Genomic DNA, 144,179 nt, shown 5'->3' on the forward strand with positions numbered 1-144,179 from the left:
CAGCTGTGCAGACTAAAACTCGACAGAGGCAAGACAGTAAACAACACATCATGCAGGCCAACCATTTTGCCATCGGGCTAATGTTTCTTTGCTTTGTGCTCAGTAAGGGAAACTGGAAGTTCTGAACTGAAACCTATACATACAGGAGACACCACTGAGGTCCTTCACTTAAAGGGACTGCCTTTATAGGATGTGACATGAGATTGCCGCAGTCAGGGAAGAATGAACTAGAAGCTCCTTGATGACGAAGGAGACATACAATAAAGGTTTGAGAAAAACACAAATTGCAGTTCAAACAGCTATTAGCAATCAGCTTCCTCCGAAGCCTGTGTGCTGAAAGGGCCAGTCTAAGACTTGAGTGAAGAACAGAAGTAGGGTAGTAACATCAAAGCACACAGGCCCCTGATCAATAACTTAAAACAGCGGGAATAGGTGCAGGAAAGGAGTATTTATAACAGATTATGTTACTCAAAATACTTCAGTTTGTAAGCAATTGGAACCTCATCAAAAGTACTCTTTTTCAAACTAACAGCCGTTCCCTGGACCCACCCCTAAATAGACCCAATGGGAAGCAAAAGATAAGCATGAAAAGATCCCTCATAAACCCAGATGAAACGCTTTGGCCGTACTACTGTTTCATCACTGATCCCTTCTCACCAAACCAAATGAACAACAGGTTCAATAAAAGTGATGCTGCTAGGAAACCTGCCCTTACCATGACTCCTGAAGCCATTGCCTAATGTTGCAACTGTGGTAATGTTCCCACTTTAAACCATATTCCTCAGGTACTGTCTTCCTCAAGGAATTATACACATGGGCACAGGGTTTGTGAGTACCTATGTGGCTGGATACAATCCCATGTTGCAGGATTTTCTCCAAACGTGAGTGGAAAAGCCTTTGTCTGGAGGCTCACATATGGAATTTGACTTCAACTCAGCCTGCAACATCTGTGCGCGCTTGACGGCTGATGTATAAAAAGGGCAAATATGCTAATTTAATTATAAATACCAGGGAAGGGCACATGCAGTTGGCAGCTGTTTAGCAGACCTGAAATGACAAGAAGTTAAAATAATGACTGCCTCTCAGGGACCAAACATGAATTGATTTTATTGGAAACGTATCAACCTTTGGAATCTCTACACTTCTGTTTATTTATAGTTTTGATTTCGATTATATACACAAACAAATTAGGAAGATCAAAATCCCGGCAAAAGTCTTCTCATGTAAAAGAATGGAAACAATCAAGATCCAAACTCATGTTATCCGATTAATCTCAATGATTGTGAGGCAAACATATCGATCAAGGTGATCGTGAAAAATGTATTAAACCACAGAGGAAGACAAGATACTGACACACTTTCAAGGAGGCGTCTGGGCCGGCCTACAAACAGAATACCAAGCCATCTTGTTTTAAGAGATAATCACAGAAACACATTTCAAACAGAACAATATCTACTCATCTTTTTTTCACGACTTCTTGGTATATGCTTTCTTTACAAAAAAATGATCCATGACAGTTGTGAACAACAAAAAGCAAAAATGTCAGTTAGGCACTGGAAGAAAGCACCAAGTCTTTCAAGGACATTTACCTTTTGTTTTCCAAAAACAAACACCATTTTTGGTGGGGTTCACTTAAAGAAAGCACAGAAGGCCATTGGCCAGCATTGCATTTACAGATAATGTTATCCTTGCTTGTTAGCTGGTGCACTTTTGGTGTAAATACCGCACTGGTGCAGCTGGGAAATCTCGATTGGGTGGCTAGCTGTCAGAGGGCCAGCAGATGAGGTGGCTTCATCGCCCCAATGGTTTGGTGGGCATCTGGCTGAGCTCTGAATGGCTTCCAACATCTTTGTTTGTGTGTCAACGTTATTAAAAACACACATCATTATTTTTAAATTAAGTCTTTATGGTACATTCCAAATGGGTATTGTTGGACCCGGCCCTTTTGGCAGGTTCACCCCGAGACTTTTTGCTTTTTCCTAGCCTGTTTCTGGAACCTGGTGATTTTAGGCCTCTGCGCACTTTTTCACTGTGGTACAGTGTAAAGTGCGTGAGCTCTCTGTGCATGTGTGGTGAGTGACCTGCCCTTCCATAGGAATGAATGGGGAATATGTATGCCCATGGTAGTTCTTGATGTGTGGGGAGTGCAGGGTCGAATTTGGTATGTGCAAACTCGTGAGATTGAATGCTGCGCAATGGTATATGCGGCATGATTGTATCTAGTATAGAAGTGCCACTTCTAGGAGTTGGCATATTTGTGTAATTTGTGTCTGGCGTGTGATTGGCTGAGGCTGGCTTCTGAGCCTGGCTCCAAGAGTCTGGGAGGGTCTGCCCCGGTGGTGAATGGAGTGTTTAGCATGCTGATGTGAATGGAGGAGTGAGCCTGGGCCTGCTTATGGATTGACCGTCTGGTTTGAGGGTCCTGAATGAGCCTGGGTTTTCCCCACACAATGCTGGCTCCACCCCCTGGGGTGCGTCTGATGTCCCTAGCCTGGCCAGTAAAAGGAATTCCCTATAACCAGTTCTAGCTGGTTCTCACACTGCCTGCACCCTTTAGACAAAGGATTTTGGGTATAAAAAGGGTGCTGTGACACTCTAAAAATGTTCTTGTTCTTAACTTGAATCCTGCCAGGGGCGGGCTGCTGCTTGGGCCCAGGGGAAGGCTTGCCTCCCTGGGCCCTGCCCAGCCCCTGGACTCCTGAAGGACTTGTCCTGGACTCCTAAAGAGCTTTACTTTTACTGGACGTTGCTTGTAGCGCTGGGGGAGCGCTTTATTTTGACAGAGACCTTCTTCTGCCTGCTAAGCGCCTGGAAGCGCTTTATTTCTCCCCGGAGCGCCTGGGAGCGCTTTATCTGTTCTCATCGCGCTGGGAGCGCTCTGTGTTGCCTTTAGTGTTTGAGAACGCTTTATTCTCTGTTAGCACCTGGGGCCGCTTTATCTTTTACAGCTGGTGCCCACCCGGCATTGCCCTGCGCATTTCCGTATTTTTGGCTTACCAGTATCACCGCCGCCGCCCGGCTGGAAGTCAGGCAGGCCGGGGGCGGGGCGTTTGGACATCCGGATGCCCAGGCGGGAGCCTACCCCGCCCTGGGGCGTGAGGACGAGAGGAGCAGGGCTGCCGGTGCTTGCGGGGCTCCCGTGAGGTAAGGAGAGCCCCGCACCGGAAGAAGGGACCGGCCGCAGCACCGACGGAGCAGCCGAGGCTCCGGAGAAGAAGAGAGCCCCGCCGGGAGAAGCCCAGCTGGAGAGTTGCTGCCGCAAGGAGACACCGCCTCCCCTGGTATCTGGTGAGTGTGGGCGGGCTCTGGGGTCACTCCTCTTCTCAGGGCTCCAGGGGTCATTGCCGTGCCGAGTCCCCGGAGGGGGGACTCCAGCATCCAGGGCCACGTTCGTGAGAGCCTGCAAGGCTCGAGGGCATCTTTGTGTTAGAGCCTGCAAGGCTCTTGGCGGCATTTTTTATTTAGAGCCCCGAAAGGCTCAAGGCGTCCCTGTGGTACATTCTTGTGTAGGGCCCTGAGAGGGCTCCAGGGGCCATTGTTATTTCGAGCCTGATAGAACCACCGCTGTTTGGCCCCGCAATTGCTTGAGAGCCCCGAGAGGCTCCATGCACATTTGGTTATTTCGAGTCCCCTACGAGGGACTCCAACGACATGGGGCTGATTATTTTTAGAGCTTCTGTGCCCCAATGTGCATGTTAGTTAAGAGCCTAGAGGGCTCTTAGGGGGGCAAAGTTATTTACTGAGCCTGCGCGCTCCAACGAGGCCCCAGTCGATGCCAGAGCATAGAAGGCTCCAACCTGTGCATGTTTTGTGTCCGAGCCTGTGTGGCTCCAGCTTGGCGCAGCTTTTGTTATAGGGCCAGTGAGGGGCCTGGCGCAGTTTTGTTGATTTACAGCTGTCCAGCAATTAGTGGGCAGCTGCACCGTGTAGGCGCAATATGAGTGAGTCCCTAGGAGGGACAGGGATGGCACAGTGGTGCCAGGCCTTTTACGGCTGCGCAGCACTTAGTGCCAGCTGCAATGTTTAGGCCATGTGATTGTTCCCAGGTGCCCAGCAAGTAGTAGGCACCTGCAACGTTTAGGTTTCGCGCCGGTGGCGCACCCCTGACTGGCGCTGCATTGGCAGCGCGCCCTGACATTCTGGACACAGGGCTCTTTAGTCCCTTTATTAGATGGGGGCTGGTATGTGAGTTTTGCGCAATGTGATGTGGTGCTAGGAAATGTAATGCATTTAATATGATTACGCACCTTGATCTTACACCTCTGAATGTTTTTATGCATCATGTGTTTTTGTGCTATTGAGTTATATTCTGGCACCTCTGAATGTTTTTAGGCATCATGTGTCTTCCTTGATTTTACACCTCTGAATGTGTTGGTTTATGCATCATGTGTTTTTCCTTCCCTGCACCTCTGAATGTGCTTTTGATGCATCATGTGCCTTGTTATGCAACCGCTGAATGTATGTTTTATGCATCATGTGTTTTCTTTCCCTACACCTCTGAATGTTGTGATGCATCATGTGTAATGTGTTCTTACCTATACCCCTAAATGTATTTTATTCTTAGGTGGTTGTTCTTTCTAGTACAGGTGGTCCTAGTGAGGTCCTGGTTCCCTGCGTGACATGCTCCTAAGGTGTTTAGGGTTGCGTAGGTGGTACTTACCTGTTACCAGTAGCTACTGGTTGTGATTTATATTTGCTAATTTGTGCTACAGTGATTTTATATCCTATATTCTATTTTCTACTAAGTGCTGATTCTGACAGGAGCCCACGTGGCCCTGTCCTGTGTAAATAATCCCTTGTGAATATTGCCCGTGCCAGTTGGCACAATGTACATGTGTGATTCTATCTGATGTGGTTTGACAATACAGAAGTTATTTTTATATAACCTTGTGTGGAGTTCCTTTCTAGGATGTTGTTGCTGTTGTGTGCTGGCGCAAATGCTTTACACATTGCCTCCGGGATAGGCCTGTCTGCTCGTGCGAAGCTACCAAGGGGGTGAGCAGGGGTTATCTTGGCGTGTGACTCCCTTGCCCTGACTAGAATGGTGGTTTCTGCCTAGCTTTGGCGTCAGCCTTAGCCAACCAGAAATAGCCAGTTCTAACAGGGATGGAGCTATTATAAGGTGAGGTTAGAAAGCCGCGCATAGCACCACTGGCAGGGAATCGTTTCCCGGTACCGGTTTTAGTGTGTTGGTGGCACTTAACCCGAAAAAAGTTTTGATTACACATTCTTGATCATTTCCTATGAATGATTATTAAATGCCATTTATGAGTAGTAACAAATGAATTCATGCAACCAGGGCCATTCTCTGTGTCTTTTTCCAACTGGTACATGACAAAGGACATCAAACCATAAAGACACTATTTTGCCCAAACGGACAGCAGCATGATGCTCACTACTTGGAGCGATGGCTGACAGATGGTGCTTTTTCAATCTCATTGAAGGACTGTCCAGATGTAGAGGGTATTAGTGAGCATATGCATGTTAGATCTTGGCTCTGAAATGTAGAGCAAAAGCACGACACTGTCATCAAAGATTTGTTGCTAGAACAAAGGTTATGAAATTGTTCGTACCCGTTATGTTATTCTAATAGAAATTAATTACTCATCAAATGAGTTTGTTGTACAAATTAAATTGTATGTTGCCGGACTTTATTACTGGGCTCGCCAGCTACATTCCTTGCACTGTTTCACATTCTGATTTGTTATGTTTTGCAAACCTTTTTGGGTATTCATATTTTTAGGCATCTTAAAGTTGACATACTGGGTTTTTATTCTAAAATTCACCTACATTGGTGTTAGATGCCAATATGTCCAACTTGTGAGATCTACTTCAAAGTGGCAGTCCCCTTTCTGGGTGTTTATACAGTAGCACACTCACTTAGGTCCCTACAATACTCTCTCACTACTGATTTCTCCCTCGCCATTTCACAAATAGTCAATTGTTGAACAACAAGAGATGTATCCAAATTAGTATCTGTTTAACATTACGCCTGCTATATTCATGTGAACTGTAACACATTTCGAGGTGGCCGCCATCATCATGGATTTTAAGGCGTGAAATAAATGGCACAAATAGAGCGACTGTGACTAAGCAAGTTTGCTATGTTTCAGGAGTGCACGTGTGGAACTGCTCCTTGGATGACAGGCCTCTTGGTAACTCTTCATACCAGACCACGTGAAGGGCGGATGTACCCAGTTAGCATGCATAACAAGGTCCAACGGATAATACCATAAACAATAGAGGTCAGTGCACTTAGGAAACATTATTTCAAGACTGTGGTTGCACCTATTAAATGTCAACACTTACAGGGAATGATGAATGTGCTTTGAAGTGTTGGGCATCTAGGAAGGTGTGTAAAATGTGTTCTCTAATAGCAACAGCCCTCAAAAGGTCACCCTTATCCCTTAATGGGTGACCCTAACTCCTAACGAGTGACCCTTTTCTCAAGCCTCCATACAGTGAGTCTCCAATCACTTATGCGCACTGAAACTTTCTGACCAGCTATACACATTAGTTTCACTATCATGAATACCCTACCACAACCATATTTGTTATCATAATCTAACTTCTACCAAAGACCTCTCACACCATCAACTGCCGTCATAGACTGGTTCTCATCTCCACTGTCTGGATCCATTCCTCAGATCCAGCTTTGCAACATGAACTCACACTTTCCCTACATCCAAGCTCATCATCCTGTAACGCCTCTATTTTCCCTCCAATGCTGCCCAACAACGAACAGCCCACCACACTGAAATAACATTCGTTCAAAATAATGGCAAATCTATATGAAGCAAAACTACCATTGTCAGTGATCTCTTTGACTATTGTTTCCACCCTAATTATATTCGCTGCACTAACCAAGAACTGGATTCAGCCAAATATCAAAACGAACTCAACATCTTGCCTGCTGGCCACACCACTTGACATTACTCCCTCTGTCTTGCTTGAGAATATGATGGAAAAACCATTTGAAGAAACTGTCCACAAAACACCATTCTTTCTAAATGTTATCATCTCTTTGCCTATGGACATATTACGACATACAGTTGGTTCCTATCTAACCACTAGCTTCCAAAGTTGTAGACATTGCAGCTGTCATCCCTAATCCCAAATTTGTATGAAGTTATTCCCTGTCAGCCCACTGCCAGTGTAACACTCTCAATGTTAAACTCATCTTCAGATGTTGAGTTCGCCTCTCCACCTGAAACAGTTATCTTATCCACATGATCACCGCCACCCCCTTCACCTCTGCCATACACCCTGGAAATAATCCTGAGATTCTCTCCTGTACCAGGAACATGTTCTTCAAGTCCTTACTGCTTGACTTTCCTCACCAACTTCCTCCTGCCAAAGCATTTTGTTCATTTCAAGAAGCTCAAACTCAGCAATCAATGCCCCAATGTCACTTAGCCACCCAAACCTAATCCCTGACTCATCTCACCTGCAGCACTGAAGCACCCCAGCCACCCATCACCTTAAAAGACACATGTGTATCTGACTCCATAGCAGGAGAAAAAGCCCCTATCCACCCTGTAGACTGTAAACCAAGTTCTAACATGTAACCCTATGCCACATTTTCCACTTGCAATATCTTCCTCCTCTACCTTCATCTTTCCAACCCATCTTCACACCTGAAGACTCTGCCCCCCTTCGGACTTCCAGCATGCGCTCTGAAGAGCCAGCACCAATCCCCCAACACTGTGTCAAACCAACACATCTCTTCTCTGACTTCTCCATCTGTGGCATTGTCAGAGCCCTTTTGCACTTCAGCGGTTATGCAACCAATTCAATCAATATTTTCTACACATGTCCTCGCTCGGCAGGACCCAAAAACCCAGCCCTGGTGCCTTGCCACACACAGTTTCTGATGCAAGGTCTCTTTCTGATAATTCTCAGCCAGTATCTGGAGAACTTTGCAGAGTCTAAGGAAAGTCACAGTTGCCTACTTTATCCCAGAAGGCGTGCCTGAACAGCAAAAGATGGCTAGTTAACCTACACAAAGAGAGGAACATTAAAGGCTGGATACTCTTTAATGAGCCTCTCCCTAGCTTGATCGAGCTGGACATCAGTGTCTTTACAGTGCTGGAACAGATGTACCACCTCATCGATTTCGACAGGATGAAATTGAAAAGCTAATTGGTTGATCATCAAGGGAGGACGAGAAGGGCTAACCAATCAGAAACAAAATCCTAACCAACAGATCTGAGTATTTAGTGATTATTTTGGGAAATGAAGATTCTCAATCCAGGTAATTGGCGGTCTTGTGCTGCTCTTGCATCGAGAATAGAGCGTGTTCCAGATATAATTAAACTTTGAAGAAGCTCAGCTTGGAATCCACAGCAGCAGCGGGCACGCACGGCACATTGCAGCGATTTCTTACTTCGTAATTCGTCGTCCAATGAATGCATGCGGAGTTATTGAAATACAAGCGTATAACTGCGAGTTTTATTCATTTTGCTTATTTACTGCAACGGTCGAAGTGCATTGAAAAAAAGTAAGGTTGTGCACAATGGGGCGGGGCAAGTACCGAGGGCCAGGGTCAATGGTGTGGCTAAAAAACTAAATATTTTGTAACTGTTTTATGTCTTTCATCTTCAGGTATGCACATATAAAATAACGCACAGCTTAAATGTAAAAAAAAAATCAACTTAAGTTCATCAGTAGGAAATGCACTATTGTACTTTACGTAATCTCTATTACTTAATGCACTGCAGAGGTCTGTGCCCATAACCAGAGAGCCACGTGATTGAATTCTGGTTGGAGCAGTGGAGAATAGTTATAAGCGAAGCACAGGCAACCTGCAGCCCCTTCCACACGGGGTCCGTGATACGCCCCTTTCAAAGCACACACTTCACCACTCCTTTCTAATACCACGCAAAAAGAATAAATCTGCGTCATCAGGAAACGTCAAGTGATTCCATTAATCAAAGCAAATGCCTGACTTTCAAGCACCCTTTGCATTTGCAGATTGACCAGTTGTCCACATTTACATTTTTCAGGTAAGCAGGCACCCTGGCAAGAAGAATTGGATGCCTCTCTGTCCCTTCATTAATGTCACACACAGGAGACTCCCTGCCTTACACTTCTGCTGATGCATTTTAACTCCTGGAATTGAATGTTCCTAGAAAAAGACCACGTTTTCACAGAAAGTAGGGGAACTGTTTGCCTTAAATTTGAAAAGGGGGTTGTAACTTATGAACTGCTGTTCCAAAAGGATCTCTGGGACAAAAAGCAGTCACCCAATGAGCTAGCCACATAAACAACAGTTCTGTGACCTGCGTGGTAAAAGTTCTTTGCAGCAGGCCTATTTGCCCTCTGCGCTACTTTATGATGAGGCAAACTGCCACTAGACAAAACTCCCACAAACATTAATCACTAGAGTTATCTTGACATTTGTATTGCTGCCTGAAAACGCATGGATGAACAAGGAACCCTGCAACGGGTGCTTTTAAAAGCATAAGTTATTTCTAAACACAGCACTCCCCTAGGTCAGGTGGGGCAGCACCAGTCTTCCACCCTAAAGCTGGCCTTGTATAAGACTTGTGCATGTCACGCCACTGTGATGCTTTGCAATCACATTTTTTGCAGATGTCTGATCTGTGCTGAGTGCAGAAGCTCATTAGGGTCTGAAACAATCCAAAACCTTCACGGGACATAAGTAGCATATCACTTAAACTGCTGAATGAAATGATTGATTTTTCTTGGCAATAGCTAGGGGGAACAAGGACAATTTCGACAACTGGTCTAGGCGTGGAAATTAAAATATCTTTTTTTTAAAATCCAACCATGATGTACCCATATCAAAGTCAGATAAGATAATGTGGCAGAGGCAGCTCTCTACATTCGTCACAGAGCCCTATGATGTGTTGCTTGCACTTCGGAAGAAACCAGGCAAGTGCTCTGGTCTCTTTGTAGTAGAGGCATCAGATGGAGCTGGGGTCATGGTATTGCTTAACAGTAAGAGTGGGCAAAAATGCAGCTCTGCCTGCGGAGTTTTGCCCACTCCGCGTTCTGCTTGAAATACGGATTTCCGGCACAACTCCTCTGGCCACCTCATAGCAGAGTTTTTCCTCGTGAGCATCTCACCAACATTAAATTGCTGAGCACGAGCGAAAATGTGCATCCCCTGGAATGATTTTCGGGTGCTAGAACAGCTTCTAGTGAGATTTCTCAAAGTGAGCTGTCGCGTCAGGTCGCAGCTGTTCACGTTGAGAAAGCTGCCGCTCAATAAAGCCATTGAGCCCCTTTTCATTAAACGAAAACAGGATGCATTTAAAAAGAAAAAAAATGAAACCTCAAAGTTTCATTTTTTAAGAGTAGGCAGTGTTTCGTTGGACCGCTGGCTGCTCTTAAAAAAACAATATTATTTACATTTGCAATGGGGATGGGGTACCTCAGTGACCCCTTCCGCTTTGCAAATGGGTTACCACCATTTTTTTACTGGTGGTAAAGAATTACTGTTGTGCTCTAAAAACAGTAATACATACCATACCAATTCGGTATTTGGAAAGGACGCCCTAAAAAAGCCCCTTCCAAATATTGATTTGCAAAAGCAAAATGCAATTCAGTAACAAGTTACCGAATTGCATTTTGTACATTCAAAAACAAATTTTTTCCAGTCACAAATGGCCCGATTCTGCAAATCTTGGCAACTGGAAAATTATGTTGTGCATCTGGCACTCAGTCACAAGACATTTGACCATCCTGAAACTGACGGTCTTATAGCAATCTCACTGCCGTATTCGTAATATGGCGGATGGACCGCCGCTGAACTGATAATCAAGCCCTTAGACTTTTTTGGGATCTAAGGGCCCCATTAGGATGGCGGGCGGGCATCCTATCGGAAATCGGGACCGCCCGCCCTAAGGGCGGGGGTCCCGCACGCACCATTAGGATGTGCCCGCCACTGTGGCGGAAACATTCTGTATTTTTAGTCTTGTGGCGGGCGGAGCTCTGTGCTCCGCCCGCCACAATACTAAAAATGCTTTGCAGCATTTACATAATCAAAGCGGCAGGCACCGCGCGGTGCCTACCGCTTTGATTATGTAAATGCAGGGGGGTACCACAGGTACCCCCGTGTGCCACCACCCTTTGGCCTTCACTCTGGGGGCCCACAGGGGGCCCCCAGAGTGAACACCGCATGCCTCTCTGTGGCGGCATTGCCGCCACGGAAAGGCATTGAAAAATGCCAATTGTAATATTGGGGGCGTTGTCTGGCAGACACCGCCTGCATGTTACTCGTTTTCCGCCCCGGCCGCAAGGCGACCGGGGCAGAAAAGTGGCGGGCGGTGTTTTGCTCCGCCGTCGTCCCCCCTGCCATTGTAATATGGCGGGGGGGGAATACAGGGAAGGATGGCGGGCGGATTTTCCCCGCCAGGCTGGCGGTGGCTACCGCCAGCCTGGCGGGGGCAATCCGCCCGCCATCCTAATGGAGCCCTAAGTTCTGTATTTCTTGGAATGAATGGCAAATAATTCTACTTGTGCAGTTATTGCAATTCTGCGTGGCCAAATGATTCTCATGGTTGGCTCCAATGGTCAGACTTGAACTAGTAATTTTCCTGTCTTCTGTCCAAGTATTCCACATATAGTGCCACCCCTGTCCTGTAGAATATTGCTAATGCACTCAATTATCCTAAGATATATACCTTTTTATCATGATAATAGAATGTTAAGTAATTCATCATTTTTTAAGTTGTAACTTGAATCAATTATTCTTTTATTTAATATCTGCATCTGTAATTAGCCACCTAACAAACAGCAAGGTTTCCCTCTCAGACCAGGGTGACCTACTTTTCATCTTACTGAGGGCTGTCCACGAACCTCAGACTGAATCACTACATTCGAAGATCTTGGACTGCCTTCTTAAAAATAAGAAAAAGGTTTTGACAGTTGGTAAAAAGAAAATTCTATCTTGTGTCCTACTATTAAGCGCATGGATGGTGGGAACATAGTACAACAAAATATAACAAAACCTAATGCTACTTTTTTTGTAATTCTGAAGTGTGATGAGAACAAAGATTTTCATAGGATCAAAAGAAATCAAGAAAAAGAGACGTGCAAGCGTGCACCCAAGATGGTGGTCGCCTTGTATGCTATGCTTGTTTTTGCCCATTTTCCATTAAAAAACATCGACATTTCAGTCAGAATAATATTTAAATTGAGGTCACGTTGATCTTGAAGCTATTACGTGCTGCTGTATGGTGTTTCCAGATCTTTCTGTCGATGGAGGTGGTGTTTTTCTTCCTTCCTGCTCCTGCTCCCAGCTCTGCCTCAATGTCCTACCCAGATTGTCTGTCAGTGGGTGGAGTAGTGCTCAAGAGAGGGCCTGGCTTTGGCCTAACCACTCCCACAGTCCGTTTAAGCTGCTGCACCATTCATTTTTCAAGCTTTTTCTCAGCAATAAGTGCATTTTAGTTACTTTTTGATTTTTTCTACAAGTTTAATTCTTATAACAAAAGAATGGAACATAAAAATGTGCAAACACCTTTTAATTAAAGGAAGCAACAGGTCTCTCCGCCTCCAGTTAAATCTAAAATGGTAGAGCCAACCGAACCTTCTCTGTCACTAATTCTTGACGAAATTCAGGCACTTCATGCTAACACGGATACAATTGTGTCAGAGATTAAAAATGTGTGCAAAGACATGGCTAGTATGTCAATGAAAATTTCTTATAACTCAATTAAAATAAATGACAATAAAGTTAAAATCGATGCCTTTACTCCACTTGTGGCGAAAATCTCTCCTATGTCTGTCTTGCTTTTAAATATGGTCTTTTTGACCCATCAACAATGCACATTTGGAAAGACAACTTTTCTAAATCCTTCCAATGACCTGAAGAATTAAGACTATTCTTGAAACAGCTTTCGCAACATTCAATGGATACTCACGACTCTGCTGCTTGAGCATCAGTTTTACATTTTTTTCTGACTCATTTTTTAATTTATTTTTTGCTTAATATTCACACAGGGCTCCAACGGTCATGGTCATGCTCGAAGTGTGTGTGCGTTTCCTTCCTGTTAATAATGTTTAATGTTTGTTGTCTTTTATGTTTTGTGTGTTTTTTCTCTTACCTACTTTTCCCATTTCACCTGATCTGAAGCTACTATTTTTCACACTTTTTCTTTATTTTTATTCTCCTCTTCTTGATCTCTTTATCTTTCTTTTCTAGTATGGCTAGTGTTCATAATATCAAAATAGACTCTTTAAATGTTAAGAGGTTACCTCATCCTGTAAACGTACAAACATTTTAGATTATTTAGGTAGCTGCAAAGAAAATATTTGTCTTATACAGGAAACACATATTGATAACAAAATCTTAGATTATATGAAAAAAGTGGGTTGATAATATTGTCTCTTCTTCTGCAAATGGTAAAAAAATGGTGTTGCTATACTTTTTGCAAAAAGACTACATTGCCAAATTTTGAGTTAATTTTCGCATACCGATGGGAGATTTGTCATAGTTAAAATTAAAGTTCATGATTCAGTCATGTTCTTACTAAATGTTTAAGGTCCTACTGCTGAAGACCCTACTTTTTGGTCTACTCTAACAACTGAAGTTCTTAAGTTGGGCAAAGTTCCTCTCATAGTTGGAGGAGATTTTAATATTATATCTGATCCCTTATTAGATAGATTATCTCTAACTAAATTCCGTCATTTCTTCAAACCACAAAGCTACTTGATATTTGGCCATAACACTTTCCTTCAGAAAAAAGGTTTACATTTTTTCAAACCCACACAATTCTCACTTTAGCAATGATTATCTATTAATTTCTAAACAACGAATTCATTCTGTGTATCTGCCTCCATGCGTGAAGCGCTGATTGTGATGATCCCCAAGCCAGGGAAGGAACCGTTACTCCCCGCCTCCTACAGGCCAATCTCTATGCTAAATGTCGACCTTAAGATCATTAGTCAGGTTCTGGCAAACAGATTACTTCTGTATCTCAGGCAACTGGTGCATGAGGACCAGTCTGGTTTTATACCAGCTAGGAATGCGCTGTGGAATATCCGCCGTCTTGCCCATGTTATGCAATCACTAGGAGGTAAGGCCCAACAGAGTACCTTGGCATTCCTGGATATCAAACAGGCGTTCGACTCGCTCAGACGGGGATATCTATGGCAAGTGTTATTAAAAATGGGGATAGGTGAAGGGTTTGTGAATTGGGTGAGACTTCTTTATACTCAGCCGGTGGCAAGCGTCCGCACGGGGCGCTATGTCTCTGGTGCAATGTCAATAGCCAGGGGAACGCCACAGGGGTGTCTGCTTTCCCCCTTGTTGTTCGCCCTGGCGATGGAGCCATTAGCGTGTCATCTCTGTAGGTTCCTTCAGGGACGGGGCGTTCGAACCGGGGCCATGGAACATATTGTATGATTGTATGCAGATGATGCGCTGGTGTATTTTCAGGAGCCGACCCACTCACTTCCGATATTGCTGACGGCTCTGGATCAGTTTGCCGAGGACTCTGGACTCTACGTCAATAATACTAAATCAAAACTATATCCGGTCGGGTCGGAGGCTGAGAGGGGCGGAGTCCTACTCCTAGAGGTGGGCCTTCCGTGGGTGCCAGATACTTTGCGCTATCTTGGGATCCTGATAAGTAGGGACAGGGAAGTCTCTTATCACCATAATATGGGGAGGATACTTAGGGGTCTCGAGATAGTATTGCCTTCTGGAACACGCTCAAACTCTCAATGATGGGGAAGATCGCCTTGATAAAAATGGAGGTGCTGCCTCAATGTCTCTTCACAATGCAGGGCTCCTTCTTTGAACTCCCACATCAGGTGTTCAAGGACCTCAATGAAATGCTTATACAATTGCTATGGAATGGAAAACGCTGTCAGGTGAGCCTAGAAGTCATGAAATACACTTGGGGTAGGGGCGGTTTGGAAATCCCTGACCTAGAACTTTATTATTTGGGTCCCAATTACAGCACGTAGTAGCCTGGCTCGATACAGACCCGCCTGGGAAAGATCGCTTCTAGCGGACACATATGGGGATCTACAGTTTGGCGCACTCCTCTGGCAACCGAGAGGGCGAAAGGAACAGTGTCCTCCACTGTGCAGATTGCTAGCTGCCATCTGGGTTAGGGTGGTTAGAAGACTTATTCAAGTGCGACCGTTTGCCCCGGAGGCAGACTTCTGGCTGATGCCACCTTTCGCGCTCATTGAGTGGGTCATGTCTACTGACAAATGGAAGGTGCATGGTTGTCTTATGCTGTCGGACCTTTATCCGGAGCAACGGTTCATAACATATCAGGAAGCGGTAGATTATTTTGGGTTGGGATCGGGGCAATTTTTGAAATACGGCAAAATAGCAGGAGCGGCACGACAATTCTGGCCTATATTCCCAGAAGCCCCAGAACACACGCATACCTTGGTCATGATGATTGCCATGGTGGGGGGGCGGAAACTTTTCACCCACCAGTGCAGGGCGCTTAGGGAAGGCAAAAAATGTGCACCTCTCAAAGTGAAAGGAAGATGGCAGGAGGTGAGCCCACAGGAGATTACACCACGAGATTGGGAAAAAATTCATGGAGGTATACATAAGGTGGCGGTCTGCAATAGGTTTAAACAGATACAATATAACATGGTCCACATGACATACCTCTCCCCCAAGCGCCTACATACCATTGACGGTTCAAAAGATCCAAGGTGCCCCAGATGTCACTATGCACAGGCAGATTTTCCGCCTATGGTTTGGTCGTGTCCAACGATTCAGGTATACTGAACGGCTGTCCTAGAGGACCTGAACAGAATAACAGGATGGAGGATTGCCCTGGAGGTGCATACTTGTCTCCTTGGTTTGATTCCCGGAGACCCTAAACTCAAAGCCAGCAGGAAGTTCCTGGTTTTGGGACTTGTGACAGCTAGGCGGAGAATAGCGATCCACTAGCTGACACAACAAAGGCCGCTGACAGTGAACTGGAAAACGGACTTGAGGGAATGGGCACTGGTGGAGGAGGGGCACATGCGTAGTACTAGAAGAGATGTCAAACTCCCGGAAGTATTGCAGGTGTGGGGGCTAATGGTTCAAGAGATAGAGAGAAGCTCCCCAATTCTACACAGGCATTGTCGGATGATGATAGTCATGTGGGAAATGAGTCTCCCAGACATGGGGAGAGACACAAGGATACCCCTGATTGAGCTGCTGTTAGACGGACCTCTGGGTGGGTGGACCAGGTAGGGGGTGGAGTTGGGAGGAGGTGTTTAGTTACAAGTTTATCTTATTGGTAATGAAAATGACCATACAAATTGTCGGTTCGGTAAAAACACCTTTAAGGGACAGCCTAGATTGGATAATTAGCTGTTGAATGGACACTGTAATGCTCATTGTTAAGAGTTGTCTATGGGGTGTAACTGTCTATACATGTGGAGTGTACCTTGAAATAGCAATAAAGAAATTCATTTAAAAAAACTAATTAATTCTGTGGTCACTCCTATTATTGGTAACATTTACATTTCAGATCATGCTTTAATTTCTTTTGTTTTGAAATTAAATTCAAATTTTACAATGCAATCCAGATGAAGAATGAATATTAGTATTGTTCTTAATGAACAAAATAAACCTAAGCTTTTAAATGCTATTCATGATTACTTCCTTCTTAACCCTGAAGGTTCTATTTCCATGGTGAATGAACTGTTTCTCTTCTGGCTCATAAAAATAAAACTTTTAATGCAAATATTAAAAATTTAGATAAACAAATTGCAAAATATGAGAGATTTTATTACGTCTAATTAATCTCAATACAAATTCAGATTCAGATTTCAAAAACTTAGATATGAGTTTAATTCACTCCTTAGCAAAAGAGTAGGCATCCAGCTTTGAAAGTCTAAAGCCAAATTTGGTTTTAATGCTAACAGATCTGGAAGACTTTTAGCCAAATATTTGCGCATTAAAAAAGATAAAATACAAATAAATTTAATTCATGGCCCTAATGGTAAAATTGCTGGTGCACAGACATAATATCGAGTCCAAAATATCGATTGGACATAATATCGAGTTTTTAATATAGACTGGACAAAATATCGACAGGACAGAATATAGATAACAAAAATATTGTTTAAGGTAACTGAAGTAATATCGACTGTTAAAAATATAGATAGTCAAAATATCGAAGTATATAATATAGATAGTTAAAAATATCGAATTTTTAATAATATATAATTGTTTATAGTGTATTTTTATGTTATAATATGTGTGAAAAGTGTGTATTTATGTTATATATAATTTTATTTAATGAATATTTTTTTATAATTATTGCGTAATTTAATTCTGTAGCGGGTTGTGGGTTTATAGGGGAATAGGGTCGGCAGTAATTAAATTATAATTAATTAAATATGTAAAAAAAATTATTGATACTAATTTGTAATTAATTGTTAATTAATGTATATATGTTAATTAATGTAATTGAAATTGAAAAATAATTATTATTAATTGATTAATTGGTAATTCTGTAAATTTTACTAATTTAATTCTGTAGCGGGTTGTGGGTTTATAGGGGAATAGGGTGGGAAGTAATTTAATTATAATTAATTAAATATGTAAATGTATTTATTGATAGTAATTAGTAATTAATTGTTGATACATTTATATTTGTTAATTAATGTAATTATATTTGTTAAATACTTTTTAATAATTGGTAATTATGTAAATTTTACTAATTTAATTTCTGTAGCGGGTTGTGGGTTTATAGGTGAATAGGGTGGGAAGTAATTTATTAATAATTAATTATATAATAAAAATAATTAAAATGTATTTATTTGGAAATAATTGTAAAATAATTTTTAATTATTAAATATTTAATTGTTAATGTTTAATTAATTTGTATTATTAGGTGATTAATTGAAATAATTATTGTTAATTAGTAATTTTAAAATATTAATTATTATATTAGATAACATTTTTATTTATTTTTAATTAATTATTATTAGATATTCATTTGTAGATTTTTGAATAATATATGAAATATTTACTAGTCTGGCAATCCAAAAGCCCCATTACATTTGGGCATTTTTAAGTTTCCATAACTGATACGAGATACTTTGCGCTATCTCGGGATCCTGATAAGTAGGGACAGGGAAGTCTCTTATCACCATAATATGGGGAGGATACTTAGGGGTCTCCGAGGCAGTATTGCCTTCTGGAACACGCTCAAACTCTCAATGATGGGGAAGATCGCCTTGATAAAAATGGAGGTGCTGCCTCAATGTCTCTTCACAATGCAGGGCTCCTTCTTTGAACTCCCACATCAGGTGTTCAAGGACCTCAATGAAATGCTTATACAATTGCTATGGAATGGAAAACGCTGTCGGGTGAGCCTAGAAGTCATGAAATGCACTTGGGGTAGGGGCGGTTTGGAAATCCCTGACCTAGAACTTTATTATTTGGGTCCCAATTACAGCACATAGTAGCCAGGCTCGATACAGACCCGCCTGGGAAAGATCGCTTCTAGCGGACACATATGGGGATCTACAGTTGGGCACACTCCTCTGGCAACCGAGAGGGCGAAAGGAACAGTGTCCTCCACTGTGCAGATTGCTAGCTGCCATCTGGGTTAGGGTGGTTAGAAGACTTATTCAAGTGCGACCATTTGCCCCGGAGGCAGACTTCTGGCTGATGCCCCCTTTCGCGCTCATTGAGCGGGTCATGTCTACCGACAAATGGAAGGTGCATGGTTGTCTTATGCTGTCGGACCTTTATCCGGAGCAACAGTTCATAACATATCAGGAAGCAGTAGATTATTTTGGGTTGGGATCGGGGCAATTTTTGAAATACGCCAAAATAGCAGGAGCGGCACGACAACTCTGGCCTACATTCCCGGAAGCCCCAGAACACACACATACCTTGGTCACGGTGATTGCCATGGTGGGAGGGAGGAAACATTTCACCCACCTGTGCAGGGCGCTTAGGGAAGGCAAAAAATGTGCACCGCTCAAAGTGAAAGGAAGATGGCAGGAGGTGAGCTCACAGGAGATTACACCACGAGATTGGGAAAAAAGTCATGGAGGTCTACATAAGGTGGTGGTCTGCAATAGGTTTAAACAGATACAATATAACATGGTCCACATGACATACCTCTCCCCCAAGCGCCTACATACCATTGACGGTTCAAAAGATCCAAGGTGCCCCAGATGTCACTATGCACAGGCAGATTTTCCGCCTATGGTTTGGTCGTGTCCAATGATTCAGGTATACTGAACGGCTGTCCTAGTGGACCTGAACAGAATAACAGGATGGAGGATTGCCCTGGAGGTGCGTACTTGTCTCCTTGGTTTGATTCCCCGAGACCCTAAACTCAAAGTCAGCAGGAAGTTCCTGGTTTTGGGGCTTGTGACAGCTAGGCGGAGAATAGCGATCCACTAGCTGACACAGCAAGGGCCGCTGACAGTGAACTGGAAAACGGACTTGAGGGAATGGGCACTGGCGGAGGAGGGGCACATGCGTAGTACTAGAAGAGATGTCAAACTCCCGGAAGTATTGCAGGTGTGGGGGCTAATGGTTCAAGAGATAGAGAGAAGCTCCCCAATTCTACACAGGCATTGTCGGATGATGATAGTCATGTGGGAAATGAGCCTCCCAGACATGGGGAGAGACACAAGGATACCCCTGATTGAGCTGCTGTTAGACGGACCTCTAGTTGGGTGGACCCGGTAGGGGGTGGAGTTGGGAGGGGGTGTTTAGTTACAAGTTTATCTTATTGGTAATGAAAATGACCATACAAATTGTCGGTTCGGTAAAAACACCTTTAAGGGGCAGCCTAGATTGGATAATTAGCTGTTGAATGGACACTGTAATGCTCATTGTTAAGAGTTGTCTATGGGGTGTAGCTGTCTATACATGTGGAGTGTACCTTGAAATAGCAATAAAGAAATTAATTTTAAAAAAACGAATTAATTCTGTGGTCACTCCTATTATTGGTAACATTTACATTTTGGATCATGCTTTAATTTCTTTTGTTTTGAAATTAAATTCAAATTTTACAATGCAATCCAGATGAAGAATTAATACTAGTATTGTTCTTAATGGACAAAATAAACCTAAGCTTTTAAATGCTATTCATGATTACTTCCTTCTTAACCCTGAAGGTTCTATTTCCATGGTGAATGAACTGTTTCTCTTCTGGCTCATAAAAATAAAACTTTTAATGCAAATATTAAAAATTTAGATAAACAAATCGCAAAATATGAGAGACTTTATTACGTCTAATTATCCTCAATACAAATTCAGATTCAGATTTCAAAAACTTAGATATGAGTTTAATTCACTCCTTAGCAAAAGAGCAGGCATCCAGCTTTGAAAGTCTAAAGCCAAATTTGGTTTTAATGCTAACAGATCTGGAAAACTTTTAGCCAAATATTTGCGCATTAAAAAAGATAAAATACAAATAAATTTAATTCATGGCCCTAATGGTAAAATTGCTGGTGCACAGACATAACATCGAGTCCAAAATATCGATTGGACATGATATCGAGTTTTTAATATAGACTGGACAAAGTATCGACAGGACAGAATATAGATAACAAAAATATCGTTTTTAAGGTAAATGATGTAATATCGACTGTTAAAAATATAGATAGACAAAATATCGAAGTATATAATATAGATAGTTAAAAATATCGAATTTTTAATAATATATAATTGTTTATAGTGTATTTTTATGTTATAATATGTGTGAAAAGTGTGTAAATTCTGTTATATATAATTTTATTTAATGAATATTTTTTTTATAATTATTGCGTAATTTAATTCTGTAGCGGGTTGTGGGTTTATAGGGGAATAGGGTGGGAAGTAATTAAATTATAATTAATTAAATATGTAAAAAAATTATTGATAGTAATTTGTAATTAATTGTTAATTAATGTATATATGTTAATTAATTTAATTGTTCTTGAAAAATAATAATTATTAATTGATTAATTGGTAATTCTGTAAATTTTACTAATTTAATTCTGTAGTGGGTTGTGGGTTTATAGGGGAATAGGGTGGGAAGTAATTTAATTATAATTAATTAAATATGTAAATTTATTTATTGATAGTAATTAGTAATTAATTGTTAATACATTTATATTCGTTAATTAATTTAATTATAATTGTTAAATAATTTTTAACAATTGATTAATTGGTAATTATGTAAATTTTACTAATTTAATTTCTGTAGTGGGTTGTGGGTTTATAGGTGAATAGGGTGGGAAGTAATTTATTAATAATTAATTAAATAATAAAAATAATTAACATGTTTTTATTTGGAAATAATTGTAAAATAATTTTTAATTATTAAATAATTAATTGTTAATGTTTAATTAATTTGTATTAATAGGTGATTAATTGAAATAATTATTGTTAATTAGTAATTTTAAAATATTAATTATTATATTAGATAACATTTTTATTTATTTTTAATTAATTATTATTAGATATTCATTTGTAGATTTTTGAATAATATATGAAATATTTACTATCCCTAACTTTGTATTCTCTGGAGTGGGAATAGTAAGTTTAACCCCTACGCTATCCAACGCTTTCCCTACTGTTGCATCCACTGGAATGGGAATAGTAATTTTTGCCCCGACGCTATCCAACGCTTTCCCTACTGTAGCACTCTTTGGAGTGGGAATAGTAATTTTAACCCCTACGCTATTCAACACTTGCCCTACTGTTGCACCCACTGGAGTGGGAATAGTAATTTGAACCCCTACGCTATCCAACGCTTTCCCTACTGTTGCACCCACTGGAGTGGGAATAGTAATTTGAACCCCTACGCTATCCAATGCTTTCCCTACTGTTGCACCCACTGGAGTGGGAATAGTAATTTTAACCCCTACGCTATCCAACGCTTTCCCTACTGTTGCACTCTTTGGAGTGGGAATAGTTATTTTAACCCCTACGCTATCCAACACTTTCCCTACTGTTGCACCCACTGGAGTGGGAATAGTAATTTGAACCCCTACGCTATCCAACGCTTTCCCTACTGTTGCACCCACTGGAGTGGGAATACTAATTTTAACCCCTACGCTATCCAACGCTTTCCCTACTGTTGCACCCACTGGAGTGGGAATAGTAATTTTAACCCCTACGCTATCCAACGCTTTCCCTACTGTTGCACTCTTTGAAGTGGGAATAGTAATTTTTACCCCTACGCTATCCAACGCTTTCCCTACTGTTGCACCCACTGGAGTGGGAATAGTAATTTTAACCCCTACGCTATCCACCGCTTTCCCTACTGTTGCACCCACTGGAGTGGGAATAGTAATTTTAACCCCTACGCTATCCAACTCTTTCCCTACTGTTGCACCCACTGGAGTGGGAATAGTAATTTTAACCCCTATGCTATCCAACGCTTTTCCTATTATTGCACTCTTTGGAGTGGGAATAGTAATTTTTACCCCTACGCTATCCAACGCTTTCCCTACTGTTGCACCCACTGGAGTGGGAATAGTAATTTTAACCCCTACGCTATCCAGCGCTTTTCCTACTGTTGCACCCACTGGAGTGGGAATAGTAATTTTAACCCCTACGCTATCCAACGCTTTCCCTACTGTTGCACCCACTGGAGTGGGAATAGTAATTTTATTCCCTATGCTATCCAACGCTTTCCCTACTGTTGCACTCTTTGGAGTGGGAATAGTAATTTTTACCCCTACGCTATCCAACGCTTTCCCTACTGTTGCACCCACTGGAGTGGGAATAGTAATTTTAGCCCCTACGCTATCCACCGCTTTCCCTACTGTTGCACCCACTGGAGTGGGAATAGTAATTTTAACCCCTACGCTATCCAACTCTTTCCCTACTGTTGCACCCACTGGAGTGGGAATAGTAATTTTAACCCCTATGCTATCCAACGCTTTCCCTACTGTTGCACTCTTTGGAGTGGGAATAGTAAGTTTTTACCCCTACGCTATCCAACGCTTTCCCTACTGTTGCACCCACTGGAGTGGGAATAGTAATTTTAACCCCTACGCTATCCAACGCTTTCCCTACTGTTGCACCCACTGGAGTGGGAATAGTAATTTTAACCCCTACGCTATCCAACGCTTTCCCTACTGTTGCACCCACTGGAGTTGGAATAGTAGTTTTAATCCCTACGTTATCCAACGCTTTCCCTACTGTTGCACTCTTTGGAGTGGGAATAGTAATGTTAACCCCTATGCTATCCAACGCTTTCCCTATGCTTGCACTCTTTGGAGTGGGAATAGTAATTTTTACACTTTTGTTATTGTACGTTAATAATATTGGCTATTATTTAATTATATTTTGTTACTATATATATATGTTTTAAGAAATATGAATTAAAAAATTGTATTTTTGCACTTTCATTAATTATTTAATTATTATAACTTAATTTAAGTATTTTAAAGTATATTTTAGTAATTAATTTTTAATATTAATTTAATTTAACCTTGTTTTTAGTAAAGTCGAATATTTTTTTAAATTATATTTTTGTAAACGATATTTTTAACTCGATATTTTTGTACTTACCTGTTTGTAGATAGAAACTCGATATTTTGTCAGTCGATATTTTGTCAACGATATTCTTGATGGTCGATATTCTGTCTCTCGATATTATTTCAATGATCCAAAATTGCTTTATCTCAAAATGATATTGTTAATGAATTTTTAGATTTTTATACTACCCTTTATGACAAAACTAATGTTGTCAATGCCTCTTTAATTGATTATTTTTTAACTAGATGTGGATTACCCAAGATCTCTCAATCAGATAAAATTGAACTTGATTCGCCTATTACGCATAGCCATAAAATCTCTTTAAAAAAATAAGTCTCCTGGACCCGATGGTATTCCCGCTGAGTTCTATAAAGAATTTCAAATGCAGTTTGCTCCTCATTTATTTCAACTTTTTACCTTCTTTGGTTCTACAGGAATTACTACGGGTTCTTTTACTGAGGCTTTAATTATTTTACTACCCAAACCTGATAAAGACCCCACACTTGTGTTAAATTATCGTCCTATCTCTTTAATAAACCAAGATTGTAAATTGTATGCAAAAATACTTGCAACTAGATTATCATTTGTGTTAGACTCTATTATTCATCCAGATCAATCTGGTTTTATGAAGAATAGATATTCTGCCAATAATACAAGTACTTTGTTACATGTTATAGAACAAGGATCTACCATCTACCATCGGCAATTCTCACATTAGATGTGGAAAAAGCTTTTGATAAAATTAATTTGCAATTTTTATTTCGTACTTTATTATCATTCAATTTTGGTGACATATTTACCTGCTTGATGGTTGTTCTATATTCTACTCCTACTGCTAGTTTATTTATTAATGACAACATTTCTAACCAATTTTCTCTTTTCAGAGGTACAAGACAAGGATGTCCCCTTTCCCCGCTTTTATTTCTTATCGGTATTGAACCTCTACGTGTTTCCATAAGAAATTATGATAAAATTAAGGGACTCAATGGTAAAAAAGTTATTATTAAAACCTTAGCATATGCTGATGATGTACTTTTTTTTTTTAACTAGCAGCCCGTCCCGACGTTGTCCGGGTATGAATTGCTGCCGGCCAGTAGTATATTGTTTTGTAGGATTTCGTTTTGATAGCATTTCTAATCTGTGACAGGCCTGTAAAACGCTCCGATTTACAGTGCACTGCTGATGCACTTAAGAGTGCGCGTTCAGTAGTGTGTGACCTCGAGTTTTCCTACTTTATTTTTCCTTGCAATATTATATAGCGCGAACTCGACAACATGGCATGAGCACAATTTACATTACAGAAGAACACATTCATTTGTGGTAGGCACGGGGAGACAACGCGATTTACCTGGAATCACAGGATGTTGAGCTGATGCCGAGATTCGAACGTAGCTCCCCAGCTCTAAAGTTCACAATTCTAGAACTTGTGGCGGGAGTTGTGTCTAAAAGTGTATGTCGGTGCTGGCCATCAATGAGAGAGACCTGTGCATTTTTCAAATGGGTGGTGAAACAATATGAGTATGTTGCTGGAGATGTGGGCCGAAGTGCCACAAATGTACTTACCGGGGGAGGGTAAACACCCATCATTCCATAACTTTCTTTCCGCATACCATCACTCCGCATACTTTCATTGCGAAAGTACCATGACTCTGCAATGCCATTATAACGCATGGCATGACATTTTATATGCTTTTACCACGCATACATTTACAATGAAATTCGTTGTAAATGCAAGAATGGGAAAAGCATGTTTTTTTTAATGTTTGGATAAGGTAAGTATGGGTATAGGGGTATATGTTTTGGGGTACTGAGGTATATGTTTTGGGGTGTTTGGGTATATTAATGGTTCAGATATAGTTTTGGGTTATGGGGTACAGGGGTAGTTTTAGGGTTCAGGGATAGGCAGGGGTTTTGAGGTACAGGGGTATTTTTAGGGTTCAGGGCTAGGTTTGGGTTTTGGGGTATAGGAGAATTTTTAGGGTACAGGGGTAGGTTTGGGTTTTGGGGTACAATGGTATTTTAAGGGTTCAGGGCTAGGTTTGGGCTTTGGGGTACAGGGGTATTTTTAGGGTTCAGGGCTAGGTTTGGGTTTTGGGGTACAGGGGTAATATAGGGTTCAGGGCTAGTTTGGGGTTTTGGGGTACAGGGTTCTTTTAGGGTTCAGGGCTAGGTTTGGGTTTTGGGGTACAGGGGTATTTTAAGGGTTCAGGGGTAGGTTTGGGTTTCATTTTTTTTTTTAATATTTTTATTTTTTTTAAATATTTTTATTAGACATTTTTAAAAAAAATCTGCAAAATTCCTGTATGTGTTACAGCACACAACAGTTCAACAAGTGTTTATGCAAGATAACCAAATTACAGCGTGCTTCTAGTACATGGCATCGTAAGAGGTCCCCCAAATAAACATACAGTATTTTCTAAACATTCAAAAGAAGAAAAAAAAAAAGAAAAAGAGAAATAAGCATCCATAAAGAAAGGAGAGATATACACGACTTGCATATTGACCTAACCCACATTATGTGCCAGATCTTTTATAGCAAATATCAACCTTCCCCCGCCTGTCCTATGTCTAGCCTACTGCTTTTCCAATTTGTGATAGGCTGCCATATCCTTTGACCTAATAGCTTAGCTTTCCTACCTTTCCTATCGTAGATTGCCTTTTCTAGATTATACATAGCAAGTAGGCTTGCAATCCATGCTTGAAACGGGGGGGGGGGGGAGCCTTGTCCAACCAAGTTCTTGCTATGCATATACGAAACACCGCAAGGGAGATAAACATGAATTCTACTGGCAATCCATCTGACATATCCCCCACCCCCAGAATAATTAGTTCATCTGTGAGCTTTATCTTAATCTTGAGCGTATTATCCAAATACTCCTCGATGGCCTTTTTCAAGGTGTACAATTGAGGACATCATGCAAACATATGTACAATGTCTGCGTCAGTTGAGTCACAGCGGGGGCATGTTATTCCAGTCGTATCGCCCCATTGGGCGATTCTAGCCGGAGTGTGGTACAGTGAGTATACAGTCTTAAAATGTTGGGATTGTAAAGTAGCTGAACATAACACCGTTCTTCCCAGATCCAGAGATAACTGAAAGCTTTCTGACTCTGCCCCCAGTTTTTCTGACCATTTTAGAGCATATTTCCCCCTGTCGTCAGTTTTACTTGCTTTTAACTCCGCGTACAACTGCCTTATGGTACACATATTAGATCCTTCTATGTACTCCATGACTTTACATTGACCCAGCCCTGCAGGGCCACCCTGCTTTTGCATAAAGAAGCTTCTAATTTGCAAGTACTTGTAAAAGCTACGATGTTCTAGCCGAAATTTTGCTTGCAGCTCCCCAAACTGTAATATGTTTCCCTGGCTATCCAGAAGATTACCTACTTTCACTATCCCCTTGCTATGCCAGTCCCTCATAGTAATATCCCTAAAAATATCCCTCGGTAATGAGCAGTTCGTATACAGTCGTGTGTAATTATTATACCTTCCTAGGCCAATTTTTTTTGTAATCCCTTTCCAGACCCTGTAGGCCGCCTTTAATGTCTTGAACCGTGTGTGTTTAAAATAACTGAAATCAATTGTGTTTAAAAACCCGTTCTCTACCCCTCACCCAATAGTGTAGTATAAACATTGGTAAATCCCGAGCTATCCTCCGCTGTGTGACCTGAACCTCCCCCTCCTATCAACCCCTGACAGTACTGCAAGGCAGCAGCCCAGTAGTAGAGCCTAAAGTCTGGTGCCCCCCAACCGCCCTTTTCTCTGGATACCGTTAAGTGTCGATAGGCTCTCCTTGTCTTCCCCTTAACCCACACCCTGTCGAACAGGCGGGCCTCAGGGGCCCTGCGCTGAGCTGGATTCGCTCATTTATCACCGACCGAACTCAATCGGTCAGACTGGCCTCCTTCACGGCTCCCACCATATCTACCGTCTGTGGAGTACCTCAAGGCTCCTCGTTGTCTCCTCTGCTTTTTAATCTGTATCTACGACCTCTTTTGTATTCCCTCAGACACGCTAAGGTTACCATTTTCAATTATGCCGACGATTTGCAGCTCATCTTCCCTTTGAACACCAAGGACTCTGTGGTTGAATTCCAAAACACCATGTCCCACATTTTGAGTTGGATGAGCTGCAATCACCTGAAACTTAATCCAGGCAAGACCGAACTGGTCTTGCCTGGACAGAGCACCCTCAGCTGGAACCCCAGTTTCTGGCCCCCTTGCATGGGTACCCCCCCATCCAAATCTTCCTCGGTTAAGAGCCTTGGTATATTCATTAGTGAGGATTTCTCCCTGAAAAAACAAGTTGGAGCTGTTGTTTCCTCCAGTTTCTTTCAGCTGAAGAAAATAAAAAAAATCGCCCGCTTCTTCTCCCAAGCTGCCCTCACTCAGATCGTCATCTCCCTGGTCTTGTCCAGACTGGACTTTTCCAACAGTCTTTACCTTGGGCTCCAAACTGGAGAGTTTAAACGCCTCCAGCTGGTTCAAAACCAGGCAGCTAGACTTCTTCTCAACATTCCCAGAAGGCAATCCGTCAGACCTGGCTTGAAACAGCTGCATTGGCTCCCGGTTGAGCAACGCGCGGCCTTCAAAGCTGGGTGTATTCTTTTCAAGTCTTTACACGACATTGGTCCCATTTTCATCAGAGACCTATTCAAAAAATACAGCCCCTCTCGCAACCTCCGGTCTGCTCATAAAGCCCTTCTGACTATTCCTCCTTATAAAAAGAAGCGTCTCGGAGGCAGCTGCTTTGACCACCTTGCAGCTGCCCTCTGGAACTCTTTCCCTCTTCATCTGAAACTTAGTGATAACATCCTCAGCTTCAGACACTCTCTGAAGACCTGGCTCTTCTCCCAGGCGCATCACTAAGCTGCCTTACCTTCATCTACCGATGGCCACGCCTGTTCCTTCCTATAGCGCCATGAAGCCTCCGGGCGTACGAGCGCTTAACAAATGTCAAATAACATTAACATTAACATTAACCCATATAAACGTATTCAAAATCGCTTCAAGTTTATTAAACCATGTGTTATCAAAAAATAACGGGATGGCTCTAAACAGATAGAGGAACTTCGGGAATGTTACCATCTTTATTACATTGATCCGACCCATCAGGGTCAGATGCAGATTGTTAATTCTTTCCGTATTCTCTTTTACCTTTGCCAGCAGGGGGCCCATATTTATTTCCACTAGCCTATCTAGGTCAGCTGTAATTTTTACACCTAAATACGTAACTTCTGAAGCCACTCTTATATCCTGGTAATTGACCAAGTTATTCTGTACAATTTGTGTCTTTTCTTTATTTAGGGAGTAGCCCGACACTCCACCAAAAGCTGCGGCCTCCTGCTCTATTTCTATAATTGCCGATTCCGGCTCTGGCGTGACCACCGCCACGTCGTCTGCATAAGCGAGTGTTTTATACTCATAGCTATGTAGTTTTACCGGGCAAATGTCGGTATTCCCTTCCAGCTTGCGCAGAAGGGGATCCAAATATAGCGCAAAGAGAAGTGGCGAAGCCAGACAGCCCTGCCGTGTGCCGCGCCTTATTCGTATTTCGGTGGTATACCCTCTGTTTACCCTCACTTTTGCCATAGGTTCCACATAAAGAGCCTGAATGGCCTTTATAAATCCTACCCCTAAGCCAAACCATTCCAAGACCTTCCATAGATAACCCCAGGAGACCCTGTCAAAGGCCTTCTCCGCATCCAAGAAAATGGCCAAGACAGGGTCCCCCGTGGCACCTGCTGCATCCAGTATGGTAACCATCTGTCTTGTATGCTGCGTAGTCCCTTTCCCTGGTATAAAGCCGTGCTGTGTTGCATAAACTAGACCCTCAATCACCTTGCTTAACCTTTTTGAGAGTGTCTTAGAATAGATTTTTGCGTCATGTTATTGGCCTGTACGATCCCGGCTCCAATTGTGATTTGTTTTTTTTCAGAATTACTATGATGTTTGCTCCGGCCCAAGATCGAGGAATAGCTTCCCCCCTCTGTGCTTGTCTTAATGTCTCCAGCATATCGATTGCCAGGGTGTCCCAAAAGGTTCTATAGAATTCCGCCGGAATTTGATCGGGCCCTGCTGCCTTCCCTGAAGGGAGTTTGGTTACTGCACTTTGAACTTCCATCAGTGTCAGTGGCAACTCCAATGCTTCTTTCCTCTCATCGCTCAACTGCTCATGTGGAATACCTGTTAAATAACCCTCTATCTCAGCATCTACATTACCCAGGTCTTGATCATATAGATCAGAGTAGAACTCCCTAAACACTTCCCGCACATCCTCTACCTTGGTCACAACCCTTCCCCCTCTATCCTTAATTTCTTTTATTTCATCAGCTGCCATATTTTGTCTAATACGGACTGCTAAGATGTGACCTACCATTTAATTAAATTCATAGCATTTTTCCTTTTTCATTAAATAATTGCTCGCAGCTTTCCTTGCCAAGCTTTCGCTAGCCTCAGCTCTTTTCAACTCAATCTCCAATAAGATCTCCTCCAGTGGTTCTTGACTAATGACTGCTCGAATAAGTTGCTCTTCCAGTTCCGTTAGGTCATTCAGTCTTTTAGCTAATGCTGATTTTTCACTTTTGCCCCTATGGAGTGTGTAGGCCAGTGTTTCCCCCCTTACCCCTGCTTTAAAAGCATCCCAGACCACCCCCGCAGATGCCGTACCTCTATTTACTTCCCAGAACTGCCTAATCCATAACCTCATTCTAGCTACGTAATCTTCTTCCCTAAGTAGCCCTCTCTCAAACGTCCAGTTGTACTCTTTGTGTTCTCCCCTAGGGTTCTGGGGGATAGTTAATACTAAGGGATTATGGTCTGAGAAGACACGGGGGAGCCTCTCTATTTGTGAGCCGGACACTAAAGAGCTAGAAACCAAAAAGTAGTCTAATCTAGCTATAACCCTATGAGGAGCAGAATAGAAAGTACTGCCTGTCCCAGTAGGATTGTTGGCTGCCCAAACATCTACCAGTGCATTGTGGTACACTAAATTGCCAATAGCCCTACGTGTTTTCTTTTTGCGATCCCCCTGAATCCCCCCTCCCAACAGACCCAACCCTGACAGGCCGTTAACATTAAAATCCCCACAAAAAATCACAGGTTCTGGCCAGAGGGCTAATTCCATATCTTGGAAGTCGAATACTTCAGGTTCATCCTCGTTTGAGCCATATACTGAAACAATAGTGTAGCGCCCGCAGGTGTTTCCCCTTCTATCATGACCCATCTCCCCCCATCATCTTCCTTTCTTTTCTTCACCTGCATGACTCCCTTTTTAGCTATTATAGCAACTCCTTTTGTTTTGGAATCCTGCTGCGTATATGCTAAGACCTCAAAGCCAAGCTGATCCATGAAGTATTTATCCTTTCCCCTCAAATGTGTCTCTTGAAGGCATATAACATCCAGTTTCAGCAACCTAAGCATAGCTGCCACCTTCTGCCTTTTCCCGCCCTTGTTTAGCCCACAGATATTAATAGTGGCAATCCTTAACGCCATCTGATCTTAAAGACTGAACTAACCAGTCACCATCCTCTTAGAGTATCTAACACTTGTTTGTTCCTGTATGTCATCCTTTCTTGTGCTGTATATGTCCATGATTTAACTCCACCCCCCCAACCCCCCCCGTCAGCCCCCCTCCCCTTGCCTACCCCCCCTACTACAGGCAAATAGGTCAATCATGACCTATTTGTGACCGCTCACTACTGTAGCGTCGCCTCCCCCTCCTTCCCATCTCCACCCAGTTTACTGACATATTCAATACTCTCCTGAGTATTGCATTATGCATCCTTGGCTGGCTCAGTGTCTCTATTATTTCTTCCCCTTTGATTCTCCGTGATCTCTGCAAGATACTCGCCTGCCTTGATTTCTGAAAAGAACATTCTGCCGCGACCCCCTGTGATAACTTTTAGTTTTGCGGGAAACATCAGGTATGCTTCGGAGCCCTGTCGCTGAAAGGGAGTAATTAGCTGCCTAAGTTTCCATCTCCTTTCAACAGTCGCGTGACAGAAGTCAGGCCTTGCGAAAAAAGTAACCCCTTCAAATGTTCTCTTTTTGTCTGGCCTAGCTGTCTCCATGATTTCCTGCCTAGCCAGAAAGTTTCCGAAAAAGACTAGCATGGCCTTCGGCAATGAGTCCTGACTACCACCTCTTGGCTTTTTCTGCGTGATTGGAAATCTATGGGCTCTCTGGACTTCGGTTTCCCATTGCCACTGCGCCTCTGGGTATGCTCCTCTCAGCAACTTGACCACATACCCTCTAGGATCCTTCCCTTCCACCCCCTCTTCCAGGCCAAGAAGTCTCAGGTTGTTCCGCCGCTGGTGGTTCTCAAAGTCAGTAGGGAAAAGTTCATAGGTTCCAGTGCATGCTGCCGTCATCTTATCAGGAATATTACCACTCTCAATCATGCGTCGCGCGCCCCTGAGCTCGTCAGCTCGCGGCTCATGGGAGCCTTTTAAACAGCCAAGGGGGGAGGGGCACGCGACGCATGCTGAGAGTGGTAATATTCCTGATAAGATGACGGCAGCATGCACTGGAACCTATGAACTTTTCCCTACTGAAGAGAATGGAAGTTCGAAACACGTGTATAGGGATACGGGCACTGGCCATGAAATATGATAAACCAGCAACTTTGAAAACTACATTTACCATGATGCAAAAGGTAACTCCGTTGTGCATGTCCGCGGCGTGCCCCTCCCCCCTTGACTGTTTAAAAGGCTCCCATGAGCCGCGAGCTGACGAGCTCAGGGGCGCGCGACGCATGCTGAGAGTGGCAATATTCCTGATAAGATGACGGCAGCATGCACTGGAACCTATGAACTTTTCTCTACTGAAGAGAATGGAAGTTCGAAACACGTGTATAGGGATACGGGCACTGGCCATGAAATATGATAAACCAACAACTTTGAAAACTACATTTACCATGATGCAAAAGGTAACTCCGTTGTGCATGTCCGCGGCGTGCCCATCCCCCCTTGACTGTTTAAAAGGCTCCCATGAGCCGCGAGCTGACGAGCTCAGGGGCGCGCGACGCATGCCGAGAGTGGTAATATTCCTGATAAGATGATGGCAGCATGCACTGGAACCTATGAACTTTTACCTACTGAAGAGAATGGAAGTTCAAAACACGTGTATAGGGATACGGGCACTGGCCATGAAATATGATAAACCAGCAACTTTGAAAACTACATTTACCATGATGCAAAAGGTAACTCCGTTGTGCATGTCCGCGGCGTGCCCCTCCCCCCTTGACTGTTTAAAAGGCTCCCATGAGCCGCGAGCTGACGAGCTCAGGGGCGCGCGACGCATGCTGAGAGTGGCAATATTCCTGGTAAGATGACGGCAGCATGCACTGGAACCTATGAACTTTTCTCTACTGAAGAGAATGGAAGTTCGAAACACGTGTATAGGGATACGGGCACTGGCCATGAAATATGATAAACCAACAACTTTGAAAACTACATTCACCATGATGCAAAAGGTAACTCCGTTGTGCATGTCCGCCGCGTGCCCATCCCCCCTTGACTGTTTAAAAGGCTCCCATGAGCCGCGAGCTGACGAGCTCAGGGGCGCGCGACGCATGCTGAGAGTGGTAATATTCCTGATAAGATGACGGCAGCATGCACTGGAACCTATGAACTTTTCCCTACTGAAGAGAATGGAAGTTCGAAACACGTGTATAGGGATACGGGCACTGGCCATGAAATATGATAAACCAGCAACTTTGAAAACTACATTTACCATGATGAAAAGGTAACTCCGTTGTGCATGTCCGCGGCGTGCCCCTCCCCCCTTGACTGTTTATAAGGCTCCCATGAGCCGCGAGCTTACGAGCTCAGGGGCGCGCGACGCATGCTGAGAGTGGTAATATTCCTGATAAGATGACGGCAGCATGCACTGGAACCTATGAACTTTTCCCTACTGAAGAGAATGGAAGTTCGAAACACGTGTATAGGGATACGGGCACTGGCCATGAAATATGATAAACCAGCAACTTTGAAAACTACATTTACCATGATGCAAAAGGTAACTCCGTTGTGCATGTCCGCGGCGTGCCCCTCCCCCTTGACTGTTTAAAAGGCTCCCATGAGCCGCGAGCTGAGGAGCTCAGGGGCGCGCGACGCATGCTGAGAGTGGTAATATTCCTGATAAGATGACGGCAGCATGCACTGGAACCTATGAACTTTTCCCTACTGAAGAGAATGGAAGTTCGAAACACGTGTATAGGGATACGGGCACTGGCCATGAAATATGATAAACCAGCAACTTTGAAAACTACATTTACCATGATGCAAAAGGTAACTCCGTTGTGCATGTCCGCGGCGTGCCCCTCCCCCCTTGACTGGGATTAGCACACAATATAAGACATGGCATGAAGGGCGGAATGTACTACACGCCCCCAGCATTTGTCACGCCCCCAGCACACGCCCACAGCACAACACAGACACGCCCACAAGGGACTACTTTGCTGGCACGGTTCTTTTACCTTTTAAATGTATATGGTGGGCGTCTGCATAGCCTATGTCCTTCTGCTGCAACTGCCCTTTCCAACGCTGTATTAGGTGTTGTGATTGGTGCTGTGGTTCCTGAGATTACCTGCCTCAAAGGTTTGGGCTCTCTCTTTATTATATTAGTATGGATGATCCTTTGTCCTCATTTCCTTCCCTATTGGAGATTATTTCGTTTTATTCCACAGTTTCTTGTTATAAGTTAAATACTAATCAAACTGAATTCTTTCCATTAAATATTTACTGTACACCTGATATGATACCGATGAAAGAAATCATTTAGCAAAAAGATAAATTGAGAAATATCTTGGTATTATGTTCACTTCATGTATGAAATCAGCAATATTGCTGAACTGTGACTTCATCTTAAATTATATTAAAGATAAAATATCCAAATGGTCTTCACTTCACCTTTTATGCTGGGATAGAATGCACTCCATAAAAATGACTATTGCACCCAAAAATGTGTATAACCTTTCCATGATTCCTACTCAATTTCCTTTAAAATGTTATTAAGATGTAGATAAACTCCTCTATACATTTTTTTGGAATAACAAGTCCTCTCGTATCAGTTATGAAAAATTAAAAATGCCCAAATGTAATGGGGCTTTTGGATTGCCAGACTTTTTTCATTATCACAAAGCTTTTATTTTAAAACAAAGCTCCCTATGGTTTAATCATTCTTTTTTAAGTAATCCACCTGCTTGACTTCTTATCGAAAAACGTTAGTTGAACCTTTTCCATTACCCACTTTGTTAACTGTGTCTAATAAATAAAAAAATGTTCACAAATCGGTTATTTTAAAATCTACTAAACTAATTTTAAAGGATTTCGATTCCATTTTTCAATCACCCATATCCACCACCGAAGAAATGTCATTATAGTGCAATCCAGACATAAAACTTAATAGAAATGTTAGATTTTGGTATTCATGGATTAAAGCTGGTATTTGCAACGTTAAAGATGTTTATTACCATAATGCATTTATATTATTTGTTTTACCCCGTTCTGATTTTCCCAAATATTAATTTTTACGTAATTGTATTTTAGATTAATTTCCTCACAATATTCCTTCTAATGTTAAATAAGATTTATCAATTTATATACAAACTGTTTCCATTTTATTTCATGGTGTTTCTATATTACATAAAACACTGTCCATCTCTCAAGGAACCTACAATAATGTAATCTCAATGTTTTGGAATAATGAACTTTCCACCTCTTTTTGTACTGATACATGGAAAGATATTTGGCTTAATAGTATTTCTGGTTGGTTACCTCTTTCGCTTTATCAAACTAACTCATATATTTTATATAAATGTTTATGGATTCCATTAGGTTTATTCCAAGCTAAACTTCTTCGATCTTCAACTTGTTGGCACTGTAATTTACATACTGGTACTTTACAGCATATGCTTTTTGATTGTCCTTTTGTTTTAAAATTTTGGACCGAAGTTTGGGATATTATAAACAGATATTTAATATTCATGATGATGAATCGTTCAAACTGTTAATCTGTAAATCTGTTGTTGTCTTGGAAAAAGTAAATTACTTAGAAGGTACACATTTAATTTTTTTGTTGACAGCAGCTTTAAAATCCATCACATCCTATTGGAAAGATGTTTCATTATTATCTGTTCATGATTGGTGGACATGGGTTATTTTTACCAGAAGAGGAGATCAATTGTCTTTGAATGGTATTATTCATAATTCTAATGCATATCATTCTTTTTGGAAACCTGTTGATATCTATTTATCTTCTTAAATACATATTTATTTCTAGTTATTTATTGATGTTATAATAGTTCAGTTTTCACATTATAGTAGCTCTATTTTATCATTATTATATGATATTTAGAGATGTTTCCTCTCCCTCCTTTTTGTTTTCTCCAGGACTACTATATATAATGGTTTTACCTATTGTATTTTAATTACTGTTCTTTATATCTCTCCATTGTAATTGGGTACTTTTTTCTGTACTATTTTTTGTATTGTCTCTTGTTTATTGCTTATTATGAAAACTCAATAAAATATTTGAACACAAAAAGAAATCAAGAAACTTCACTTGGTGACATGCAAATGATGAATATTCATTTAAACACAATTTCCACACATTATTATTTGTGCGCTAAATAGTTGCAAATTAATGGCAATTACATTGGAAAATGTGCTGTCTGTAACAATCAGCGTGTTACCATATCATGTTTTAGTGATATATTTGCGAAAGTGTGCTCCAAAATGAACCACTGGCTACATACTACAACATTTCTCTTCTCCTGCTGTAAGGACATGGTTACTTTGCTACACTTTGTGTGATGTTTGGATTTTTCACAATTCTTCCAGCTTCAGTGATGTAACATTGGTAACAATTCAGAAAAGGGGGTGGTGATGAACAGAGTGTCTGAATTAAGCAGACCACTCTTACCCAGTCCAAAGATCAGGGCTTGATCCATCACCGTTATTTATCTCACTGCCCCATCCCAGCTCAGAACCTGGCTATATGCAAATCAGTCTGTCCCTGGCCCAGTGCATCATGGGAACAGGGCAGACTAAACTACCAAGACAATTCTTCACCAGAAAGGAGACAAGCTACCGGGGACCGGTTTCTGGCATTTCAGCCGTCTTCGGCCCGGCTTGCTTGAATCCTGATGGAGCAGTGAGAAAGGGACTCATGTCTGAGTATACCCTGCCACACCTATAGTGGCCAAAAACGATTCAGAAAAGGGGGTGGTGATGAACAGAGTGTCTGAATTAAGCAGACCACTCTTACCCAGTCCAAAGATCAGGGCTTGATCCATCACCGTTATTTATCTCACTGCCCCATCCCAGCTCAGAACCTGGCTATATGCAAATCAGTCTGTCCCTGGCCCAGTGCATCATGGGAACAGGGCAGACTAAACTACCAAGCCAATTCTTCACCAGAAAGGAGACAAGCTACCGGGGACCGGTTTCTGGCATTTCAGCCGTCTTCGGCCCGGCTTGCTTGAATCCTGATGGAGCAGTGAGAAAGGGACTCATGTCTGAGTATACCCTGCCACACCTATAGTGGCCAAAAACGATTCAGAAAAGGGGGTGGTGATGAACAGAGTGTCTGAATTAAGCAGACCACTCTTACCCAGTCCAAAGATCAGGGCTTGATCCATCACCGTTATTTATCTCACTGCCCCATCCCAGCTCAGAACCTGGCTATATGCAAATCAGTCTGTCCCTGGCCCAGTGCATCATGGGAACAGGGCAGACTAAACTACCAAGCCAATTCTTCACCAGAAAGGAGACAAGCTACCGGGGACCGGTTTCTGGCATTTCAGCCGTCTTTGGCCCGGCTTGCTTGAATCCTGATGGAGCAGTGAGAAAGGGACTCATGTCTGAGTATACCCTGCCACACCTATAGTGGCCAAAAACGATTCAGAAAAGGGGGTGGTGATGAACAGAGTGTCTGAATTAAGCAGACCACTCTTACCCAGTCCAAAGATCAGGGCTTGATCCATCACCATTATTTATCTCACTGCCCCATCCCAGCTCAGAACATGGCTATATGCAAATCAGTCTGTCCCTGGCCCAGTGCATCATGGGAACAGGGCAGACTAAACTACCAAGCCAATTCTTCACCAGAAAGGAGACAAGCTACCGGGGACCGGTTTCTGGCATTTCAGCCGTCTTCGGCCCGGCTTGCTTGAATCCTGATGGAGCAGTGAGAAAGGGACTCATGTCTGAGTATACCCTGCCACACCTATAGTGGCCAAAAACGATTCAGAAAAGGGGGTGGTGATGAACAGAGTGTCTGAATTAAGCAGACCACTCTTACCCAGTCCAAAGATCAGGGCTTGATCCATCACCGTTATTTATCTCACTGCCCCATCCCAGCTCAGAACCTGGCTATATGCAAATCAGTCTGTCCCTGGCCCAGTGCATCATGGGAACAGGGCAGACTAAACTACCAAGCCAATTCTTCACCAGAAAGGAGACAAGCTACCGGGGACCGGTTTCTGGCATTTCAGCCGTCTTCGGCCCGGCTTGCTTGAATCCTGATGGAGCAGTGAGAAAGGGACTTATGTCTGAGTATACCCTGCCACACCTATAGTGGCCAAAAACGATTCAGAAAAGGGGGTGGTGATGAACAGAGTGTCTGAATTAAGCAACATTGGTAACAGCACCCCAATGCTGAAAATTGTTCCAGCTAAGACTGTCTCTCTCTACCTGTGTTGAATAATCAACGGCTCTTGAGAAAACAGTGGCAAATGGTGCATTTATAATAAAGTTTTCCCCACAAAATGTGTAAATCTCCACAGGTGAGACAAGCAGATAAAAATGCAATTTCACTCTGCCCATAATTTACTATAGCATCAATATACATTTATACATTTAATAGTCTTTCATTTTCTTACTATACACCTTCTCAAATGTATATAACAATTGGGTCTCCCGGAAAAGGCAAGGAAGAAAATAAACAAGCATTTGCAATGCAATCGGTCTCGCCTTTGGGACCTTATATGTATTTAGCTATACAGCACATTAGCCTGGGTGCTGAGCCATCCCCTGTTCTTTATCATGGAGGGGTAGTAAGCACCAAACTGCGTGACATGCCCAGAATTTGAACACATGGAGAAAAATATTGCCTTTCAGCAGGGAGTGGTATAGTTCAAAGCTCTGTTTTTAATATAAAATCAGGTCTTTTGGTGGTCATCACTGATCTATGGGTGCTCGTGGCAGACAATTTCTATGGACTGGAAACTAGAATCTGGAAATATTTGGTTAGAGATAAGAGAGTGGTGTCCTTAGATGCCATGACTTTCGTGTTTATTGGGGACTCGCATGCCTTGCAGTGGTTACATTTGTAGTGTCCAACTAACAGCGGAAGATTGAAATATGACTGGATGGAGTTGTCTATTGGGTGTACATGCCATTACTAGATGATCTTTTATGTTGCGACCACGTTTAAATGAGAAAAAGGGAGCTCCTGTGTTCAACTCTAGGGGATCTAGGACAGACCAATGCTTTTTTACTAGTTTAGTCAGTTTATTGCTTACTGTGCTGTATGTGGTGACACATGTGATACGGGAAAAAGTTTTTTTCTCCTGTGATTGAGCAAATATTCGCGGTGAGAGTACCAGACTCTCTTTATGACGCATTTGACAACTCTTCTGGGGTAGCCTCTAGCTGTTAGTTTTTTGCACAGTACCTTTGCTGCCTGAAAAAAGTCTTCTTTAAATTTGCAATTGCGCCTAATCCTAAGGAATCATCCATAGGGTAGTCCATCCCTGAGTGCCCTAGGGTGTGTGCTATGATATTCTAGCAGGGTATTTCTCTCAGTTGACTTTCTGAAGAGGGTAGTGTACAGCTCGCCATTGAGGCATTTAATGGTGATGTCTTAGTAGTCTACCTGGCTGTTGTTGTAGTTGAAAGTGAATTTCAAGTCTGGTTGGGTGTTATTTAGCCATTCACAAAAAGCAGTCAGTTCAATTTTGTCGCCACCCCAGATCATTAGGACATCATCGATGCACCTGCACCATACACGGATTTTATCATGGTATGGGTTTGATGCGTTCAGAATGATATTGGATTCTATGTCGTCTACAAAATGAATTGCAAAGTTGGGGAAAAAAATCGCCCCATTGAAGTGCCCTTGCACTGTCTGTAGTAGGTGTCTTGAAAAAGGAAGTAATTCTTGGTTAGAGCAATTACCAATAGCGAGATAATAAATTCACTCTGTACCCTGTGTGGTGCTGGTCGATTAGCTAGATGTCTCCTAATGACCTCTATGCCCTTTCCTTGGGGTATGTTAGTGTATAGAGCCACTATGTCGAGAGTGACAAGGAGTTCTGTGTTTTGGTCGAAGGGACGTGATTCAATGAGGCTGATTAGGTGAGTGGTATCTTTTACATAGGTTGCCGTATCCTGGACTAGGTCTTTTATGAAGAAATCAATATATTTCCCCAGCGGCTCAAGAATAGAGCTGCAGCCAGACAAAATAGGTCTGCTTAGGGGTGCCTCTGCACTTTTGTGCACTTTGGGTAGGGTGTACAGGACTGGGGTACGGGGATCTTTGTTATTAAGGAAAAGAAATTGTTTTTGCTGATAAATCCTTTCTCCACCCGCTCTTTTGTTATAGAGAGGATATACGCGCTGATCATGTTTTAGGGGTTGTTGGACAACCGTTCATAGTGTAAGGCATTGTTCACTTGTCGCAGTATTTCTGCATCATAAGTTGTTTATCTTGGATAACGATTCCACCCCCTTATCACAATGTTGTCTATTTGTTTTAGTTTATTCAGGCTGTTCTTTTCTTCTGCACTGATGTTGTAGGGGGTGAATATATGGTTATCCTTCATTTTGGTTAGATCTCTTAGGACAAGGTGCTCAAAAGTAATCATCTCTGGAGGCATTGAGCCACTTGGGGGATTAAATGTAGAGGGTGGACGTAGCCCTGTGTGTCAGATTTTTTAGGGGTGTCCCTGTCCAGGAAGAAAGCATGGAGTCTCACTTTTCTAAAAAAAAATTGGAAAACCTCTGCCTGTATATTGAACCAGTTGGGTTTTTCGGTGATTACAAATGATAAGCCTCTGTTCAGTAGAGCGATATCTGTTGAGGCCAGTTGGTGTTCGGAAACATTGAAGATAGGTATTTGATCCATCTGCGATATTCTAGCTATGCGCCCATTGCTTTTCTGCTCAAATGTTGGCTGAATGAAAATCTTGGCCTTACTCAAGAGTTACTGAAAGAGATTTTGAGCCTGTACCACATGATTGAAATACCCTGGTTAAAGTATTTAAAGGGTTGCTTTAGAGAGTTGGGGCGTCCGGACCTTTTTTTAATACCTGATCGTATTACTAGAGCAGATGTGGCTTTTGTGAAGCAATCTTTTACTTTGTGAAAGAAATTAAAAAAGAGATGAGATGGAACTGTCAAAAAATAGCGTCGGTAAGCATGTGATGCTTAAATCCACCCTAGATATGGAGCCATATCTCTCGTGGCCTTTGTCGGCTAACGAGCGCTTTTTACTGATCAGGTTCCGATCGGATTATTTCCATCTTTTACTTGCTGTACCAAAGGGGAGCCACAAAGGACAAGTGTGAGCACCCTGTGGCTGCGACAATATGTCTCCACAGGATCTGCTGCACTTGTGTTTTTCTGTAGTTTTTATGAAGCCCATCGGTGGCTTTTTTTAAAATCACTTTTAAAAAAGTTAAATTTTTTACAGGTTCGCCCCGCTCTTTATTTTTTACAATTATTAAAGCCAGAATGTGTCCCATTTGTGGTTTGTTTCCTGAAATGTTCTCTAAGGTACAGAAACTGTTTGGAACCCTAAAAGTTAGATGCTGTATTTTATGAATTAACTTTTTAAATTCCGACAATGTGGTGTCCTTATCCTTTTATAACTTTTGTATATAAATTGGGATATTTGTATAATATGTCCAGATATGTATACATGTGTTTTGTAGACGAACTGTAACTTTTTATGGTTTTCTATCATGTAAAACAAATAAAGTATTTTGAATGAATGTGTCCACAATAAACACGAAAGTCTTTGAATATAACAACTGTAAGCATGTTTTGAAAGCTTTTTACAAATTGCAACTCAAAAAACGTAATTTACTACATTGTCTGCCCATGCAACCTACGCTATATTGGACAAACAACACAACAAGTCAAGGCCAGAATCTTGCAGCATAAAAGCAGGATCCGCTGCAAAGTACTCATAGCGCCACTTGTGGAACATTTCTTGGCACTAGGACATTCCGAAAACGACTTCACCTGACAGGTGATAGACAATCTGCAACTCAACACCAAAGGTGGAAATCATCAAACCATTCTTAACCGCTTGGAGTGCAAATGGATTTTCAAATGTAAAACTATTGGGAAGGGCTTGAATTCTTTTGATGAATGGAACTCATGTGTATAACTTGCACACTTTCATATTGTGTCTACACCGGTAGTGCCCATTGGACACCGCCCAGCCAACTGTTATCTTTCAATGTTAATCTATATATGCTCTATTGTCACTGTGCCGCCTCAATATAAATATGTATATGTCACTGTGCCGCTAAAGTCTCATACTGCTGCACCCCCTTGATGCAGCCACTACTTAAGAGGCTCCTCATGTATGCTGCTCAGTCACTAAAATGCCCTCAATAGCCTGGCCCCTTGACTACACATGTGTTGCTTCCCCTAATCACAGCAACTTTATTTGCCTCTGCTAATAACAAACCTCTGAGGACAATACCGCCCCTCTACATTAGTTGCCTGGGTGCACACACTTTCAAACGTACTACACAACTTGTTTTTAATTCGCAGGTCCTTTGTATTTACCAGTGCATCCCCACAATCCACCTCTGCACATGCCTCACAACACAGACGGTTTGGGAGCTCACGGCGCATGCACCACTCCGCAACGCTACGCGTGACCAATTTGTTTTGCCTAACTTAAGCCCCGCCCCTTCCTGTTCTGGTAACAAAGTGAAGACAGCACGCCGGACGGGACGTGACTAAGCTACTTGGACACCCCAATTTAGTAAGTTAATGCGCACTTCGTTCACCTTCTCATTGATATGACCGTTTTAACAGTATATCTAAAAGGGATATCCCTCCTTGCAGATTTCGGAACCTGTAACCACCATCGAATTTTGTAAGTAGAATGTGCGAACAGCGAGTGGTCGTCAGGTGGGCGATTTAGTGTGCACGGGCACAAAACTGGTTATTGGGATGCCGCTGTTGGTAAAAAGGCAATTGTAATGAACCACAGTATGGGTTATCAGTGAAGGATAGGCGTGGGGGAGGTAATATTCTCACAGTGCGAATGAGACTTGATGGTGCGAGCTAGTTGCATTGGTCTGCCTGGTGAAGTCTCTGGCGCCATTCCTTGGGTTGGGAGAACACAATTAGTGTGATGCGTGGCCAAGTGTGTGGTGAGATAGTGGTGGGCTAATGAGCGTATTTTACTTACTCATAAATCTGAGGCGCAACTAGGGTGGGCGTGGGCTAGCCCCTCTGATTTAATATCTGTGCATCAGCGCTGGCGGGGGGGAAAAAGGATACATTAGATGTCGGCAGGCATGGGGATAGAGATTCGATTTAGCTGATAAGGGGGAAAAAAGGCCATCCATTGGGAGGGCTCTAATGTGCTGCACATTACCAATACTGAGGAGAAAGAATGGTCGTATCATAACGTAATTGGAATGCAAAGTAAAAAGTAAGACAGTTATTATTGGTGAGAATAACCATGTAGTAAAGGGATCCCTTTACTACATGGTTATTCTCACCAATAATAACTGTCTTACTTCAGTCCTTGTTTAGATCATGTACCGAGCTTAATTCCCGCCTAACCAAATAGCACCCGGCTATCTGGCCGGTTGTGAGTATTGCGACCTTAATTAGACTGCAGAATGTTTTTACTTTGCATTCCAATTACGTTATGATACGACCATTCTTTCTCCTCAGTATTGGTAATGTGCAGCACATTAGAGCCCTCCCAATGGATGGCCTTTTTTCCCCCTTATCAGCTAAATCGAATCTCTATCCCCATGCCTGCCGACATCTAATGTATCCTTTTTCCCCCCCGCCAGCGCTGATGCACAGATATTAAATCAGAGGGGCTAGCCCACGCCCACCCTAGTTGCGCCTCAGATTTATGAATAAGTAAAATACGCTCATTAGCCCACCACTATCTCACCACACACTTGGCCACGCATCACACTAATTGTGTTCTCCCAACCCAAGGAATGGCGCCAGAGACTTCACCAGGCAGACCAATGCAACTAGCTCGCACCATCAAGTCTCATTCGCACTGTGAGAATATTACCTCCCCCACGCCTATCCTTCACTGATAACCCATACTGTGGTTCATTACAATTGCCTTTTTACCAACAGCGGCATCCCAATAACCAGTTTTGTGCCCGTGCACACTAAATCGCCCACCTGACGACCACTCGCTGTTCCCAGGGACGGAAGAAGAGACCACACCAGGCATACAGATCATACTAGCCCACATGACCGAGTTTCAGTCACAGTGCAAGAATACAATATTCCCTACACCCATTCTTCACTGATACCCCTAATAGTGGTTTAACACAGTTGCCCTTTTACCAACAGCGGCATCTCAACACAATTTGTTTGCCCGCACACATCAATCGGCAAATCATCTGACAACCACTCACTGACCCAAGACGCCTGTCCTCCTCCCCCTTCCAGTAAGAGGCCTTTACCAACTTATGCTCAATAGACTTAACTGTTTTTAACCTAAGGGGGCCCTGACTCCTTCTTTCTCCCACAGACACACAGTCCCACGGTTAAGAATAGAATCATCCGACATAGTTCCAAATGCCCACTTCAAATGAGAAGTAAGTGGAGCCTATTAACCTCTCACTGCAGCGCCTAGTCCTAAAAACACCGGGTGCTAAAAATTAAAATTGCGATACCAGTTTTGGAGTCTTCCAAAACCATTGGGAGCACATATTGTTTATGACGTAACTGTAGGGACAAATGGTAATTATACTTACTTTAATTCAGTTTCAAATTGCTCACCCCTTGTCTTAACTAACTAACAAATTGAAACGTCTTCGACAAAACCCCCAGCTGCAGGAACCTTCTTTCCTTGTACATATTTAGTTGAGTTCCTTTTTTTGTTGTATCTGTGATGTTATGTTATTTAGAGCACATTCACCTTGTCACAAAAACACACCTTATGTGAGCACCTGATAAATCCCAGATTGTTCTCAATTGTAAAATAAATCGTATACACCCTCGCTCCCTCCATGATTAAATGCTCATTCTAAATTGATTGTACACCGCCCCGCTGGAGCAGTAACTCCGGACCTAGTAAGGCCAACCCTGAACCACTTTTTTTTGTAAACATGCGTACGATGTAAGGCATCGCACATGCGAGACAAAGAGTGCTAATTCACCCATCAATCACACGACAACCAAGAATTGAAAATGCAATAGGACTTGTCTTTACCCGAGACCTATTGCATTTTAAACGGAAGTGCGGGCATGAAAGAAGGCTTGAGCGGGAAGGGGTGGAGAGGTGGTAGTGGTCAAAGAGTTACGAACTGCAGGAGGGAATGGGGAGAGGCAGTGAAACAAAACAGTTTTTCAAGCAAAGGGGCTGATAGCCTCGGAAGAACAAAAATTACGACATGGCCATCAGAAGGCAGGACTAACCAGCCCAAAACCAATCAAAATGCAGAATTTATTATTGAAGCCAATCAAAATTATGTCCGGAAAGTGGGCGAAGATTCCCTCTGCTACAGTGTATACTGCATGCCTTGCAAAGCAAGCTGCGCGTTGCGCTGCAACACCAGAAGGCGGGACTAACAAGCCCAAAACCAATCAAAATGCAGAATTTATCATTGAAGCCAATAAAAGTTATGGCCGGAAAGTGGGCGGAGCTTCCCTCTGCTACAATGTATACTGCATACCTCGCAAAGCGGAGCAACGTGTTGCGCTGCAACGCTATGTGAGACCTAAAAAAGAATAAGCTTACACTCTCAGAAAGTACATAGGACAGACAGACAGATTGTATGGACTAATACAGCAGTGCTGTGGCTCATGTTACAGATTCCATAGAGGGCCAAGCAGCAGACGGGTTAAACTAACCTTACAGAATAGAATTTCTGATAGTAGTACCAATATTAATGCAAATTTGTGGCTTAAAAATACACTAGAAAATACAATAATTTTGTTTCCAAACACAAGCTTGTTTATTTATGAAAATATATACAATTTGCTAGAAAATGCACTCTTGTACTTTTGAGAAGAAAAAAAAGTTTTAATCTCCCAAATAAAAGTTTATAATTATCATGAAAAAAATATTTTTTGTTGTAGGATAATACCTTCTCTTTTTATAAAATACATGTTTGGTACCCAAGTATCAGTGTCCCATTTTCTTCCATTACTCGCATGAAATGAAATGAAATGAACTATGCACTATTGCCACACTATAGATTCTGCTTTGCAAGCCCATGTAGCACCATATCATGCCATAAATACCCCTAATTTGCCATACATTGCCAAGAGAAGTATATTCAGAATGAGCATCTTCTTGCCATGGACATCCACAAAAGGCTGTGGCGTATGTCCATTATGCCTGGGGCATAAATATTAACAAAATAGGATTCTCTGCTGGTGAGAATTAAACCTGCGGTGCAGTATGTCTACAGTAATGAATTTGTCAGTATTTTAAAAATATACATAATTAAAGTATGCATTATACACCCTGAGGTAGTTCGAAATTATGATACATATGTAGAAGCTGTGCGTCTTTCGTCAGAGCCTACAATGTTTCCTTGAAGTGACTGAGATATACACTGTCTTGGGGGAGCTCATTGAACTCTGCAGTAGTCTCCGATCAGGTCAGTAAGCAGTTGTGAGAACCCGAGAGAGAACAGATATGAATGTCGAGGCCACATATTACTAAAGAAACAATATATTGCATATGTGAGGCAAGGCATTTTGAACAGTCGAAAACATTTCTTTAATGGGAAATTATCAAGTAAGCCTGTGTTAAACTCGCCAATTGGCCCAGCATAATTAAACTTCAACCAAAAACAGCTGGACTAATGTAGGAAACAGACCAATTGATGTGGACAGAAGCGGGTTGAAAACATCCAAGCAACTAGAGGAACACGGGGAGGTAAAAGCATGCTTTTAAAATTGCAGCAGCCCTCCAAAGGAGTGGAGGGGTTAGAGAAATAACAAGCATTGGCAAAGCCAATAAGTTTTGCCTATGCAAAATAAATTGGCCTTGTCAATTTTTTTTAGACGTGATGCACAGTAGCATGGACTGCTGTATAACATAGCTTCAAGTAAAAGAAAGAGTGCTATGACGTGGCCATTGCTGACAATGTAATAGGGTTTTTTTTCTTTAATTCATGCTGCATAGCAGCCCACAGTGCTGTTCAATATGGCTAAAAATCATAAAACAAAGCCAAACAGCAGAGCTAGAGCCAGAGCAATTTGACTTTGTTTAATGCCCCGGTTACTTACTGGTAATCTTCATTACTCTGAGTTCTGGTCTTCCTCGCCACAGTAATTACACATGAGCATTCTGCTCCCACAGAAACTCCAAGCAAAATTCAGCCTACTAGTCTCCCTATCCCTCCAACATGGCCCCCATTGTCCACCACCAATCACATAAAAGGATACAACTCTATAGCCATGACCTGTAAACAAAGCCATAGACATGAAGCCACAACAGAGGGCCGGGAGGGAAGGGAAACTATACTGTGGCAAGGAAGACCAGGACTGGGAGTAATGAAGATTACCAGTAAGTAACTGGGGCATTACCCCCTCGTCCGTCTTTCTCGCCACAGTAATTACACATGAGCAGATACCAAAGCAACATCAGCTCCATGGATAAGCAAACAAAGCCCACACACGGAAGGCAGTACACAAAATAAAGTATAATGAAACAAGTGCAACAGATACACATCTCAAGAAACCACAGATTCCAGAACCGAAGAGGCAAAGGCAATGGAAGCACCACCCCCAACCACACGCTGGTAATGAGACATGAAGGTCTGAGGGGAAGGCCAAGTGGCCACTCTGTAAATATCCTCCATGGAAACACCCTCAATGGCTGCCCAAGAAACAGCAACAGAGCGAGTAGAAGCCCCAAAATAGGCTGGGAGGGCACCAAAGACTGGACATTATACGCCGACAGGATAGCCTCCTTGATCCACCTATGAGAGTGGAAATAGATGGTTTCAGGCCCTGCTGGGCCACACCAAAAGTGACAATCAGATTTTCCACCTTACAAAAAGAAGCAGTGCAAGACAAGTAAATCAACAAGGCACGTTTCACATCCAAAAGGTGCAACAGAGACTCCTCCGCCTACAAAGGAACAGGAAAGAAAAGGGAGGAGCACCTCTGCCGACCAATGAAAGAAAGAATCCACTTTAGGTACAAAAGTAGAATGAGCCCGCAAGACCACCCTATCCTCCAAAATCCTCAAAAAAGTAAGAAAGCCCCCAATACGCCAACAAGTCTGGCAGAGGCAATAGCCACCAAAAAAAACACGTTCAATGTCTGAAATTTCAAGTCAACTGACTCTAAAGGCTCAAAGGAAACCCACTGCATGGCCCGCAACACCAACGGTCCCAAGGAGGAGGAGAAAACACAGGGCGAGGGTGTGAAAAGTCCAGAGACTTGAAAATACGAGCCACCAGGGGCTCCACCGCCACAAAAGGGAGACCATGAATAGCCCGAAAGGCCGCCCACTATGCATGGAGTGTAGAAAGGGCCAAGCCCAAATTAAAACCCTCCTTCAAAAAATCCAGAAGACGAGCAGGATACAGGCCCTCAATAGACCAACCATGGCGCAGACACCAACCAGTAAAATTATCCCAATGCTTAGCGTAAGATTTTAAAGTAGAGGGGTGCCTGGACTGTTCGATAAGACCGGCAACCTCCAGGGAAAAACCACTCTGGTTCAGGGAACACCTCTCAAGAGCCAAGCCTGAAGACCCATGGTCCTGATCACCGAAAGAGGAACCAGAGGGCCCATCAACGGATACGGATGGAATAGTAACGCCCAACCTGGAGGCACCACCAACTCCAACAACAGAGGAAACCACGTGTGGCGTTGCCAACCCGGTACCACCAGAAGCACCAAAGCCCCCTCCCTCCTGATCTTCTGCAAAACCGCCAAAATCCGGGGAACCGGGGGAAAGGCATACAACAGGCCTGTGGGCCACAGGAAGAACATCGCATTCACCCTCCAATACATCGGACAAGGCATAATTGTGCAGAAACAACGGATTTTGGCATTGTCCAGAGATGCAAACAAGTCCACCACTGGACACCAAAACCTCCGCTGCAACATCCGGAACATCACCGGGGTCAGAGACCACAACCCCATGGAGCGAAAGACCCTACTCAGACAGTCTGCCACCACATACTCCCGGCCAGGGAGGTAAACCACAGACAGGGCCGCCAATTTCGACTCCGCCCAGGAACAAATGAGGCCACTGAGGCAACTGAGGGAACTAACCCTGCAACCCTCCTGATGACTGATGTAGAAATTGACAACCTGGTTGTCTGTCCGGAACTGAACATGGTGACCCTCCAGTAAGGCGGCAAACACCAAGAGACCCAACTGAACAGCCTTCAGCTCTCTGTAATTGGAGGAACAGGACATCAGAGTCACGGACAACCTGCCCTGCACCGTAGAGTCATTCAGTGCAGCACCCAACCCAACAGACTGGTATCCTTAGTAACCACCTGAGATGGAATGATCAGAAACGGGCGACCCCTGGATAGATGATTGTCGTCCAACCACCAACCCAGATCCTCCCTCACCTGGGCCGACACAGGAACCCCCTGATTGAAATCCTGACCACAGGGGCGCCAATGGGACAAAACATGGTTCACCATGGGATCAATATGGAGACGAGCCCAAGGAACCACCAACAAGGAGGCGGACATCAGACCCTGTACCCTCAACCAATGTCTCACAGGGGGGCAAGTCCCAAACAACAGGGACTGAATCTTCGACATTAGAGTCAATTTCCGGGCCTGAAGCAGGAACACCAACCCCAAAAGAGTCCTGAAGTGAGCCCCAATGTACGTCAGATCCTGAGAAGGAACCAGGCAGGACTTCTTCTGATTCACAGGAAAACGTGTCCCTCCAGCACCTGGGAAACATCCTGGACATGAAGCTCCGCCTTAGAGAAAGAAGTAGCAGAAATCAAGAAATCATCCACGTAAGGAAAGTCCTTAATAACCCTCCCATACAAAAGTACAATCAGGGGGGCCAGAACCTTAGTAAAGAGGAAGATTATAGAGTACACCCCTAGCCCCCACTACTCCTCGGGCAACCAATGCCATCCAAGAGAACCTCCTTCATTAAATCATCCCTGAGACATGGAGTGACCCGAACACAGTCTAGGGGTGTCTGGATGAACCCAATGTAAAAAACTTTCCGACACCACTTGAAGGACCCATTGATCCAAAACAGTACTCATCCAGTTGTCCATTAAGAGAGATAGGTGACCCTCCCTACATGACCCATGCCTGGAGCAATCCAGTGAGGATTTAGAGCGTGCAGAAGAGGAGGAAGAAGTGGCAGGTAACCAGGACTTTTCAGAGGAAGGTGCACCCTAGCCATGCCCCTTTTCATGAAAGGGCTGAGAAACCCTCCCTTGATGAGCAGGACCAAAAGCCCGACGGGCCCCAAAATATCAGAAATGCGCTGTTCTCTCTGGAGCCAAAAGTTTACGATCTTCCACAGATTTCTTGGACATATCCTCCAAGGGAGCACCAAAGAGCTTAACACCAGGAAAAGGAATTTTCATTAGCAAGCTCTTCTGAGCTGCATCGGCCTTCCAGGAACGTAACCACAATTTGCGATGAGCCGCAACAGAAGACACAGCTGTAGAAGCCGCCGCGCCCAAGAAAGGTGGACCTGTTGCTCCATCAGGGCGAGAGTGGGAGAAACGTCCTCGCCCTGGTCCAACATCTCAGCCAACAACTGGAAGTCCTTTAACAATGACTGAATGGCGTCAGAGAAATAAGTAGCAGCTCAAATGGAAAAATTGGCAGCAGCAAAAGTATGTTTCACTACCGCATCAACCTCCTTATGCACTGGGTCAGCTGGGGAAGCATCCTCAGAAATAATAGCACCCTGAGAAGACATGCCAACCATCAAAGAATCCACCTTCACTGAGGCTGGATATTTATCAGAAAAGTCCTGTAAGGGATATCTCTTGGCTAGAAACTGGGGATGATTATTCCTATCAACATCTTCCCACTCAGACTCCAATACCTTAAAAATAGAGGAGTGTAGATGCAACAACTCTGGCTCTTTCTTTTGATACTGTGAAAAGAAATCCATATCCTCCACATCAACACCAGAAACAGGAAATAACAGGTTTGGAGCGAATATGCTGAAGGACGTCTTTACAATCCGACCCCTGCACAAAGCGACCCTTAAGCTCTACATCCTCCTCCCCATCAGAGTCCTGGGAAGGACCAGGGTCCCATTTTGCATTCTTAGAAGGTGGAACAGTTTCCCTATCATGAAAATCTGCATCCACAGCAGATTGTATCATCTGTTGAATGACAGCCAACGAAGGAACCGCGTCAGCAGAGTCAGAAGACTCCCCAGTATTGGAAGAAGTCAAGGCAGCACCTTCCTCCATACCCTCCATAATATAAATTGCAGGGACAAACACTACAGCAAGCCAGCACGCCTAAAAAGCATTCTATTGCCCATAGCAACCCTCATAATGCTGCAGGACAGCCTCCGGCACACCCCAAGCATGTATGCAACGGCTCACTAACACGTTATTGCAGAATTGAGACCTAACAGTGCGCAGACCTGAAAGGAGACAGCACAGAACCACGCCCCCTTCAAGCCGATGCGCAACACCCAACCGCACCCAGACCACAGCCAATCCACTGTGGGGGGAGAATCAGGTAAGACACCGGGACGGCGGGAGCCCGCACGAGTGCCCGGGCATTCCTGCGATCCAAGACAATACCATAAGAAGGCGGAGAAACAGGGGGCAAACAACTGGGAAACACTGGTCAAATGCAAAAACCCTGCCAAGACCACAAGAGCGGGACTTGGAAGGCACCATGAATGTATTTAGAGAAACGCTGCTCACTCTGAAAGTCCGCTAAAGCAGGACCCGAGGAGCATGTGAAAAAGAGGCCATAAACGAATGCTACTCAAACCAAGACCCCCTGGGGCATAAGAGTCTGCTAAAGCAGGACCGCAGTCCCACTCACCTGAACACAGGAAACAGCACTCAGAGTAGTGCAGAAACAAAAAAGCAGGTTGTGGCTATGGAGTTGTATCCTTTTATGTGATTGGTGGTGAACAATGGGGGCCATGTTGGAGGGATAAGGAGACTAGTAGGCTAACAGAATTTTGCCTGGAGTTTCTGTGGGAGCAGAATGCTCATGTGCAATTACTGTGACGATGAAGAGGTAATTTTTTTGTGGGGGGCAGGAGGGTTGGAGAGAGCAGTAGGAGCCATGGGGGGCAAGCAACACAAGAGTGGTGAGGGAGAAGGGGGAGGCGCAAAACCACAAGGGTTCTGGGAGTGACTGGGGTGGCAAGCAACACCAGGAAGGTTTGAGGAGGAGGAAAGAAGCAGCAGCACCATGGAGGGTGGGTGGAGTCAAGCAACACCATGGAGGTTTGGAGAAGAGGGAGGGAACAGCAACATCATGGACGGTGGGTGGAGTCAAGCAACACAAGGGATGTGCGGGGGTGGAAGGAAGAAGCAGCAGCACCATGGAGGGTGGGTGGAGTCAAGCAACACAAGGGATGGACTGAAGACACATGCACTCGTATAGAGTGTATTTGAAAATATTTTGTTTTAAATAAGTGGCGGCAGAGATTGCAGCTAGTGGAAGGACACTGGCCACAGAAAAGTAACTGTACTTCATCCATGCTCCACAGCACAGACAAGCACCTGAAGACCCAGCAGGAAGTAGGAGGCGAGCAGGAGGCAACGACCAGTAGGAAGCCAGAAAACAGAAGAGACGTGAAAGCCAACCAATGGTAAGTAATGGGTAGGGTCTAAGCCAGCTTTTAAGCTTTTTTTTATTCATAAAATATTTCGCTGGAAGTGAATGCATGCTGTTCGGGCAAAACCTAAAAAGATCCCTAGCTGAGATCAGTCAAACTCAATAAAAGGTAAACAGATCTTCATCTGTGTTCACAAGAACACTAAATTATGTGAGGACTCATCTGTTCTCCAGGCTCAGGTCAGACAACACAGGACATCATGTGTATACAATACAAATACAATACAAACAAGGCCTCGTCTGTGTTCAGAAAATATAATAGATAAAATAATTCAAACTAATTGTTAAAGTTTCATCCTTGTAACCAAAAGTGCAACAACAAGTAAACAATGCCTGTACTACATTGGAACTCAGCAGAACTTAACAGAAAGTTACAAGGGTTCACAAGTGGCCAGCGCTGTAACCAAAAACAAATGGGTCTCCTTGAATAATGTGGCTAGGTTAGGCTTGTCATAAATGTCTCATGGCTTGGCAGACTCATAGCGAGTCTGTCTGTGTCTGTGTGGTTTCACCTGCACTAACCCTCACCCCACCCCCAAATCACAAGGTTCTACATTACTTACCTGCCTTCCGCTATCAAAATAGCCAAAGCAGGTACTCTATGCCTCATTTGTTTACAGCATAGGCTTTGGGTTAGCACATAAGTCTAATCTGTGTCCACCTGAATTTTAAAGATGATAGAATTAGATCTTCACTGTCTCCCGTGTAAGTCCGCAGGTGGTAAATAAGATTCTTTCTATGTCAATGTCTAACAGAACTCCACAGGTAAGTGAACAGGTTCATATCTTTGGTCAGATAGCCCACTACAGCAGATAGACATGGCCTTATTTATTTAGAGTACAGCTCAATGGGGATGCAAGCAAGGCTATGTGTGCTGCAGAATCGAACTGAAGGGTTTTAGAGCCATAAAACAAATCTATATTCACTGACACGGAAATTAAACATGTCAACCACATTTTGAAATCTTTAAATTCATGGATGTGAAAAATATCGATTTTTTTTACAATCTTTATTAACCTCTTTTGTATACTGGAATATTTAGGTCTCGCCTAGGCAGCGCTTCGAGACATGCTGTATGCAGGTATGGACATGAAGCTCCGCCCACTCTCCACCGATCCTTTTAATTTGCTGATGTCACTGTCTTTTGTAAATCTTGGCTTTTTATTTGTTAATAGGCTTATTAGTTCCTCCTTAGTATCTCCCTGTCTTCTGTTGTTACCTCCCAGAAGGACAGGCCCTTTTACATTTGTTGGTACTTGGTATGCTTTATTTACAGTCTGCCAGCACTATTTTCTTACATGCCTTTTAACTGCCTGCAGCCTCTCCTGCAACTTACTATTTGGACTGGACAAATTCTGTGGGGCATTCCCAAGCTCTGTCTCGCCCAACTCCAGTGATAGGAGCGGCTCTCCAAACTCAATCTTTTCAATATTTTATGTTTTTAATAAGCAGCGTGGCACGGGCGGCATGTCACACTGTTTACTAAAAGTATAAAATATTTAACAAAATAGAGTTTGCCAAAGGGGCCCTTTATTTTCTTTGGCACCTCTCGACAAACTCTGTTGTGCATTCTGCAAGCCCTGATTCACAATATCCCAATTAGCAGAAAACCTTCAGACTCTTGTCCATGTATATTTTTACATATTAATCACTCCCTGCCACCAGGTCCTGTGGAATGCAATAGGTCTCGCAATTGCAAGAGTTTGCGCTATTATGGCAGCGCCCATTTTTTTATTTGTTTCGGCCTCCTGCTCGTACGCTCTAGGGTCAACCTGAAGGTTGTAGACATTATGGCTACATGCATTGCTCTTCTTGAGAATTTCAAAATCGAACCCTCATGCCTAAAGGATTGGGCATCCTTCATTCAAGATCTAAATAATGAATTCTATAAACAAGGCAACAGCCGTAAAGGAGGAGGATCAGTAGGGGCAGCATGGTTCACCAACAGACTAAGGAAACAAAAAAATCAATTAAACAAGAATTCGAAGCTCAGTACCCTCCCAGGATATTCTCTCCTTAATATCAAAAACAAGAAAAGATCTAAAGAGGGGTATCAAGGAGGCCAAGAAAGACTTCAGTGAACATATTTGGCCGAAACTGCTCCATGCCAGTAAACTGAGAGACTCAAAGCTCTTCTGGGAAGTTATTAATCAGTTATCAAATGGCAAGAACCGGCTTTTCCAACTCAGAAATAATGGAGGAAACCTGGAAAACCCATATAGATCACACTTATAATGTTACTCCACTCTTAGGCGATAAAAACCTGGGACCTCCTATACCAGGCATAGCCCATAAGACACTAAAGGCAAAATATCCAGAACTTTTGCCACAAATCACACAAGATCAGGTCCTCAAAATCATAAAAACCTAAACCTGAGGGAGCACCTGGACCTAACGGCTTTCCAAACGCACTTTTCCAGCATGACCCTCCATTCTGGTCAGGTATCCTCACCCCACTGTTCACATATATGTTAGCTTCCCGCACTATCCCCGATTCCTGGGGGGAAAGTATTTTAAATCCTATATATAAATCAGGTGCACGTTTAGATCCTGCTAACTACAGAATGGTCGCACTGATCGACGTTAAAGCCAAAATGTATGCTTCAAACCTCTTGGTAGATCTAGAGGTCTGGGTCAACAATATAAATCTGATACCAAACACGCAGACCGGATTTTGGGGCCAGAATGACTACCCTCACTAACATCTCCGCGGTGACACTCCAAGCTAATCAAGCTTTAGCAAAATCCCGTACCCTGTACGCATGTTCTATTGACCTCAAAGCTGCGTTTGACAAAGTACAGAGAGAGAAGTTATGGGCCAAAATGCAAAGTTGGGGGACACCAAGTAAAGTTTGGAGAGGATAATCAACCTTTACTCAGATACGTGGGTGCAGATAAGGAAAGGCGATGGCCGCACCATAACAAATAGAATTCCAACTAAAAACGGGCTAAAACAGGGGTGCGTGCTGGCCCGCTGTCTATTCAATATCTACACCACTGACCTTGAGAAGTATCTCCAACAAGTTCAAACTGACCCCCCAAAATGTGGCAAAACACCAAACACCAATTTCCAATACGCATTGTTCTTCTAGCACAAACTCCAATAGGCCTGCAGCAATCGATGACCCAACTAGGAACACCATCTCTGCTCAACTAATAATAAACCTTAAAAAAAACAAGGTGCTTTGCTTTTCCAGACATCACAAAACAGGGTCAAAAGGTAAATTCACCTGGAAATTGGAGGATAAACCAAGGGGGCCGTGCAGCTCATCTCGGGTGCAAGGGATCCATGCAGCCCACCCTCTGCACCGAGGGAGTTGTGGAGCCGTGCAGCTCACCCCCTGCACAGTGGATGCTGGGGAGGTCATGCAGCTTTCCCCGAGGGTGCAGGCAACCCGTGCAGCTCATCGGCCGCACCAAGGATGTAGGGGAGCAGTGCAGCTTGCACCGAGGAAGTAGAGGAGCCTTGCAGCTCACTCAGCACCGAGAACGCACAGGAGACGTGCAGTCCGTCCCCTGCACCAAGGGAGCTGGGGTTTCGTGCAGCTCATAACCTGCACCATGGGTGCAGGTGGGGGGGCAGCTCACCCCCGGCACCAAGGCACACAACGTCACCACTGCACGGGTAGTGGAGCTCATTAACGAGCAGATCTGAGCTCCCCTCCCGTGCTTAGGACCCGCTGGAGACCCGAAAAACAACCATTCTCTGGCAGATGCAGCACCCAGCGAGTAACCAAGAGATCACCAGAGCGAGGGGTCCCTCTTGTTCATGGTTTCCGACCGTCACCAACTTTCGGACCTGGAGGCTGATATTAGCGCCGGTGTGTGCCGTGTAGCCTGGGAAGGAGATCCACTCTCAGGGTCCATGATCTTGATATCAGATGACTCCGACTCTAGTATCGGTGAGGCGCGCTGCCTTCACATAATCTTAACTTTAATTAATCTTGGGTGCCTGACTCCAAAATGGCGACACCTAGGGCAAATCACACGCAACACCCTATCTGCTGACCTGTAAGCACCCGTGAGGCCAGAGAAGGGGGTCTGCCTCTGACGCGCAGACAGCAGTGGTGGTAAGGCACGGTTCACAAAATGATAATCTCAACTTTAATTCATCTTTAACTCAACTTGGGAGCCTGTCCCCAAAATGGCGACTCCTCAGGGATAAGACGTGCTGACTCCTGACTGGTGAGTGCCCGTGAGGCAGGGTACGGTGATCTGCCTTCAATGTGCTGTCTGCAGTGGTGGTGAGGCACGCTGCATAAAGAACTTAACTTAAAAAACCTCAATCTTAACTTTTATTTAACTTGGTGCCTTACCCCGGAGTTTCTAGGACCGACTGCAGATCTGCGCATCGGGCTCTGGTTCCTGCCAGAGCTCTGCCCTGTGGGTGCCCTCATCGGCTGACCCGATGTACTTAAAAAGCATATTTACAGCCCGTAATCCCACCAACCTGAAAAAGAAAAATGTGATTGTCTAAAATGGCTGATGACGAGCATCATTAACTATTCATTATCATTAACCGCACCTGACTCCAACATGGCGGCCTTGCTGCTGTATCTACAGGAGGGACAGTGGCTGCCCACTCCAACTGATGATCTACTTCCTTCTCCACCAGGGATGCTCCTGATTGCTCATAAACCCAATCCTGGGAACTGGCTTGACTCCAACAACAAGGGGCATGAGCATCACCCTGCGCCTGACCCCAAAATGGCTGCCACTGATCCCATCTAGTTCAAGGGGAAGTCTTGTGGCTGAGGCTGTGGACCACTCACATGGATCTTGACTCCTGATTTTCGGTCACCTCCTGATCATCTTCATAATTCCGGTGGAGCCCGAACCGCATGGCCGAATCCCGGTGGAGCTGCACCGACAGCTATAGGGGTGACTGGCTCTGGCGCACCGCTTTGGCCGTCACCTACTCAGCCGCACCTCGGACATATGTCTCGCTTTTTTCTCCGCTGCTATCTCCTTCCAATTGGTCTCCCCACTGCCCCTGTTCTTCTTGAATTGATACTCGTCCAGCAGAGCCCGAACCGCATGGCCGATTCCCGGTGGAGCTGCACCGACAGCTATAGGGGAGATTCGCCCTGGCACACCGCTTTGGCCATCACCTACCCAGCCGGACTTCGGACATATGTCTCGCCTTTTTCTCCGCTGCTACCTCCTTCCAATTGACTGCCAGCTCCCCCTATTCTTTTTAATCCTGACACTCGACTTACCAATAACTGTATCGAATTTGTAATTTTTCTTGTTATTAATGTGAAATATCTGTAACTGGTAACACGCTGTTTCCTTATGTAAAGCGCTCTGATACCTCCGGGTCTAGCTAGCGCTATATAAAACTCTAAAAATAAAAAAAATTAAAATCCCAGGTAGATTTCTACAAATATCTAGGGTTCCAACTTGACCATAATCTTAACTATAAGCAACACCTGGACCAAGGAAAAACAAAGGCAAAACAACTCCTTCATGCTTTCAAAATCATACAGAAGAAGCTAAAAGGTTGCCCAACAGGTCAGTTGCTTAAGGTAATTGCCGCTAAATTTATACCAACCATATCGTATGGGTCGGAAATCTTAAACACAAAAGATGCCGCTGCCCTAAACCTAGCCCAATCCATATTTTTCAAGAGCCTGTTTTTAATCCCTCAACATATTTCTCAGGCACAAATTCGACTGGAATACAGGCTTAAAAATCAGAGACCTGCCAGACAAGGGGCGATGGTCAAATATTACTGGCGGATGAGGCAAGCAGAAGACAATACTTTAACCCACTTTTGCTGGGAAGAAACTGAAAAGCAAGCAAGGCAAAATAATTCTATTGTTGCAGTTTTAAAAGAATCACCTGAAGATCTACACCTTGAAGAGGCTTGGCTCACAACATCCTCTTATTCTGGGTTAAAAAATATGGTGAACAGAGCAACTAAAAGAATCTCACTGTTAATGGACAAAAATGCCTTTTCTAAGAAAAATCATGCATGGGCAGTGATCCAATCTTACCAGTTTTTGAAACTCCAACCGTATCTGTCTGAACACTTCTCCCAATACATAAAGCACTACTTGACGCTGCTGCAGCTGGGTTCATTTCCTACGAAGGACTTGACCCCAAAATCGAAGTCTACATGGCCCACAAAAGAATGCCGATTGGGCAAACAAGGAGAAGAGTCGTTACTTCACCTTCTATGCATTTGTCCTTCGTTATTAGAATTTCGAAAAACAGTCCTCCGCGAGATTTTTAGGAAAAAACAATTGAGGTCACGCAGAGCCGCAGTCATACAATGCCTTGGTCGCCTGCCAATTCAACTGTCCTGTCGAGCCATCACCTTTTGGAAAAGGGCAGCCAAAGAATTGGACAAAAAAATCTAAGCAAATCGTATGGCCATGTGATGACTATGATGACTTCCTGGTCATTCTTTATCCGCATTGACACTATATATGTAGTTTTTACAAATTGTACTGATTACAATTTTTATATTCTTGTTTTATCCAGTGTTCACGATTGAAGCATAGGACTGTATAATGCTTAATTATTTTGTACCTCACAAACTCTCACTTTTAATTACTATGAATTATGCGCTTTTCCCACTCTTTTATGATTTTTAATGAAATCAAATAAAAGTAACATTGACTGACTGACTGAAGGTTTCTCCCGATATTAGCGCAGCACAGGAGACAGCACTCGCGGCCGGCCGAGATAAGGAATTTTTCTATTTTTGTTTGCTTGCTTTCTCTCCTCCCCCAACTTCTGCTGCCTGCTCCTACTCTTTGTTTCCCTTGCAACCCCTTTTCACTCCCACAGCTTCTCTTCTCCCACTCGGCGCACAGCCTGTGTGCAGCCCCCCCAAGTATGCATTGTTTCCAGTATAAGCATTTGCAATGCAATAGGTCTCACATCAGTTAAAAGTAGACCTATTGGCTTTGCAGTTGGAAAAGTAATACGGCGGTCAAACAATAGTTTTTTTAAAATTACTATATATATTTTTTATTGATTATTATTATAGTAATGGCGGCATGTCAAGCGACTTACCGCCATTGTTACAAAAATGAATAAATAAAAATTAAAAAGTTTCACCGCCGTATTACTTTTACATCTGCAAAGCCAATAGCCCTGAATTTAACTAATGAGAGATCTATTGCATTGCAAATGCTTATTTGCTTTTGGGTATAGGCAAGGATAAAGAGAATCAGTGATACTCACCTTAAAATCGCATCAAAATGAAGGCGGTGTTAGTCAAAATGAAGACTGTTCCTCTGAAATAGGGATAAGTGGTCAGTCTAGAAGTAAAAGTGTTTTTTCCTGAGTGACACAATTAGCATTTTTTAGGCTCTCTTTGTGGAGATTTTGTTGTAAATTGAAACCCCTTCTCAATTGTAAAACTGAATCTGCAGGGCCTTGTCATCAGGCCTTATGTCTGTTTATGGAACAAGCTGCTCAGCCGGACTGGACCCCTCTGTGCAGCTTGTCTTGTCCTCAGTCCCAGGACCTCTTGATAAATTCAGAGTACCCCTAGGATTTGGAAGACCCGCTTTGATCTGTCTCTTTTGAGAGAGCATGCCATCAATTGGGAGAAGGCCTCGGACCAGGGGGTTGCAGCTCGTTTTGTCAAGTGATCTCCTCCAAGGACCCAGGGCACCACTGTGTCCAAGCAGGACACAATTTAGTTATTGGGGCTTTAAGTAGAAACAGAGGCCCTGACTGGGATTTAAAGAGCTGAAATCCAGATCACAGTTCTCTAAAACAACCACTCGACTCAACTTATTATAAAATGAAAAAATGAAAAGGTTATTTTCCTTTGGAGGTATCCAGGGCCCAGATGGAAGAATTGGTGATTCTAAACTTTTAACATCCTTTGAAGTTTATTCAATAATTAGTTACATATTCTCTCTTTTTAAAAGCGCATTTCCTCCTTATGAACTACTCCAATGCTCATCAGAGCACAAAAATCCCATTAATTTCAGCATCTGTTCATTCTTTCTTTAAATTATACGATATTAGGATATTAGTAAAATATTCCAAGTTTATCATCTTGCCATTTTAAGGCTATGTTTTGTGTGCTAGGAATTGTTCTGTGATAATCGGAATGTTCATGTTATGGTTTTCTAGATTTTGCTATGTCAGCATTTGGGGAATGAGATCATTTATTTATTTATTATTATAGATAATGGGCAGGTGCTTTAAAAAGTGTGACCCCAAAAGTGGGCCCATACATTTGTGATTCCCTCCCTCCCTATACAGAGGGGTACGCATCAGGGATGCCCTTTGTCCCCGCTCTTGTTTGCTGGAGGGTTTTGCTAAACTCTCCGGATTAACAGTAAATGTGGATAAATCCTGCCTTTACTCATTTAAGAAGGGGCTTCAAGACCCGGCCCTACTATGAGCGCCAAACCAGTGCAGTGGCAGCCTGACACGTTCCACTACCTAGGAATTCAGATCTACTGTCAGTCAAATTATCTTTTTGATGGAAACCTAGGGAGAGTGGGGATGTCCATTAAGCCGCAAATGCGATTCTGGAGCACGCTGCCACTTGCTGTGGCGTGTAGGATAGCGCCCACTCAAATGGTGATACTCCTACGGCTCCTGTACTATTTTAAGAATCTACCACTATACGTGCCAGCTTCCTTTTTTACCGCCTTAGAGAAACAGATCAGAGACTTCATCTGGGGCAGTACCAGGCATAGGGTGGCACTGAAAAATCTGTACCTGCCGACCGACCAAGGTGGGCTGGCGGCTCCCTGTTTTGAGCATTATTACCTAGCCTCTTAAGTACAATAGATTGTGCGGTGGTTGTCAGATCTGAATTGTGCAGACACTGTAACTACGCAACCGCCCTACCTTCTGGAGCATATAATCAAACGGTTAAACCCGAGGGCCTGTCCACGACCACCAGAACATCTACTACTTGCTGTGGCTTACAAATGCTTCCATAGGAGTCAACACATAACGAGCAGCATGCTCCCCTACGCGCCCGTGTTACCCTTGGAGGGAACCCCCAATGAGAAAGCAGTGCTAGCAACGGTTGCACTCAGGGAGTGGCAAGAAAAAGGCATCCACACTCTCGGTGATCTATACCATTAAAGGGCGCTTATGCCATACACAATGCTCATACACGTGGAGGCACTGCCGCCTGGGCAATTTCTCACCCATCATACGCTAGCGGCCTCACTTACGGCAAAATGGGGGGACATCACTACAGAGCCACAGACGCATCTCACAATGCAGTATTTACAACTTACATGGCAGGGTAGACCCCTGACACACTGGTTCGCAGCCTCATTCAGGACTCACGCAGCGATCAGCCTTGATACACTTCACCGTAAGCGGCAACAAAATCTGGGTCACCAATTTACCAATAAGGACTGGGCCCAAGTACTCGAGAGCCCGACACGCATCCCCAGGAACATGCTCTTTCAGCAGATACCGTTGTACATAATACACAGGGCATATCTTACGCCTGTGTAAATTAACCAATATTTCAATCGTGGGGATGCCATATGCCCGAGGTGCGAGGAGATTGGGACTGACTTGATCCATATGTTCTGGAGCAACCACAGGGTGGGTACATACTGGGGCGAGGTGGCCGCCTCACTACATGTTTGTACTAGTCAGGAGCTGCTGTTCGATTGTCCCACATATTTATTGCATACGTTTCGTAGGACACCCAACCAGGGCCAGACTTGGAACCGGCCCTGACAAAGTACTCCCCCCCCCCCCCCCCCCACACTCTCCGGGGGGTTGGGGGTGCCGCCGAGCTCTTTGCCGGGGCCGGTTTAGGGCTGATTTTGTTACAAGGCCGATTTTGCAGCTATGCTGCAAAAATGGCCCGTAACAAAAACGCCCCCCAGGGGCCTAAAACCGGCCCCCACCCGTGCGGCGCACCAGGGGATTTTCCAGTGCCCGCTACGGCCAGTCCGGCCCTGCACCCAACACGAAAGTCACGTCCAGATTTCTAGCCCAGGGACTGATAGTGGCCAAGAGACTGATCAGTAAAAGGTGGAACATCACCAGATCTCCCACATATACATGCTTGGCGTAATTCCATGCTTGCATGGGCCAGAGAGGAAAGTTTTTGACACGGCCCTAATGCACCACGACTACAATACCCATGAGTTCACATCATTTAGTTTTAGCTGCACTACCCGTGCTATTTTCTACCACCACAGCATCCTTTTCACAGACAAACCCACTGAAGAGTGCAGTACACTGGCCACCAGAAGCAGTACTCTGTCCAGGCTCCACTGTAGGAAGAAGACTCGAAGCACAGGAGGAAGACAGAGATGAAGAGGAGGTGATGAAAATAGGAAGCAAGGAAATTAGAGTGACATGGGATGCAGCCCATGGTACATAATGGTCAGGCTCTAAGCCCCTTTTAAGATTTTTTTCTTTGATACAAGTGATTTCACTGTGCAGGCGAAACCTAAAAATGACACTCCTGTGTTACTGCAAGGCTGACAAGCTAAATAGCTTACTGTATGTAATGCATTTTTTGGCCCAACAAATGCAGAGAAACTCGGATGGCATGTCGCTCCAGTGAGACGCTTACAGTGGGCGAATGCCTTTATATACGTATCTACTCTAAAGCTGTTAGAGGTGGGAACATAATCTCTCAGAATTTTGCTGTCTTGGATTGGAGTCAAGTCTCTGATCTAAATGGATTGTACTGGTTGTAGAGATAAAGTTCAGGCATGCAATAGAAACTGATTTCTCAGAGCTTTGCATTGGGCCATATGCCCAACAGTTTATGTTTAAATACCATACCCTTGAGAGTGGTTTTATTCTAACCAATCATCATTACTAAACTACAGTGAATAGAAATACATTGGTGAAAATGCCCATCATATCAATATTACACAAGGTTCCATTTCATTCTCGAATATATCATTTATATCTATATTGCAGTGAGTCGTCCAACATGAATAATAGCATTATAGCCCCTGCACAGAAGAAAAACTCATCACAGTGATTATACATATTAATGATCATACCGTTATAAATGTAGTACATAAAGTGACATTACATACTCTATTGTGTATCTATATTAAAAAATGGGCGAATATAAGTTTCAAATGTATATTATCAATATTAGGACATAACAAATGGATACAGCAATAAATTAAATGGAGTTACATGGTGTACACTTGTGGTTTAGTACTATATGAATACTAGGATTACATTTTAAAGATTTGAATGCTTTAAGATTTCAGAGGATATATATCGACATAACAGCATTGCCTTCAAGATTTATTAGGAGGATTATATACATGCCAAAAAGCCTTACCACTACTTCCTTTTTAAAGTCAACTTCTTCTCCTGGGTCAGTGGTAAAAAGCCTGGGGCTGAGGATCGATGCGGACCTCTCAATGGCTCCTCCAGTTTCTGCTGTGGTCGGATCTTGCATAGGTGTGTTGAGGCAATTACGAAAGCTAGTCCCCATCTTATCTGCCTCCACTCTGCAATCGATCGTATCTGCCACAGTCATCTCGAGACTTGATTATGGCAACGCCTTATATCTCGTCCTGCCACAGAAGTTGTTGAGGAAGCTGCAGGTAGTACAGAACGACGCAGCTAGGCTGATCCACTCCCTGCCCAGAAACTCGCACGCAACTCCCCTGCTTCAGAAGTTGCACTGGCTTCCAGTGAAATTTCGAGTCCAGTTTAAATGCCTCTGTGTGGCCCATAAGGCACTCTTTGGGAAAGCCCCAGAGTACATTAAGCAACGTTTGAAGAGGTATGTTCCTGGGAGACCTCTGCGTTCAGGAAAAACCTCCAATCTGATTCAACCCAGGTTCAAACTAAAAACCAGAGGAGGCAGGGCCCTGTCTGTGCTTCTCCAGCAACTGTGGAATGAGCTCCCGGCCATTCTGAAGGAAGAATCACAGCTACTACCCTTTAGAAAAAAACGGAAAACCCATCTATTCAGAAAGGCATTGATGCCAGTTTAGGCTTTGGAACAGCTGAGGGTTTTATGGTTACCAGTGTGTTATGTTCTTCTGTTACGCGCTTAGAGACCGGCGGTGATAGGCGCTATATAAATATTCTATAACATAACATGCCCACCTGTTAGATTATGAGTGTAATCCAAGGTGATCTGGTGCTGCTGCAGTGCTCTTACAGCAGTGGCTGTGTAAGGTTTAATAGGAGAGCCTTAACAGCAGACTGCTTCCATGAAAACACCTGCAGCACATTCCTGCATGGTGTGGCATGTATGCCACACCATGCAGCAAGTGCCCCCACATGCATCTTGAAGCCCATCCATTCCTGCATGTCTGTCACCCTATTCATGGCGGGTTCATCGCCATGAAAAGAACAGTGGATATGTAGGTCGTAATATGCTCTGCATATTAAGGCAAGTTGCAGACCTTGATCCCGGAAAGCTGGCTGTCTCGTGGTGGTCCGACCACCACACTCAGATTTGTGGGTGGACCTGCTGTGGTGGCAGTGGTTGGGCGGCTACCATGAGTATGGTGGTCCTGAGAAACGCCATACTCGTAATAAGGCTGTTAGTGTATTGTTCGGGGGTAGTGTGCAGTTTTCCCCACAAAATATCAAAATTCTGCAGTAATGGGAAATATTAAGTGGTTGCAGGATATTTTCATTGTAGGTAGTGTAATTCATCATAACAACACCCCCTCCTTTATCTGAAGGTTTTAAAATGATTGAAGAACTTTTAGAAGGAGAATTAGAGCCTGTGCTCTACTGAGGACATATTGGTATGAACATGAGTTGTATTTTGTTTAGGGAATCTATTGAGTAACTTCCTCAAAATTAACAACTTGAGATGGCATACAAGTGATAGATAGGCAAATGTTGGACTTGTTTCTGGTGTTGTTCAAGAACTCGATTAAATCTTGGTCAGAAACATGAATTTTCAGCCTTATTTTTCACAAAAATTGCAATATTTTGAACTTGGTATCCACTGAGTCCCTGAGAACTGCCATGGCCAGCATAACACTTAGGATGAACACCATCATGGCATCGATGCCGACAAAAGATTAAAAATTACCCTTAACATGGTAGGGCAAGCATTTTCTAATGGTAGGCACCATCAATGTCATCTATGCCACCAATATGCTATGGATTACTACTAAAATACCAATATCAGCGTTTTTCCGAGGTGAACAAACATATACACACACACACACACTCGCACACACGCACGCACACACACACACACACACACACTCTTTGAGAGCTGCTTCCCTCGTCTTCCTTTCCTCTATACCACCTGCACTGGTCCATTGCCAGCACCAGAAGCTGTCCTTCAGCCTCTGGTGCTCCATGGACCAATCCATTCTGTACAGTTCCCAGTCACATTTACTGCAACTTTGGAGGCCTTGCATTACATGTACATGTGAATGATAGAGTAGGCCCTACCTGGGCTGTGTCTGTTGTTGGTGAATAGAGGTCATGGGAGTGCTCAATTAGAGATGTGAGACCAAACTGCAACGTGTCTCCTCTTAAACAGACCACCACCCACTAGTGCCCTTAATGCACACAACGTGCAAGTCCATTTGGCCAGTCTTGGTGTCCTAACCCAGAGGACAATGCACAGTTTGTATTGTTTCTAACACTGTCACTCACACAGACAAAGTAATAAGGATGAAGCAAACACAATGACACACGTTGCTACTGGATTCAAGCTAGCCTGGCTGATAGGCGGTGTTACCCCGAAACCAGTCCAAGGATGCTTGTTTCTGGTCCAGGAAAGACAGGGCTTGGCAGTTCGGGCTGGACTGTTCCCATGAGGCACAGTATAACGACTGATTTGCATATGGCTGGTTCTGAACTGGGGTGGCGAAGTGAGCTATATAACAATAATGGATTCAACCCAGATCTGTGACTGTGGGTGAGTGTCTGAAAAGTTTCAGCGCTCCGTCCAGCATCTTCTTGTGTTTGCAAAGTAAAAAGGATGGCCAATGCCTAAATGACCTAAAAAGTAAGCAACCACTGCCCTTGCCATTATTTCAAACCCCTGAAACTTTCAGAAATATAATTCTTACAAGTGGAGAAGTAACTCCCATTCTAAGAAAGAAAGGGGATTGCAACACCACCAAATAATTCTTAGTGGGAATGTAGATGAAGACCTTTTCCAATGGGAAAATATGTTTCTTGTGCAGAAAATATATGAAAAAGAAAAACTGTGCAAGGATATCTGAATTTGCTCAGCAGGGAAAACATACACATGTATGTTTGTATTTCAGCTGCACTCGAGAGTGCTTATGTCTGTCTATTGGTGTCTTTATATTTTCACTTGCATTCCCCTTAAACACGTACAGGCCAATATCTAAATATGTGTATGCTGCAACTAAATTATCTGTAATAGGCGAACTCGAATTTCTAACAGGGTTACAAACAGAAGCGTTGATGGAATGCAGGAGCCCAGAAAATAAGTTGACCCAGTAATCTTAAATTTAATAGAAGGCAGATCAGTTTACTTGGTATAGTAGGGTACTTGAATATTGATTTCAAATTATTGAGGAACATAATGTCAAGGGGTAGTGTATAATTGTGTTTCGAATGTTTACAACAGTATTGATATTTTTTTTAATGTTGTGTATTCAATGGAGTCATTTTTTATTTTTATTCTTTTTATTGATAAATGAACAAAAATAAAAATAACATCAGGTGAAAAAACAATTGTCCTCATTGCGAAGGTCAAGTTGTCGTTTGTCACATAAAACAGTATATACATGGTTAGGATCACTGGGATTCCTGCGCTTCTGCTTCCATTTGTCGCACCGGGGGAGCACATATCTCACCACGATAACTATTCCATGCCCCCCAGGGTTTCTGGTCGGATTCCCTCCCCCAATACTTCTTTCATCTCGTCATGAACCCTTGTCCAGAAGTCTTGTATTTCCACACAGTGCCAAAGAATATGCATAAAAGTGCCAAGTTCTCCACAAACCCTTCTACTATCTCCACTCACCTCTCGCCCCATATGCACTAATCGAGGCCCTGTAATATACGATCTGTGTAGGATCTTTAGCTGCACCAGTCTAAGCCTCATCTGAATCGCAACCACTTTAGGGGAGGAAACTGCCTCTACCCAATCTTCGTCGTCCAACTCCAACCCATCTGCCCCGCACAATGCTCTAATACGTCCCAGCGGGTCTTCCATATTATTTACAAGCTTTTTATATATTAAGGAGATAGTTTTCTCGAGGAGGTGTCCATCTAGCACTTGAGAGGAGAGGCCTCAAGAGGAGAGGCCTCTGGAAGCGTGGTGTCCCTAGGTACATGAGTGAGGAGGGCATGTCTAATCTGTCGATACAGATAATGCTCATTATCATGTAAACTGTACTGTTGTTTGAGAAAGTCAAATGTATGTACTTTGCCTCCTCCCCACACATCCTTGATCCGGCTGATCCCAATGAGATCCCATTTGTCAAATCCTTTAGACTTCCACAAGCTCCCAAGTCTCTCGGAACTGAACAGGGGGGTTGCCAAGGTTAGCCTTCACTCCCAGCCCAAACATCTTTTAGCAGCACGTCACACATGCACTGCATGCGCTGTCGGGCCCGCCAGCGAGAGCCTCCCAGGCCTGGCATACAAAGCCCTGATGATATCCCCACCCGGCGCCTGTCCGCTGTCCATAGCATAACCTGGGTCCCCAGGGGGACCATAAACAACATGGTTCACCGCTGCAAGTTGCGAGGCCCAATAGTATTTCCTTAAATCTGGGAGTCCAATGCCCCCATCGTACCATGGGAGGGTTAATTTAACAAAAGCTATAAGGGGTCCACCATCCCAATGAAGCTGCCTCTGAAGTGTCTCTATCTATTTACAATAGGATGCCGGTACCGGGTCCATTGTATTCTGGAGTACGTATAAAAACCGAGGCAAGGCCATCATCTTAAATAGCACCGCCCCCCGAGAACGGTGATAGCGGAAGAACAATCCAGCGCTCCACGCCGTTTTGAAACCAGCTCAAGGGGGGGCCCAAATTGTTAGTGTATCTCAACTTCGGGTCTAGTGCTATGTATATCGCTAGATATTTAAATCCCACCGGTTCAACCTTTATAGGGCATGACTCCGGAATCACAGGCAGCTCTCCCGCTAAAACGAATAGCACCGACCTCGACCAGTTTTTAGCAAACCTGAGTACCTGCCAAAAAAAAAAAAGTACCTCCCAAATATGGCCAGCACATCCAGGAAACTAATCAAGGACACCCTAGGGTTGGTGAGGTAAAGCAGGATATCATCCACATATAGCGAAATGTTATCCTCCCACTCCGGCGTCCACCGCAAGCCACGTATAGACCGATCCCATTTGACCCACACCGCCAGAGGCTCCAGTGCCAGAGCAAAGAGAAGTGGAGACAGAGGGCATCCCTGCCCAGTGCCCCTCCCAAGAGAAAAATCGACCGATTTACAGTTATTTACAACCACCCTGGCCAAAGGATTGGCATACAATAATCGCACCCATCCGATGAACTCCACACCAAAGCCCAGCTTCGCCAATGGAGTTATTTTTAATGCTGGAATTTGAATGTGTGTTATATATTTTTTAATTACATAATTGTTTCATATGTGTTATTTTCTATTGCTACTTTTTTACTTCTTACCTTTTATTTTGTTGAGTTGTGGGTTATTTGGGAGATTACGTGGGTAGTGTTTTATGTAATATGTTTTAACATAAATTAGTGTTTTATTCTAAATCTTTAAAATAATTTATTTATAACTTTTCTATTTGATTTTAAATGTGTTTCTATTAATTCAAATAATTATTGTTGGTTTGTTTTTGCTGTGTAATTGTGATTTTTTGTATTGTAGGCTGTAGCGCTTATTGGTGGATACTGTGGGTAGTGCATTTTGGGTTGTTCAACTAGTATATGTTGTTTTATGTTTTTTAAAGTTTAAAATACTTATGTCTTGAAATGTTCCAGTTTATGTACTTGTGGCTGTGTAATTAATTTACATTTTAAGTGTATATTACAAGTTAAGTGGACTTGGAGAGGTAGAGTTTGAATGCTGCTTATATTTTAATCATTTGTATTTCTTCTTTTTATTTTAAAGAATGTTTTGTAGCTCTAATTATAATTACAGGATTAGAAAGTGGGCATTTTTATCTGGGGTGATTTTTTTAAACTGACAAATAATAATTGTACATGATTTCATATTTTATATAATTTCTAATGTATTTGTAATTTGGTTTGTGGGTTATGTACACATGCAATACCGTATATTCAGGGTGCTATTTTAAAATGAAAGTAAATTATTGCCAATCACAAAAATGTTTTTCATGACATAGATTTTATTTTCCCAAATAGCTCCTATCCTCTAAATAAGGGTTATTAAGTCAGAGTAGGAATAAAAATGTCACCTCCTCTGTAGGAAATTGGGGTTTTGATTGAGGAGGGGGTGAAGATTCTTCTCAAGCAACAACCACAATTTGTGTAAGGGTGCACCACAAAAGCCACTAAATAACCTGTGCTTAAGTGAAAACAAAACACAAGAAAAAAATCCCACACCAATTTAGAAAACCGGAGTAGATTTTAATAAATAATGAAACAATGCCAAAAAATCCAATTAGTAGAACTAGAGAAATGCAATTTGTAAATTTAGGGGGTTATTATGATTACGGTGGTCCGCATCGTTACACCGGTGGTCTGACCACCCTATTATGGGTTTGGCAGTCGGACCACCAAAGTACAGCCTTAATCGGATCAGTGATCCCTCTGCGGTCGTGCAGCGACGTGAGGCCACAATATACTGGTAGTGCTGCTGCAGTCTCCCCAAGTATATTACGAGTTTCCTCTTCGCTGCAGTTTTCATGGGGGTGAGCCTTGCATGAAACGTGTGGGGAGAGACAACTAAGGTGGCCCTACAGCGTTGCTTTTGCTTCATGGCCTGAGGATGCATGCGGGGGGGCACATGGGGTATCCCCCTGATTGTATACATCCCCTGTTCCTGCACAATCCATGCTATGCAGGAATGCACTTGGGTGTTCCCATTGCAGTGCTTTTCTAAGGCTAGCATACACGCCTTCGAAAGGAACCGCCAAAGCAAGCCCCCCACCAGGATTACAACTTGAAATCCAGCAGGCGGTGATGAGACGGGTTTGGCAGTGTGGCAGCTGGGCAGTGGCATGGCAGCCAATGCCACACCGTAAAACTTGCAATAAGGCCCTTAGGTAAGTAGAGGGCCTAAAACCTCAAAGCTCCAGTCACGGTTATCTGGCTGTGCTAGACCGGGGGAAAGCCATAAGTTTAGTTTGACTGCGATAGATCATGGGTCAGATACAGGGATCAGGTAAGTCCCATTGTAAAAGAACATCTCAAAATCTGAGGTGAAAACAGTTCATAGTGGAGGAGGCCTCAAGGAGAGTGTCACAGATGGTTGTTGCAGTCGAGCAAAAAGCAGTCCTGGTGTAGTGGACGGTGTTCACTGTGGTACAAAGATCCTGTTGGGAGTTGGGAATAGTCATTGCTCGTAGCGATGAATTACAGTTATCGCATTGCCAGATGTTGCTTGCATCTTCTTTAGCATGAAGAATCGTGTTCACCAGAGCTTCGCATTGGTGGTCTTCGCATGCGGCTAGATCTCACACAGAAGGGCCCATTTGCAGTCACACAAAGCCCAAGACTTAAAGATTTCCCCCTTTCTTCACAGGAGGAACTTTCCTGATGCCAGCGAAGGGCCCTGGACCTGGGCAGGCACCTCTTAGGGATCAGGAACTCACTCCAACAGAGGCCAGCAGCACTCAGGCAGGTCCAGTTGCAGGTCCAGGCAGGCCCAGTGCGAGAGCTCTCATCGTGAACGTGTGACAGATAATGCGGAATAATCAAATAAGAAATTAATTGTATATGACCCTATTCCTGAGCAACTCAACTCAACACACAAAAGCAGAGATTTTGGGTGTGCTGCACCTCACCGATGGCCTTAGGCCCGCCCGTCTCCGTTATTTGTCTAAGGCAGAGCTATTAGCTCTTGTGGTGTGCACTACCACTGCCTCTGTTGCTCCCAAGAGGCAATTTGTTTCTCACATCCGGACGCCTTTGACTGAGGAGAGGACGCTACTGTTTCTCTCGGCACATTAGCCATTTACTTTGATCTTGGACGCTGAAATATAGAAAACGAAAAGTGATGTCTGTGCACATTGGACACAGCCAGCACGCCCTGATGAAGTTCTATTGAACAAAACGCGTTGGCTGCCTAAAAGAAAAATTGAATAAAGAAGAAAAGAAAAAAGACACAATACTTTTTGGACATTCTTTATTGATACGTACATTACTTGAATTTGGGGGGTGCAATCCACAGTGGGTGGAAAATAAATTAATTGTCTTTGTTCCCTATAAGAGACTAACTGAGGCTACTCTGTTGCTTGCTCATGGTATTGGAGATAACTCATCTGAGAATCTCAGACATTTCTTTGACTAGGGTCAAGAAGTTATATAAAGGTTTGTACTGAAGATGGTCTCAATGATGTAACACAACGAAGACCAAAACGTTGAGGAATAGTCCATTCTTCATTACAGTGATTGTTAACCTAATCAAAATTTGAGTGCTGAATCCTATGTTTAGGACAGACTCACTGTTCTTTTGGAGGAAGATGGATGTGTACATTGATAACTAAGATTTTGTCTGGCATCCAACCCTTTATGTTTTCGGTTGTCAATGTTTGTTATAGTTATATGTTGTTATTTCTTTACCCTTATGTATTGTTCCTTAATGGCTGATTTGTTTATTGTATGATATGTGAAATATATATCCTTTACATTTGATCACCTGGTTGCTGCAATTACTTTGCTTACAGAAAAAAGAAATAAATATTTTTATCATAATAGATTTCAAAAATGGCTTTTTGAGTGTCATTAAATATTACTCTATAGATACAAGAAAATAATTATTTCAAATTACATTTTATTCAAACAAATCCTTTGTAGACATCTTTACCTTTATTACTTTATTTCCCAAGCCCACAAGGATAGCAGATACATAATAAACTTTCCAAAAGTGGCATTCATTAAAATTTCAATCTGAAATCCAATGCTATCATTAAAGACGACTTTAAATGAGAATCCCAGTCCAAACATGACATTTCTAACTGCTCCCATTCAAATTTTAGCAATTACTAAAAGTAATAAGGTAACCCAATGTTATCCTATGGGAGAGGTAGGCCTTTTAATAGTGAAAATGTAAAACCTGAAACCACATGTCCTATGCTTTAAATACAACGCACCCTACCCTATAGACTGTTTAGCGCCTAACATATGGGTTACATATGTATTAAAATGGGTGTTTAGGTCTGGCAAAAGCTGTATTTTGCCAGGTTGGATAGGCAGTTTACATCTGCACACAGGCTGTGATGGCAAGCCTGAGACAGGTTTTTAAAGGGCTAGTTATGTAGGAAGGACAATAAGTGCTGCACGCCCACCGCAAAAAAATCAATTGAAAGACAGAATGCAGAATAATGTCATACATTCACCACAGTACAGAGATCTGGCCTAAATCCATCATGTTGTTGCTCCCCATGCCATTCAGGTTTGAGTCCAGCCATGTGCAAATCAGTCTTGATCCTGTACCCTATTGGAACAGTCCAGCCCGAACTGCCAGGCAAGGTCCTCCCTGGACTAGATACAAGCATCCTAGGACCGGTGTTGGGGTTTCACCCCTCATCAGCCAGAATAGCTTGACTCCAGTGGCAGGGAGAGCACTGGACCCATGTCTGGGCATACCCGTCCAACTCGGGGTGGCAAATGCAAAAACAACAATTGATAGACAAAATGCAGAACAATGTCATACATTCACCCAGTACAGAGATCTGGGCCTAAATGCTTAATTTTTTTCCTCCCCATGCCATTCCAGTTTGAACCCAGCCATATGCACCAGTAGTAAATTTAATGTAGTATTAATGACTATGGAATTATAAGTAAATTAAATATGCCAAAGTGCGACCACTTATAGACCTCCCATGGGCCACTGAAGGGGAAATGTATCTGGGTATTCGCCTGGCTTCCTCTGAGGGTTCTTGAAGGATTACAGAGCTCAGTGGGTTTTTGGGCAAATTTACCTCTGTCACTTATGGGACGTATAACCATTGTTAAAATAATTACTCTTCCACGATGTCTCTATCTCTTCCAACACTCTTTTAACATGCTACCGAGATCGTGTTTTAGCACCCTGGCATTTTCGTCTCCACACTCTTGTGAGGAACAAGGTTACAAAGAGTCTGTCTGACGACATTGCAAAGGACGTGGGAGGAAGGGGATTTAGACATGTATTACAAAGTGCCGTGCAATGGTTTGACGACGACAATAAACCGGAGAAGAACTTGTTAGCCGGAACATATGGCGGAGGGTCACCGACCGCATTATCAATGATGGGATCCTCGGTACCCGATAAGTACCCCTATTTCATGCGACATGTGGCAAGTGTGTGGGAGCAGGCGCTGCGCAGGATAGTCCGACATGCTCCGTACACCACAGACATGCCTCTATGGATGGTTCATCCATTCATGGCAATAGCGGATTGTATGTCGGTAAGCCAATGGAGGTAAGGGGGTTGTTTACTGATGGGGGACCTGTATACGAATGGCCGCTTCATGACACGAGAGGAGGCACAAACTAACTTTGACCTAGGTCCGGGTCAGTTTTAACATTATGCCAAAATATCAAAGATCGCATGAGAGTTATGGCAGACCTTTCCAGACGAGCCACCCATTATTAATATCCTTAAAACTATGATAGAGACGGTCCGGGGGAAGTGTTTGATATTGTTTCTATATAGAGCATAAAGAGATGATCTCCGAAGATACCGCTACAATCTCAGCAAAAAGTGGATGACGCACTTGAGATACCCTTGACAGAGGTAGAATGGCGGAAGGTTTTTGGGGGGTTTGGAAAGTTAGCACGAATTTTCTGCTTTAAATTACTCCACTACAATGTTATAAACCAGGTATATCTAACCCCACATACACTACATGTAATATACCCCGCTCTGGAGGACTGTTGCCCTAGATGTCACACACAGTGGCCAGAATTCATCCATATGATATGGACCTGCTCCATATTGCAGATTTATTGGGAAGAAATATTGGGAAGACTAGGGAGGGACACAGCCTGGAATATTGTAAGGGATATTAAGATGGTGACATTGGGCCTACTGCCATTTCCTAAGAATAAAATCTTAAGCAGGAGATTTGTAAATTTGGGTCCGGTGTTGGCCAAGAGGTGTGTGGTCATTGCTTGAATGCAACCAAGACCCCCGACCCCTTCAGACTGGGTAGGGGTTATAAATGAGTGGGCAACGGTAGAGCTGGTCCAGATGCCTTAGTCAGAAAGGATGAAAAAGCTGAGGACGATAGATTAGCCTGGGCATATATGATTTCTGAGCTACAAGACAATCAAGGTCACCCTATATGCTGTTCTCAAGACAGAGATGATGCTCAAGAGGCTTTCAACCTCATCCCCAGAGATTCACTTTGGCAAACCCTCATGAATATGGGAATGCCCTTTGAAATCTCAGAACCTTTGGTTAGGCTCCATGATGATAATTTTGCTTGTGTGAGGTGGGGTAATCAGGGGCAATTTACCGACCCCATCAAGATCCGGCATGGGGTACGCCAAAGGTGTGTTTTGGCCTCTACCCTTTTCTCCCTTTCTTTCAACCAGATTGTCGAAATTTTATGTTCAACTCCGGCTGATGCCCCCTCATTGGCGAATCAGAAAATAGCTACCTTGTTTTTCGCTGCTGATACTCTTTTGGTATCCAAACCTCCTATGGGTCTTCAAAAGCTTCTGGATGAATTTAAGGCCTTCTGTGATGCAAGGGGCTTGGTTATTAACACTACTAAAACCAAGCTGATGATAATGAACCCTCGTAAAACTTTTAAACGAAACTTGGTTTTAGATAATGTCCCACTAGAGAGTGTTAGCTGCTTTGATTATCTGGGCATAATGTTGTCTGATAGCATGACTTGGAATAACCATCTGAACAAGGCGTCCCTAAAATTCTCACAGCTATCAGGGGCTCTGCGGCGCGAGATTTGCTTATCATATACCAAGCCCGTAGCCCCAGTCTTAAACTTTATAGCTCAAAGGTTGTGAGTAGTGTGCTCTATGGGGCAGAACTGTGGGGTTTAGTGGACGCAAGGAAATTAACAATAGCGGAAAATGAGTTTCTTTGGAGTCTTGTATCCCTGCCACAAAGTAACCCCTCCTTCCACTAAAATTGGACCTGGGTGTTAGGTCAAAACACGATCAAGCGAGTTTACGCCCCCTGCTTTTTTGGTATAGGTTGGTCACTACTCCCGACCAGGCCCCCTATGTTGCTGCTTTCAATGAAGTTTCTGCTTTACACAGGAACAAAAAAAATTGTGGATAAAATATGTTAATACCTTCCGGGCAGCAATTGGCCTCCCAAATGAGTCCGCTAGCTCCCCACCACAGTATTCAAAGGACCTAATTAAGCATCAATATTGGTTATGGGTAGAGCAGACCACCTACTCAAGGGTTTGTCATGGTAGTCTAACCAACGTTTTTTAGATATAAAATCCTCTAAACAACTTGAGAAATATGTTGATACCATTAAAGTGCCTGGGGACAGGAAACTGTATACCCAGTTTAGGTATGGCTGTTTACCTATTAATGCTTTTACCAATCTTTAGCTAAACGAGAACAGCCAGTCTAAGGGATGCCCATCCTGCTCAGATCCAAATGAAACTGTGGGCCACCTTTCTTTTGCATGACCCGCATATGCTAGATCAAGAAGGAATTGGCTGGCTCCATTATGTAGACAGTTGGGGACTTGTAGCCACCTCGAAGCCTTACGGATCAGATACGAGACCATCCTTTGTATGCGCAGTTGCAAAATTTCTTGGCCAGTTTTGGGCCACCAGGTGAAGGCTACTGTCTACTCTACCCTGTGCTATGGTCCAGCTGTAGTAACAATTCTATGACTTGAGGGCGTTTTAATTTTTAGGTTTCTGTTTTTAATTTTCCTTTTAAAAGTCTTTTTTAGCAAATTTTACAATTTTTACACACATGTATAAAGGCAAAAGGGTCTCTATTGAAAGTTTCGGAGTGACAACTGTGGAGATTGTTAGATACTAATGCACTTGCACTTTACTCTCGTCTTATTTATTCTTACTTGGTTCTAATAGAGACAACACACAGTAGATGATGTTTCCTAGTGATCCTTTCTGTGTCTACAAATTACATTATGAGATACTTGACTTTTATAAGCTGTTGTACTAAATTCTTTTACTTGTGAAAACTGTATCCTTGGTTCCAAGGTCAAGGAAGAATTTGTGTGTATCTTTCATGGTTCAACAACCGAAATAAAGATTTAAACGAGCTCAAGAGACTAACTTTAGAGGGAACTCGGACAGACACACCCCGACACATGAATGAAACACGGATACATTATAGTGGTCTCTTGGTTGTCATGCACATGATTGACATGGTCTGGATCAGAAAGAAGACAGGGAGGGGGGAAGGCTAATGGGTATTGTTTCATTTTTGTTTACAGGTTTTTTTGACTGTTAAGTGCTGTTTTGGATAATGTCATAGGGAACGCATAGAGGTGGGTGATATAAATGGAACCACACCAGTGGTCCAACAGGTGCTGTTGTACAAATGTTGCTGTCACAATTGTGTCTTACACTACGCAATGTATGCATTGAACAGAATGTATTATGCTACGGCTGAAAATGCTAATAAAATATTTTTAAAATATTTGCCAATTGATTGTAAGCCAAATCACCTCCACCCCTTCCTAATGTGGGCAATTTCACCAATCTTTCTGAGATCAGTGTAAGTAAATGTCATCCCTTTACAATTTTCAACTTCTATCATTATATTTAGGCTGAAGTTAGAGCAGTAAAAACCATCCCTTCGATTAATGCACTTTCCCCAATATTAGTTTGTGGGACTGGAGATAGAACAGTAAATCTCTCCCTTTTCATTTGTGCACTTTTCACAATTTTACTTGGATTGAAATTAGGATCTTAATATCACCCCTCTTACTTATGCACTTTCCAAAGTGTTTGTAGGACTGTAGTTAGAAGAGCTGTGCCTGTTAAATCATGCACTTTCATTAATTAATCTTAGACTGGAGCTATAATTATAAACAATAGTAATAACCATCCTTTTTATTTATGCACTGACCCCAATTTTAATTGGATAGAAGTTAGAATAGTAAATCTCACCCCCTCGATTTATGCACCTTCCTGAGTGTTTCTGATACTCAAGTTAGAATAATAACTACCCCCTTTAACTTATGCATTTTCTCCATTTGTTGTCAGACTAAAGGTAGAAAAGTAAATCTCACCCCTATTATTTATACACTTCTCCCAAGTTTAGTTAGTTAAGAGTTAGAACTGCACGTTTGGCTCATTTTATTTCAACACTTTCTCTAATGCATTTGACTCTGGATACAGAATGGTATTTTTAACTTCTGATATTCATGCATTTTTACCATTGTTTGAGGGAATGTGTTATATATGTTACACTACCACCTTTTAATGAAACTTTTATTTAGTTCTGATTGCAATTTGGTAATGGTTGTGTGTTTTGAAACAAATGTAAAATGCTTACAGAATGAATAAATAATTATTTCAGTTATAATACATTTTGAGTATATAATGTATATATTTATGTCTTTATTTACATTTTAAATGAAATTGTTATATTTATTGAAAATGATAAATTTTAAAGTTATTTTAATTCAATTCAAATAAATACAGTCTCATTTTCAGAGTTTCTTTATTTATCAAATAATATATCTATTTATTGCAAGCTATTTTATATACATTATATATTACATTAAAGTAAAAATTGAATTTAAATGTAACTTTTTTTTAAATAATTACATATGAGCAAATACTGTATATAAACACAATAAAGCACGCAATATCTTATTTTTTCAATTTGCCGATACATTCAGCATAATTAGGATTATAAGGAATATATTTTGTTATCTATGTAAAAAATATAAATGATTGGTACAATATATTTGAGTTTTGTATTGTTATTTTTAAGAAAATATTATGGTAGCAATATTTTTGTACCGAGTTGGCGATACAGCAAGCGCAAGGTAAATAGTTTTATTTATTTATTTAATTACTTACCTTACTGGTGTCCATCGTATGTTGGACTCCACTACCCACCACCCTCCCCTGCCTCGCTGCTCCACAGCACTCCCTCGGTGAGCCGCTACTGCACAGCGCTGTGGCATACCTTCATGAGTGCTGCCCACTTTTCTCGCACTTCATTTGTTACGACTTTGTTGTCAAAAGGAAAAGTGGATGGCAACATTCAAATGAGATTGAGTTCACCGAGTATCAATTCGTCCTCCACACCTAAGCTCAGGAAGAGCTCCATTAAACAAATGTGTTCCCATCTAGGGCTATGAGTGTGTGCAAGTGTGCTTGCACCTGGGACTGAGCCATAAAAGGCTTAAAATCAACCAGGACATTGCAAATATGATAGGGTCTCCAGTGGTAAACAAAGAAAGCCATCACAGATACTGTCTTCTAATGCCTACTATCCCAAAAAAAAGCCTCACAGTTTTTCTTTTTAGTCCGAGTGTCTAAACCTATGTCCATTCCTATCTTTAATGCCCTTAATTTGTGGTTTTCCTTATACTGTTTTGAAATCTGTCTTTTCAGGGTCATTTAGAGAACAGAAACATCTCAAACATTTACCAACAATAGGCATTCCAGAACATTCCTTTGTTTGATGATGATGTCACCTTGTGTTTTGCGAAACATTTTGAGACCTCACTCACAGGATGGCCCCTATAGCTCTATGCTGCACCTGCTCGGGCTTGCTTCTCTTCTTCTCTAAAATATCATAACTTTAATGGCTCTGCCTGAGAAGCACCGCAGAACCCGTCTCTCATACATATCATTATTAAACAATAATAACTTTCTATTTTTGAATAGTGCTTTCGCAAAATCGATGTCACAGTCATAACAGAATTTATTTTAAATTAGCCTCCGTGGCCACTCCATTTCGGAAAAGAAAGAGGAACATCCTTAGACAGAAGACAGCACTGATCAGAAAATAAAAAACATCGGGATGTGGCAAATAGGTGAAGATAACTCGTGTGCATGAATCTTAATGAGGCTTAAAGGCGGTTTTATTGTTTCCTGCAAGTAGGGCAGCAGTGGAATCAGACATGGCCTCATTACAGCAAAATGAAAGTGCCCAGTAACTTGCTAGCGCATAGCTGTGCTTCAGTGCTCTTCTATATTTTAGCAATCAAGGTTCATTACCCAGCGGGCCTCTGACGGCAATGCACGATGGCACACACCTCCTTGTATCTGAAAGTGATTTCTACACACCTGTTCAGCAACAGCAAGACAATTGTCCGCGCAATGACTGTGGCCAAATGTGGTCTATGGTTCATAAATCAAAAATTGCATTTCTATTTTCATTAACATCACTAAAGTACTTTGTTTCATGCTCATTTAGGGCTGGAAAACAACAAAATGTCTGATTTAAACCGAAGGTAAGTCAACAGGCCTTGAGAAAAGGCCTGATTTAAAAAAAAAAATTGTCAATCTTGTGTCTTCAGAAAGGCACTGCAAGGTAAACGCTCTTGGTGTGTGCCATTCTGAGAACTGAGATGGAAAATGGAATCCGTTCAAGATCCGCTTCAACAGAAATCGAGCGACCTGCACTTATTGGCATCAACAGTACGTGGGCGGCTTCAAACATTTTAGGGCCATATCTACGACCGCTTTTTGCGGTCGCAATCAGGAAATCGGCCCATTTACGATTGCAAAATAGGTCTGCCCTTTGTACAAACCCTATTTTGTGAGTTGGAAACCTAGTACCGACTCGCAAAATAGGGTTTGCGACTTGCAATTAGGAAGGGGCGTGCCAAGGGCGTCCCTTCTTTATAGCGAGTCTCAATAGTATGTACCATGTTTTGCGACTGCAATAGCGGTCGCAAAACACTAGCAGTTTACCACCTACTTCAAGTTGGTGATAAGCCACTCACAAACGGGAAGGGATCACCTGGGACCTCTTCCCCTTTGTGAATGGATGCAAAAATATTTTTTAAGAAAATATGAAACAGAAATGTTGCATTTTTTCTTTTTTAGATGCAGCCCGTTTTCCTTTGAGGAAAAAATACTGCATTAAAAAATATATATATATATTTAAAAAACCATCGTTGGGAGTGCTAGCTATTCCCAATGGGGTCCCAAATTGCACCTGCCTCATGAATAATAATGAGGTAGGCAAGTTGCGACCCCCATTAGGAATCACAAACAGTGTCTGAGGCACTGTTGTAAATTACATTTTGTGAGTCACAAAACTATGCAATTTAAGACTTGCAAATTGTAAGGGTCGTACATCTGACCCTTAGTCTGTTAAGCTAAGCTCATCCAACATATGCTAGAACCACAGTTAAATTACAGTTATTTTTCTGAAAGAGGTGGCGACCACTGAATACACAAACTAGACTTGAAACTAAAGCTTGGCTCTGGCTCAGCTCAAGGTCCTGTTGAAACCTCAAGCGCATTACGAGCCGAGCTTCCATGTGGTTTCATCCTGCCTCCCTCCTTGTAGCCCGGATGTGGTATTGAGGCCAGAGCTAAAAAGAACAGTACTAAGCTCACTGATACCAGAGAAACATCAAAACATCACCTTGTTTCTGAGAAAGATTTTCTTAGTTTATTTCATTCCTTTTTTATAAATATATGTTATACAATAACAAAACAGGATACATAAGACATATCAAAGAAATACATTTAGACTTCTATCATTCACTCTATCTCCCACACGTCCTATCACACATTCAACTGGATTCAAAACTCACCCATTCTTCAGACATCCCATACATATGTGGATTCACACATACTCACACAACCTTAAATCATCCAATACATATCACACATCAGTTGCCAGATATTAACGATGTATTCTGTCCTGGAGGACACAGGAGAAAAGATGACTAAGTGGCAGGACAGACTTGAGGCGCCAACGCGCGTTTCGGTGCTAAGGCCAATCTACGACCACACCTTCATCAGGGCACACAACAGAAGGGAAGGGGGTGAAGAGACAACCGCACACAATCTGTTTCACAGTAGGGCTACACCACATATCAGAAGTTCAAGAAGAACATCCTATTTTCGAGTTTTAGTGAGCCGAGAATGGTATAGATCGGTACACCACAGGTCAGGGGAAAAAGGCTCAGAATCAAATCGGGTAGGAAACCCAGGCAATGATGGGGTGTTCACCACACAGGGCGAATGCTCCGAATGTCGATATATCCAAACAGCATAGATGGCGCTCAGATTTCAAAAGTTCTGATAAGGTTTTTAGACACTCGCCTGATCCGGAGGAGTGAAAGAAACAGTCTTCAATCCGCTTCTTAACACAGAAAAATCATTCCCCAACGATCAGCAGAGCCGACGTGCAGCACAGGATTCAACACGAACTGAAGAGGCCAGAGCTGTCAAATTTGGAACTGGGGAAGCAGTCTTGACATAGACTCATCATCCTGTGATTATGGGCAAATCACTTAATCTTCCTATACCTATGAACGATGAATGGTAATCTTTTTTGTGTTTAATCAGCTTTATTTAAAATAAAGGCATAGAATGTGAATACAAATACAGTCAAATATAATGTAAGCCAACTAGAAAAGTAAACTTGAGTATGACACCACAACTGTTTATAGTTTTTGAAATTACACCAAGAAACTGGGTAAAGGGCAGAAGATAGAATGAGAGAGAAGGAAAGGAAAAGAAAAAAAAGAATGACCAATAAATGACAGAGTAAAAAGAGGATAATTTTTGGAAGGGAGAAAACTAGCAAGAAGAAATAAAAAAAATAAGTAAAGAAGGAAGAATCAGAAATAAGCAGAGAGAATAGGAATTATGGAGGTTTAACATTTTCAGAAAGTGCAGAATTAGTGTTTAGTACCGTTAATTTATCTAAAAAGTTTGATAATGGTAACCAATACAATTGCCTGTTTAATGAAGTCTTACACGAAGAACCAAAAGCTATATCTAACTTTTGATTGTGACAAACATTATACCACCATGCTTTAAATGAAATACTAGATGAACATTTCCAATTTATCGTAATTTGCTGAAAGGCTAAAGCTACCGTAAGATCAAACAATCCATTCTGATGAATATTTAGCGTGGTGAATTCATGTAGTCTATGTAGAAAAAGAAAAATAAGAGACATAGTGCATTGTACTTCAAAAATCCTTGCAAATTGTGACCATAAGTTCTTCCAAAATGAAGCAGTAGGAGGACAAAAGAAAATAAGGTGCATAAGGTCTCCATTCAGATGTCCACAGACAATTAGTGTTGGAAAATTTGGCAATAGAAGCAGGAGTATAGTCTGTGATACAAAAAGAACAGTGATTGGGACTGGAAGCGGATCTAGTAATCCAAAATACTCGTGACCAGATATTGCCCTAAATTGTGACTAGCCAAGCACATCCCAAATCTGCTTCCCATTGGAGTTCTATTTTAAAATTAGCCCCAGATAAACAGGGGCAGAGAAGAAATGTGTAATTAAATAATAGAAGCTTTAGGTGTGCAAGCTAGTATAATGATTAGAGGTGAGGACAAGAAAGATGGTATAGGATTAGAAGGTAGTGAATGATACATTTCCCCAAAAATATCCATAAGAGCAGTAAATGTATGCCAAAATGAGCGGAGACACTGAAAAGCTGCTTGCAGTAGCTTGCAGTTGAGGAAAGGAGCAAGGATTAAGGGCCTTATGTATCAAGCTAAATTGCAATAGCAAACGCTGAAATTTGCAGAATTTCAGCGCTTGCGATCGCAATTTAGCAGTGTGCAATGTATCACACAAAAAACCCACTCGCAAAATAAGGAATAGCAAAATTTGCCATTCCAGATTTTGTGAATGCATTTAGGGAATCGCAAATTGTGATTCCTTAAATGCAATGTAAGAAGCACAAAAAAAGTGCAATTTGGCCTTAAGCAATCGCAAATTACCACCAACTTCAAGTTGGAGGTAATTTGCGGTTTTCTTTAAATAAGCATTTTTTTGATTTTTAAAAGTGCCATATGTCGCACATACATGCCCTTAGGGCATATTTCAGGGGTGCAACAGGGTGTCCTCTTGGCACCCTTGCAATCTTGAAATTGCATTCTCAATTTGCGATTCTCTAATTGCTATTCGCAAATTGAGAATGTCTTCCTATTCATTCCGATGGACCTCCTAGCCCATAGGAATGAATGGGAAGGTATTCCTTATTTGCCAATCTCAATTTGCGAATCGCAAATAAGAATATGTAGGATTTGCTAACTTTTTAGCAAATCCTACATACATTGCATTTTGCGATTCTCTAATTGCGATTCGTAAAAAATCGTAATTAGAGATTCGCAAAATTTGTTTTTGATACATATGGCCCTTAGACCACTAAATAACTGGTGAACCCATGTTATACCTTTGTGTAGTCAGGTTTTCAAATACAGGGATCTATTTTCGTATGGTAATAAGCTGGTTATACCATAATGGAGATAGGAAAAAAGAGTCACAAGAGACAAATTTGGTCTGATAATAGGGGTTCAATATATTATAAGCATGTTTAAGTAATAGTGTAGAAGTGATAACATTCATAGAAAAATGAGAAAGAACTTCTTTAAGCGAAAACGGCACAAGCAGTGCTTGCTCAATATCAAACCATACAGGAGTAAATGGGGAGGACGACGCAAAAAGCCGTTTCGAGACCTGGCTCAAACAAAAAGCCTTATCATAAGAGCGAAAAATGGGAACATTCGCACCACTTCTATCTTACCTTTCTTGAGATGCGAAAGAGAAATTCTAGATTACTTGTGCTGCAAAAGAAAGGAGGAAAGTAGAGAGTCTATTATTTTTAACCCTTTCCATACGTCGGACGGCCGGGAGTCATCCAAAGCTACAGTGCTCATGTGCGTCGGACAACTCCCGGCCGTCCGCGCACATGACACAGGAAATCCCTTCATTGCGGGCACCAGAGGGATTTTCTTTCAATCAAAACAGCCTCAGGAGCTCGGGAAGAGATTTTCCAGCTGCTGAGGGTCTTCTGATTGTTTCAGTGCAATGGCGATTAGCTCGCACGTCGCGCTAACGTCATTTCAGTGAAACCGAAACTGAAATGAACTGATCTGCTTGTTTCAATTTCACAGCCTAGGTACTGAGGAGGCTATCTCTGCCCCTTAAGCACCGAGCCAAACGGGAGAGGTATCATTGGGAAGGGGAGAGTCACCCTTTTCCAATGGTACCCCTCTCTAGTGGATTCCTGCTTGAGGATCACTCTAGGAGGGCGATCCCCAAGCAGGGATCCACCCACTAGGCACCAGGGTGGGTGTGAGGTCCTTTGGACAAGGGCTTTTGCACCACCCCAACGTTTTTGCAAGTATCATTCTTTCTGCCCCCAGAAAGCACACTAGGCACCAGAGATTTATTTTATGAGTGCATATAGGGGTGGAGGCTGCATAAAATGGGCATGCTAATTCCCCCACACCACCAAACAACCTCCATAGTCTTTCTGCCCCCACTGGGGGATAAAAAGGATTATTACCCCTGATCTGCCCCGGGGAGCAGAAAGCCCACTAGTTACCAGGGATTTTTTTAATAAAAGGGCTTTCCACAAGGGCAAGACCATGCCCCCACCCAAATATATTTGGAAACAGTCTGTATGCCCCCCGGGGGGCAGATGGGGGACAATAGCCCCCCTATCTGGGCCCCCAGGGGGCATAAAGCACACTCGGCACAAGGGATTTTTATTTATCTACATTTAGGGTGGGGTCTGCCCAAAATAGGAATGCCAATGCCCCCATTCCTTGAGCAGAATTGCCACAGTATTTCTGCCTCCCTGGGAGGCAGATGGGGCGATAGTCCCTTACCTGCCCCCCCCCCGGAGGTGCAGAAAGCCCACTAAGCACCAAGGATTATGTTTATTTTAATACGTAGGGGTGTGGGCACTAGCATGCCCATTTTGGGCAGCCCGCACCGCTACTAATTGGACAGCCTTTCTGTCCCCCTTGGGGGCAGATGGGAGCAGTAGCCCCATATCAGTCCCCCACAGGTAGGAGGTAGCCCACTAGGCAGCCAGGGACAATTCCTTTTGTTATTAAGGTGTGGGGGCTGCCTAGAATGAGCATGCAATGCCCCCATCCCCTACAAAATGTGCCACAGTCTTTCTGCCCTGGGATTATGTCTTTTTATGTAAGGGAGGGGGCTTCCCAAAATGGGAATGCCAGTACCCCATCCCTCCAAAACTATTTGGACAAAATCCCTGATCGCCCCCCCCGGGGGAAGAAAGCCCACTAGGAAGCCAGGGATTATGTTTTTTTTATACGTAGGTGCTGCACAAAATGAACATGCCAGTGACTTCAAACACAAATTGGACAGTCTTTCTGTCCCCCTTGGGGGCCAGATGGAGATAAATACCCCCGATCTGTCCCACAGGGAGGTAGAAAGCCCTCTAGACACCAGGGATATATTTATGTGCCTGTCAGAGAGCGGCCCCATAGACAAGGGTCGCTCCTTGTCTAGGGACACATTTTGGCTATTTCTGCCTCCCTTGGGGCAGATCAGCAATATTTTTAGGCTCATCTGACCCCCAAGGGAGGCTGAAAACCCCTAGATACCATGAAAAGGTTATGTGTGTATGTGAACTGACATTCTGCTGCCGGTTTGCATGTACTGACATTTGCCTGGCTCTGTATGTACTGACATTTTGCTGGCGGTGTGTGTGGACTTGCACTTGGATGGTGGTGTGGTGTGGCCTAGTGCTTGGTAGTGGTGTGTGTTGACTGGTACTTGCATGGCTGTGTGTTTGGACTTGTGCTTGCTTGGCAGTGTGCATGGACTAGCGCTTGGCTGGCGGTGTGGGTGGACTGGGGCCTGGCTGATGGTGTGCATGGATGGTACTTGGCAGGCAGTGTGAGTGGATGGTTCTTGACTGGTGGTGTGCAGGGATGGTGCTTGGTTGGTGGTGTGTCAGCGGCAGGAAAGGAAAAATAAACAATGATAAACACTTGTTTAATTTTTCCTTTCTTGCCCAGTCATGGGGTGGGGCCTGGGGGGGATGACTGAGAAGAGTGGTATATGCACTTCCTTCCCTCTGCATGACAGTTTGGCTGGTCGTCTCAGGCCATCAAAATCATCATGTGCAGTGAAAGCTCGCTCCAACCCAGGTGTTGCTGGGTTGGAGGCAGCTTTCACTGTCTGTCTTGGAGAGCTGACCAAGGGAGCTCAGGCCAATCCTGAAGCTGCTCTCATGTGTGAGAGCAGCTTCAGGATTGGCTGCAGGGTATTCCAGGAGCCTTTGCCACTTGGAGAAGATGAAGAGAAGAGCACGATGCGGCTGGCAGCAGGTACGTTTTTATTTTTTATTTTTCTCATGTGTGAAACTTGTGACCGCACCACCGCCCCTGCCAGCTCCGCCCACCCTGCCGCTTGTCCAGCACAACGGCCATGCCTGGGTGTGCGTGGACTGGTGGTGTGGCTTGTGTGGACCCCCCCCAGTGTTTTTTCTACCCAGAATCCACTGAAAACCTCAAATTTTGCTAAAAAGTCATATCTTCGTGATATATCTTTTGTGGGAAGGTTGCAAGAATACCGCACCAGTACAAATTTCCTAACACACAGTGTTCCCCTTGGCTTATCGATCAGAATGATACTATACTTTTGAGGGTGCCCAAAGCAGAGTCAGCCTAAAAAAGCATAAAGAAACTGCCCTTTTGGATCCTCTTTGGTTCCCCCTCAATCTCTACAGGTTTTTGGCCCTTCCCTGTCGCAGGCTTTTTGCCCACCCGCACAAATAAGGTATTATTTTTATTGGGAGACCAAGGGGAAAGCTGAGTGGTACTGTGATCCCACAACTTTCTAGCACGAAAATGTGAGGAAAGGGTGAAATTTTAGCAAAATTTGAGGTTTACAGGGGATTCTCCTCCCGTGGAGCATCAAACAACAATTCCCAAAGTAAGTGCCCCTTCTTCTCTCTCACCTCCCAGGGTCGGGGGAAGACTCAAACACTTTTTTCATGTTTGGAAAAGATTTACACAAGATCCGTGGGTCCTAGAGACTGTTCAGGGATTCAGGATAGACTTTGTAGATACTCCTTACCAGACCACTACTCCCAGACCTCTAGACCTTCCTTTAGAACATCTAACAATCGTCAGAGAGGAGGTTTCCTCTATGCTCAAGAAAGGTGCCATTATCGAGGTACCTTGGTCCCAAAAGAAATTCGTAAGTACCCTCTTCCTAGTCGAGAAAAAGGACAAAGGTTGGAGACCTGTAATAAACCTACGAGAAGTAAACAAATATCTTGTTTATCGACACTTCAAGATGGAAGGAATCCATCTTCTCAGGGACCTTCTCCTTCACGGAGATTGGCTGGTCAAATTGGATCTAAAAGACGCCTATTTTACCATCCCTATGGCCAAGGAACACCAACCCTTTCTCCAATTCATTTGGGACGGTCACCTCTATCAATTTCAAGCTCTCCCTTTCGGTCTCTCGTCCGCCCCTTGGTGTTTCACCAAAGTCATGAGAACCATTGTTTCCATTCTGAGAGCGAGAGGTATTCGACTAATTATCTACCTAGACGACATCCTTATAATGTCTCAAACTCACGCTCAAGTTTTAGAGGATCTCAAGATCTCCATGGACCTCATAGAGAACCTTGGCTTCATTATAAACAGGGAAAAGTCCATTCTGACCCCCTCAAAATCCCTAGAGTTTCTAGGTTTCACTGTAGACACTTCCAGCTGTCTCCTCTTACTTCCCAAAAAGAAGATTGCCAAAATTCGGAAAGAGATCAGGTTTGTTCTGAGACAACAATCTCTCTCTCTCCGGGAACTGGCCAGACTCCTGGGTCTACTTTCTTCTTCGATCCAAGCTATCTTCCCAGGTCCACTGAATTACCGCGCTCTCCAGAGGGTGAAAGCCAATGCTCTTCGGTCCGGTCTTTGGTACGGGGACCATGTTTCTCTAGATCAACAAGCGAAATTAGAACTCTCTTGGTGGCTGGACAATTTGGACGCATGGAATGGAAGGGCGATCTTTGGCTCGACCCCAGACTTTGTTTTGGAGTCAGACGCAAGCCTTCACGGTTGGGGAGCACGTCTCCTCGACCAAGACACCGGGGGACTATGGACCCATTCAGAGTCTACTCACCATATAAACTTTTTAGAATTGACCGCTGGTCTCTATGCTCTTATGAGTTTCAGACACTCCCTTCAGGGCAGATCTGTCCTTCTGAAGATGGACAATGTTTCCGCAGTCTCTTATATCAACCGTCTCGGTGGTACGAGATCTGCGGACTTATCAGACCTGGCCAAGAAACTCTGGATGTTCTGTCTGGAGCACAAGATTGCCTTGAAAGCAGAATATCTCCCAGGAAAATCCAATATCTCAGCAGATTGGAACTCGAGATTCCTTCAAGATTTCAGCGATTGGAAACTCGATGTGTCAATTTTCAATTCCCTGAATCAATTCTGGGGTCCTTTCGACGTGGACCTTTTCGCCAGCCGGTTAACCTCCCAACTCCCTCAATATTTCAGCTGGATGCCAGACCCGGGTGCTCTGGCTGTCAATGCTTTTCTCCAACCTTGGGCTCCTCTTCACCCTTACGCTTTTCCTCCGTTCGCAATGATTCAAAGAGTTCTTCAAAAAGTGAGACAGGAACAGTCCTCTCTTGTCCTGATAACTCCTTTTTGGCCGTCCCAAGCCTGGTTCCCCACAGCTCTGGAACTTTCTTGCGACATTCCCTTCCTGATTCCCGCAACTCAGGGCCTCCTCTTAAACGCAAACGGAGAAGATCACCACCTAGTTCTTTCAGGGAGTTTGAACCTTCTTGCTTGGAAAGTGTCAGGCAATCTAACCAATTGTCTGGACTTTCGTCATCTGCTCTCACCCTCCTTGGTGAATCATGGGCACCAGGAACCCACTACAGATATAATAACATCTGGAAGAAATGGTCTCGTTGGTGCATGGAGAGGAACTTGGATCCCGTGGAGGCTCCTATCGTTAACATAGTTAACTTTTTGGTAGAACTCTTTGACAATGGTCTTTCCTATAGATCAATAAATTGCTTTAGATCTGCAATTTCAGCTGGACATTCTCTCGTCAATGGTAAGACGGTAGGTAAGAATGTTATCATTTGTAGAGTACTCAAAAGTATTAGACTTAAAAGGCCTCCTCGCCCTAAATATCAATCTGTTTGGGATGTTAGACTTTTGCTTGATCTTTTTTGTTCATGGCCTAACAATTCTCTCCTTAACAGGAAATGTCTCTCAATTAAGCTTGCCTCTCTTCTATGCCTAGTTTCTTGTCGCAGAGTTTCTGATGTCAAAGCTCTGGACATCTCTAATAGATGTTATGACATGTTTGGTGTTAAATTTGAAATATTTAGAAGAACTAAAACCATGTCTGATTCTATCTTTTACCCTCGTTTTGATTCTCATCCAAAACTATGTGTTGTTGATTGCATGAAGGAATATGATTCCAGAATGTCTAATCTTCGTCCTCCTGATGCAAATCAACTTTTAGTTTCTTACGTTAGCCCCTTTAAACCCATCTCATGCTGTTCTATCGCTAGGTGGGTTAAAATTGCTATGAACCTTGCTGGTATTGATCTGTCTAAGTTCCAAGCTCACTCTCTCAGGAGTGCTATGGCCAGCAAGTCATTCTGGTCTGGTGGTAAGTTGGATACTATCCTTAAGTCTGCTGATTGGTCTAATGCCTATACTTTTGCACATCATTATTGTAAACCAATTGAACATGTTTCTGATGCAGTTATTCAAGGCTACCAACATGCATAATGTAGCCTCCTGTCTTGTAATGAAATTGCGATTCTCCTATTAACATGACGAGAGAATCTGGATTTCATTAAAGACACGGAGGCTAACATTATCCCTCCCGTCCCTCCCTGAGGGTAATTGTGAATTATTATTTAATCTGGTTTACAATTTTTTTTGGATGCTTTCTTGCTCTGTTGTTTTCTTCATGCCTCTTATGAAGACCTTTTCTGTTCTTTTCATTGATTTACTTTGTTTTTCAATTTCAGACAATTCTAATTGACGAACCTACTTGGAATTCAAGATGGTCTACAATTCTTCATTCAAGTTCAAGCTTTATTCTTCTGTTTCAACTTCTCCTGTCACTCGAGGCATTTAAAAGAGGCTGATCTCCCTTGGCACCTGGCCTTTATGGATACTATGATGTCACCTAATTCTTATTCTTACCTTTGTGACGTAAGCGGCTGTGTTTGTGAGCTGCATTAAAAGATTTATGCATAATGTTAGCCTCCGTGTCTTTAATGAAATCCAGATTCTCTCGTCATGTTAATAGGAGAATCGCAATTCTGGGTAAGAAAATGTAGGGTGATCCACACAAGCTAGATCTCCCTGTACTTCCCTGGATGTCTAGTTTTCAGAATTTCTGGGTTTGGTAGGTTTCCCAATATGAATGCCAAGATCAGGACCAAAGGTGCACCGCTATTTAGCATAAAACAACCTGGTTTTGCAAAGGGGTCACCTGGGTTTTTGGTCTTGGGCTCGGCGGGCATCAAGGAAAACCTACCAAACCCAGACTGTTCTGAAAACTCGATACCCAGGGGAGTCTAGGGAGGTGCGACTTGCGAGAATCTCCCAACATTTATCTACCCAGAATCCACTGTAAACACCAAATTTAGCTAAAAACAAAATCAAATTTTCCTCACTTTTCTGTGGGGGAAAGTTGTGGGATCACTGGGCTGCAACACATTTGCTACCACCCAGAATTCCCCTAGGTCTCCTGATAAAAATGGTACCTTACTTGTGTGGGTAGGCATAGTGCCCGCAACAGGAAATGGCCCAGAACGTACTGTGGAGACTTTAAAATTATCAATCGCAAAACAACCTGATTTTGCAAGGGAGTCACTTGTGTTTTTGGTCCCGGGCTCAGCGGCCATCTACGGAGAGCTACCAAACCCAGCCATTTCTGAAAACTAGATTTGGATTTGGTAGGTTTCCCTAGATGGCCGCGAAGCCCGGGACCAAAAACGCAGATGACTCCCTTGCAAAATCAGATAGTTATGCGATCGATCATTTTGAGGTGTCCCCAGTACATTTTGGGGTGTTTCCTGTCATGGGCACTAGGCCGACCCATACAAGTGAGGAACCATTTTTATCGGGAGACTTAGGGGAATGCTGGGTGGGTGGAAGTTTGTGACTCCCCACGGATTACAGAACTTTCCATCACAGAAAATTGAGGAAAATGTGTTTGTTTTTTTACAAAGTTTGAGGTTTGCAAGGAATTCTGGGTAACAGAACCTGGTGAGAACCACACACGTCACTCCATCCTGCATTCCTCTTGTTGTCTAGTTTTAAAAAATGTACAGGTTTGCTACGTTTCCCTAGTACCTGGTTGAGCGAAGGTTCAACATCCACAGCTAGACACATTACAAAAAAAGGGTACGTTTTCACTGGAAAAATGTGATATGCCCAAGTTGCGTTTAGGCCGTTTTCTCTCGCGGGCACTAGGCCTACAGACAAAAGTGAGGTACCATTTTTTATTGGGAGACTTAGGTGAACACAGAATTGTAGAACAAGTGTTATTACCAATTGATTTTCTATGATTGCTGCCTTCCAAATGTAAGGCAATAAGTAAAAGATATCCTCTAATTCATATGCTAATATGGGTACAAACGATTTGGGGGATGTGCAAATAACTACAGCTTCTAAACTCTATGGGGCATATTATCAAGAAAGGGCGATACATTATCGCCACTTTTATTGGCAGGAAACTGCCGCTAAAGCGGCGATAATGGGCTTGATAATATGCCCTTTTGAATTTTCATAGAAGCCCAGGTTCTCTGTCCTCTCCAGGGGAATCCACAAACCCTGGGAACCTTTTAAATTCTCACAATGTTGGAAGGAAAGGCAGCAAATTTGACGTGGATACCATATGTGGGCAAAAGGTTACAGGGGTCTACGCGTGAACTACCCTAATAGTAAAAAAAAGGCTTAGCACGGGGGGGCTACCAGCGAAGAGGATTACAAATGTATGCCAGATAAAAATCAGAAATCAGGATCATCAACTTAATGTTGGCCCTACCATGAAAGACATATAGGATTCCAGGAAGAGACCACCTTATCAATTCTATTTATTTCTTCTTTAATATTGATAAAGCCGATTCTTTAATAGAATTAATGAACCAAATACCTAAATATTAAATTTTAGAAGTATTCCAATGGAAACCAGTAGAATCAAAGCAGTGTTTATGGCAAAATACGGGAATGGGGAAGACTTCCGTTTTATCTCAAATTATTTTATAGCTCGATACTAAAGAAAGACAGGGATGGTATGTTTAGGATTGCATAAGAAAAGAAGAATGCCATCAGTGTATGCTGAAAATTTCAAGTGTTTATCTCCACACTGAAATTCTGTTATTAACTTATTATCAAGAATTTTGGACAAAAAGGGTTCAGGGGCTAAAACAAAAAAGAGTGCAGACAAAGGGCAACCCTGTTGAACCGCTCCATGTAAAGAAAAATATTGGGAAGGCCACCCATTAACCCATACAGAGGCTGTGGTGCCTTATGTAACAAAGAGATAAGCGAAATAATATTAGGGCCAAAACCATGCAGGGAAAAAGACTTAAGTAAAAAGGACCAATCAACTCTAATGTAAGCTTTCTCTGCATCAATAGCAACAGCAACCAATGGGTAAGAGAGAGACAAGTCATTATTTAATACATTCAAAAATAATCTAGAATAATCAGAGGCCAGTCTACCCTTAATAAAGCAAGATCGCTCCTTGCCTAACAAATTATGTTAACTTGCCAAATATTTTATAATCTACATTTACAAGGGAAGTAGGTTGCTACTTTTTGCATTGTGTAGGATCTCAACCAACCTTATGAATAAAACATATCATAGCTTCCTGAGAAGAAGAAATGAACTGAAAGAGCTATAAGAGATTCGGAAGCAGAATATTCAAGAAATGTGAATAAAATTCAACTGTAAATCCATCTGGTCCTGGAGTTGTACATTTTTTTTGTGCAGCTTTAAGAACTTCTGAAAACATTAAAACACCTTCAAGGGATGAACAATTGATATCATCATGGATAGGAGGGTTGGTATCCTTAACAAATGCATCAGTAAGAGAAGGGTGACCAGGAGTTTCTGGAGTAAATAGGTTTTGATGGAACTTGACTCCTCTAAAATAGCTTGATCCTTTGACAACTGTTTCCCATTAGAAGGTTGGATAGAGTCTATTATGGTGCGTCGTTTGTGGTTTTTTTACTAATTAGCTAGAAATGTTCCTACATTCTTATGTCCTCCATAGGAACGAGCACTATTCCTAAGTAGTATGGAGACTGCATTATCAGATGTCATTTTAGCAAACTGAAATTTGACATGAACCGGTTCATGTAAGTTAGAATCTGAAGGGGAAGTATAGAATTGGCATTCTAGATGTTTAATATTAGATAATAGGGGCTTATGTTGTTTGGCAAGTTGTTTCTTCTTTTTTTAAACAAAATCAACAATAAACCCTTGTGCAAATGGAACTCCTCCAGGGGCAATATACGCACACCACCTCTAACCACATCCCAAGCTTGTGAATGTCAAGAGCTGAAAATAATAGGTTTAAAACCAAACTACTGCTCATAGTTATGTTTATTTCTCGATTTCTGCCTGCAATGTCTTACCTTAAGGAATGTATTGCAAAACTGTTGATGTACCTGCCTCTTGCACTAATAAAAGGAATTACAAAAAAAGCTTGAGCAGCAGCCTTACAGGTGTCCTATAGTAATTAGGGAGATCCTTCTGATTTCTCATTAAGGCCGAAACATTAATCCGCAAAGGAACTGTTAGATGTACAAAAAACAGGATCCTCTAAAAGACTATTATTAAACTTCCACCTACCTGATTTGGGATGTGCTGGAAATAAGACCAGATCAGCAACTACTGGGGCATGATCAGAAATAACAATAGGTTCAATAGAGGAAGGTTTTGTGAAAGGGGCTTGCTCACAAAAATATGGTCTAATTGTGTATGAGTATTTTATGGAAGGATTGCACTGTCTCCAAGCGTCTGTAAGATGACATTGGGAAATAGTGGATTTAAATTGCTTGTGTGTTTTGTGGAGGAACAATTCGAACTTGAGATTGTCGAACTAAAAAAGGATCAACAATTTGGTTACAGTCACCACCTAGTATAAGAAAATCTGGATTATATGAAGCCAAATGCGATAAACTTTTCTGCCTTTTTATTGGTTTAACAAATCCTTTCACATTCCATGAAATAACTCTGAATGTGATCAACAATCAATGTATATAAAAGTAATCGGTCAAACATAACAACATAAGAGATATAAAATATAAGGGAGGAGACGGCATGGAATGAGAAAAAAATGAAGAAAATAGAACAAAAAAGGGAAATAAACAAAAATAAGAACATAGAACAATAGAAGACAGTGCATGTCAAAAATGCATACCTTGTTAAAAGGCAAGAAGGAAAATAGGATGGTGAGGCGCATATGAAGATGGCACGACCGACCAAGGGGCAATGCACCACAGCGGGATGATATATAAAAATGGAAACAAGAACAGAACAATTCTTGATCACCTGCAAAAGAATATGAAGAAAGGAAAAAAAAGATATTGAACTACAAGACAAACATCCACTAAGAGATAACCTCTGGAAGAATAAAACTGGTTTGAACTGCAATAAAACAATACTAAAGATCTCAGCAAGAAGAAGGACCCACTACATCTATAGAGTCAGTTGAATGAGATTGAATAGTGTCTGAGCTGTGTTGGAGCATCATATCAAGTTGTCTTGTTCTGGAAAGTGAGTTTGAAAGTGTGGGGATGGAATAAGTCATAACAAGCTCCCATAAAATATAATGCCGGACTAAGATTAAGAAAATCTTTCCACCTGTGGCTGTAGAAGAAGAGTCCTCTTGTGAAATATGTGTTCACACCTGACCACATACGTTGTTTCCTAGCTTTGGCTGTGTTTAGCTCTTTCAAGAGATCGATAAACTCCAAAAACAAAATAATCACTCCACAAGATTTTACAGGAGCTGACGAGAAGAATAAGCAAGGATCCAGTCAGAGTTCGTGCTGGATGTTTAAAGTCATGGAAGAAGGCATATCATGGAGCTTAGGTAAAAAAGAGGTAAAGAAGGATACAGTATTCTCTCCTTAAATGCCTTCTGGAAGACCATATATACATAAGTTACTGCATCTATTTCTGTTTTCGAGATCTTCAGAGCGCGTTTTAAGGATGATGATGTCTTTCTCCAACATTGAGATTTTAGTAGCTTCATCTTGAAGATCACTGCCCCTCTGCTCCACTGATGTTATCCTAGACTCCATAGACAAACATTTATCATCAAGAGTCTGAATCCTTGAATTTGTTTCTTCTATAAATCATCGTAGGGCTCTAATTTCCTCTAGCTTGGTTTCTAAAGATATAATATTAGAGGATTTATGTGGAGAAGGGGGTCATGCTTGAAGCTTTTATTCACAGAGTGCGGCTTCAAAGGAGTATTATTGGTGATTATGGATTGAGAATTACCATATTGTACCATATCAAAACAGGAACTTGTACCCTCCATTACATTTTCTCAAGAAGACTAACCTGCATCCTGTATTTTAATAGAGTGACTCTTACTGGAACAAACAATCTTCCTAATTCTGCCCATAATAGAAAAGTTTATAGCATATGAAAATTATTTAATAAGTCAAGAAAGTTGGTGGTGCAGAATTGAGTGTTGTTGTTAAGATTTGAAAGTGTACATGCTGATCTTTCTACTCCAAAAAGAGACTCATGGGAAAGTAAAGAAGAAGCATTGTCAAATTGTATGCTTTGGATGTAGCCACCAAAATACTTGTGAAAAATATATAGAGGAAAACAATACATTTTATGCATGAGTTTACAAAATGGCGTAGTCAATTAATCCAAAAGTGCCTTACATTAGAATGCGGCAAAAGGGGTCAATAACCAAGTAATGTAAATTGTCACCAGAGTTTTGATAGCAGGTTGTAATGAAAAGGTTAAATGAGGCATAACAGGAATATGAAAAGCCTTGCCACTTCAGTAACTCAGATAGTGGGATGTTTCATAATAAAAAAGTGGCGCAAGATATTTATGTCTAAAATCAAAAAAGTCAGAAGAAGCAAGCATCAGGCAGAAAATGAAAGACTCACAGAGAGAAAGTCGCACCAGGTTACCGCCATTATTATCTGCATCCAAGCCATCAGAGTGGTAAAAAACAAAATGACATCCCTTTATTTTTGTAAATTGATTTATTGCAGTGCAGACAACTTTCCAGTATGAGCACAAAGCTTTAACCATGAGAAAACATCAATTTTTCTGTAGGTACGGCTAACAAACCATGTAAAAAATTATCAGCGGTCCCGGTAAGGAGGTGAGCTTCACATCTATGTGGCCATCTTGTGTGGTGCCTAAGCCTCGCCCCTCAATGAATGACAATCTTGTGTAGCACAACTAGTTCTCATGTAAAGTCTAAAGTGCTCCAATACATTTGTGTCAAGTTCCCCTTATACATAAAGAAAGACAAGTAGATACCCATTTACTGGCTGGTTTGTACAAAGTGAAACCCCAAAAAACCTAGATAAATCGTTACTTAGCTGCTTAAATTGTGTGATCTTAAGCAAATATGTAGTTTCCCCAAAACTCTTTTTCTTCATTATCACATATGAAAGCACTTTCAAATATGTGAGTTCAAAATATTAGTTGTACGAAAACCTATTGTGTTTGATTTAATAGGCTATAAAGTTGCGGTATTATTGCCACAGGCCTCCCGGTGAAAGCCCCATGAATGATATGAACACTGGCATGACTCTTTGCAGTTGCTGGCGCACACACATGTGCGTGTGTGGGTACAGCCTGCCTACAAAGGCGCTTCAGCATTCCATGTGGCCAATTATTCTGTGTATGCAGTGCTGCTGAGGAGGTCCAAGTATTTTTTTCGATCCGGTAAGGGTACTTGTGCATCATGCTCTAGTTTGGGCAGCAGTGTTGTACTGTTGGCAAACCTCTGATTCACAAGTCCTGCTTGCAATTGACTTGTGGGTTGTTCATTTTCTTGCAGTAACCTGGTATATATAACTATGCCATTCTGCATATTTAGGGCCAGATGTAGAACCATTGTGATTCTCGAGTTGCAAACTGCAACATATTGCGAGTCGCAAATCACAATGCACAACATTGTCTCAGACACTGTTTGTGATTCCCAATATGGTCGCAAATTGCATGCCTCATGAATAATAATGAGGCACTCGCAATTTGCAACCCCATTGGGAATGGCTGGCCCTCCCAGGTATGGTGCCAGCTGGGCTCAGCAAAGTCAAAGTCAAAGAGTCTTGTAAAGCGCACATATCACCTTTAGGTCTCAGGGCGCTTGCAGACAGATTGACACACCAGGATCTATAACACATCATTAGGGAAACAGCAATGTTTTTAGTTCTCTGCGAAAATGCAAGTTATCTGGAGTATACGAGATGTATGTCGGAAGCTTATTCCAGAAATAGGGGGCAAGATAGGAAAAAGAGTGGCTGCCGATTCGCACAGTGCACACCCGCAGAGGAGTTAAAAGAAATTTAGAACTAGATCTCAGAGTTCTAGTGGGCTGGTATTTTTTCAGTTTCTTTCCTAGATAACCAGGGCCCATAGCATGGATGCTTTTGTGTGTGAGGAACAACATTTGTATTGTCCTCTCAACCTGATTGGCAACCAATGAAGGGTTTTTTCAAGTTCAAGTTCAAAGTTCAAGTTCAAAAGACCTTTATTCGAATTCCTTAAAATTCATAAAAGTACCGAACATATATCATCAACAACCATAAAGTAATTAAACATACAAATAGTAATTAAAAATCAATATACATGTGACATACCTTTTTATGCAGTGACAATACAATATATATATTTTTAAGAACAATATGCTAATTTCCATGATAATACTAACAAAGCTGATTTATCATGCTCATGGGTTTTCCATCATTTTGCGTGCTCGTATGGCCAGTCTTAAAAAAGAGCTGACACGAAAAGTCAGTTCATCACTATCCAAGGCGATTAACATGTTATATGAGTCTTGGAGTGTCAGTGGTCTGGATTTTTTAAAATACGGAGTTAAAAACCATTTGATATACACAGAATAAAATTTGCAGAAAAATAAAAAGTGCAAATCATCCTGAATGCTCACGCCATCACAGGGACATAAGGTAGAGTCAACACTATGACAATGTCCTAGTGGAAATGACAACATAAATTTTACTGTTCCTGCCCTTAAACGAAACAACAATGATCTCTCCCAGCTAGTCATAGGCAGCGAGAGATAGGGCGGTAAGGTCGGTCCACACAATCCATTACCTATATATTTCATTACAGTTGATTTTTGTGATTCACTTCTGAGCCTTTCATTATTGTAAAGTGCATATAGCGCATTCTTAACCTGAACTTTGTCCTGCAATTCTATAGTTGTGGGATCATTAAACAAAGTTCCTCTACCAACTTCATTCAAAGATTTTAAAACTTCAGACAACCATGGAATTCTCATTCCATGGTCGCTATTTAGACAATCCTTTATAATATTCTGAGTAAGAGCAGCGGCTTCATTCTGCCAGATTCTGATCCAGAAGAGTGCCGGTCTTGCTCTAATAAAATCACTAATATATGGAGTGTTTAATTCATTATGACAGATGAAGGTTGATGAGGAGATTGGTACACCCAGCACTTTCCTACAAAAGCGATTCTCCTCACTTTGAATGCATGGACTGTTTCTTGATCCCCATACCTCTGCTCCATACGTGGCAACAGGTGCACACTGTAATTTAAAAATCTTTAAAATAGCCCTAGTGGCACCTATTTTCTTTGGGCGAGGGAGACTTAAAACAGAGTTGTTGGCTTTCGAGAACTTGCTCGTGGCGTGGGCCATATGCCCACTCCACGAGCCGTTCGCAGCGAAAACCAGCCCTAAATATGGGAATTTAGGGACAGATATCAATTTATCTGTGCCTAACTGTATAGTATTAAGTTTCTTTTTGCCAGGGCCACAGGACATGATAAAAGATTTTTTAAAATTAACCTTTAAATCCAGATCCTCCATGAACTTAACAAAACTACGTTCAAGCAGACGAAGGGCATTTGGAGTGCGGGCCATTAGCACCGCATCGTCTGCATATAAAAGCACTGGAAGTGGTTTCCCTAAAATAAATGGGACATCTGTGGTAACTTTATTCAAACAAGTGGATAAGCCATTAATGTAGATGATGAACAACAGGGGTGCTAAAACGCACCCCTGTCTCACCCCCCTTCCTATCTCAATGGCTCCTGATACCTCTCCGCCCATCCCGATACGTACCCGTGCTCTCAGGTCCGTATGGAGATAGGCTAAGAAATTTACCAGAGTCTCATCAAGACCATTAGTTGAGAGAATGGACCAAAGCTTTGATCTATTAACAAGATCAAAGGCGGACGAGAGGTCCATAAATGCAAGGTAAGTGGGGGAGGAGCGGGCAACACTATATTTGTCAATTATCAGTTTTAAGTTTAGGCATTGCTCCACTGTTCCTACCCCACTACGGAACCCCATCTGACATGGATCTAAAAAGTCAGTGTCATTCGCCCAGTCCAGTATTCTATGAAAGATTATACGACCCAATACTTTCAAAGTATTGTCCAAAAGGGAGATAGGGCGATAGTTCGCTGGATCAGACCTATCTCCCTTTTTGTAAATAGGGACAATAATACTGGTCGCCCAAGTAGTTGGCATGGCTGTTACTGGTAAACTATTAAAAACATTGAGGAATATGGGTGTCCACAAATCAACATCATATTTAATGATGTCAATAGGGAGACCATCTGGTCCAGGTGCTTTATTTCCCTGGCTCTCTTTTATGGCTGTTCTAACTTCGTGCTCTAAAATTAATAGACCACCTGTTTGGTCAGGAATAGGTGGAGAATACTTCTCTTTAGGGCTGCATAGATGTTAGAAAAATGGGTCTCCCAAGCAGCACTTGTTATGTTACAACTGATTTGGGTAAGTTTCTTTCCCATTTCCCGTGTTTTTCTAACAGCTGACCAGAATGGGCCGCTACCACCCAAGTTTGCGCTGATTACCAAAGAGTCCCATTGGTCGGAAAGTAAATTGGCCTTCCGTTCTGATATTTTAGCTTTGTACTGTTTCCTAGCTAACTGGACGGTTGTTTTACACCTAGGTTTCATAGAGAGAGCCTTTCTTAATTCTCTATTTGCCAGGGAACATGCCGAATCGAACCACCTTGGCTCTTTACCTTCTGTAGGTAGTGGAACAGACAAAAGGGTTTTGATGGCTGAACACAAGGTTTCAAAATCAGCAATTAGTTGATCATAGTTATTACTTAAAACTTTACAAGAGTCAATCAACTGTGGATATAGCAGTTGTACATTTGTTAAAATAGCCTCACAATTCACTCCCCTCCATTTTAACCGCAGGCCATCAATTGATGGGGTAATGTCCCTTGCACCATTTAAATTTTCAAAAATCGGACTTGGAGCAAGATCCAAAATTACAACCAGTGGATTGTGATCGCTAAGGGGTGTTTGTAAAACAGAAGTTTCCACTATACAATCTATTAGCAGTGGTGACATAAAAACATAATCAATTGTCGAACTACTGTACCCACCAATATATGTAGGAACATGATGGGAATCATATTTATGTCCTACACTCAAAGCATCATCTAAATCAAATTCAGTGAGTAGTTTGGATAGTTCAAAACCCCTACGCTCTGCCGGGTCAAAATAAGTTTGATTAACAGATCCAGCACTCACTGCTAATTTTGCGTTGAAATCACCCCCAATTAATATACATGACTTTTTGTCTACTGCAAGGGAACATTCCAAATTTCTTAAAACTTTAGATAATGCCAAAAAGTTCTTGTTCGGTACGTGGTAAAAGTCATTATTATAAAAATGTATTAAATAAATTGTGGTCTTTGACTTCAACTTATACTCAAGAATCTGGATGTTGGGGTTAACCGGACCATCGTATTGCAGGTTTTCAATGGTGCCACCTGCAAGAATCTTGATCCCGATGAAAAGACCACCCACCGCTCGGCCAAAACATGGTTTTGGCGATGTTAAACTAAAGCAGTGATAGCCCTCAATATACAGATTACCAACAGCCCATGTTTCCTGAAACATAAGAACGTCCGCATCATTAATTATCTTAATCCATGCAGGGTCCGATAGTTTGGATTCTAATCCTGCAACATTCCAACTTAAGATTGTCAGCCCATGAGTGTTGCGATGGTTACCTGGCCTAACCCTGATACAACTACTCCCTACTCTTTCAGAAATAATATGAACAGCTGCGGGTTGATTGTCGTCAACAGTCATTAGTTCCAGTGTTTCTTCAATATCAACCATAGCCTGAGCATGTACAACCGGAACCTCTAGTATATTAACTGTAGTTAGGCTATCGGTATCTTTTGTTGGCATTATATTCAGTCAGTCCTGCTCATCTATGTTGGAGAAATAGTCAAAACGATTATAAGTAGGGATGTTAAATGTTGACCTCGCTTCGCATGATGGTTGGAATGAATGAAGGTCAGAGGCAGGGTAGGATCTATCTCTATAATAGTTAACTTGCTGCATGTTTGGGAATTGAAAATGGTGCGGAGGGTAACTAGGGGATACTAACATTGGCATCTGGTTTGGCATTTGGTTCCGCCAATTGTTATGGCCATTCAATGGACCAGAGTCCTGATTTTGTAAGAAGAGCGGCGATTTGAATCTTGCACCAAAATTCAAATCTTGAAAGGTGGTAATGGGATTGCTCTCCATGACTTGGTTCTGGGGTATCAAGTGTCTATAGAAGTACCCTAAAGGAAGGAGTGTAGTGTTGAATTCCCGGTTTGAGGGTGATGGGGCGCTTGCTAGTGTTTTCTCTGCCCACTGTGGTTTTTTAAAATTGATTATAACACAGTCACCCTCAAACTTTTTCCTGAGTGGGCCTATCCAGCCCACCCGCTGAGTATTAATAATTTCTCTTACACCTTCTATTGGGAAGTTGCAATTTGCAATTAACCAATGTAGGGTTTTATTTTTAAGAGATGTGGGAGTTTCTTCTTGGTCCTTCCTTAGTTTGGATACATTAACTAAAACGAGGACATAAGCCCCGCATTCTGGTGGTAAATTAATGCGGGAAGGAGCATGTCTAGATGTTTTTTGTGGTGGTTGGGCCTGGATGGAACCACCTCCAGAGTTTGGGGGCTGGCCCACCGTAGGGACATTTACATGTTTTGAGATATTATCCTTCCTTATTACAGGGGCTGCCTTGTTACATCTTGCTGTTGGTTGACTGACACTTATCCCCTTCAGTGGTGCCAGGGGAGGTTTAGGTAGAATAACTGTTTTTGTAGATAATACCTGAGTGACATTCAAATCAGGACCTGCTGCTTTATTAGGAGTAGGTTGACTTGTATCATTTGCAACGGTTACTTTAGCTAAGCTCTTAATTGGCCTGGTTAGTTCTGCTAGATGCTTTTCTATCCGGGTGAGCCTGCTTTCGATAGGGGATAGATAAATACCAAGAAGTTCACCCAGTTTTGCCAATATATAGTCATTCACTAATTCAGTAGGGTCGATCATTTTACCATCTTTTACTGCCAACCCTTCCATGTGTTCCGTTTCTTTTCCTTTCCCAGCCTCATACTCATGACGATCATTAGCTGTTTCCACAGTCCTGCTTAGATTTGAATTGGGGTTAATACTGGTTTCTTCCCCTTGGTGTTTACTGACCCTAGGGGCTTTTGACGAGGGTGCGCTTTGGTTATGGTGTAATTTTTTTTGAATAGCGCCCTCACGTCTGCCCCTTACTTCCCTAACATTCTCTACTGATATAATTTCAGGTGAGGGAGTCATATGTAGGTCAGGGGTCTTCTCCAAATCTAGGCTAGTGTCTGTGTCGGAGTCTATCAGGGGAATGGAAGCAGATAGATTTACTTCATTGGGGATGGTATGAATGTCAACACACGTGTTCAGTAAAGGTCTATTATTAACAGCTAAAACCTGGATAGGAGTAGTAGCAGAAGCAATAAGTCCCAAAGAAGAGCGTCTTGCATGAGCAAGATCTTGTGAGACCCTACGTTCCAAAAGTGATATACCCTGATTTATGGCATCATTGGCCTTGATTATAAAATTATCAATAGGACCTGTTTTGCTAACTTTACTACTACCCCCGGCAGCTGCAGTTCTACTGCGACTTCCCCTTGGAGACATATTATGTATTTTACGGTAGGTAGGAGTAAGTAGTAACTATAGTTATTATCACCTCATAGATCGAAGTGTAAGAACTGCGGCGATAAGTTTACAAGTTAGCAAGTGCCTGATGCCTAAGGTAATATATACGTGGTCCCACAGTCTATGAAACAGCAGCAACAAATAGCTAATAGTAACAGTCTGGTTATCTCCCGATCCAATAGTCTTTAGAATGGTTGGCCAAACACAGAGTCAATCATAAAGAGGACAACCAAATACCTTATGGTGATGGCAACGTTAGGGGACTGGACCCGTCCCGTCCACCTCCGGCCGCTGACGGCCTAAGACGGCCCGCCCTCTGCCCGGGCTCAGCGCGGCGACACCCGCACGCGTCCCGCGAAGCGGGAGGTGTTCCGCGCTGATAAGCGCTGTCGGGCGCTGCGTCAGCGTCACTGGAGCGCCGAGGTGCCGGGGCTGCTGGGGGTTGTAGTGCTGCGCTACGCTGGCCGTTCCCCTCACGGCAGTCAGAAGGTGATGTTGGCCGTTTCCCTCACGGCTGGATTGACCAGGGCGTCGGCCGTTCCCCTCACGGCACACAGGTAGGTTTTCCAAGGCGTCCCCACTCCCTGTTCGGTGCTCCGCGCTGATAAGCGCTGTCGGGCGCTGCGTCAGCGTCACTGGAGCGCCGAGGTGCCGGGGCTGCTGGGGGTTGTAGTGCTGCGCTACGCTGGCCGTTCCCCTCACGGCAGTCAGAAGGTGATGTTGGCCGTTTCCCTCACGGCTGGATTGACCAGGGCGTCGGCCGTTCCCCTCACGGCACACAGGTAGGTTTTCCAAGGCGTCCCCACTCCCTGTTCGGTGCTCCGCGCTGATAAGCGCTGTCGGGCGCTGCGTCAGCGTCACTGGAGCGCCGAGGTGCCGGGGCTGCTGGGGGTTGTAGTGCTGCGCTACGCTGGCCGTTCCCCTCACGGCAGTCAGAAGGTGATGTTGGCCGTTTCCCTCACGGCTGGATTGACCAGGGCGTCGGCCGTTCCCCTCACGGCACACAGGTAGGTTTTCCAAGGCGTCCCCACTCCCTGTTCGGTGCTCCGCGCTGATAAGCGCTGTCGGGCGCTGCGTCAGCGTCACTGGAGCGCCGAGGTGCCGGGGCTGCTGGGGGTTGTAGTGCTGCGCTACGCTGGCCGTTCCCCTCACGGCAGTCAGAAGGTGATGTTGGCCGTTTCCCTCACGGCTGGATTGACCAGGGCGTCGGCCGTTCCCCTCACGGCACACAGGTAGGTTTTCCAAGGCGTCCCCACTCCCTGTTCGGTGCTCCGCGCTGATAAGCGCTGTCGGGCGCTGCGTCAGCGTCACTGGAGCGCCGAGGTGCCGGGGCTGCTGGGGGTTGTAGTGCTGCGCTACGCTGGCCGTTCCCCTCACGGCAGTCAGAAGGTGATGTTGGCCGTTTCCCTCACGGCTGGATTGACCAGGGCGTCGGCCGTTCCCCTCACGGCACACAGGTAGGTTTTCCAAGGCGTCCCCACTCCCTGTTCGGTGCTCCGCGCTGATAAGCGCTGTCGGGCGCTGCGTCAGCGTCACTGGAGTCAATGAAGGGTTTTTAAGTTGGGACATGATGGCGATCTTGAGGGTAGGTCCAGAATTAATCTGGCTGCGGTGTTCTGCGGTGTTCTGTAATTTGGAGAAGAGGTCTTCGTGTATAGAGGCCAGTAGAGCATTGCCGTAATCCATACGACTAACGATTATGCCCTGTACAAGTGGCTTCCGGGTTTCAATTGGTAATCATTTGAAGATCTTCCGTAGTTTCCATAGACTGCCATAGCAGGTGCCTAATACACGGTTCACATGCGCTCTCATCGAGAGCTTATTGTCGATGGTGATCACCAAATTGCAGATGGTTTGTTTTGGAGAAGTGCAGGGGTCCAGTGTCTGGGGCCACCAGGCGCTAGACCAATATTCTTCGGCCCTGACAAACAGAATCATCTCGGTTTTGCTGTTATTCAACTGTAGTTTATTTTGCCCCATTCAGCTGTCAATGTGGGTCATACAGTTTATGAACTGGATCATAGTCTCTGCGGGGTAACGGCCAAAGGTAATCAGCAACTGGGTATCGTCGGCATACAATACTGTGTCAAAACCGTAGGAATTGATTATCTTAGCCAGGGGGGTGACATAGAGATTAAAGAGCATAGGGCTCAAGATAGACCCCTGCGGTACTCCCATACATACTGGCCTGCTGCACGCTGCCATCAAGCCTAGATGCACTGTTGTGGACAGGTCCTTTAGATAGTTGTTAAACCAGTCCAGGGCCTTCCCTTGAACCCCCATCTCCCAGAGCCGCTGTAACAAGATGTCATGGGAGATGGTGTCAAAAGCGGCAGACAGATCTAAAAGAACCAGGGTGGCTGATTCCTTTTTATCTAAGGCACACCTGATGTTGTCTACCATTTCAACTACCGCTGTTTCGGTACTATGTGCCGATTTGGAACCCAGATTGAGAAGAGTCAAGAAGTTTGTGACTTTATAGATGGCTGGTGAGTTGTTTATTTACCAGTGCTTCGAGGGCTTTCCCGAAATAAGGCAGCAGTGAGATGGGGCGGTAGTTACCTGGTTCACTGGCATCTAAGGTGGGCTTCTTAAGAATGGGCCTAACTTGCGCTTTCTTCCAGCTATCTGGGATAACTGCTTGGTCCAAAGAGAGATTAAAAATCTCTGTTAAACTCGGTATCAGCTGGGGTGCTAATTTCCCAAAGATCCGAGGAAGAAGGGGAACTAAAGGAGGGCCGGATTTAATCTTGACAATAACTTCTGACACCTGATCACAAGTTACTGATTGAAATGTAGTTAATGGAGGAATCAATAGATGGCTACTCCTAACTAACTGCATATCAGTCTCTTTATCTTGAGGAAAAGAACTATAAATAGCTTTTATTTTATCATCGAAGGAGAGAGATATATTGTCAACCCAGACTTGTGTAGGGACAACGGAGGATTGAATAGCTTCAGGGGTAGTAAACTCTTGCAAGATTTTATATAGCTCTTTGCTGGAGTTGGCTGTATTCTCGATCCTCCCTGCATCTTTTTTGCCTTTTTGATAATATTTAAATATGAGCAATGGCTTTCTTTGTATTTAACTCGGTCACTAGCTGTTTTTGTTGTTCTCCAGAGACGTTCAGCCGCTCTATTGGACAGTTTCTCATTTTTAAGTGCTGTGGTAAACCCGGGAAAAGGTTTGCTCTTGATTTTAACTCTTGAAAAAGGTGCTATTGTATTCAGGGTCGATGTTATGGTCCGTTCAAACTCCATGATCGCTTCCTCAACGTTGTTAGTGTTCAATACCTCATCAAGGCTGAAGTGGTCAGAAAAAGAGGCGGAAGTAACTTTGCGCCAAGGTTTAATAACAGCGCTTTCTTTATCACGATTGGTTATGGGATCATTTATACGAAAACAAAAATGTATTAAATAATGATCCGTCCAAAGAAGCGGTAAGGTTTGTCCAACTACCAGCTTGGTAGAGTTCATGAACAAGAGGTCAAGAGTGTGGCCGGCCTGATGGGTTGGCCCAACTACCAATTGCTCCAACCCTAGTGACTGCATGGATGTAATCAGTTGGTCAGTTTCAAGGTCAAGTGCTAGATCGGCATGGTAACTAAAATCCCCAATGAGAATGAAATTATCTGCACTCAAGACACAAGGCGCAATAAATTGTACTAGCCAATTTACAAAATTAGCTTTATATCCAGGAGGTCTATAAACTAAAGCTCCTGTCCATATTTTAGAAGATTGCAACATAAGTTTGAAAATCAGGATTTCTGCTTTGTCTGAGTGCAAAGAGTCCACAATGGTGGTTTCTAATATGCCTGTTGTAGCAATTGCTAAGCCCCCTTTTCTCCCAACTGCTCTGTCCAACCTTACTAGCTTATATGATGGTGGAAAGGCAATGGCTATATCAGGATATGCCTGTTCATGAAGCCACGTTTCAGTTATGAAACAGACATCTGGTTTCTATTGATCTAGGAGAGTCCATATTTCCAACACATGTTTTGGAATTGACCGTGCATTAAAGTACAAAACCTTGGGATATTTAAAGGCAGCTACAGGGGTCTTTGCCCTTGTGGGGCTCTGGAGAGATGCTTCAAATGAGGGGTTTACTCGAGAGGAAGTGGGCTCGTTGCCGGATCCTTGAGAGGGGACTTATTTAAAGCAACAAGCTCTGCTCTAGAATAATATATTTTAGACATAGTAAAAAAAGAATTACAAATCCTTATGAGTTACCCAAGTACTTCAAACACGCAAGGGGCCTAGCGTCTGGCGGCGGTCTGGCGCGGACGGGCGCAGACAGCCTTGCCTTTGGTGCGCCGCTGCGCGCGTCCGCTGCTTGTCCCCACCCCAGCCATGTTTAAATAGGTGCGGGGGGTGTGCAGCTAGACCACTGACCGTCCTCTACATGCCGGTGCAACCGCAAGTGAGGAGTGTGAATGCCCAGAAAGTCCCTCCGCTACAAACTGCACAAGCCGTGGCGGAACGAGGACAAAGAGCAGAATAAGGTGAGTCAAGAAGAAATATTTTTTAAAAAGCAATGTTTGGCAGATCACTTTGAGCAACAGTGGCACAGATAAAAAGTAAAGCGTGCCTGACGCACGCATAGAATAAAAACAAGCAATGTGTCAAATAAGCTTTTAATTCAGCCCTCTAACAACAATGTCCAATAAAGAATCTGACCCCTAGATGGTAGCAAGTGGTCGAGGCGCTGCCGCGCGTCCGCACCCCAGCCGGGTTTAAATACGTGCTGGGGGGGCGTGCAGCTAGACGGCCGACCGTCCTCTACACGCTGGTGCAACCGGAAGTGAGTAGAGTGAATGCTCAGAAAGTCCCTCGGCATAATAAGGTGAGTCAAGAAGAAATATTTTTTAAAAAGCCCCGACGGCGGAGCAAGCAATGTTCGGCAGATGTCTTAAAGCAACAGTGGCACAGATAAAAAGTAAAGCGTGCCTGATGCATGCATAGAATAAAAACAAGCAATGTGTCAAATAAGCTTTTAATTCAGCCCTCTAACAACAATGTCCAATAAAGAATCTGACCCCTAGATGGTAGCAAGTGGTCGAGGCGCTGCTGCGCGTCCGCACCCCAGCCGGGTTTAAATACGTGCTGGGGGGGGGGCGTGCAGCTAGAAGGCCGACCGTCCTCTACACGCTGGTGCAACCGGAAGTGAGTAGAGTGAATGCTCAGAAAGTCCCTCGGCATAATAAGGTGAGTCAAGAAGAAATATTTTTTTTAAAAGCCCCGACGGCGGAGCAAGCAATGTTCGGCAGATGTCTTAAAGCAACAGTGGCACAGATAAAAAGTAAAGCGTGCCTGATGCATGCATAGAATAAAAACAAGCAGTGTGTCAAATAAGCTTTTAATTCAGCCCTCTAACAACAATGTCCAATAAAGCATCTGACCCCTAGATGGTAGCACTTGGTCGAGGATTCCCACCAGAGCAGTCCCAGACCTCCATGTCTGGAACTGCTTTTAAATAAAGTATTTTTTTTAAATGCAGCCCGTTTTACTTAAAGGACAACAAGATGCTTATTAAAAAGGAAAATGAAACATTTTCGAATCATTTTTTTAGGAGCAGGTATTGGTCCCTGGGACCACAGACTGCCTCTAAAAAATATTTTGCCGTGCATTCGCAAAGGGTAAGGGGTCCCCTGGGGACTCCTCTCATTTATGAGTGCTTTAACACCCTCTTGAAGAGGGCAGTAAATTGCTAGTGTTTTGCAACTGCAATTACGGTCGAAAAACGCCCCTTCCTAATAGCGACTCGCAATTCCTCTTTAAGGAGCCACAAAAAAGTTGCGACTCTCTAAATAGAGATTGTACATGGCCCTATTATATTTTGCTTTCGCAAACGGGTCGCAAACCCGTTTGCGCATGCAAAATAGGGCCGTACATCTGACCCTTTGTGTGACATTATCCTAATTCCAGAATTTCTAAAGGCTACACGCTACTATGCAAATTTCCTTTTATTTTTATATGGAATGCTGAGACATTTGTTGTGGAACATTTCATATTTGGTGCAATCTAATTTCTACTGGCTATGTTCATGTGTGCTATGAAGATAATATGTACATATCACAAGGAGTAGTAATTTACATCTGACTTTGTTTTGCCACCTTAAACAGGGGTACTGTGTAGAGTTCCTGGAGCATTGCTCTTCACCCTTGTGATGCTGAGTGGTACATCAGGGAATGTGATGAGACATATATACCTACCAACACCTGTGTGTCTTTCTGGAAATAGGTTAAATACAAGATAGATTTGAATGTTTGTTCTCTTATTTCAGCATACAAGTATGGATTTTGGTCCTAGCAATCTTTTACTTCTGGTGATCTGACAATAGTGAAAATGGAGTATATTTATTTTTCTTTACAGGTATATATGTCATCTAGATATCAAGTAGTCAAGTTAAATTTCCTTTATTCAATTTGCAATAGCAATCATAAAAGCATAGTACAATCTATTAACAGATACAAATCTTCAGTAAATACATGAGCTATCCAGAAGTTACAAATTCATATATAAGCATAAAACTCCCCAGAACAAATCTAGATGAAAAGCAGCATACATTACAAGTATCTAAAAATTGCAAATACAAAAATGATTGTCTATTTAGAATATAACAGCAAAAAATTAAGAGACAACTAATAATAAGGAAGAGATGGTTATGAATGAACAGTGTGGCGGCTCAGCCTAATAAAACCTATAAAACAAAAACCTATATTTTAGGGCCCATTATGTTAGTAGGAAATAATGGGGGGACCTAAAACCATAAATATAATTATAATCATCATAGATATCTTTTTACAATTTGTGTATACAATTATGAAAAGTGCATTATTGAGAAAAGGTATTAATAAAATAACACAATATTACAGAATTAATAATAATATCACAAATTAGCCAAATACTCCCCAACCAGAATCTGGGATAAAAAGCAACAGACTTTCGGTGAGTCTAATAATTGAAGGTACAAGAAGGCTGGTCTCAGGTGATTAAAATTCAAAGGCACAAAGAGAAGGCAAACATACTTTTGTCTTAAGGCTGACCAGTTAGGGCAAAGAAAAACAATGTGTAAAGTGTCTAGTACAGTAGTCAAATCACATGTGCAAAAAGGGCGATCTAATGGTTTATGCCACCCCATCAACAACTGCAGAAACAAGTTTAATCGAAAGAACATCAACAGCCTTCTATGCTGGGCTGACATATCCAGAATAAAATAAATCTCCATTTTATTTGTGGATTTCACCATCATAAAGTGCTTGTCACTGTCTTTATGTTGGGCCGATTGAAGCCTTACGTCTCTTGTGGTTAGCCTAAAGGTCACTTTGATGCAAGCTATGTCCAATTTAGAGATTAACTCTGGGAGGCTGAACAGCTGAGGCTTGCCCAACACCCCTAGAGTTGCTTGACATAGCTTAGCCATGGTATTGGGTGGCTCAGATCCATATTGATACAGTTGATCACAATCTTTATACCAAATTCTAGCTCACTCTTAAGCCATATAGAAAACCAAAGAAGTATTGGGCGGAGTTGAATAAAATCAGAAATAAAATCTGCTGCCATATCATCGTGCACAATTTCCTCTGGAACACTCTGGAGAATTCGTAATCACCTCCTTAAAAATATCACATCTGGTGGATTCATGCGGAAGAGATTAAAAGGACCCTCAAGAATTATCGTTTTGCTTGCAGGAGCCGGGTGCAACAACATTGGGGGTATATAACTGTCCGGTTCTGCAGTCTTTGTTTGACTTTATCCTCATTCTAGAATTCCTAAAGACTACACTCTAGTATGCAAACTTCCTTTTTTTTTTATTTGGATTCGTTGTGGGACATTACATATTTAATGCAGTCTAATTTTTACTGGCTATGTTCATTTATGCTATGAAGATAATAGGCACATATCACAAGGAGCAGTAATCTACTGCTGACTTTGTTTTGCCACCTTTAACAGGGGTTCCATGTAGAGTTGCTCTTAACCACTGTGATGCTAGGGAAGTGGTATGCCATGGTAGGTGATGAGATAGATCAATACATGTGTGCCTTTCTGGAAGTAGGTTAGGTTCGGGATTGATTTGATTTTAGTGTTCTCTCATTTCAGCATACAATAGTATGGACTTTACTTCTTGCTATCTTTCATTCTGGTGATCCCACAACTTTAAATATGTATTTCTCAGTGCAGTGATATAAAGTGACATATTAATGTCAAAGCTAGCACATGTTAAATAAATGCTTTTGAATTTTGAAGAGACTTTATCAGTATTTATGTGATGTTTGTTGTACGATTTACATAGCAAACATTTTCATCAGTGCTATTGACCTAGCCACAGCAGATAAGGTCCCATTACCGGTCATTACAGTAGATGCAACTAAAGCATTCGACCAAGTAAACTGGTCTTACCTGCATGAAGTTTTGAGTCTATCTAACTTAGGGGGAAATTTTTGCAGGGCAGTAAAACAAATTTATAATATCCCGACTGCAAAAATATTAATTAATGGGAGGCTATCTGAGAAATATAATATCCTTAGAGGGGTGAGACAGGGTTGCTCGCTGTCCCCACTACTCTTCAACCTTTATATCAAACCCCTGGCAGAAAAAATAAGGAAACATGAGGAGATACTTCCTTTTCAGTCCAGGGGTTGGGAGAAGAAAGTGGGATTATACGCGGACGACTTGGTTGTATATACCTCAAATCTCAGTACAGCATTACCTAATGTATATGAACTGGCTGCAGGGTTTGGGAGGATTTTGGGATACTAAATTAATCAAGGGAAAACAGTTATTATGGCCTGCAACATGATCACACAAGAGCGCAGTGTCAAAACAGAAATGAGATATATGGGTATTAGAATTACCAATGAAAATCGAACAAATTCCTGAAAACAACTTTCAAAAGATATATATGGAGACAGGGAAATTATTGTTAGGGTGGTCCCACTTGCCCTTATCCATCTATGGGAGAGTTAACATCATTAAAATGATAGTCCTCCCAAAACTTACGTTCTTATTTCTGAATATTCCATTGATCTTTAAGGATGAATGGCTTCAAAAATTACAGTCTAAAATATCTAGTTTCATTTGGGGCTCCAAAGGGGTGCGTATCTCGTGGAAAAAGATCAGACGACAATAGAACAAAGGGGGTCTAAGGCTGCCAGATCTATCTTATTATGACTGGGTGTTTCTGTTAAAAGGTGGGAAAGGGTTATTTAAAAAAAACAGAAAACTCAGAGACAGGGAAGATGTATACAGCAATGCTAAAAGACATAACAGGGGGAGAATATGGTGTTATTCATGAATTTGGAGATCCGAGATTTAAAAAAAAATACGCCTGAAGACCCTACACAGCCTGGCGATAACTTGGTATAAAGTTAGGAAAGAGCTACATATCAATTATTTCAGTGGGATGGCGTCAATTATGACTCTCCAGGAACCCCAGAATGGTCGAAGCACTGTCTGGTGCGTCCACTGAAAGATGTAGGAATTACTACCTGGAAGCAGCTTATATCGGAAGGCAATTTAATATCATGGGAAGAGTGCCAAAACTTGTTCGGTGGCCAACTTTCGAGATTTAAGTATTTACAAATGCTAAATTGGAGCCGTGCAGATGGTCTTGAAGCTGGACTAGTAAATAAGCTGGAAGAAAGCCTGGTACCTGGTTTAAATCACAAAAAAGAGGTGGTGAATTACTGCTGGTTATTAATGGAATTGGTGGATGGAGATTTCAACCCTCCGACTGAGCTGTGGGAGAGGAGCTTTCCAGGAGAACAGATACAAGATTTATGGCAAGTATCCTGCAACATTCTATACTCCACAGTCCGACCCGCAAATTTAAGGTGGAACCACCTTTTTTGTCTCCACAGGGTTTATTGGACTCCATAAAGCTATCTAAAATGGGGAGTGGAGTAGTTCCGAAACGCCCTAAATGTAACAACGAGAAAGGTGATGATACACACATGTTTATGGCTTGTCCGGTGATCCAATCCTTCTGGCTGGATGTAAGTAATACAATTTCTTCCATTCTGGGCAAAGCACTCCAAGTGAACGAACTGATGGTTTTCTTTGGACTTACAAATAATAATGAATTTATGTCAAATAAGTGAAAAAATTGATTTTCTATTTAATATTACTTGCTCATAAGGAAATATGTAAGAAATGGGTTAAAGCTACTCCCCCTAGCAAACTGTAATGGCTGGCCTAGATAAAGTACAGAAAAACACCTAAGATAGAGCACATAAATGTAGGCAAAATTCTTTCTGGCTCCCCTACGAGATGTGGATACAGTCATATATAAATGAGTCCAATGATTAGGCCTCTATATCGGTTTGAAAATACTCTGATGGTAGCCAACGGATCTGAGGGCGGAATAGGCACCAATGGTTGAGTAAGAATGCAAGGTATAGAGTGTGCCATTCCTGGCTCCCAGTAAGATCACTAGAGGTGCCCAGGGAAGCAGTGATCTGGGGCAGATTTTCTCTGCGTATCCGGGCTATGAGGACTTAATAAATAAATAAATAAATATAGCAAACATTTTCATCGCTTGGCTCTTGCACAGACTCTAACATCCGAGCCAGACAATTGGCTCTCCTCTTGCTCAGCTTTTCCTGTTAATTAGTTGGCTCGTAAACTTCCAATTTTTGAACTAAAACCAAAGAATCACTGAAATTCTGAAGTTATATTTAGAAGAGCAATCCATAACTTGCACAACTTCCATGAAACCTTAACACGCACACCAAATGCAGTTTCTAGGTTCATCCCTCACTGCATGGCCAACACCAAAAGCACATGGCCTTCAGCTGTGTGCAGCAAGTGTTGACCACAGGACCTGGCTTCCAGTCTAGCCCTCTGTCAGCCCAAGGCAGACATCCAAGTGCCACTGCACATGAACTGAGCGCAACAAGGTTTGCCTGCAAGGCTTGGTCTGCTGCTAGGTCCTGAAAAAGGAAACATCCTCTACCCTGCATGCGTTACTCCGCAGTGCCATTACCCCGGTGTTTGTACCCTACAAAATCTTTTACAATTCAGGGCTTTACACTGTAAACTATAACAACGCATTCCCCTAAGTAATGCTACAGTGGAGTTCGAATAGCAAATTGCATTGTAATGGAGAATGTGTAAAGTGTGGGGGTAAAGTGTCCTATTCTCCTGCAGCCAATCAACCAGGGGCAGTCAACTTTGCTGGTACCGCACAATAGGGGTTAGGCCCAGGGCAGGACACGAGTCACACCCTGCACCAAGATCACCACGAACTGCCATCCCCCTCTACATTCAGCCTTTGACTGTGTGCACCGGAGCTTAGGTGTATAATACTACTGCGTGTTTTTATAAGGTCCTTATGGTGGTATGTCATTTTGCATACCCTTACCGTATTTTGTTTACCATTATTATATTTTCTGCAAATCCATCAATGGGGGCACCGTTCTAGGGCATACCAAAAATGATATAATTTGTAACCTGCCACATACTGCCATTGTCTGTTGCATACAGGTTGGTGTAGTGATTGGGTGGGAGCTGTATTTTTTTAGATATATTTTTCAGGATTTATGGATCATGCTTTAAGGTGTTTGCCAACCCAACTTTGGTACAGAGGATCCAAAATTCATTACAGGGACCTAACAGCTTCCTTGTCTTTAACATTTAACTCTATCAAGTCCACCAGCACATTAGCATAAAGCTAATTTCTCAAAAACTACGGAATGGATTTACACCAAAAAAAGCCAGTGGCATAGCTAGTGGGCTGTGTTGGGGGTGGCAGAGGTGAGCAAGTCGTGTCTGTCAACTACCACTATCCGCCCGGAACAAGTTGTCCATCTGACGCTCCCTCCCGCTCTTACCTGCACCAGGGTCTGCCTCGGGTGGCAGTAGGTCTAGCTACGCCACTGAAATAAGCAAAGGCATTTACTTGAGTGAAGTTTAATTTCATGCCAGGTCTGATGTATTTTCGTTCAATGTTTCTTTATGTACACAGATCAAATGGGATTTAAAATGGGAATTTCTGCTTTTCAGACCACCGCCAAGTGCTCCCCCCTTTGACAGGTTTGCATGAAACTCAAAATATAAAGAGTAAGCTAAACATTTAGGTTTTATGGCAACCCAAAATGTGCCAAAGTTATTAGCAAACACATTATTTTTTTACCCTATCTCCCATGTGACTTAGGCCTCCCCTTTTTTGGATCTGTATAAAACTTGAGATTGCTGCAATTAGCTTAATGTGCTAACAGCCTGACAAGTTTCATGCGGATTCATCAAAGGGTACCAAAAGGTATTGGTACATGGCATTGTTTTCTCCCCTTTTAACGTTGCCCTCCCTGGTGGATCTCCACAAAAGTTGGCATAACTACTGCAGTATGCTATATACATGCTTAACATCTGTCGAATTTCAAGTGGGGCTATGTGGTAAGTATAAATGTACCACACAGGAAAAAGTTTTTAAGGTAAGAAGATACGTATTTTTTAGTTGAATAGCGTCAGCCATGGCAAGGAGCGGCGCTTTCTCCGGACTTCGATCGAAACTGGAAACAGTTGATCGAACTCCAGAGGACGCACACTCCAAGCACGGGCCCACAGAACAGAGGAAAATGCAGGATGCCCGTGGTCCCTGCAGGGGACCCCATAGGAGGGCAGGCCCCATAGTATCTCGAAGGACGCAGCAGCCAGCGCATCCGGGGGTGGGCGGTGTGAGGGACAGGGGAGAGGGGCTGGTTACAGGTATATAGGGGAGGCCCCTCCTCACACGCGCCCTCTTTGTCTGCTGCCCCCTCTCCCGCCAGGTCGCATCCTTCGCTGCCACCAGGCCCTTCCAGCCGCATCGGTGATAGCCAGTCCCCCCACCCCTTCCAGGTCCCTAGATACCCCCCCTTTTGTCATCTCCCCTCGTCGTGGAGCATCGTCGGGATCGAAGAACCCGCCCCGGGCTACCGCATCGTCGAGTACCTTCGGGATCGAGGTAAGTGTGACCTCTTCTCCTCCCCCTGGGTCCCGTCCTTGGGCAAAACCTAAGTTTTATGGGTCTCCGTGGCTATAGCCCACGGTGAGGCTGAGGTCCGGGAAAGGTTCGTTTCATCGCGCAGGGGTGGGGGGGTTGCACTGGTAGTGGCCATTTTTGGGAGGGTGCATGTCGGCAGGCAGAGAGAGCGTGGGTGAAATGTCTACAAGTGGGAAGTGTGGCGTCGTGGACCGCTTTCGAGGTGCATTAGGCTGCACATGCAGGGTCAACATTGGGCGGAGACTGGGGCGGTTCTGTTCTGCGGTGTGGTTTTTATGTACATATCAGAGCGTCAGTGTCGTTTGCAGTATAGGTCCCTGTTACCTTCGTTTATACTCCGAGTATTTATGTGTCACTGCAACTTTGTAGTAGCATGCACCGTTCTGTAATGTGCTTTATTTCTGCAACTGGATGAGCGTTGATTCCTGCCCAACCCAGGGCAGAACGTGAACTACTGAAAGGTGGGGGGGGATTTCGATCCCGGCTGGCCGCAGGTACTGACGGAGCGGGCCAGGCGGGGGACTCGTGCAGTGAAACCCCAGCAGCCCCATCCATGCATTCATAGACTTGCCCGCGGTGGAATTGTCCAGGATAGCAGGCCGTTCCCGACATTCCGGCCAAATCCCAGCATTTGGCCACCCCCGATGTACGGAGCAAATGTTGAAAATGTTAGTTTCATTCATGTATCTGTGTTTGGGTTATATTGCACGGGTCCGCCAGCGCGAGCTGCAGACCGTCTATCTCCGCGATGTACGGGGCGTCCGATCAAGAGGTGCCTGGTCGGGCTTGGGTTTCTCTAATATCAACGGAAGGTGTCAGAGCGCTTTACGAAGAACCAGTTTTCATTTATACATGCCATGTTCATTGTTCCCCCTATGCTGCTTAGGGTACAGAGCGGGAATATCGTCGTAAAAATATCGACTAACCTAAATATCGCTGCAAAAATATCTACAGGAAGAAATATCGATGTCAAAAATATCGTCTGACCAGAATATCGACAGACAGGTAAGTAATATCGTTAACATTAATATAGTTGTAATAAATATCGTTTACAAAAACATAGTTTACAATAATATCGTTTTTTAAATAATTATAAGTAATGTAGTGTTTTTAATGAATATTTGTAGTCAAAGTAGTATTTTTAGTAGTATATTATTATTTAATAATGTATTTTAAGTTGAATTTAGTATTAATAGTTCCGTAGCGGGTTGTGGGTTTATAGGGGAGTAGGGTGGGATGTAATTTAAATATAATGAAATAATAGATTAATTAATGTTTTAAATGAATATAAATAGTGTAATAAATAATAGTTAATTAATTTCAATTAGTTAATTGAATAATAATTATGTAATTAATTATGTTAATATTTTTAATTAATTTTAGGTGTGTGTACAGGATTTTTGTAGTGAAAATGTTTTTGGGTAAAGGGGTATTTTTAGGGTTCAGGGTCAGTTTTCAGTTTTTGGGTAAAGGGGTATTTTTAGGGTTCAGGGTCAGTTTTCAGTTTTTGGGTAAAGGGGTATTTTTAGGGTTCAGGGTCAGTTTTCAGTTTTTGGGTAAAGGGATATTTTTAGGGTTCAGGGTCAGTTTTCAGTTCTTGGGTAAAGGGGTATTTTTTGGGTTCAGGGTCAGTTTCCAGTTTTTGGGTAAAGGGGTATTTAAATATAATGAAATAATAGATTAATTAATGTTTTAAATGAATATAAATAGTGTAATAAATAATAGTTAATTAATTTCAATTAGTTAATTGAATAATAATTATGTAATTAATTATGTTAATTTTTAAATTAATTTTAGGTGTGTGTACAGGATTTTTTTAGTGAAAATGATTTTGGGTAAAGGGGTATTTTTAGGGTTCAGGGTCAGTTTTCAGTTTTTGGGTAAAGGGGTATTTTTAGGGTTCAGGGTCAGTTTTGGGTTTTTGGGTAAAGGGGTATTTTTAGGGTTCAGGGTCAGTTTTCAGTTCTTGGCTAAAGGGATATTTTTTGTGTTCAGGGTCCGTTTTCCCTACTGTTGCACCCACTGGAGTGGGAATAGTAATTTTAACCCCTACGCTATCCAATGCTTTCCCTACTAATGCACCCCCTGGAGTGGGAATAGTAATTTTTACCCCCACGCTATCCAACGCTTTCCCTACTGTTGCACCCTCTGGAGTGGGATTAGTAATTTTTACTCCTACGCTATCAAATGTTTTAATTAGTAATATATTGTATATTTTAATTATATGTATGTATTATTGTTGTTATATAGAGTATTGTGTAAAATCAATTTATATGTCCACATTTATTAAGTTTATAATTAAAAAGTGTAGTAAATTTTTTTGAAATAGTTAAAAAATAAAAGTAATGTAATGTATTTTGTTAATAGTACTTATATTTATTTATTATTTAATGTAATTTTAATTATTTTAAAAAGTCGATATTTTTTACATCTATATTAATTACAACGATATTTTGGAGTCGATATTTATGTACTTACCTGTTTAAGTATAGGGTGTCGATATTTTTGTAAACAATATTTTTACAACAATATTTATGTCAGCTATATTTTTGTAATCGATATTTTAACACCCTACCCTGCTTAGCATGAGCCAGAGCGATGTTTATTTAATAGGTTTTAGACAGCGCAAACATTATCCTAGGTGGCAGAGCGCTGCATAGAAGAACCAGTTTTCAATTTATACAAGCCTTGTTTACTGCTTCCCTCTTGCGGCTGGGAGGGGCTGTGCTACGTTTATTTAAATGCGATTTTGTATAGCGCGAACATTTCCCGTAGGTATCAGAGAGCATTACATAGGAATCAGTTGCATTACATAGGACTTCGGACAACATGAGTTCGGTAAAAGCTACAAACAGCCAAAGTTGCTTATGAACAAGAGGCGAGTGGAAGCGTTTTATTTACACAAGCAATGTTACTGCAAATTTAGTTGTGCATCATAGATTCGGAATGTGTCAAGGCGCTTCACAATAGGGACAGAACTGATCGTGGGAGCACTCGGTGTCTTTAGTTTATTCATAGGCCCGTAGTGATGCTTTTTTTTTTTTAACGTACATAAACAGGGGAGCAGATTCTATACATGGGTGGAATATGCAAACACAACAGGTGATGGACTGAGTGTGGATCAATGTCACACACTCAACCCAGTCCAAATATCTGGGCCCAAATCCATCTTTTTTTGCACTCCACACCACCCTGGGTTAGACAATGGCGATATGCAAATCAGCTCTGACCCTGTGCCCCATGGGAACAGTCCAGTCCGAACTACAAAAGCCATGTCCTTCCCAGAACGGAATCAAGCATCCGAGGACCGGACCGGTTTCGAGGTAACACCTCTCATCAGCCCGGCTAGCTTGAATCCAGTGGTGTGGAGTGCCTGGGACCCACGTCTGGGCATCCCCAGCGCACTTAGGGGGAAATTTGCAAACACAACAGGTGATGGACCGAGTGTGGATCAATGTCACACACTCAACCCAGTCCAAAGATCTGGGCCCAAATCCATCGTTTTTTTGCACTCCACACCACCCTGGGTTAGACAATGGCGATATGCAAATCTGCTCTGACCCTGTGCCCCATGGGAACAGTCCAGTCCGAACTACAAAAGCCATGTCCTTCCCAGAACGGAATCAAGCATCCGAGGACCGGACCGGTTTCGAGGTAACACCTCTCATCAGCCCCGCTAGCTTGACTCCAGTGGTGTGGAGTGCCTGGGACCCACGTCTGGGCATCCCCAGCGCACTTAGGGCGGAATATGCAAACACAACAGGTGATGGACCGAGTGTGGATCAATGTCACACACTCAACCCAGTCCAAAGATCTGGGCCCAAATCCATCGTTTTTTTGCACTCCACACCACCCTGGGTTAGACAATGGCGATATGCAAATCAGCTCTGACCCTGTGCCCCATGGGAACAGTCCAGTCCGAACTACAAAAGCCATGTCCTTCCCAGAACGGAATCAAGCATCCGAGGACCGGACCGGTTTCGAGGTAACACCTCTCATCAGCCCGGCTAGCTTGACTCCAGTGGTGTGGAGCGCCATAAGTGCGCTGGGGATGCTCAGACGTGGGTCCCAGGCACTCCACACCACTGGAGTCAAGCTAGGCGGGCTGATGAGAGGTGTTACCTCGAAACCGGTCCGGTCCTCGGATGCTTGATTCCGTTCTGGGAAGGACATGGCTTTTGTAGTTCGGACTGGACTGTTCCCATGGGGCACAGGGTCAGAGCTGATTTGCATATCACCATTGTCTAACCCAGGGTGGTGTGGAGTGCAAAAAAACGATGGATTTGGGCCCAGATCTTTGGACTGGGGTGAATGTGTGACATTGATCCACATTCTGTCCATCACCTGTTTTGTTTGCAATTGCCGCCATAAGTGCGCTGGGGATGCTCAGACGTGGGTCCCAGGCACTCCACACCACTGGAGTCAAGCTAGCCGGGCTAATGAGAGGTGTTACCTCGAAACCGGTCCGGTCCTCGGATGCTTGATTCCGTTCTGGGAAGGACATGGCTTTTGTAGTTCGGACTGGACTATTCCCATGGGGCACAGGGTCAGAGCTGATTTGCATATCGCCATTGTCTAACCCAGGGTGGTGTGGAGTGCAAAAAAACGATGGATTTGGGCCCAGATCTTTGGACTGGAGTGAATGTGTGACATTGATCCACATTCTGTCCATCACCTGTTTTGTTTGCAATTGCCGCCATAAGTGCGCTGGGGATGCTCAGACGTGGGTCCCAGGCACTCCACACCACTGGAGTCAAGCTAGCCGGGCTAATGAGAGGTGTTACCTCGAAACCGGTCCGGTCCTCGGATGCTTGATTCCGTTCTGGGAAGGACATGGCTTTTGTAGTTCGGACTGGACTATTCCCATGGGGCACAGGGTCAGAGCTGATTTGCATATCGCCATTGTCTAACCAAGGGTGGTGTGGAGTGCAAAAAAACGATGGATTTGGGCCCAGATCTTTGGACTGGGGTGAATGTGTGACATTGATCCACATTCTGTCCATCACCTGTTTTGTTTGTAAGTATACATGGGTAACATCTCACGTCGCGCATGCAGCATCGATTCTGCCAAAATAATTTAGAGGCCAGATAAGCAGTTCCTTATGGAGCAGTTCAGTGTGTATTACTGGGGTCCAACATGTTTATGTAAGCACGGGACAGGTCCCCACTGTAGCCTTTAAGACAGCATGGGCCTGGTTGCAGGCGTAGCAGTGTATGTATTTAATGCGTGTTCCTCATTGCAGCTAGGGGTAGACAAGCATCAGCAGGACCGCGGGAGCACAGAACAAGAGCACCGTAGAAGGTAAGCATAAGATAGGCGGGTTTGGGGTGCCCGCTGCACCGAAGGGGCAACAATTACAAATGCACCTGGGGGGGGGGGGGGGGGCGTGCATGCGCGTTCCAACCCTCTCCCCCCCCCCCCCCCCCCCCGGATCCGACACAGCACCACTAGGCAAGAGGGACAAAGTTTGATATCTGCTTTTATCACGGTTTATACAAGAGCTGGACGCCAAGCCGGAATATCGGTCGTGACATCGCACAGACGCCCGTTCGACGCTCTTTAGGCCCCTTCTACGCTCAAATACAGGAAGTAAGTTCACAGGGGGCAAGGAGGCGGCGCACACAGAAGGGTGGGGGGACGCTCTCCGGGCGTGAGCGAAATAATTATTCCAAGACAGGATGGTCACCTCACATTTCTATTTACAGGAGTAACAGGGACCTCGTCAAGATGTGCAAACGGAGTTCGTCCGACGCGAGGTCGGCCGCAGATGAGCAGGCGGCAACCTCTCTACAGCTCATTGGGAACAACGGCATGGCTTGGGCCACTGAGCTCCTCAATGCCAACAACAATGACTCAAGTCGCCACAAGGATATTATAGATATATAGGAAGTTGATGCGGATGATTCAGGACACACTAGGGCATCTAAGAGGTTACGCATTGCCACAAACAAAGAGTTCCCTCCCCCACTCGCGAAAAAGAAAGGTGGGGTCAATACAGCAGTCGCAATGGTTCATGAAGCGCCTGCTCCCTCGGGCAAGCAAAAAGGGTCGCTACCCCCGGTGGAATACGCCACAAAGAGCGATCTTGGTAAGATAATGTCCGCCTTACAAGTGTTTATGACTGAAATGAAGGAGAGTGTATAGAACTTGGGTGGGGGGGCATGCCCAGCGAATGTATGGGGCAAAGGGGGCTTGGTTCCCAGGCCTCCTACCCCTGCCCCACCAGCCCCTGGGCCCTGCACGCCAGGGGCCCCGCTGGCACCGGCTGCACCTGCACCAGAGGAGATGGTCGCCCCTGATCTAGCTAGGCCAAGGACCCCCCCCACTCTAGCACCGATGGTACCAGGGTCAACGGTACCGGCATCAGCGCCCATACCACCTGAAAGTCCGTCACCGGCACCACCCTCCTTACAACCCACTCCCACCCCAATGCCCTTCCCTCCTGTAGCTCCGGCTCCTCCCAATGCGCCTCTACCAGCACCCACCCCGACGATGCCCCCAGCTGATGAGGAGGTGTTGCTGGACGCCCCCTTGCTGTCAGGGCGGTCTTCCTTGTCATGGGAAGTGCCCCTGGCTGCGAAAGAAGTCATATGGAGGAGGGATTTCATAGATATTTTCCCCTGCTCATGTTAGGGCAACAAGGTACAGACTTGCACAGGGCAGGTCTAAAAGAGGAGGAGAAAAAGATAAGGTTCCAGCCTTGGCCAGAAAAATCCATTGACTCTTGGTTGGAAGCTTTCTCCACACTATCTTCAGTAATCATAGAAAAATTGGGGATCAAGGCCCCGCCCTAGTTCAATATGGTAGACTAATTCACAACGAGGCGAAGAAATGGGGAGTAGTGGGGTGGTTGAACTATGATAGGGAGTTCAGAAAGAAGATGTCCAAATGCCCCAGCATGCGCTGGGATCACAAGGAAGTACAACTTTGGATGGAACACATGGGGTCCAGAGCGCTGCAGGGAATCGCGTCAGGCAGCAAAGGGCAGGATGCGCAAGCAGCGCCAACTGAAAAGAATTTTACGCAGCAGCATTATGAGCAAGTCAATCAGCCCTTTCGGGGTGGTCACCGGGGGAGAGGGCAGAGAAGGGGAGGCGGGAGGACTCAGGCAGTGAACTTGCAGGTTGTTTAACAATGGTCACTGTCACTGGGGAAAATCCTGTAGATTCTCGCACACATGCAATTATTGCGGAGGGCAGCACCAGGCAGGAGCATGCAGGAACCACAAGGGACAGAAGCAAGGAGGATAGTCCGGAGGGAGGGGTGGTGCGTGGCAGAGCAAGTAGTGCAGAGACGCGACCCAGTCACCCCCCCTTCCCCGCATCCAGGCGAATGGCGTACTCCCCCATCGCTAGGTCACCCTCTCCTGGTCACCGGCTCCCGCGCTCCCCCCCCCTGCCATCCACTCAGGCAAGGCATTATATGAAGGCAAATGCGGTAGAATAGAACACAACGCGTTTCGGCCTGAGGCCTTCATCAGGTGACTGTCATTTCGTTTTTTACACACAGACAGGTGTACAACAAGTTCTTTACTTAGTTATCCTGTAGAGTAGATTCCAGTTATTTCTTAGAACGGAAGTTCTGTTGTTTTTAGTAATGAGGAGGTTTCAGCAGGAAATATATAGCACTGATATTTGCTGATTCCACTTCTTATTTTTAATCAGGGTTACTCATAGGATATATTATTTTGGTTGAGTAAAGATTCGCAGGCACAACTTATTTCACTCCAAATTGGTTCCACAGTTATGATCTTAACAATAATTACGTTGAAGGAAGGATATTTTTCTAATGATTATGCCATCGTTATTTATATTTTCACACACACCATTCCTTATTGTAAATTGTAGAGAGGATTGGTCTCACTAGGTAGCCTCTTCCAGATTTTAGTATTTCGTAGCTGTGCGCGTTTCTCCGTAGTCAGGGGGGTCTGCTGGTGTGCCTTCCAGACGTGCCGGAGTGCAGGGCCAGGCACATCCCTGGGGCACAAAATATAGCTGCTGACGCCGTCTCACGTTTTCATTGGCAGCGTTTCCGGGAGGCGTGACCGAGAGCGAGGGAGGAGATGACACCTTTCCCGGCGCGGCTATGGCACCTGCTGCAGTGGCGCAGCGCATTAGAGAGCTAAGCGAGCTGTCTCTGGCCTCCCGGACCATGAAGAGATACCAGACATGCGTAAATAAATTCTGTGAAGTCATGGGCCCATGGGAGCAAGCAGCCCCCTCCAGGGGGGATAGAGTCCAGGCGTTCATGATATGGGCAAAGGACTGTGGGAAAAGCCACTCATGGATGGCGGGGCACCTATCGGCCATCGGGCGCCACGCAAAGCTGCTCGGGCAGGACGACCCACCGCATTGTTTACAACCAGGGCGGCACTCAAAGGTTGGGCCAGAGTGGTGCCCAAGTCACTCGACCAGAGGGCCCCCATTGACTATGAGACATTACAAGGAATGCTAGATGCTCTCCCTTCTGTCGCCCAATCCGCATACGAAGCATCCCTCTTCGCCTCCACTTTTAGCTTAGCATCTTTGGGGCATTTAGAATAGGAGAACTGGTGGCTCGGTCCAAGACAGAACCAAAGCCTACGGCCCTGCAGATGAGGGATGTGCGCTTGACAGCTGAAATATTGTTACTGTTCTCAAAAACGGACCAGGCGGGCAGGGGGAGGGAAATTTCCCTGCACCGCTTGGGGAACGACAGATACTGCCCGGGGGCTCTGCTGGCTGTCTTCCTGGCCAGCCGCCCTCGCACAGACGGGTTGTTACTGATACACCTGGATGGCTCCCCGGTCACCAAATTTCAAGTAGAGCACGTGATGCAAGGGTGCCTGTTCCTTGCTGGTTACACTAGAGGGGGCACCAAATACAGCTCTCACTCATTCAGGATTGGGGCGGCCACCACGGCCTTCAGGGAGGGACTGCCAGCAGAGACAATTAAAAAAGTAGGGTGCTGGGACTCCAACTGTTATAAAAGGTATGTGAGGCCAGTAAGCGTGATACAACCTGTAATCAGAAATGTCCCAGGGAACATGTAAGCAGAGAAGGAGTCTGAGATATTGGCGCCATTATGGGTGGCTGTTACTTTGTACAGTTGTGTGGAGTGTTAATAAACTAAAAACCTTTTCATATCATTGTGTATTTATTTCAGGAACGAATGTGTGGGTGATGGGGCACTCCTACGTCACAAGAGTTGCAAGATGGGTGGAGGCTGTGCCTTGGAAACATGGTTTCACTAACACCAATATATCCTGGTTTGGATTCCCGGGAATGCGCTGGGGTGAGCTTTTAGGAACACTGCGTAGGACTTTGAAGGAGGGTAGACCGCAGCCGCACATCATAGTGGTACATCTGGGGGGGAATGACCTAGTGGCAGAAGGCAAGAAGCGACTTCTTGAAGCAATGAGGGAGGATTTAGGGACATTGAGCGGCGAGCTGGGATCATGTGGCCTCTGGTGGTCTGAGATGACACCTAGACCCATATGGCACGGGGCGAGATCCCAAGAAGCATTGGAGATAGCTTGCAAGCGCGTAAACGCGGCCATACGCAAGTTCACAGAGATGCGAGGTTAGGTTTCATAAGACACGGCCTGCTGCACGCAAAATCGGTCAGCTGCTGGGAAACTGACGGGGTGCATTGGTCGAAGGTAGGCATGGCAATTTTCCTGCTAGACCTGGGTGAAGCGCTAGAAGCAGCCTGGTGCAAGTAGGAAGAGATACAAGGGGCTAAGTGGTGGGGGCTCTGGGTGCAGAGGGTGCCACACCCAGGACTGTGGAGGAGTTACAGGGCGATCCCGACACAGGAAAGGCACAGGAACAGGACCTGAAGCCTCCAGTGCTAAGTGCACAGTCCATAAGTCATACAGGCTTCAAGGGGTCCTTCTTGGGAACTTACGATGTAAGTACGATGGCGCCCCCTTAGTCTTTAGGGCGGTTGTAAACCTGAACAACCGGGGGCTTGCTTTATAGGCTCCGCCCAGCTGGGGAAGGTGTAGGTCACTCTCCCTTGTTCAGCGGTCGAGGTTGGTGGACGATAGGTTCACCGGTGAGAGGAGTAAATCCTCCCAGGTCGCACACCGGGCTATGGCCGCTGGTGTCTTTCTTGGCTGAACTTCAGGTGCCCTGCAACAAGGGGTTGCAGGGCGAACGGGATCGCCTGTAAGATAACCCACCTTTTATTTGTATACAAATAAAACCTGCAATTTTATCTTCCAATAACTTTGTGTCTGTGTATTATTGTAGAGTTTGTGGGGTTGCGGGCGGCGGAATAACGATAGAGATACTATGGATCCTACCAGACCTCCTGGATTATCAAGTAGGACGGCCCGGTTCTCGTCACAGCCTAAAGCAACCACAGGAGGAAGAACTGCAAAGACGAGTAGACCTCACCTCGTGGAATTCTTTCATGTGGCAGCCCATCCGCATCGCCAAATGTGGTAAGTATAAATGTACCATGCAGGAAAACGTATTTAAGGTAAGAAGATACGGTTTATTCGTTGAATAGCTTCAGTCACGGCAAGGAGCGGAACACTCTCCGCACTGATATCGAAACTGGCAACAGTTGATCGAACTCCCGAGGACGCACACTTTAAGCATGAGCCCGCAGAACACGTAACATTAAACATTCCAAATACCAACCCACTACATTCTATCATGATAACACAATTGTTAGCAAATGAACAGTTGGTTGCTCCCTTCCTTTAAATGTATCTCTCTTGATGATTCAGCACAAATTTAACCTCTTCATTTCCAGAATGCTCACATGCTAATTTCCTCAAAAATTACTGATTATTGAACGGATTTACAACCAACCAGGCAAAGACACCTTCTTCAATATATATTTCTTTTTTTTTTTTTTTTGGTGTAAGATTTTTATTGACAGTTATCATCAAAATAACAATAGTACATTTAGTCAGTAATACATTTCATACGGTAATGCAGTAGTTTGTACTTTTACACAGCTATTCAGCCGACAACCCTCCGGTTCGGCAGCGAATGTCAAAGATGATGTGGAATGCCATCAGGATATAGTATTCGAAGTCATGAAATCTTACGTTTTCAAGTCCATTTTTATATTTTTGTAAAAAAGAAAATAAACAAAACAAACTCAATGGCTCATCTGTGTTGTATAGTCACAAAGCAAGAAGAAAAAATGCTGTCAATGAAGTATGCCGATCCCAACCACCCAGGTAAATACCCCTCCCCCTCAAGCACCATGCTAAGTCGAAATCCCCATCAGCAAGGTAACATTTCCGATCCCTCCCCAGAGCACCCCCTCGATTCAATCAACCATTTCCTCCTCATCCTCCGAATCGTCGTCGTCATCCTCCGGCAGCGGTTCACATATGTCCCCTCTGTATCTATTCCATGCCTCCCATACCTTGTTCCATTTCTTTGGGTTAGCTCTCATTTTATATACAGTTCTTTCAGTTAGCATCAATTTATCCATAGTTCTGCACCACAATGCCAATGTAGGTACTTCCGCCACCCCCCATCTTTGTGCCACGTCGCCCTTGGCCACCATTGTACCGATAGTAACCCACTGCTGTTGTCTAAGATTAAGGTCAGTACCCTCCCAGATATTCAGTAGACAGAGGCGTGGCTCCGGCGTAAGGGAGGTGTCAAGGGCCTGGGATATTGTTCGCATGACCTGTTGCCAATACCTACTAATGAATGGGCAATCCCACAGTGTATGTAATAACGTACCATCCTCCCCGTATCCCCTGAGACAGTGTGGGGTTTCAGCCCTATGTATTCTATGTAGGGTGGTTCTCGTGTAATATACTCTATGCAGTATTTTTAGCTGTATAAGCCATAACCTGGCCGACACCCCTGCCTCCCTTGGAGATGCCATAGCAGCATTCCAATCTGTCTCGTCCATAGCTCCTAACTCATTTTCCCACTTTTCTCGTAATTTCTGCAGGGGATCCGGGAGATTGTTCAACAGTTTGCGATATGTGAGTGAGGTGGCACGTGTCTGTAGAAAGTCCGTAAGAAGCCGGTCTTCTAGGGGTGAGGACTCCGGGATGGTGGTCCCTGGTTCCAATACCGCCAGCAGAGCGTGCCTTATCTGGATGTACCTATATGTTTCAGTGGGGCCTAGGGCATACTGTTGTTGTAGTTGTGAAAAGGGGAGCACCCCTGAAGACGTCCAAAGATCCCCCACCGTTGAAATGCCTATATTATCCCACTGGGTGAACCCCTTGCTGGATCTAAGGCAACCCAGTTTTTTGGTGTCCCAAAGTGGAGTGAGTTTCGTGATGACCCCCTTCCACTTCAGCCGAGTGAGCGCCCTGTACCATAAGGCAACTGTATGTTTAGTAGGGCCAATCAGTCCTTTAAGGAGACTCGGGTTATATAATGGGGCTAACAAACTTTGCGTCCCCAATTGGGCCCCATCAGCCAAATATGCCGGGTCATCGTGTGGTGCGTGGAGCCATTGGTTAAGTACCTTAAGTTGGGATGCCCAGTAGTAAAAATGTACATTCGGTAACGCTATTCCCCCATCGTACCAACCACGGTTAAGTTTAAGGTGGGCAATTCTCGGTGGACGTTCACCCCACAGCAGGGTAGTCACAACTGCGGTGACTTTATGGAAGTAGGAGGGCGGAATTACATCTGGGGTGTTTTCCAGAGCATACAGGAGGCGCGGTAGCGCCATCATTTTAGATTGATTCCCGCCCAGACACTTTGTAGCAGACGTGTCTCCTTCGCACAGCGTTCATCGCGTGCAGGTAGGAAGCGTTTCTGCCTCCTTTTTTGAAATCTGTGTAAGCACGAACCCTGTCCGCTGCGGAGTTTAATTTTGTGAACTCTGTACCTTTACTCCCCAGCCGCCTTCTACGTTATAAACACTAAAATTAAGAGAATGTGAGTCCTTGACTAATACGACTCGCCCTGGGCGCCACTTGATCCGGCATCTTTGACACCATTTGCAGGTACCATTATATAATCATATATTTACTAAAATCAATCAACCCGTCAACGTGTGTTACATCTCTTTTAATCGCACATTTTGATAGTCCTCATTTTTGTGCTTCCAGACCAATTCCAGTGGCTCTTCACCCTTCTCTCCATGCAGTTAATATTCTGGCTGAGAAGGTAATCCTATTTATTCATGGGTAGTTAGTCCGAGTTGTACATTGTTTTAAATATATACTCTATATACAGTAGCTGACACCTTCCCTAAATTACTTTTTAGGTACATCGTCATCCAGTCCTCGTCCTGAGGAGAACCTAGAATAAACAAGGTTCGAAACGCGTTGACCCCCAGCCTGTGTCAAGAACTAGGGGTGCAGACAGGGACAAACTCATACCACTATTGTGGACCCTTCTTGCAACTTCTTATAACTTATTATTCACAGGTGTTGCGTGACAGGCAGGCTATTCCATCTTAAGTTCCGCCCTGTTCACAGGTTTTTGTTATCATAGGACTGGCTCTATTTTCGTTAACAATTTGTAAAAAAGTGTTCAATTTGCAACTATGTGCTTTTGAATCTATGTCACAGACAATAGTTGGTGTCACCATATGAATTTGATTATATGTTGTCTTACCATGTTTGTAAGTGTATGTTGCCTTCACTGTGATATACTTTTGTAAATATTTGTATATATTTCTTCACGTTTTTGCACTGACTGTCGTGATGAAGTGTCTATTTGATGCCATGTTTCCCATGCAATAATACAAAAAGTTTTTTCAAAAAATACTTGAGTTGTTGGGTAATATTCTAATCCCTGGCTGCACCTTACTGATTGGCTGTGCAGCTTCTTACTCTGTTTCTAACTTTCCTGATCAGCCACTTAGCTCTGTTTCTCAATCATTTTAAATAAGGCAGCGCGCCCCAGTAGCGTGAGTGGCAGGGCTGTCCAATGTCGGGCGTCTGCCTTCAGACGAAGGAGGGGGGGCGCCAGGTTCCGATCATAGAACATGGCCGTGTCACCGGTGACATGGATGCCCAAGTATTTAAAGGAGGCATCGGTCAACACTAGAGGACAGTGTTCAGGGAGGACTGGCATAGGGCCCTTCAGGACATAAAGGACTGACTTCGTCCAGTGTGTGGTATAGCCGGAGGCCGAGCCATGCTTATCGCAGAGTGCCAGCAATATCGGGACACTCGATTCGGGAGCAGATAAGTAGACCAACATATCATCAGCATACAGTGATACTCTGTCTTCCCAGGCCTCCGTCCATTTAATACCTTTCAGTAGTGGTGTCCTTCTAATAACAATAGCGAGCGGTTCAAGGACCAGCGCGAACAATAGCGGGGATAAGGGGCAGCCCTGACGAGTCCCACGCTCCAAAGGAATTGCTCGAGAGATGTGGCCATTGGCCGCCACGTGGGCTACCGGGTCTGTGTAGAGAAGTCTAACCCACAATAGAAATTTCGGTCCGAAGCCCATCCGGGTCAGAACTGCAAACAGGTATTGCCACTCTACCATATCAAAAGCCATTCTGGCGTCTAACGACAAAATGGCCGCCGGCTCCTTCAGTAAGTGTGCCTGAGCCAGTGCGCCGTGCACCCTACGGAGATTCAGTGCCGTGCTCCTATGCGGCATAAAGCCCGATTGGTCCGGGTGGATCAATTGGGATAAATGCGGAGTCAGCCTATTTGCAATCAATTTCGCCAAAATCTTCGCCTCCGAGTTGAGGAGCGAGATTGGGCGATACGACGTACAGTCCTCAGGAGGCCTGCCGGCTATCGTCGCCAAGCGCTGGTCTAAAGGCAACGTTCCGGTCCCTCGGCAGTTCTCAAACATGGGCAACAGAGGTGGGCCCAATGCATCCGTCATCGTTTGAAACCATTCGATCGGTATCCCGTTAGGGACCAAAGCTTTACATGTATGCAGCGCACCTATCGCCATACGGAGCTCCTCCACCGTGAGGTCGGCTTCTAACTCAGTTACCGCCTCCGGCAACAGCTTCTCTACTTCTACATCCTGGAGAGCTAGCTCTGCCGTCTCTGCCGTGACCACCACCTCTGGGGTATAAACCATCTGGAAGTGGTCTGCTAAGAGGTCAACAATTTTGGAAGGGTGCGTGTGACACGTCCCTTCTTGGTCCCGCAATTGTAAAATGTGCCTGCCACCGTCCTGTTTCTTGTCTAACCAGGCCAATAGTTTATTGGCCTTATCGCCCACATCATAAACCCTACTCGCAGTCGACTCTATATGTTCTAATGTCCGTCGTCGAAGAAGGTCGTCATGTCTTTGCTGGCAGAGATGCAATACGTGTCGAGTGTCGTCCGACGGTACATCCATATGAGCTACGTTAGCCTGTTCCAACTGCAGTTCTAACTGTACCAGTTCCTGTTTTTGCTTACGTTTATGGTCGGTTATAGCCGCGATCGCCTGGCCTCTCAGCACTGTCTTATACGCCTCCCACAGTGTTGTCGGGGAGGACACCGAGCCGGAATTCTCCTTTAAGTAATGCTTGGTGGTTGTTTTTAGGGATTTTCGAACTGGGGGAAGTTTAAGATAACCAGGGTAAATAGGATAGAGCCGTTTGCGAGCCGCTGTTGTGCAGGACAGTGTAGCAGTCAAGGGGGAATGGTCCGATATACCCCGGGGCTTAATCTGCACGTCAGCAATCATGAGTCTGCCACCCCCCAGTGTGAGAAAGTAGTCAATGCGAGACAGGCAGTCATGAGTGGATGAATGGTAGGAATAGTGGCGATCAGTAGGGTGGAGCTGCCTCCAGATATCGACCAGACCCTGCGCCTCCAGAAAGTCCCCGAATTTCGCTAGGCCAGTGGGGGGGGGGTGCGGACCGGGAATCTATCCATATCAGTATTGGCTAGTGCATTGAAATCTCCGCCCACCATCAGGTCCCCATCCGGGAGTTCCAGAAGAAATTTGCCCAGGTCCGGAAATACCGATGAATGTAGCGCTGGCGGGATGTACACAGACACCACATTAATGGGCACACCTTCCCATTGCCCACACACTGCCGCGAAGCGGCCATGTTTGTCTGTTTTTGTGGAGTGTTGTATAAAGCGCAATGTTTTTTTCACCCAAACACCCGTCCCCCGGGACCCTGAAGTGAAGTCCGAATGTACTACCATGTGATAACCTCTCCTATCCAGAGCTTTGGTAGCCGCCCCCACCAAGTGTGTTTCCTGAAGAAGGGCGATGTCGCAGTTCAGTCGCCTAATACATTGCAGAACCAGTCCCCTCTTCACTTTGTCCCCCAACCTCCGGACATTCCACGACATTATTTGTAGCGGTGGCACAGGCCCCACCCCAGTGTCAGTTGTTATGTTATTAGGTCGTGGGAGGTCCGCCATTGTGTAGACGTGTGTGTGAGTTGGTGTTCCATGGGGTAGGACAGAACTATGGTAGCTGAAGAACTTCCCTGCCCTGTGCAACCACTCGCATGTCGGTGCCTTCGTAGTGCTAGAAGATCAGAGGTGGCACACCAGGTATAAGGAATGCGGCCAAGTGTGACTATGAGTGATTCCCAGACGATGAATAGAGCCAAACAATTCAAACAAACAAACCAACGAAACCCCCCCGTTCCCAAAACCCCCACCCGCCCTGCTTCCCTGCTACACAGACTCAAAACTGCCCGCCACCCCAATTTAGCAGAGTGCTTAGACCCATCCCAAAGAAAACACACAGTTACTTGCTCGTTGGGGGTGAGGAGTACTCCGGAATTAGCGACCCCTCATACCCTCTGCAGAGGCCCTCGGCCCAGTGTCCGTGGGGGTTCCAGCTGCAGTCCCAAACAACAATGTCTCATACCTGTCGAGTGTTCATGAGTCTACCTCCTGGTTCAGGTCGCCATTGTCTCTTACTGGCGAGCTTCTGCCACTGTTCATACCAGCTTCTCCAGCGTCGTCCCGGTCATTCTGATGTGAGCCACTCTTAGTCTGTCCAGGGCGGCGAGAGTGGGAGGCAGGACGCCAGCCGTCCAGCCAGTCTCGTGCAGTCTCAGGGTTATCGAAAAACCAGGTCCTGTTCTCCGCCACCACCCGGAGCCTGGCAGGAAAAATCATGGAGTAAGGGAGTTCTCGTTTCCTGAGTTCCTTTTTAACGTCCAGGAAGGTCTTCCGCCGCCTGGCCACCTCCGCCGTGTAATCCGGGAAGAACGCCACCGTAGAGTTGAGGATTTTCACCGGCGGTGAAACCCGCGCCGCTTGAAGGATGACACCCCGGTCGCGGTAATTAAACATTCTTGCTAGGATCGGCCTGGGCGAGGCCCCTGGCTTAGGTTGACCCCCCGGAACTCTATGTGCCCGCTCGACTGAGAAGAAGGCCGACAGTCCCTTAGGTTGAAGGTGTGTTTTAATGAGGTCTTCCACGTATAAATCCATCGCTCTTGTGCCCTCCGACTCCGGAACACCAAGAATGCGTACATTGTTCCGCCTGGAACGGCCCTCCTGGTCGTCCAGCTTATCTTTCAGGATTTTGTTTTCCGCCATGACCGCTTCCATGGCCGTCTGCAGTTCCGAGACATCCTCAACCAGCGATTTCGTGACCAGTTTCAATGAACCTACTTTTTCGGCCATCTTGTGGAGATCCGCTCGGATAAGGGTGATTTCGGTCGAGATGGAACCCACCGTCGTTTGGACCTTCGATCACGGAGATTATACAGTTCGTCGGCGCGATGGGGCACCAGGAGTAACCACCGTCACAGCGCGGCCCTCAGTTTAGTTCAAAGAGGAGCTTTCGCAGCAATGGGGGAAACGCCCCGATGATCTTAATGGAGCAGATGGCAGGAAATTATTCTTATGGTTTTCCTGAAAATCCTCGGGCACCTCCTTCGATGAACTTCCGTCAGTTATGGCAAATGTTCTGTCCCTAGACAGGGATCCCGCCCGCCGGCCGTCACTCGGGGTAGCCCCGCAGCACCGATCACTTCCTGTCTGTGGTAGCTGAACAGGCTGCACTTCCGGTCGGCTTCACTCGCCACTAGAGTCCCCGGAGGTAGGCCTGTACTTCGATCGTATCAGCACTCGACGATAACTCCGTCATCCAGCCCTCGATGTCTGTCCGGGTACTTGCCGCCAGTTCCGCCCGGTCTCGGGCGTTCGGTGCCTCCGTCTGAGGTAAGATTTAGCTACGGATTAACGTGCGGATAGATGGAGAGGCCGCTTCCCTGCCGGAGCTAGTCCTCTATTCTGCCGCCATGTTCGGCCGCTAGCCACGCCCCCTTCAATATATATTTCTACTCACATGCCACGTTTGATATAATTCCATTCAGCTGTTATTTCTGTAGGGCGGAGTAAAGATTCCAAAGGGAGTTTAAAGGGCATAGCAAATGTCACTTTTGGCACCCCCTCCCTATTTTTGGGGCCTCCAACTAGACAGATTTGCACAAATATTGCAATGAGGAATTCAACGTGGATGTATGGTTTTGGGAACATTTTGTGCAGATTCGTTGAACAGGGCCAACGTTATTAAGAAAAGAACAATTCCTTTCAATAAAACTCTGACCATAAATACAAGCACTTTGTCACCTGAAACTTTGCATAAGAGTAGAACTTCACTCAAGGAAGTCTCTTTACTTAGTTTGATGTAAATTTGAGCAGTGGCTTTTGAGAAATTAGTGTTACACAATTCGTCAGGTGTGGGATTGAAATGGTTAAAAATGTACATTTAACTGGACGAGTAGTTTGCGAATTGTCTGTGAATATGGGTTTGTGAACCCTTTGTGGACTAAATTAAAAAAAATAATCAAACCTGATCTGCTAAGGAAGCTTTTTCCCCACAACATCCACAGCAGGTGAATAAACCCAAAGGGGCGAAGACCTGAATCCTGGTAGCAATAGAGCAACTCTGTTGTTGTTGCCACTCTAAAAAAAAGTCAAGGGGCTATAAAGGTACAGGGGTAGCATCACCTGAGTCACTGGCCCAGATGGAGGACCAAAATACCTCTTTTTATATTAAAATGCTAATTACAAAAAAAGTAAATTTTGTTGCAGTGTTGACAGACACTGAAACGGGGCTCATAGACTAAAGCATGGCTCCAGGGTCTGCGAACCCTGGGCAAAGAGGTCCAATATTGAACCAAGGGTCTCTGAGAGTTCAGAAACCCTTACTAATGTTTGAGAACCACACTGCAAGAGTATTTAGCAGTACATACACCCGGCATTGGAATCTGCAAGCCCACAGCAATTTTTTTTTAAAAAATAGGAAAAAATTAATAAGAAAAATAATATTTAAAAAAATGAAAAAAGGGACAAGCTCATACTTGAAACTCTGTGCACCAGGGGTTGGCAATGTGCAGCAGGTTGAGGGAAAAGCCTGCAGGCATTCACCCATTGCAAACAGCTTTTGGTCATACAAATCATAACATGCACACCAAATGCAATGTTTATGATAGCACAATATTTATACCAAGATGTTATAAAACCGAAAAGCACAGTATCATTAAATAAGAACATATACTCAAAACAGTAAATAATACTATGCTCATAGATATATTTGTCAGGATCCTCCTATCCTGCCATCGGGTCACGCTACTTGAAGACGATCTGTGAGACAGCTTCTATCAGGAACACTAGCTTGGAATCTGTGTTGTATGTCAATGTTCATTCACATACTTTACAAATCCTCTTGCAAATCAGATCCACTACACATTCTATTCCAGGGGTTAATTATGAAGTTCTTATGCATTATAATACTCAAATACATTGACCGAGTCTGATAGCTGCAGAGGAGCTTTTTGGTGACTCTTGTTACACTTTGAAATCTGTGTTACCACTTCCAGCACAACCATGTTCTCCCTTTCATGGATTCCTGCCATGATCCGGAGAAAGATGTAATCCATGTTCCTCTGTGGATTTTTTTTTCTTGTTGTTTCCTGAAATCTCCATGCACTCCAAACAGGCAGTGAGCTGGAAGAGGGGGTTTAACTGCTCTCACCTTCACTACGCTGTAGCTAGCACACACATGCTCTGTGTCTCAATCACCTGTTTTAAGTGTTGAGCTCAAAGGAGGGATTTAAGACTGAATGTTGCATTCTGAAGTCATGTTTCTACTGCTGTTACTGTGAGCTGCTCTTGATTTGCAAACTTCAGAATAATCCTGTGTCCTACTACTGCTGTTTGCAGTCTTCTGATTTCATGTGGCTGCTTATACAGCATTCAGCTTAATGTGTTTCATCCTTACTCTGCACTCTCGCCTCGATTCAGCCTTTCCTTTGTAGCCTCATATGCTAAATGTCTATGTTTTCTCTGTTGGGCTTCTCAGCACGTCTTTGCTGAGGTGGCCACACTTTCCATTGCTTCCTTGTTCTGAAATGTTGTGTTTATTCCATGTACCATAAGGGCATTTCTTGTTCCAGTGCCTATTAGTTACAATATTAAACTCCTTATTATGCATTCTGAATCCTATTTGAGTTTCTCTGTGCCAACAGGGCATTACATGACCCAGTGCCTCTTGGGTACAGCCTCCTCTTGAACAGAGTATTCCTGTTCTTAATTTCTGATGATCTGTTCGTAATTCCTTGTCTCTGTGTCCCTGCCTGTTCCATGTGTCAGTGCAGTATCTGTCTTCAGTTTCTATCTCTTGTTCTTTTTTATTGTCTGGTTTCCTGTTCTTGAGATTCGTCTATCCTATTGTTCTTTCCATGCTGGTTTTCTGTTCCATTAGAAATCGGTCCACTCTCGGTTGCAGTCCTTATTGGCTTACAGAGAGACCTCTGGCTTGGTCACCATTCTGATCAGGTAAGGGAAAGACTTCTGTTGTTGCGCCCAGGTCCTTTGGAGTCTTAACTGCCTTACCTATTGTGGTCAGTCTCAATTTATCTTGCACTGAGTACAACAGTCTCAAACTGAGCCTGCGACACCAGTTATATTTGAATAGCCTGGTATTTACCTTGCCCTGTCACATTGCTAAGTAGTAACTTTGGAATCGCCAGTCTTTGCCTTCGCTCCCTTACAGTTATAATAATAGAGGTAATGGTACTAAGATATGTAATCTTATGTGGAAGATCATTGCGATATTTGCTATAGCATCTGTAACTTCAAGGGTGGGGTCATGAGCTTTGCATGTGGTATGCCAGTTATAGTTTACATGGATGTTATGCACAGTCAGACCTGTCAGCCTTAGGGTGGTCTTCCCCTAATCGTATGGCCTTCACCCCTCCCATTTTTGCTAACCTTGTTTTTGCTGCAATCTTTACAGCTGCTAACCTGTGCTAAAGTGCTTGTGCTGCTCCTTAAAAATGGTGGAACTGGATTATACTTAATTGACACATTTGATTTACTTCTAAGCACCTAATAGAGTGGTACCACATTTACCCAGGGCCTGTAAATTAAAAGCCACTAGTGGGCCTGCGGAAAAAGAACAATTGATGGACAGAATGCAGAACAATGTCATACATTCACCCCAGTGCAGAGATCTGGGCCTAAATCGATCGTTTTCTTACTCACCATGCCATTCCAGTTTGGACCTAGCCAAATGCAAATCAGTCTTGACTCTGCTCCCAATGGGAACAGTCCAGCCCGAACTGCCAGGCCAGGTCCTCCCTGAACGGGCAACAAGCATCCTCGGACCGGTTTCGGACTTTCAGCCCTCATCAGCCAGGATAGCCTGACTCCAGTGGCATGGAGAGCACGGGATCCACGTCTGGGCAAACCCGTCCCACTCAGGGGGACAAATGCAAAGAGAACAATTGATGGTCAGAATGCAGAATAATGTCATACATTCACCCCAGTACAGAGATCTGTGCCAAAATCCATCGTTTTTTTGCTCACCATGCCATTCATGTTTTGACCTAGCCATATGCAAATCAGTCATGACCCTGCGCCCAATGGGAAAAGTCTAGCCCAAACTGCCAGGCCAGGTCCTCCCTGGACTGGAAACAAGCATCCTAGGTCCGGTTTTGGGAATTCAGCCCTCATCATCCAGGATAGCTTGACTACAGTGGCATGGAGAGTACGGGACCCACGTCTGGGAATACCCGTTCCACTCTGGGTGACAAACGCAAAAAAGAACAATTGATGGACAGAATACAGAACAATGTCATACATTCACCTCAGTACAGAGATCTGGGCCTAAATCCATCATTTTTTTGCTCACCATGCCATTCCAGTTTTGATTCAGCCATATGCAAATCATTTGCCAATCAGTCTTGACCCTGCACCCAATGCGAACAGTTTAGCCCGAACTGCCAAGCGAGGTCCTCCCTGGACTGGAAACAAGCATCCTAGGTGCAGTTTTGGGCTTTCAGCCCTCATCAGCCAGGATAGCTTGACTCCAGTGGCATGGAGAGCAAGGGACCCACGTCTGGGCATACCCATCCCACTCGGGGTGACAAATGCAAATAGAACAATTGATGGACAGAATGCAGAAGAATGTCATACATTCACCCCGAACTGCCAGTGGGATGGGTATGCCCTGCGTGGGTCCCTTGCTCACTGTGCCACTGGATTCAAGCTAGCTTGGCTGGTGAAGGGTAATACCCAGAAACTGGTCCCAGGATGCTTATTTTTGGTCCAGGGAGGACCTGGCTTGGCAGTTCAGTCTGGACTGTTACCATGAGGCACAGGGTCAAGACTGATTTGCATATGGCTGGGTCTAGACTGGGGTGGCATGGTGAGCAAAGGAACATGGATTTAACCCAGATCTCTTGACTGGGGGTGAATGTATGATTTATTCAGCATGCCGTGCATCGTTTGTTTGCGTAGCACTTTTCACCCTAAGTGTGATGGATATGCCCAGACGTGGGTACCTTGCTCACTGTGCCACTGGATTCAAACTAGCCTGGCTGATGTAGGGTAATACCCAGAAACCGGTCATAGGATGCTTGTTTCCGGTACAGGGAAGACCTGGCTTGGCAGTTCGGTCTGGACTGTTCCCACGAGGCACAGGGTCAAGACTGATTTGCATATGGCTGGGTCTAAACTGGGGTGGCATGGTGAGCAAATGAACAATGGATTTACCCAGATCTCTGGGGGTGAATGTATGATTTATTCAGCACTCCATCCATCCTTTTTTTGCATAGCACTAGAGGATCTGCAGCATTGTTTGAGCCACCCACTTAAGTAGCCTTTCTAAAAAAATGTCTCAGGCCTGCCATTGCAGCCTGTGCATGCAATGTTTAACTGCCATTTCAATCTGGCAAGATAAACCTCTTTCCAGGCTCAAACATTTCTTTTTAATACATATAAGTTACCACTAAGGTAGGCTCTACACAGCTCAGAGGGCAGGGTGCAATGAATTTAAAGGGTTGGACATGTAATTTTAAGTTTTGCATTTCCTGTTAGTGAAAAACTCCTAAATTCATTTTTCGCTACTGCAAGATCTACCTCTTTCATAGGATACCATTGGAGCTAGCTTATTACATTTAATAAGCTCTAACTTCCATTTGGGTGCAAGTAGACAGGTCGACTTTGACTAATTAAAACCCCTCTTTAATGGTGAAGTTGGATATTTAATCACAATGCGAAAAATTACACGTTTAGAAAGATGGCATTTTCTTTTTCCAACCACTTAGTGTTTGCTACCTATATCCTGGGTCATATGGCTAGGTGTAGTTGGCAGTTGGTCTTTGTATATTGCTCCCATACAGTGAGACAAGGGGAAGCTAGGTGTTGATGAACACACCACATAATGCACTTGGGCATCACAATTGCCCTGCTTGAGCACTCTCACAAAGGGGTTTGACACTAATATATTGTGACCTTAATCTGGGGCCAGGGCAGGGAGGCAAGAAATTCAAAGCATCTCTGGTAGGGGGAATCCTCTGGAAGCTTCTCACATTTCAAAGTCCGCACCAAGTATAAATATTGAATCTCAAACACCAACTCTTCAGTATACTTGGACCCATGGAGCCTGCCAGAAGAAGTACTGTTGTGCTGCTGAAATGACTGCCACTATGCTGGACTGCCACTGAGAAGGAAGCCTGCCCTGCAGTGCTGACCTGCTGCCCTCTTGCACGGGTGAGAAGGACTGGACCTGCATCACTAAGCTAAACATCCCAGAGTGACTCCATTGGCTAGTTGGCTGGTCTCCTCGGGACATAACAGGCTCCCAATAACCTTGAACCCTGCACCTGGACTCTGCCATCTGTGAGTTCTACTCTGCCAAGTGGTACCATCCCAGTCCTGGACACCTGGAAGGATCCCTAAAGGTGTCTGCCAGTCCATCTCTGGATCTATCAGAACTGACACATCTCCTCTGTTGCGCAATGCAACTCTGAGCAGAATCAATGCATCGCCTTGGCTGAGTGATTTCTCTTGGTGCAATGACGTTGCATCCCAATTGCAGCATAATCAGAACCGCTGGTACATGATGTATCCCTGATGCAGGCCCTCACATCACAATTCTCTTGTCGACAGCAGCCTCGAGGACAACAGAGGACTCTGCATGGCAATCCACACAGCTTCAACCGGTGTGCATTGCATTCTCATTGCAGGACTTTGCATCACAAGCCCCCTCCTCGATGACGATGCAGGACCTCACATTGCAGTCTCACAGCTCCTCGTAACCGACACTGTGTCACGCACATCCGACCGGGACCTTGCATCTCATCAACTATGCGACGCATCCTTGACGCGGTACTCCGCAACTCTTCAAAACCAGTATTCAAGATACACTCTGTGCCAAGCTATCAGAGGATTGAACACAGGTTAATTTGGGGTTTGCCTGTAACTTTACTTTGACAAGGATTGTGGTTGCTGCATGAGTACGGCCCCCTCAACCAGTAGCCCAATTTCTTACATGCGCATTATGGAATACGGAGCTAACAATAACAAGCACATTTCAGTGATTTTTAGATTTTATTTTGTAACTAGCTGTACCTGGCCACGCGTTGCTGTGGCTCAGTCTTGTTAAATGGAAGAGAAAGAAAAGAGTAAGGGCACTTTTCTAATATGTTTCATTTCACAATGCTTGTGGCTATACAATATATTTTTGTGACTATTGTCTCTATGCGTCCCTTGTAGTTGTTGTGCAGCAAGCAAATCGATAGGGTCTGTTCGGCCTTTTGAATAATAACACGAGCGTATTGGACACGGGCATATTCAAATCCAACGTTTATATAAACACGCGCTTAATCGAATCCAACATTGTGTCAAAATTTCAAAGCAATCTGTGAAGAACTTTCGGATATTTAAGATTTTGAACAAACGAACATTGACATTTTTATGTGTCTGTTTGGGCTTTCAATTAAAAACATGCGGGTATTCGACACACGCGTATTGGAATCCAACGTTGTGTATATAAAAACACGTGCGTATTCGAATCCAAAGTTGTGTCAAAATTTCAAAGCAATCGGTGAAGTACTTTCGGAGGTTTGCGATTTTGAACAAACGAACATTTACATTTTTATTTATATAGATAGATTATACGTTCACTATAGATGGATAGATTGATAGACAGGCAGACAGACAGACAGACAGACAGACAGACAGATACATAGATACATAGATAGACATTTAACTAAGCTTTACTTCCACATTCATGCTGTGATGAAGCAGGAACATCATAAAAGAATGCAATTAGTCCTAAAGCAGTCAACAGATAGTCAACAGACACTACATAACAGCAAGTGTTAATTTTTCAATTCTGGTCTTCAGATATATGTTCATAATGAAAGGCGTAGTAAAAGATCTGAGAAAAACTGAGATAGATGGTAAGATTCATTAGTCCAACAGAGTGTCCCAGGTTCAGATGCTTCTTAGGCATGGTGAAATTCTCTGGTAGGGTAATCAGACTCATGGAATCCCTGAAAAAATATTGTAGAGGCAAAGATAGTGGAGCTAGGCCAAGCAGAATTCCCAATCATCATGGCATATACCACAATGGTGTATTTTTTTTTTTTATAAATATTTGTATTTGCATTTTATCATATAGCAACAAAACATTCATGTCACCACAGGTCAACATATCCCGTCCTCCAACCCTCCACCCACCCCAGCCAACCCATCAAAAGCAATACATCATTGTTCATCCCAGACCATCTCACTAGCGCTGTCTGTGTCCAAATCCGTCGTGTCCTACCAGAAAGCCCTCAGAGCCCTCTTGTCAGTGAACTCGCCTTCCCCCCACGTCCCTTCTCACAGTCCCCCATCAAGGGCATGGTATTTCCTCCATTTCCTCCAAATTCTGCCAAATTTCTTAGGGCAGCCGTGCCTTGTATGTGACCCTTTCAGCTGCCATATAAAGGACAAGACCTCTTCGCCATTCCTCTATCTGTGGTGTCGTAGCCACCCCTCAGTTCTTTGCCACATCCCTCTTAGCTACCACCAAGGCCAGGACCAGGAAGACCAGAAGCGGGCGTTTGAGGTCTATATCATTGGTCATACCCAGTAGGACCAGTTTAGGATCCGCTGGCAAGGGAGCTTCCAATACCTCTCCAAGTTCTCTCAGAATCCCCACCCAATAGACCTGAATCATCGGACAGGACCAGATTGTGTGGTAGAAGTCTCCCCCTTCTCGGCCGCATCTTAGGCAGGTCGTATCTCCTATCTTTCCCATTTTGTGTAGGCGTACCCTATCAAAATAGGTCCTATGGAGGACGTTAAATTGTATAAGCCTCTGGATGCATGAGAACAGTGTCCCAGTCTACCGTGTCCATTTCACCTACATCATTCTCCCATTTACTTCTCAGGGTACCTAGGTCATCGGGCATGTTATTCATAAGAGTCTTATACGTAACTGAAACCGCTCTCTCTGGTATTTGTTCTTGCAATAGGCGGCCCTCTAAAGGTGCATATTCAGGGAGTGTGCCCTCTGGGATCTCCTCTGCCCACCAAGCATGTCTCAGATGAGCATATTTAAAGTATGCGTGGGGAGCAGGCCGAAGTCTGCCCTCAGAGCTGGGAATGGCTTTAGTTCCCCCCATGCAATCACGTCTCCTAGCGTCGAAATCCCTATGTCATCCCACCTCTTGAACCCCTTCAGTTTATTCTGTTCTTGCAGCCATGTGCAGTGCCACAGGGGTGTTTGTCTGGTGGGCCTCTTCTCCCAGCCTATGGTCTATTTGCTCTATTCCATATCACCAACGTAAGCCTAGTAGCAGGCAGCAATCCCCCCCTCCCTTTGCCCCGTATAGATAATAGTTGTAGGGGCGGGTACCCATAACGTACCTCTCTAGTGCATATGTGGGGTGTGTGGCCGGGGCATGGAACCAGTCGTTAATGGCTACCAAGTGTTCTGCCCAATAATAAGCCTCAACGTTGGGAAGTGAGATCCCCCCGCTATATTGGTGTCTCTGTAAGGTCGTCAGTGCTACTCTAGGTTGCTTACCGAGGCATAGATAGGTGCGGACTTCCGAATTTATTTCCTTGAACACCCTTCGGGGGAGAGGGTAATATTCGCTTTGGAACGCGTAGAGGAGTTTGGGCAGCGTCATCATTTTGAACATGGCCAGTGGCCACGCGACTTAGGAGCGTGAGAGGTAGGAGCCGCCATCTAGTCGCGTCCTCTACAATATTGCGTATTATTCATGCGACATTCTTGTCGTACGAGCTGCTCCTATCCAGTGTCAGGAACACTCCAAGGTAGGTAAAGCCCTCCGTTGTCGTCTGTA

At 43.8% G+C, this 144,179-nt stretch overlaps 1 long non-coding RNA gene across 1 annotated transcript; it reads left to right on the forward strand.

Annotated features, from left to right (window-relative positions):
• Nucleotides 1–42,401: 42,401 nt before the first annotated feature.
• On the forward strand, nucleotides 42,402–90,635 carry LOC147711915 (uncharacterized). Its single transcript, XR_015295725.1, has 3 exons — nucleotides 42,402–42,462; nucleotides 52,360–52,461; nucleotides 90,489–90,635. It is a non-coding gene; the product is annotated as an uncharacterized LOC147711915 (long non-coding RNA).
• The last annotated feature ends 53,544 nt before the right edge of the window (nucleotides 90,636–144,179 follow it).

The sequence above is a fragment of the Lissotriton vulgaris genome, chromosome 5 (genome assembly GCF_964263255.1).
Source record: "Lissotriton vulgaris chromosome 5, aLisVul1.2, whole genome shotgun sequence".
Lineage (NCBI taxonomy): Eukaryota > Metazoa > Chordata > Amphibia > Caudata > Salamandridae > Lissotriton > Lissotriton vulgaris.